General features: G+C 46.1%; 1 protein-coding gene across 1 annotated transcript; it reads right to left on the minus strand.

Annotated features, from left to right (window-relative positions):
- Positions 1-20,644: 20,644 nt before the first annotated feature.
- Positions 20,645-113,976, minus strand: LOC143958222 (gonadotropin-releasing hormone II receptor-like). The gene is made up of 5 exons (XM_077467719.1): positions 113,902-113,976; positions 97,539-97,618; positions 80,282-80,798; positions 50,186-50,387; positions 20,645-25,472 (listed from the first exon to the last, which is right to left on the minus strand). Exons 3-5 carry the CDS (start codon positions 80,789-80,791, stop codon positions 25,069-25,071), a joined length of 1,116 nt encoding a protein of 371 aa, XP_077323845.1. The 5' UTR covers positions 80,792-80,798; positions 97,539-97,618; positions 113,902-113,976; the 3' UTR covers positions 20,645-25,068.
- Between the last annotated feature and the right edge of the window lie 30,203 nt (positions 113,977-144,179).

Below are 144,179 nucleotides of genomic sequence, written 5' to 3' on the forward strand. Positions count from 1 at the left end.
CTTAATGTCACGCTTCTGATGTCAGTACTCTCTATCACGGTGCTGCTGTCAGTGCTGTATATCACTGTGCTGATGTCAGTGCTGTATGTCACGCTTCTGATGTCAGTGCCCTCTATCACGGTGCTGCTGTCAGTGCTGTATATCACGGTGCTGATGTCAGTGCTTAATGTCACGCTTCTGATGTCAGTACTCTCTATCACGGTGTTGCTGTCAATGCTGTATGTCACGGTGCTGGTGTTAATGCTTAATGTCACGCTTCTGATGTCAGTACTCTCTATCACGGTGCTGCTGTCAGTGCTGTATATCACTGTGCTGATGTCAGTGCTGTATGTCACGCTTCTGATGTCAGTGCCCTCTATCACGGTGCTGCTGTCAGTGCTGTATATCACGGTGCTGATGTCAGTGCTTAATGTCACGCTTCTGATGTCAGTACTCTCTATCACGGTGTTGCTGTCAATGCTGTATGTCACGGTGCTGGTGTTAATGCTTTATGTCACGCTTCTGATGTCAGTACTCTCTATCACGGTGCTGCTGTCAGTGCTGTATATCACGGTGCTGATGTCAGTGCTTAATGTCACGCTTCTGATGTCAGTACTCTCTATCACGGTGTTGCTGTCAGTGCTGTATGTCACGCTGCTGGTGTTAATGCTTTATGTCACGCTTCTGATGTCAGTACTCTCTATCACGGTGCTGCTGTCAGTGCTGTATATCACGGTGCTGATGTCAGTGCTTAATGTCACGCTTCTGATGTCAGTACTCTCTATCACGGTGTTGCTGTCAGTGCTGTATGTCACGCTGCTGATGTCAGTGCTCTCTATCACGGTGCTGCTGTCAGTGCTGTATATCACGGTGCTGATGTCAGTGCTTAATGTCACGCTTCTGATGTCAGTACTCTCTATCACGGTGTTGCTGTCAATGCTGTATGTCACGGTGCTGGTGTTAATGCTTTATGTCACGCTTCTGATGTCAGTACTCTCTATCACGGTGCTGCTGTCAGTGCTGTATATCACGGTGCTGATGTCAGTGCTTAATGTCACGCTTCTGATGTCAGTACTCTCTATCACGGTGTTGCTGTCAATGCTGTATGTCACGGTGCTGGTGTTAATGCTTTATGTCACGCTTCTGATGTCAGTACTCTCTATCACGGTGCTGCTGTCAGTGCTGTATATCACGGTGCTGATGTCAGTGCTTAATGTCACGCTTCTGATGTCAGTACTCTCTATCACGGTGTTGCTGTCAGTGCTGTATGTCACGCTGCTGATGTCAGTGCTCTCTATCACGGTGCTGCTGTCAGTGCTGTATATCACGGTGCTGATGTCAGTGCTTAATGTCACGCTTCTGATGTCAGTACTCTCTATCACGGTGTTGCTGTCAATGCTGTATGTCACGGTGCTGGTGTTAATGCTTTATGTCACGCTGCTGATGTCAGTGCCCTCTATCATGGTGCTGTTGTCAGATGACTCTATCACGGTGCATGTGTCATTGCTGTATGTCACGCTGCTGGTGATCATCTCCTGCACCCTCTTCTTTGCCTACCCTGGTCCCTGACCTTCCCTCTCCTCCATTGCCTTCATGCGCTCCACAGTCCTGAATTGTCAGAACAATTTCCCAAATAAAAAAAGAATGCTTGTAGTTATCGATCCCAAATTCACCTCATACATGTATTATGTCATTGGTCAGGTGGTGGGACTATGTTTTCCCTGCTAATAATTACCTCCTGGCTGCAAATTCGACCTAAAGGTTTGAAACGTTCGCCTCCCATTGAAGTCAATGGGGCCCGCGGCGAACGTTCGGTTTCGCGAACGGTCGGCCTCGTACGCGGTCCGCGTTCGCGAAACGTCCCGTCGGAGGTTCGGGCCATCACTACTCTCTATCACGGTGCTGGTGTCAGTGCTGTATATCACGGTGCTGGTGTCAGTGCTTTATGTCACGCTGCTGATGTCAGTGCTGTATATCACGGTGCTGGTGTCAGTGCTGTATATCACGGTGCTGGTGTCATTGCTGTATGTCACACTGCTGGTGATCATCTCCTGCACCCTCTTCTTTGCCTACCCTGACCTTCCCTCTCCTCCATTGCCTGCATGCGCTCCACAGTCCTGAATTGTCACAATTTCACATATAAAAAAAAAATGCTTGTAGTTGTCGATCCCAGATTCACCTCATACATGTGTTATGTCATTGGCCATGTGGTGGGACTATGTTTGCACAGCAAGTAATTATTTTGTGGCTGCAAATTTGACCTGTAGGTTTGCAAAGTTCGCCTCCCATTGAAGTCAATGGGGCCCGCCGCGAACTTTACGGTTCGCAAACTATCGGCCGCGTTCACCAGAGCTGTTTGACCCCTTTTTACAGGATGGTCAAAAACACTTTGGGAACAAGTAATGTGCAATAAATTATTTATTTACTCAAACTGTATTTCATGAAGTGACTCGCTTCATTTAAACTCCCATGACCATTGTTCTTTGTTTGTATATTCTGTTTGGGGCTTTACCTAACCCTCAGGCCTAAAACGGTTCTATAAACATGAGCTAAAAAAAAAAATTTTTTTTAAATTTAGCAAAAAGGTTAACAGGCTATTCATTTTCATCTGGTTTTATTTTGAATGAAGTTCCAATTTAAGAAGGTTGTATGGGTCATGATAAAAACTCTGTTAACCACTTCAGTACCGAGCACTTTCACCCCCTTCCTTCCCAGGCCAATTTTCAGCTTTCAGCGCTCTTGCGCTTTCACTAGGAATCATGCAACACTGTACCCAAATGAAATTTTTATCATTTTGTTCACACAAATAGAGCTTCCTTTGGTTGTATTTATTCACAAATCTGTTTTTTTAAAAAAAAAAAAATATTTTCTACTTTCTGTTTTAAAAGAAATCCAATAAAATCGAATTTTGTCATAAATTTAAGCCAAAATGTATTTTGCTAGATGTGTTTGGTAAAAAAAATACCGTTAAGTGTATAATAATTGGTTTGTGTGATCACAGACAGATGTATGCAGATGATCATGTACAGATGTGTGCAGATGATCATGTGCAGATGATCATGTACAGATGTGTGCAGATGATCATGTGCAGATGATCATGTACAGATGTGCGCAGATGATCACGGGTGCCTAGCAACCAGCTATCTATTTATATCACATGATGAATGTGATTGAATACAGCCATCATGTGATCAGGAGGGCCAATCACAGAGCCCTCCTGCCGATCGGAGATGCGTCCTGTCCAGGTGACTCGAGCGCATCGGGTTCGCGCTGCTGCACGGGCGCGGGCACGCACCATCCCCCTCCTTCTGAGTGATGTTCCTGAACGTCCACTCAGAAGGAGGAAGCACCCACCCGGCCATATATGTGCAGTAGGCAAGTGGGAGGTCGTCAAGTACTTAAATACTTGTAGCGCCGGACACCTGAAGAGCACGCGCTATGTTTTTGTCAATTTAAATGTTCCTGGGACCATAGTTGGGTTTTGGGGTTAATTGTAGTGAATGATGGTCTCGGTATCAGTTTGGCTGGGCTGTATTGTGTTCTGCTTGGCCATAGGTGTGGGTGTCACCTTTGGCGGGCATTGGAACGCAGTCCGGTTGGATGCATTGGGTGCCAATCTTTCTCGGAACCAATCAGTGGGTGCGTTGTCTCGCTGTGTATTCTGGGAAAGGGTACTTAAGGTACTGAGGTCACGTGATTCGGGGTTCCGGTCCAGAGGATTCATTCTGACTACCTGGTCCTGGTCCTCCTGACCAGCCCCAGAGGCCCTCATGGCCTGGGGTGCGCATCCATCCTCTTCTGAGTCTCGGGGTTGGCTAGCCTGAGGCACAGTAACTGGAAGGAGGATTCGAAGGTGGTCCAGTGCCGTCTCAGTTTTGGAGAGGCCCAGCAACTGAAAACGCAACCAGGGGAGGACTCTTCGGAAGAGGGCCACGCACAAGGCTGGCTGCTCAGCAAGAGCCTGGAAGCTAAGCTGGAAAGGACACCAGGTGAATCCACACTCATACGATATTGCTGGACCAGCTGCAAGATACTGGTACCGTATGAGAGTTCTCTAATTTCATCCTTCAGTTGCAACCAAGTCTGTGGCAGAGACTTTTCATTCTAAAGTTCTACAACCCAGTCTGTGGCAGAGCTTTATCTGAATTACCTGTGGGTTGCTAAATTCACTAAAAGGGGATTTATCCGATGGTTGTAATATCCAGTTGCGAATGGCTATTCCCTGGATTGCATAGAGAGAGACATTCAAGTGTCAGCAGTTCCAAGAGTACCTGAGCTTTCCAACCCATACCCTCTATTTCCTACTGAGAGACTGTGTTCTGTTCAACGTTTTGCAAATAAAAATCCCTAAAGTGGATCCAGTGTCAGTCTCTGTAGTTTGTTGGGCCATCTACCTCGGGAAACCCCTAGATGCACACGAGTAGGGATGAGCTTCGTGTTCGAGTCGAACGCATGTTCGACTCGAACATCGGCCGTTCGTGCGTTCGCCGAATTCCGAACGTTTGGGCCGTTCGCGGCAAAATTCGTGTGGCCCACAATGCACTGCGATGGCGCAATGCATTGCTGTCTCACGATTGGCCAAGCATGCACTGTGACCCCGCATGCTTGGCCAATCGCAGCGCCAGTAGCGGGAAGAGCAATGGTTGGTCACAGGCATCCTGCCTGTGGCCAATCATAGCTCAGACAGTGTAGTGCACGCCCCACACTATATAAAGCTGCCTTTCAGGCGGCCTCGTGTAGTGTTTGTTAGCATCTGAAGCAGTGGGTGTTCTGTGTACCTTCAACACAGTTACACACCAATCGTTTTTGGCTGATTTACTATTTTGCTCTTGTGTAGTGGTTACTGTCTGTGCCCTGACCGCAGTATACACCACTATATTCACCTCACCTATATAGCTAGTGATCTAGCTTTAATAATAGAGCTTGCAGTCAGTAGTGTTAGTGCGTGCTGTCTGCGTGCTCTGTACCCAGTACATACCACTATATACACCTACATAGCTGTTCTCTATTTGAGCCCGATTGTCATTTGCTGGAGTTGTTGGAAGTTGTGTGTGCCTCCAGCACAGCACAGTATACAGCTGTATATGCCCCTTTAACTCTGCTGTTTTCTTGTTATTGTCTGCGTGCCCTGACCGCAGTATACACCGTGATATTCACCTCACCTATATAGCTAGTGGTCCATCTTTAACAATAGAGCTTGCAGTCAGCAGTGTCACTCAGGAGATAGTGCGTGCTGTGTGCCTGCTCTGTACCCAGTACATACCGCTATTATCCACCTACATAGCTGTTCTCTATTTGGGCCCGATTGACATCTGCTGGAGTTATTGGAAGTTGTGTGTGCCTCCAGCACAGCACAGTATACAGCTGTATATACCCCTTTAACTCTGCTGTTTTCTTGTTATTGTCTGCGTGCCCTGACCGCAGTATACACCGTGATATTCACCTCACCTATATAGCTAGTGGTCCATCTTTAACAATAGAGCTTGCAGTCAGCAGTGTCACTCAGGAGATAGTGCGTGCTGTGTGCCTGCTCTGTACCCAGTACATACCGCTATTATCCACCTACATAGCTGTTCTCTATTTGGGCCCGATTGACATCTGCTGGAGTTATTGGAAGTTGTGTGTGCTTCCAGCACAGCACAGTATACATCTGTATATACCCCTTTAACTCTGCTGTTCTATAAAAAAGGCATCTGCAGGAGTTAGTGGGTGTTGTGTGCCTCCAGCACAATATAAACTACCCAACTACTGTTTTACCCAACTCCCTTCAGGCCATTACCATGTCTGGAAGGCCAGCAAGGAGAGGCAGACAGGCGCGAGCCGATAAAAGAGGGCAAGCAGGCTCTGTGTCTAGAGACAACAGTGCTGGTCGGGGACGCGGTGCATTGTCATCAGCACGTGGCCATGGGACATGCTTGTCCTTCTTTTCTGCAGCTGGACATGTTGAACCGCAACATGCCAACGACTTGGTAGAGTGGATGACCAAGCCCTCTTCATCCTCCTCATCCTCTCTCACCCAGTCTCAGGGTAGTAGAAAAGCAGCTGCCAACACATCTTCGTCCCTCCTCTCAATGTCATCATCAGTGACTCCTTCCCTAGACCCACCACGTCCTCCTGAGGAGTCTCCTGAACTCTTTGAGCACAGTGTTGGGTACATGCTCCAGGAGGATGCCCAGTGTTTGGTGGGCTCTGATGATGACACTCAGCTAGAGGAAGGCAGTAGCGTGAGCACAGAGAGAGGGGATGCTCAAGAAGGACAGCAATCTGGCAGTAATGTTCCACAAGCTGCAGCATACTGCCAGGTTTGCTACAGCGATGAAGAGGGAGGGGATGATGAGGGCACTGACTCCACGTGGGTGCCTGGAAGGAGGGAGGAGGAGGAGGAGGAGGAGGAGGAGGAGGAGGCACATGTCCAACGAGGCAGGATGCCCTCCGGGGGCCAGCTTAGGGGCAGCACACAGACTGAATCACACCGCAGAGCTCCGCCTGCGCAGAGCGCTTCCTCTGCGCAGAGCGCTTCCTCTGCGCGTTATTCTAAAAGTTCTTTGGTGTGGGCCTTTTTTGAGACGAGTGCATCAGATCGCACCGCTGCTATTTGCAACATATGTCTCAAGCGTATCTCACGTGGCCAAAACATCAGCCGCTTGGGCACCACATGCTTGACCAGACATATGTTGACCTGCCATGCAGCTCGTTGGCAAGCATACCTCAAAGACCCACACCAAAGAACAAAGCGGACCTCTCCTTGCTCCTCATCAGCTGGCATCTCCAACCCCACTAGACCTTCAGTCCTCTCTGAAACCTGCTCTGAGAGGAATGAAGGTGTAGAATTAGGTGTGTCACAGCCAAGTGCTTCCGGGAACTCTGCTAGTGGTACATCCACGTCCGATTATAGCAGACAAATGTCCCTGCCCCAGCTGCTGGACCGGCGGAAGAAATTTACTCCCAGCCATCCACATGCCCAGCGGTTGAATGCTAGCTTGGCTAAATTGCTAGCACTTCAACTGCTGCCTTTTCAGTTGGTAGATTCGGCCCCCTTCCGTGAGTTTGTACAATGTGCGGTTCCTCAGTGGCAGGTCCCCAAACGCCACTTTTTCTCACGGAAGGCAATTCCGGCTCTCTACCGGCATGTGGAAGGCAATGTCCTTGCCTCGCTGGACAGGGCGGTCAGCGGTAAGGTGCATATTACCGCTGACTCATGGTCCAGCAGGCATGGACAGGGACGTTACCTGTCTTTCACGGCCCATTGGGTCACTCTTCTGGCTGCTGGGAAGGATGCAGGACAAGGTGCAGTAGTATTGGAGGTTGTTCCGCCACCACGCCTCCAAAATGCTACTATTGGTTGTGACACACCTCTCTCCTCCACCCCCTCCTCTTCTTCTTCCTCCACGGCCTCTTCCAGTGCTCTGTCCTCAGAACCAGCGGTGCTCCGTAGGCGTTGCAGGGGCTACGCAAGTACGCAGGCAAAACGATGCCATGCCGTGCTTGCGCTGGTTTGTTTGGGGGACAGGAGCCACACTGGGGCGGATGTTTTGTCAGCTCTGCAGGGGCAGGCCGAGAGGTGGTTGACGCCACGCCAGCTTAAGCCAGGAATGGTGGTTTGCGACAATGGCACCAACCTCCTCTCCGCCCTCCGACAGGGACAACTGACCCATGTGCCCTGTGTAGCTCACGTCCTTAACCTGGTGGTGCAGCGGTTCTTGGGCAGGTACCCCGGCTTACAGGATGTCCTGAAACAGGCCAGGAGAGTCTGTGTGCATTTCCGCCGATCATTTAATGCCTGTGCTCGGCTGGCTGAGCTCCAAAAGGAGTTGAACCTGCCCAAGAACCGCCTTATATGTGACATGCCCACCAGATGGAACTCAACATTGGCCATGCTGCAGCGGCTGCACACGCAGCAGAGGGCCATCAATGAGTACCTGTGCGACTACGGCACCAGGACAGGGTCAGGAGAGCTTGGTTTTTTCTCACCACGCCAGTGGGGCATGATCAGGGATGCATGCACTGTCCTGTCACCGTTTGAGGAGGCCACAAGGATGGTGAGCAGTGACAGTGCATGCATCAGTGACACTATACCTCTTGTCCACCTCTTGGAGCATACGCTGCGTGGAATAATGGACAGGGCACTTGAGGCAGAACAGAGGCAGGAAGAGGAGGACTTCCTTGCCTCTCAAGGCCCCCTTTATCCAGACAGTGTTCCTGCTGTGCCACCCATCACACAGGAAGAGGGTGAGGAGGAGGAAGAGGAGGAGGAGGATGATTGTGTCAGCATGGAGGTGGAGGCTGGCACTCAGCATCAGCAGCAGCAGTCTTATAGGGATGATTTACAGTCCCAAGAAACACGTGGACTTGTACGTGGCTGGGAGGAGGTAGCTGCGGATCATGTTGTCCTTAGTGACCCAGAGGACTCCGGACCGAATGCCTCAGCTAACCTACGCTGCATGGCCTCCCTGATCCTGCAAAGCCTGCGGAAGGATCCTCGTATTCTTCGGATCAAGGAGAGGGACCATTACTGGCTGGCCACTCTCCTTGATCCACGGTACAAGGGTAAGGTTGCCGACCTTATCTTGCCATCGCAGAGGGAGCAGAGGATGAGACATCTCCGGGAGGCCTTGCAGAAAGCTCTGTGCAATGCGTTCCCAGAGACTGGGAGGTCACAAACTCCTGGTCCTGGACAACGTGTTGCTGAGGCATCAGTCAGAAGGAGCGGTGGAGAAGGTGGCCGTCTGACTGATGCGTTCAGACAATTTTTTAGTCCGCAGCCCCAAGGTATGATTGGTTCCAGCACCCATCGCCAGCGTCTAATTTACATGGTGCAGGAATACCTAGGGGCAAGGTCAGACTTGGACACCTTTCCCACTGAAAATCCTCTGGCTTACTGGGTCTTGAGGATGGATCACTGGCCAGAGCTTGCACAGTATGCAATTGAGCTCCTGGCCTGTCCTGCATCCAGCGTTCTTTCGGAACGCACCTTCAGTGCTGCTGGTGGCTTCGTTACCGATCACAGGGTGCGCCTGTCCACCGAATCAGTTGATCGACTGACCTTCATCAAGATGAATCAGTCTTGGATCACCCACAGCTACCAAGCACCTGAAGCTGATGTAACCGAATAATTTTTTTTGAAATACCACATCCCTTCAAGACTGCCTATGCTGATGCTGAGTGACTGTCCTGTTATGTTGATTGTCTATCCTCTTCCTCCTCCGCTGATATGTTGGAAGAACATTTTTGGTTCTGGGTGATGCCAGCAGCCCAATTTTTCTGCCCCTGTTTAACAGGGGTGTTTAAGTACAATTTTTGATGCAATGCTTTGCAGCAGGGCTAATTCCTGCAATAAAACTAGAGTGTATGGCAGAGGTTGCAGTGTGATGGCACCAGTGCCTAAGGCCCAATTTTTCTGCCCCTGTTTAACAGGGGCGTTTAAGTACAATTTTTGATGCAATGCTTTGCAGCAGGGCTAATTCCTGCAATAAAACTAGAGTGTATGGCAGAGGTTGCAGTGTGATGGCACCAGTGCCTAAGGCCCAATTTTTCTGCCCCTGTTTAACAGGGGCGTTTAAGTACAATTTTTGATGCAATGCTTTGCAGCAGGGCTAATTCCTGCAATAAAACTAGAGTGTATGGCAGAGGTTGCAGTGTGATGGCACCAGTGCCTAAGGCCCAATTTTTCTGCCCCTGTTTAACAGGGGCGTTTAAGTACAATTTTTGATGCAATGCTTTGCAGCAGGGCTAATTCCTGCAATAAAACTAGAGTGTATGGCAGAGGTTGCAGTGTGATGGCACCAGTGCCTAAGGCCCAATTTTTCTGCCCCTGTTTAACAGGGGCGTTTAAGTACAATTTTTGATGCAATGCTTTGCAGCAGGGCTAATTCCTGCAATAAAACTAGAGTGTATGGCAGAGGTTGCAGTGTGATGGCACCAGTGCCTAAGGCCCAATTTTTCTGCCCCTGTTTAACAGGGGCGTTTAAGTACAATTTTTGATGCAATGCTTTGCAGCAGGGCTAATTCCTGCAATAAAACTAGAGTGTATGGCAGAGGTTGCAGTGTGATGGCACCAGTGCCTAAGGCCCAATTTTTCTGCCCCTGTTTAACAGGGACATGTAATTACAATTCTTGATATAATATTTCACAGGAGGGCCCCTTCCTGTGCCCACCCAGAGTAACTGTGAGGACTTATAGTGTTGTGGCACCAGCACCACAACCACCAAAGGTCAATTTTTCTACCACTGTTCAACAATGGCATGTAATTACAATTCTTGATATAATCGTTCACAGCAGGGCGCTCCAGCGGCCACCAAGAGTCACTTTGAGGGCTTACAATGTTGTTGCAAAACCAACACCTTGTTCCGCCATTTCTGCAGAGCATATAGGGCAGGCCCCTACTTTCAAACATCCAATTTACAAACATCTCCTACTTGCAAACGGAAGGAGACAACAGCAAGTGAGATGAAAAAAGATGGACGACAAAACAAATTATACAGGGGTGATAACCCTTCCCTATGTTTTCCAAAAAGCTTAAAGATATTTTTTTTGACTGGAGCTACACTTTAAAAATGTACCGCTTGAAAATGACAAACAGATTCAACTTAACACAACAAACCTACACAGTCCCTGTCTTGTTTGCACCGCCTGTATACTGCTGTTCTGAGTATATAGGGCCTGGGGGCCACACGCATTTCCTTTTTTTAATATGGGTACGGGGTTCCCCTTAATATGCGTACAAGACCCAAATAGGCTGGTAATGGGCAGGGAGGGCTACCCATGCCATTTTTCTCAATGATTTTCAACCATATTACAGGAACCAGATATAACATTAAAACCGCAAGCAGTTTTAAATGGTGTTATTTCCGTTTAATGTCATTTTGTGCAGGGACTGTTCTAAACACGGGAAACACGTGGCACTTCACAGGCATACTATAGACACCCCCCAGGCACCATATTTAAAGGAACATTTCACTTTTTTTTTTTCACTTTAATCGTCATTAAAATCAGTGCTCCCGCCAAAACGGTAGTTTTTAAAACTTTTTTTTGCAGTGACCCATGTCCCCTGAGGCAGGAGGCAGATCGCCAAACCCTTTTTAGCACACTATCTTGCATATTAGCCGTTAAAATTAGCACTTTCCAATTCGAACGTTCGAGTCCCATAGACTTCAATGGGGTTCTAACGTTCGTGCCGAACGCGGGGGTCGTTCGCAAGTTCTGGTGCGAACCGAACCGGGGGGTGTTCGGCTCATCCCTACACACGAGGTCAAGAAGGTAATGGTAAGCCCATTAAAATCAGCTGCTCCTTCGGGGGTCAGTGCTACATACTATATATACTTTCTGGCCACCCAGCTGATGACTGACGTATGGTAGCTAAATCCTGATACATATAACTCCTCTACATGGTTGGAAGCGGCAGTAGTAGGCTCTATGGATGTTCTTAAGGCTCTTTTATTTAGGGGCCGTAGGACAACATATTGGCTGACTCCTTCAATGCTTACTACTATGCAAGCCTATAAGGCTGGTCTTACATGTGGGCATTATCCTAAGGACACTTTCTCCAAATGCCCCGCTTAATCCTACACTTCCCCATTTTTTTTGAGACACCAGAGCCTATTGCATGGACTAAATGTAATATGAAAATTCTTTCTCAGGTGATTACTGATCGGAAATTATCTACTTTCTCTACACTTACCTCGACTTTTCTCTCCCATCTTATTTAGATACCTTCAGCTTCATCACACTTTCCATACACAATTTCCACGGGACAGTTTAAAGATTAGACAATCTACTCTAGAACTAGAGCCAGGGCTGTCTTTAATATAGATTGGGCCCTGGGCAAAATTTTTCTTGCCCCCCCCCCCATGCAATTTCCCTCTCCACCTACTCTGAGACATACAATAAATAGCAGCTAGACCTAAAATCCGTTTTCTGTATCAGAACAGGCAGCAATTGCGATTGGTTGCCAGCAGTTACAGCATATCATTACTGCTTACTGACTAGTTGCTAGAGGTTACAGCACATCACCTCCTCACAGCAGGGGAGCATGATATACATAGGAATGCCACCTTTATTTACATATCAATGCCGCCAGCCGCAGCTATTTACTTAGTATTGTTGCCGCTATTTACATATGAATGCTGGTTATTTATATGTAAACACAGGGTCTGCAGGTGAGTCATCTGCACACAACAATAGGGCAGAGCTGGGCAGCATTAGAACCAGCACTTCACACAGATATTAGGACACAGCACAGGAATAAAACTTCAAGGGACAGGGGAATTTAAACCTGGATAGTTGGCAAGTATGAGGCAGCTGTTTTGGGCCCCACAACAATGACAGGGCCCAGGGCAGCTGCCCCCTTTGCCCTGCCTTAAAGAAGGCCCTGACTAGAGCTTAGGTCCGAGTGTTTGGATAGATCTATATCGAGATTGTATTATTATCTTATATTAATCTATATCTTGCCATTAGAGGCCCTTAGAGCTAGGTGGGTGGAGATATACCAGATTTAGATATGGAGGATTGGAGGAGTGTGTGGGATTTCCCTTTGTGATCTTTGATATCTTTGAGAGATCGTATGATCCAATACAAACTGGTACACAGAGCATATATCACGCCACATAGACTTAAAAAGATAAATCCTATGTGCTCTTCAGAGTGTTGGAGATTTGGAATGATTCAGGGGGACTTTACACACATCTTCTAGACTTGTCCATACATAGCTATTTTTTGTATGGAAGTGGTGGATTTATTAAATTCTATCACCTCCGCACCTTTACCGATTTAAATGTCCATTTGTTCATTGGGGTTGGTAGAGACTATTTCCCTACAGTGTCTGAGCGCGTGTTTGCTAATACAATGCTATTTTTTACAAGAAAAGCTATTGTGTTGCATTGGAAGAAACCTCGGCCTCCTACACTCTTGTATTGGAAAAAAATTGTAAAGAATAATCTTCCATTAAATAGAGATACTTATATGAACAGGGTTTGCCCTAGTAAGTTTGATAAAGTTTGGGCTAAGAGGCTGGATAAATCGTTTACAGCACTGAATGCTCATGGTGGGCCACTATCCATAATATGAGTTATTCTATATGAGCAGGAGCGTAGCTATAGGGGTCTCAATTGTGACCCGGCCCCATGCTCCAGGGGGCCCATACGGCTCCCCTGTGCACCTGGAAAGGAGGGGCAGTGGGGGTGACAGTTCCTCTGTATGTCAACCCCGCCACCCCTCCTATCCAGGCCCTGCAGCCATGACCTGCGTAGCCCAAAGGTCCCCTTTTCCTGACCCACTGCCACCTCGACCTTCTTATCAACCTTAATAATAATAATAATAATGAGACCACACCTTCTCTTTGGAGTAAACTGGCCACAACAGCCTTTATTAACACAACCCAAACTTTTTACTCACTCCAAAGATATATATATAAATATATAAATCTATAAACATGTATATCCAACCATAAACAACATTTTTAAACTAAATTCCAGTCTGGTGATCTCTGACGTTGACCCACTTTAAACCCAAACACCAACCTCACTGCGGTACCTTTAACATACCAGGCCTCCAGCTGTGACCGCTCAGAGACAACCAATTCCTGCAGTGAAAAACCTCCCAGTATTCCGTCCACCGTTCAGGAATACACAACATCCCAGTATTCCGTCCACCGTTCAGGAATACCCAACATCCCAGTATTCCGTCCACCGTTCAGGAATACACCGAAGGGGCCCATATTACCGATGAGCCCCCCACCCCTTTTTGATCCACTCCGTTTACCGCCACCGTCAAAGACCACCAGAAAGATACCGCCACAGCCTGAAAGGGTGACCACCTTACCCTTGAGGGCAACCCCACACCCCCAATGCTTTCTGGAGGCCTTCCCGCAAACCCAGGGACCCTAAATCCATGCCGACATCCATGAGATGTACCCGATCCCTCCTCAGGCGCAATCCCACAGTAGTCTCCAGTTCCCCGTGCCTGATTACCAACCCTCCATTCTTGACTGAAAAAACTCCCCACCACCTTAGTCACCAAAATCGCATCCTCATCTCCAGGATACTTGCCACCGATCTAGCCCACCTTCAGTGGGTCCGGGCCACGATGTCTGACCATAATATCATTGTGTTCGGGAACCGAGCCGAAGCCGCAGAAAATCCGCCCTTACGTTCCCGAGCAGTTACCCAACCTTCCTGACCCTCAGGTCAATCCCCCCAGCCCGGAGAAACAACACTCGTGGGTGCCCGTCCAAATGCACACACCTGTCCACCAGACGCACCCCACCCTCTCCCACTGCATGCCCGGGATTCCCGACCAATGTAACCCCGCTTCTCTCCTGGCAATCCACAGCTGCCTCCCATATGGCCTCATTTTTTTTTTGTGTTAGCAATAAGTTTCCAGACCCACACCTCACCGAGATTGACCGACTGCAAGCTGCGGCCTACCGTAGGACCTGAACCTACGTGACTCCCAACGACCCATCATACGCACCGACGCTTCATCCAACCCACATCTGGCCGCTTCTGTGGCCGCCCCGATGCGGAAGGAGCGTGAAGCATATTCCGACCCCACCAAACCGCTATTCCCCAAACACTGCCGAAAACACCGACACAAACTGAAAGCTCGACAGGAAGGACCCCTCCTCGTGCATAAGGAACGGGCCCTCCCTTCCTGGTCTCACCCTGCGATACCCTCGAGCCGCGGCCACCGGGCCAACCTGGGACCAAGGCAAGTGAAACAAGCAAACCTCCACTCCCCGACCCCGCCGGTCGGTTCTAGATCGCCTGGGCAGGATATAAACCTTAGCAGCCGCTACCCGTACGTCCCTATCCAACAGTCCCCCCGGTACTTTTTTGGACAGGCTGACCAACTCCCCCACCCGAAAACACCCCATAAAAACGATAAGGAAAAAGCCGCTGTAAACAATAGTGCCTCCAACCGTGACGTGCAACTTGATACCAATTCCGCACATATGGCCGCCCAAATCTCGAACGTTACCGGACGTCTTGTGTCCCCACGATTTACCTGTTTCTGAAAAAAACACCCAGCATCTGTCGCACCCAAAAATCATTTGTCCACTCCACCGAACCCATTAATTTAAAAAGAAATGACAAGCCCGCCGTTTTCTGGTCAATCGCGGCCGCTGAGCGCCCGTCTTCCATATACCGGACCACAAAATACAGCACCAGTAAACACCATTCGCCGGCATCCCCGTCCGAGGACACCTCAACCACTAACCCCTGCCATTCCCCCATACCTGGTCGTACGCTGACCAGGCAGACCCACATACGGACCGCCGTATCCAACCCGCGGCGACTCCAAGGTTAGCGCCCACACCCACTCCAGGCAAGGGACTCCTTCCACAGCCGCGCTAGGCGCCAGTTCCCTGAACTTGTCCCCCTGAAAAAGAGACAGTGAATTATCCACCCCCCGGGATGTGACTGCATATAGGAACACGTGCCAACACAGGCACTGAAGGACTAACCGACTTAAAACTCGAATAACCGGGGGGGGTTGCCGAATTGCGACGCACCACCAGCACCACCCCCATTTTTGGAAATTAATACGCAATTTCAAGTTCCTGCAACTCCCCCCCCCCCCCCACAGCTCCAAAGCAAGCACTCTCTGGAAGAGTTCCAGCAGCACCCAATTGCCCCGGAAACCCGCATCCTTCCCTGACTGCGGCCATGGCGCCGCACTCCACTCGCCCTGAAAGAACGCGCTCTAACCTGTTGGCCGGGCCACGTCGGTAACCCCTTCCATCTCGAAAGTGCTCGCCGGCCCGGCCACACACACCCCTCGGCCGTCGTACGAGGACAAAAATTCACGCCACACGCGTAAGTCATCCCTGTTTTCCTTCGTCAAACAAATGAATTGCATCAGTGAGTACACCCCAGCCGTCGCAGTCTATAGCCGTCAGCAGAACACCCGCCCCATAGGCATAATGTGGCACGCAAAGGTCAGTTTCCCAAGCAAGGACTGCAAGCTTTGTTAACTGTACTTTTTTGCGGCCCTAAATCCCCCGAATCTCCCTCCGCAAGTCCTCCCGTTACTTCAACGGCAACCAGCAGTCCACGGCCTCGGAATCGATCGCTAAGCCCAAAAGAAACTCAACACCTCCACCGGGCCCTCTGTTTTCCCGCCGCCAATGGCACCGCGAAAATGCCCGTGATGTGCTGCAACGTAGAAAAGGAGGATCGCACACACAGCGAAAACCCCGGGGCCAATGCAGAGAAAAAATTCGTCCAACTAGTGAATGATTGATTCAAGGCCAGAGACATCCCTTACCACCCAGTCCAAAAACGAGCTAAACTGCTCAAACATGGAACACGAAATGGAGCAGCCCATGTGCAAACCCCTGTCCACGGAAAACCGCTCCCACCAACGACAACCAAACCGCCGAGAGCTGTCCGGGTGCCCAGGTAGCAACCAGAACACTGACTCGGTGTCCCCTGTGCCATAAGCGCCCCCCGGCCACACCGCCGTACCAACCAGGCAGCCGCGTCAAAGGACGTATATCACACTGCGCAGACCTCCGGATCAAAGAAGTCATGGACCGAACCCCCCTTGGGAAACGACAAGTGGTGCATGAGCCGAAATATGTTCAGCTCCTTCGCGGGGACAACCCCCAGCGGAGACACCACAAGACCCCCCAAGGCTACTTCCACGCCCAACTTGTCGCCCACTACCGTGGGCAGCTGCAGGGCTAACCCGAGGTTCCTCGCCAACGGTGGCCCCACCCAGTCCTGAGGAATGGGTACCCCCCCGGCCCCCCCTGAAAAACCTGAAATGGGGCCCGGGCCGAGGACAGCAGCCGCGACCAGAGGCTGATGTCCTTGTGATCCCACCGTAGTTCCTGATGTACCGCCTTCTGAACTGGTCATCGTCCCCGAGCCATGAGACACCCCCGTACCCGTTGGGCCTCCCCGATGACGTCCAGCCAGCAAAAATGACGCCGAGCAGTGTCCGGGGTCTTCTTCCTCCATGACGCCCGCCAAGATCGCAAACGCCTGCAACCAAGTCGCAAACGCCCGCGGTCGCAGCCCGTAATGCCTCTCATCCTCGTCATCTTCCTGGCGTCAGTGGGCTTGACCCCACCTAAGTCGAATTTCTCTCACGGGAGGAGTAAGAATATCTCCACATAGTCACCTCCGGGTATCCTCTCACGGACCTCCGGTTCCCGGAGCGCTCCCAGCGGGCCCTCGAAGCAAACGAACACCCCCCCTTTGCCCCATCCCCAATCCTAACCATGTCCGACCGCCAGACACCACCTCCGCCACTCTGTCGCCCCCGGACCCAGTATTGGTGGTGCGGGCCCCGGCACAGTCGGGCCAGTCCACTCCACCAGCTGTTCCCTCCCATTCCCACTCACCGGCATTGCCGGCACCGTAGACATTGTGGACATACCCCGAACCACCCCCAGCAACCCCTGCAAAGCAACAGTAAAGACAATATGCACAGACTTACCGTGCCGACCAGGAACATGCCCCACAGCTGCGCCGCCGCTCTCCACCCTGGATCCGCACCTCTTCATCTGTGGGCAGCTCTCCTGCCGACCGCTCCGCCACGTCCTTCCTCCCCTGGGAAGGGAGCCCCCCCTAGGATACCCCCCCCCCAGAGGCCATATCGCCCCGACGGCAGGACAGTTGCTCCTCCGCAGGGGCCCCACCCCCGGAGTGTCCCAGACTTGGGGCGCCCCCCGCATGGCCCTTGACTCCTCGAGTCCGCTGCTGGGCACAGCCCGCCCACCTGCCAGTTCGTGTCCCCTCCCACTACGTCCGCGCGACCTGCGCACTGTCCTCTGCCCCCCCGCCCTCCCCCCTCCGTCCCCCGCTCATGCAGGGGCCCTCCCTGGGCTCCCCCACGTGACTGGCTGCCGGGCAGGAAGACGGGGAACCGGCGCCCCCGTGGCCCCGCCCCCCGGGGTGGGCCGGCGGCGTGTCGACCGCCCTGTGCCCCGACTTTCCCGCTGCCTCCGCTCGGCTGTGGGGACCGACCTGTCCCCCATCAGGCTCCTATCCTCCGGAGGTGGCCGAGGGGCGGGGCCCTGTGAAAAACGCGCCGGCGGCCGAGACCGCCGGGGCCCGCTGCACAGGCACCCCACCGCCACCCGCATCTGCGTCATCCCCCATTAGGTCCTCCACTTGCCTGGCCATCCACGCCGTCCCCCGCACCTCCGCCTCCGTCCGCAGCTTCGTGCCATGATGCGTGGAGGAGCAGTGAGAAAAGCTGCCTCCTCCGCTGAGTTCCCTCGTGCACTGGTGCCCGCTCTAGCTCCGCCCCCCTTTTATACCGCTCCTCCCCTTCTTCTATTTTTCTTCCCTGCCACTCCCTCTTCTATCTTCCTGGTTCCTTAGGCACCAGGTCATGCCCGCCCCTCCATTACCCCTCCCCTTGGGACGGATCATTACGGGGCTCCCTGGTCTATGCGCAGTGTCTAGCTCGCCATGCCCCTGCCTCAGGAACTTTTTCTGAGCCATCAGTCATGGGGGAAGGGGATCCAGAGAAGGCTGAACTACAAGTTCCTGAAGAGGAGGGAGGGGTAAAGGAGCCCATGAGGCCAACAAAGTATTAATTACACCCAACCATCTACTATGACTGACCTAAGATCCTCTGCCCTTAGATAAAATAACAAAAATAAAAACCACTGACACCAGTGGCAGAACTGCCAGGGTAGGAAAGGTCGCCTTTGTAACTGGGCCCTGGTGTTTTGCCACCGTGGGGCGGCCCCAAGACAGCAAGAAGGGGGCCCTGTGACAGGAGTAAAGGGCCTCTGGATCAGCGGGAAGGGCCCCAGCTGGGGGGGTCAGGGGGCCCTTCACGGTTTCTTGCACCGGGAGCCTGAAGGTTCTAGTTACGTCTCTGTATATGAATATAGGTTCGGAGCCATTGGGGAGAGATGGAACTAATGCTTGCCTTCCTTCCTTTTTTTTTCTTTCTCCTATAGGTTAATCATTTCTATACTGGATTTTGAAAATGTATTTTTTATTCATATTCCTGGTTCAATGTGTATAATGTTTTGTAGTGTTTTGTTTTGTTTGTTAAGAAAACCAATAAAAAAAGATTTATAAAAAAAAAAGTACTTACTACCCATTACTGTAAATAATTTTCTGACGTACCATTATTGTCACCGTATTCTGTTGCACACATCATCCAAGAAAACATTAGATTTAAGGTTGTTTAATGAATACAAAAATACTCTACTTGTGTCAATTGGACTTCAGGGATCTCTGAGATATGACAAAGTGACTTCAAATTTCATTTCATGCACCAAGGAGATAAAAAAAAAAAAATAGCAAACATTTGTACATGCACAAATGTAATAAACGTAATTCACAGAGAAGGCCAGAAAGGTTATGTGTGTGTGTATATATAGAACAGTATCTAGAAAATATTCTGTGGAGAACTGTGATAAGGTTCAGGTAATTACTCTAATTGGATTTTCACATAAAAGTGCGCATTTCCAGAGCCAGGCTCACCTATGAAGGCTACATAGAAAAGTAAAAAGCTTCTTTCCCGATATCTTATTAGTAGATCTTCCTCCTTTTACGTACATTAAGCAGATACATATGTTTTCTTGCTTACATGATGGCCACCTATCCAACTTACCTTATAAAAACAAACTAAATAAAATAAAAAATAAAATAAAAAAATTGCCATTGCCTGTTTATACCCTGATATGTAGAAAAAATTATGACTATGGTGGTTATGACTAAGGCCTTACAGGCTGAAACGCTGAAATCTGCGTTTGTTCATTGTGGCTATTCAATAAAATGAAGACATTTTAAGAGCAACAACCGGAGTGCGAATCATTTTTTTCTACATTACTCCACTCAGCCAGTGACTTTGGATCGAGCACCTGGGAGCTCCGCTATCTATGTGGTGTATGGGTAGTAGCACTGACTTTTCTGTTTATACTATATACCCTGATATACAGTAGGTGGCAGTGACGGCTGAGGCTCAATATTTGGGGGGGGCAAACAAACATGCCCCCCTCACTCGCATCGCCACCACCCCACCCCCAGCGGGAGACTAATGGGAAGGCAGGGGTTTAGAGGCCTTACCGTGAGGAGGAAGATGACATGGATCCGGGGTAGGTCTGCTGCTCTTCGCTCAAGGAGGATCTGGGAAGAGCCGGGCATTCTCCTCCTGGCCGAACAGGAAACGGGCCCGGGAACCCGATTGGCTGGGAGTTCTATGACTCCCTTGCCAATCGGGTCTCAGAACCCGCTTCCTGATTGGCCAGGATGAGAATCAGGAAGACAATAGGCAATATTAATTTCCTTGCCAGTCCGCATTCCCTGTGTACTGTAGTCCTAACTCTGAATTTTGAGAGCCTCCATAGTAAAAGCACATGTATAATAATGGACAGGCAGAGGGCAGGTGAGCCTGGAGGGAGCCCATCCCTCCTTAAAGGCACAGGGGCACACTGGACACCCAGCACATAGCACCATTGCAGCATAGGTGCTCATTAGTATTCCAACAGTGCTCCTTGCTGTAAAGGTCAGTTATAGGTGGGGGACAGTGAGTATTTGTTTGTACACTTGTAATACTGGTGAGGGGATCCACTGTACGCCTTTGCTGTTATGGTGCTATGTGCTGGTTGTCCAGTGTGACCCTGTGCCTTTAAGAAGGGGTAGGCTTTCTCCAGGCTCACCTGCCCTCTATCTATACATTATTATACATGTGCTTCTACTATGGAGGCTCTCAAAATGTATAGAGTTAGGACTTCAGATAATACTGGGGTGCTGTGAAGTGGCTCTGCAGCTGACGAATGTATTTGCAAATGTGTGCAAACTAAACCCCTGTTTTGTAATGCATACTGTTAGACAGGATCATTTGGTTGGTTGCAGGCTGGTTGGTAAGTTGAGCTAGGAACCTTCTTTGGTTTTGTTTGACATGCATTGCCTTTCCATGTGCTTCTTGCTGCAAAGGCCAGTTATAGGTGGGGACAGTGGAAATTTGTTTGTACTCCTCTAAATGCTGAAAACAGAACATCTGCAGCCCCTCCAGGCCATGTATCCTCTGCTCCTATTGTGCAAGCAACCTTTCCATTCTGCAGCCATGACTCTGCTCCTGTTAAAAGGCTGAGCCTGCAACCTCCCACAGTTCCCAGCTAGTTCATAGGAGATGACTTCAGTAGTAGCTGGCAGCTTGTGTTGTGGGAATGACAGCAGCACCATCACTCACAAAAACACAAGCTGACAACAACACACTCCAAAAGCTACTATGTTAGTCTCTCTCACACAAAAACTAGTGTGTGTGCTGTTATCAGCTTGTGTTTTTGTAAATAAGGGCGCTGCTTCCCAGCCGTTGTCATTTGCATATCTCAAGTCCACCAGCAAACTAGCTGGAGGCTGCATGCTCAGTCTTTTAACAGTAGTAGAGCAGGCATTACTGCAGAATGTGAAAGGGGCTGCGGGAGATTATGATCTTAGTTACAATGTCAGGTTGACAAAAAGACACAAGCCCATCTAGGTTGTAGTTCAGACAATTTTCTAGCCTTTTATCTGGACAAACAGAGCAGAAAAGGCACAGATTGCATGGCAAGAAGGTCTGCAGTTTTTGAGCTGTGGCTTCAGTGCCGCCTGTACTTCCCTCATAGAAATGCCCATAATTTGGGCTTCTGACTGGGGTTGAGCTACAGCCAACAGTGATAGTAATAGTCAGGCTTGTCCAGCATCCAGTTTTTGGCTGAGCTGCGATCTCCCTGTCTGACTGTCCACCTGCAGGGTGATTTCTGCAGACATTGGCTCTGGGTGGAGTCCAAATCTGTTTTAAGCCTGCCAAGCCCTTAATGTCATGCTTGTGATACTGTTTGCAACATGTGCTTCCAGCTCCCTGTTTACCTGCCTTGTTCCTGTGCCTTGACCTTACCTTTGCCCGATCCCTGCCCTGACAGCTAATATGGATTTCCTTGTTATTGACCTTGGATTGGACTTTGAACTACTCTCTGAACTCTGCCTGCCTTTTGACCACAGATTTGATCCTGACTACTCTCTGAACATTGCCTGCCTTGAACCCGGTCTGCCTTTAGACCACCCTGCCTGAATGCCAACAGCAACCTGTTTTCTGTGCTTAGCTTGTGTCAGCCCCAGTGTGGTAGCCAGGCACTATGACATTGTGTATAGGACCTGGGGGCAACTGAGTACCGGTAGACCTGCTTGCCTTATGGGTAAGGGAACTTCTATAGGTGAACAACACAAAGCCAGCTATAGTGTATGACCACCTATGCTAGGAGTAGACGTGACATAAACATGGCATTTTGTTGACAAACCACAGCCAAATTTAACGGGGAAGAGTGCTAGGTGCACTGGGTCCTGTGGTGGGGTTTTACATTCCTTTTTTAATTCGGGTGATAGCTCTTGATTACGTTGTAAATTTGGCAGGCAGAAGATGGGGATATTCATTCCTGAGATGACAGGAAAACCAGCTAGTTGCTAGCACAATACCTTTACTTTAATGTCTGTAACCTCAGCATCACATTTTTTCCACCAAATGGCTTTGCAAATGAATACTTTCTGATGGTTGCATACCCTTAGCAAAGACATGTTCTCTTCCTATGTGTATAAATTCCAGGACCTCCATGATAGGTCCCCTGGGTACTGGGTATTGGGAATGGGGGGGGGCATGCATCTTCTTCACCATGGTGGGTGGTTCCCTGGCTTAGCAAGGTAAAATATATGTGCTGACCAAGTACCTAGACCTGCTTTTAGTTTAGTATTTAGTTTTCTCCCACAGGTTTGATTCATATATAGCATGTTGAAGACATCTTCTGGCTCCCTCTCATTTCAACTTAACCTGGAGACCCACATTCACGCTACTAACATCATTTTTAATTTTACCTGGTATGTGGATTCAGTCATAGGGTCCAATGTTGAACCTATCCTGACTTATGGTGTCCACTTTCTACTGTCCTCTTCCTCTGTTGTGCTACAAATTACCAGTAGACTGATAGCTTTAGTATTGTCTTACCACCAATGATGAACAACTGATATACTGCTATAGATCCTTTTTTAAAGTGATGAAGACGGGAATAGCTACGCCTTCCAAGATCGATAGATTTAAGATGGCCCTTACACAGGTCAACAATAGTAAATTTCAATGTTGAAGGAGCTAAGCAGAAAATTGTTACCCGAACAGGTCGTTGTTTGGGTATTCAAGCATGTAGGCTGATGTAGTCTATTTTCTCCACTGTAGCTAGCACTCAACCACAGCGGCAGGGCAGAGGGAGAGGAAGCCAAGAGGAACATGGTTCCTCTATGGTTTCCTGGTCACTGGGGCAGCGATCTGGTTGGATGCTGATGGCCCATGCAACTCTGGTGACCATCTTGGGTCAGGCAGAGTCTATTTGAGGCACTGGTTCCTGAGTTTGGCGTGCATTTAGCGTGTGGATAGTGTAAGGACAGGTCGCCTGTCTGTCAGGGACAGTATTACTGGTAGAGAAAGGTTCCATAAGAGTAGGGAAAGCATAGGGATCCGCCACTCATCCTGGAAACCACCCTACTTGGACTCAGACCAGCCAGTTCGCATTGGCTGAGATCAGCTCTGCTACATGCTGCTGTCATCCATGAGTGTTCCTGGTTGGGCTGCCTTCCGCTGGGCTTGTTGTGAACTGTTATATTTTTACTTCAATACAAGTTCTTACTATTGCATCTGGACTAAGTGTGCGTCACCATGCTGCACCCACCCACAAGCATCCACGGGGACTGCGGCTGTCTTAATGCAATGCCAGCAGTGTCGATTTCTGATGCTGTTTAGCATAGATGGGGGAATACATTTTTCTCTATTGGCTTGTGGAACAGAACAAGAGAAATCAAAGTGTGTGTATAGGTAGCCTTAGATGCCAACAGTTTGAGACTAGAGAATTACGGTGATTAGCAACCTGAGAACTTTTCTTACCCAATAAAGGATGTAACAAGACCTGATAAAATATACACTATATTGTGAAAAGTATTGGGACACCTGCCTTTGAAGGCATATGAACTTTAATCCATAGGGTTCCATATTGAGTTGGCCCACCCATTGCACTTATAACAGCTTCAACTCTTCTCAGAAGGCTGTCAACAAGGTGTGTCTATGGGAACGTTTGACCATTATTCCAGAAGCGCATGTGTGAGGTCAGGCACTGATGTTGGACAAGTAGGCCTGGCTGACAGTCTCCGCTCTAATTCATCCCAAAGGTGTTCTATTGGGTTGAGGTAAGGACTTTGTGCAGGCCAGTCAAGTTACTCCACCTCAAACTAGCTCATCCATGTTTTTATGCACCTTGCTTTGTGCACTGGTGCGCAGTCATGTTGGAACAAGAAGGGTCCATCCCCAAACTGTTCCTACAAAGTTGGGAGCATGAAATTGTCTAAAATGTCTTGGTATGCTGATGCCTTAGGAGTTCACTGGAACTAAGGGGCCAAGCCCAACCCCTTAAAAACAACTCCCACACCATAACCCCCCCTCCACCAATTCCCATAGACACACTCCTAAACCTTGTGGACAATCTTCCCAGAAGAGTTGGAGCTGTTATAGCTGCAAAGGGTGGGCCAACTCAATAGTGAATCCTGCAGACTAATGCCCTGTACACACGGTCAGATTTTCCAATGGAAAATGTGCGATCGGAGCATGTTGTCGGGAATTCGGACCGTGTGTAGTCTCCATCGGACTTTTTCCATCGGAATTTCCGACACACTAAATTTGAGATCTGGATATAACATTTTCCAACAACAAAATCCAATCATTTAAATTCCGTGTGTAGACAATTCCGACGCACAAAGTGCCACGCATGCTCAGAATAAATTAGGAGACGAAAGCTATTGGCTACTGGCTATTGAACTACCTCTTTATAGTCCCGTCGTACGTGTTGCACGTCACCTCGTTCTTGACGATCGGAATTTCCGACAACTTTGTGCGACCTTGTGTATGCAAGACAAGTTTGAGCCAACATTTTGTTGTCGGAATGTCCGATCGTGTGTATGGGGCATATGACTGGGATGCCATTAAAGTTCATGTGCGTGTAAAGGCAGGTGTCCCAATGCTTTTGACAATAACAGTGTATTTCTTATGTTTTCTAGATCTTAAGGACAGCTGCACAGTGAAACTTTAAAGTGGGCAAAACTGGTTTCAAAAGACAGACTGTACAGTGGTGGCCGTAGTTGTTGGGCCATCCATGGAGGTAAAGTCTTTGATGTTCATCTCAGAGTCCGCAAGTGGCTTGCTGTTCTTGGCTTTCCTTGTCAGCAGACCCCCGAGTCTCCTGAGCCATGTGTGCAGATCCTCTTTAAATGAAGGGGTGTATAATCCATAAACGAGAGGGTCTGTGCAGGTGTGAAGGAGGCCAAAGAGAAACAGGCTGTGGTGGACATACTCGGGAGTCAGGTAGATCATCTCTGGCTGGAACCAGTACCATATTCCCAACAGATAATAAGGGGTCCAGCAAACCATGAAGGATACCACAATAACCAGCGTCATCTTCAGCGTCTTGAGCCGTGCTTTGGAGATGAGGTCATTCTTACTCCTTGCAAGCTCTGGAAAATTTTAAAAGACACATCAATTATAAAGTGTTTGCAGGCCACTGCCTAAATCACCCAGGGGGGACTCAGCTGCAGACAAATACATTCACCATTGCTCCAAACGAATAAAATCCCACCACATGTTTAATATTTTACAGAACAGGTGATTTGCAACATGATTGAAGACGACACTCTGTAATGCTGTTATTCTCTTGTTTAAAATGTATCTAAACTCAAGAACAAAACTGTAAAAAAGTCTGCTGCTTATGAATCCAGATGTGGCTGCATTTGTTTTCTTTATTTAGCCTTTTTAGTCTTTATTTCCACCGGCCAATTCTGCCAGTAAAACACGTCCTTTCCATGGGTGACAACACTTACTCACCGTACTCTACCTACAGAGGTGGCATGCCATCATAGGACAAAGCCGCGTACACACGGGCGGACTGTCTGGCCTACTTAGTCCGCCGAAACACATTTCAGCGGACAGTCCGCTCGTGTGTGGGCTTCAGCGGACTTTTTCAGCGTTTGGAATTTCCGTAATACTGTCCGTCAGACTCGCATTTCGGCGGACAATCCGCCCGTGTGTGTGCCAGTCCGCCGTACTTTTGAAATGAGCGGACTTTTCCAGCGCGGAGAAAAGTCCGCTCATTTCGAGCGGGGATCCAGGTAGGCGGGGCCCGCGAAGGAGACGTCGCTGGCCCCGCCGCCTGGTATGGACTTAAAGGGGAACCCCAACGCCGAAAAAAATCGGCGTGGGGGTCCCCCCCAAGTCCACAACAGACCCTTGTCCGAGCACGCTACCCGGCCGGGCAGGAAAGGGGGGCGAGCGAGCGCCCCCCCCCTCCTGAGCCGTACCAGGCTGCGTGCCCTCAACATGGGGGGGTGCCGCGCGGCCCCCCCACCCCAAAGCACCTTGTCCCCATGTTGATAAGGACAAGGGCCTCTTCCCGACAACCCTGGCCGTTGGTTGTCGGGGTCTGCGGGCGGGGGGCTTATCGGAATCCGGGAGCCCCCTTTAATAAGGGGGCCCCCGGATACCGGCCCCCCACCCTATGTGAATGAGTATGGGGTACAATGTACCCCTACCCATTCACCTGTAAAATAAAAGTACAAAAAAAAAAACACAACACACGAGATAAAATACTTTATTGCACAGCTCCGGGGGTCTTCCGTCTTCGGGGGTCTTCTCGCCGGACTCCTCTGCTATCTTCTTGTAGCTCTTTTGCTAGCGGAGGAGTCCGACTTTCTTCCTCGCCGCCGGCCTCTTCTCCCAACTTCGGGGGTCTTGCCCCCCTCTTCGGTTCTTCTGTCGCCGCCGTCGTCGCCGCCGCCTTTCGTTCTTCTTCTTCTTCTTCTCCAGGAGATGTTGCCTCGACAATCTCTCCGGCCGGAATGCAGATTTACAGGTGAATGAGTAGGGGTACATTGTACCCCATACTCATTCACATAGGGTGGGGGGCCGGTATCCGGGGGCCCCCTTATTAAAGGGGGCTCCCGGATTCCGATAAGCCCCCCGCCCGCAGACCCCGACAACCAACGGCCAGGGTTGTCGGGAAGAGGCCCTTGTCCTCATCAACATGGGGACAAGGTGCTTTGGGGTGGGGGGGCCGCGCGTCCCCCCCTTCCCCAAGGCACCCCCCATGTTGAGGGCACGCGGCCTGGTACGGCTCAGGAGGGGGGGGGGGCGCTCGCCCCCCTTTCCTGGCCGGCCGGGTAGCGTGCTCGGACAAGGGTCTTTTGTGGACTTGGGGGGGACCCCCACGCCGATTTTTTTCGGCGTTGGGGTTCCCCTTTAAGTCCATACCAGGCGGCGGGGCCAGCGACGTCTCCTTCGCGGGCCCCGCCTACCTGGAGACGCGCTCGAAATGAGCGGACTTTCCTCCGCGTGTGTGGGCGAGTCCGTTCATTTCAAAAGTAGGGCGGATAGTATGGCGGACTTAGTACGCCGTATTAGTCCGCTCAAAAAGTGGTGTGTGTGGTCAAGTCCGTTCATTCGAAAGTATGACGGACTGTCCGTCGGATTGTCTGACGGACTAAGTTGGCCAGACAGTCCGCCCCGTGTGTACGCGGCTCAAGACTACAGAACACCTCCCCCTTCTGGCTGGGGAGTAAAGAGCAAGGTGGACAACACGGATTGGGATTTCATTGCACTGCAAGCTCTTTGGATTTCTGGCAGACCCACAGGTATTTTTCTGTATTTTCCATGTTTTTAAAGTGACAAAACATGAGAAATGTGCATGTATTGATGGATGTATTAACCACTTTCCCGCCTGAAAAAGACGGCTACAACGCGGGTGTCCAGTGCCGGGAAGGCGTCAATAGACGTTCTCCAGTGATCGCCCCCTTCCGACTCAGCTGATCACAGATTGGGGTAAAGGATTGTGTAAATCACATCATGGCCCTTTACCACGTGATCTGCTGTCAGCTAATGACAGCTTAAAGGGATTGTAAAGTGAATTTTTTTTTTTTTTTTTTAAATAACAAACATGTTATACTTACCTCCACTGTGCAGCTAATTTTGCACAGAGTGGCCCCGAACCTGCTCTTCTGGGGTCCCCCGGCGGCTGTCTCGGCTTCCTCCCGCAGGTGCTTCTCACGTTCATGCGAGCTCCCTCGCATGGTGAGAAGCATCTGCAGGCGTGCTCCCGTGATACAGCCGGCGGCTATAGCCGCTCGCTGTATCACACGGCCCCGCCCCCCGGTGCTCCGCGTCAGTGGATGTGATTGACAGCAGCGCGAGCCAATGGCTGCACTGCTTTCCATCCATCCACTCCAGCCAATCAGCGGCCAGGCTGAATGGTGGAAAGGACGTCGGGGGACGAGCGTGGGACTTTCGAGGGGTGAGGTAAGTAAAATAGGGGGGCTGGGGGCACCGGCACTGTCAGATGTTTTTTCACCTTAATGCATAGAATGCATTAAGGTGAAAAAACATTTACCTTTACAACTCCTTTAACACGGAAGTGAACAGAAGCCTGTAATCAACTTTTACCTACTTACGATCAGCGTGAGCAGAGAAGACAGAATCCAGTAACCGGCTTCTGTTACAGAGACATTAGTCCCCTCAGTGCCCAACAGTGCAAACCAGTGCCCCCTATCAGTACCCACCAGTGTCACCTATAAGTGCCCACCAGTACTGACAACCAGTGCCCCTTATCAGTTCCCACCAGTGCGACCTATAAGTGCCCACCAGTACTGCCAATCAGTGCCACCGATCAGTGCCCATCAGGGCCTCATCATCAGTGTCACCCATCAGTGCTGCCTATCAGTGCCCATCAGTGCCCACCAGTGCCGCCTCATCAGTGCTGCCTCATCAGTGGCCATCAGTGCCGCCTCATCAGTGCTGCCTCATCAGTGCCCATCAGTGCAGACTATCAGTGCCCACCACTGCAGCTTCATCAGTAAAATGACATGTCTGCCAAATTTTATAACAAACGACAACATTTTTTAGTTTTTTTTTCTAAATTTTCCGTCTTTTTTTGTTTCTTTAGCAAAAAATTAAAAAACTCAGTAGTGATTAAATACCACGAAAAGAAAGCTCTATATGTGTGAAAAAAGATATAAAGGGCAGGAAGGGGGCATACATGCCCAGTAAGCAAGTTGTTAAATTATTGTACCTCCACTATCCATTTTTTTGGATTTGGACATTAGAATCTAGGATGGCAGGTTTATTACATCTACCTATTTTAAGGATACAGGCAGGAATGGCTACATAGGGACTGATAGTTGTCATCATGAGTCTTGGCTCAGATCTGTCCCTATGAGCCTATTCACAAGATTGAGGAGAAATTGCTCCCTTCAAGATGATTATACGAGGGAAGCGGAGTTTTGTAAAGCTCGCTTCCTCCGGAAGGGTTATGCAGCTAATGAACTTGATTTGGTCATTGCTGATGTTGGCTCAAGGGAAAGAGAAGAATTGTTAAAACCTATGATTAGGAACCACAATGATGATTTCCCTTCCCGTTTTTTTATTTTTTACTACCTATTCAAACCAGCATTATTCCATTAAAACGATCTTCAAAAAACACTGGAATTTTTGAAAAATTACAGAATACTAGGTCCCATACTTCCTGAACACCCTAGGGCAGTGATGGCGAACCTTGGCACCCCAGATGTTTTGGAACTACATTTCCCATGATGCTCCACTACACTGCAGAGTGCTAGAGCATCATGGGAAATGTAGTTCCAAAACATCTGGGGTGCCAAGGTTCGCCATTACTGCCCTAGGGTTACTTATAGAGGTGCCCCCCCACCCCCAGACTCCAGGTAGCTCCTAACATAATCAAACCCCCCAATCACTTCAAAGGTTACTATTTGTGTAGAAAGTGTGAGGTTTGCCATAACAATTGTCTTGGGGAGAGAAAGTATCTCTCTTTTGGACTCCAATGTTACTGGTCAAAAATATAGATTCAATTCCTTTATTACACGTTCGACCAAGAATGGGGTCTATGTGATCACGTGTCCTTGCGGGCTACACTATGTAGGTCGCACTATTCACTAATTAGAGATCAGACTTGGCTAATATCCGCAAAGTCTTTTTGAATCATAGCCTGTCAAAACATTATGTGTTATGCCATGGTAAAAGCCTTTCATGGCTATAGATACGTTTAACCCCCTATTGGAGCCGTAGTCACACCAGGAGAGAGATCTCTAAAATGGAGACTTGGTGGATTTTTTGTTTAAAATCTGATAGACCATATGGCCTGAACATAGAATGGGATGTCAATGCCTTCATAAACAATAGTTGAGCTCCTAGGCTGTTTTTAATATTTTTTTACATTTATCTTTGCATTTTTAATAATCATAGTAGTGTTTGTTTCCAACCACTAAATGGCAGTTTTTGTCCTGATTGGCCCTTGAAACGGGCTCTCACGGATGTTAAATCATTATCAATGTTTTTTAACCGCTTGCCGACCAGCCGCCATCATTATACTGCAGCAGGTCGGCGCGATCCTGCGAGCCATCGTAGTTATATGTCGGTTCCCGCTCTGCACTCGGGGGGGTGCCGATGCTTGTGGTCGACGGTCGCAATGAGCGATAGCGGGCACGAGAGGCAGAACAGGGACGTGTGTGTGTGTGTGTGTGTGTAAACACACAAATCCCTGTTCTGTGAGGAGAGACAGATCGTGAGTTCCCAATAGCTAGGAATCACGATCCGCCATTTCCACTAGGTCGGTCCCCTCCCTCTACAGTTAGAAACACACACAGGGAACACAGTTAACTTCTTGATCGCCCCCTAGTGTTAACCCCTTCCCTGCCAGTGAAATTTTTACAGTAATCAGTGCATTTTTATAGCACTGATCGCTGTATAAATGACAGTGGTCTCAAAAATGTGTCAAAAGTGTCCGATGTGTCCGCCATAATGTCGCAGTCCCGATTAAAAATCGCAGTTCGCCGCCATTACTAGTAAAAAAAATAAAATAAAAATGCTATAAATCTATCCCTTATTTTGTAGACGCTATAACTTTTGTGCAAAATAATCAATATACGCTTGTTGCATTTTTTTTTTTACCAAAAATATGTAGAAGAATACATATCAGCCTAAACTGAGAAGAAATTAGCTTTTTTTAAAAAAAAATTTGAATATTTATTATAGAAAAAAGTACAAAATATTATGTTTTTGTTCAAAATTGTCGCTCTTTTTCTGTTTAGAGAGCAAAAAATAAAAAGCGCAGAGATGATCAAATACCACCAAAGGAAAGCTCTATTTGTGGGGAAAAAAAGGACGCCAGTTTTGTTTGGATTCAGCGCAGCACGACCGCGCAATTGTCAGTTAAAGCAACGAAGTGCCGAATTGCAAAAAATGGCCTGGTCATTCAGCAGCCTGAAATGGTTAAAATGTTTTAGGAAAGTTGTTATATAGTTATAATTTGTTTCCATATGGCCCGGTTTTCTATTTTCTAGAAATCAGAACAGTGAAGTATTTCTAGTTTCTGTTTGTGATTTGGATTGTTTTGCTCACTTCTGGTTGTGATGTGACATCACTTCTGGTGGATGTGGTTCCACTCTCGGTGTCTGACATTGAGGCTTGAAACACAAGGAGGAAGAGGCGTTTCCACTTAGCCCTACTGCCTATATATATCTAGAGGAAGTGAAGATCTCCTAACAACGCCACTGACGACGTTCCTTATAGGACAAAACGCCACGTAGGGTGGAGCCTGGAGATCTGACGTCACGACAGACTGCAGCCATTTTGACTTAAGAAAATCATCTTAAATGAACATACTACAGTATGAGGAGCTGCTTCTCTTTTATCCTAAATATGAACCTGTGAATTCACTCCATGTTATCACCCTATGAGATTCAGCTGTCTGGTACCAGAGTGGAGTCGTGCTATAGTGGATATATCATGCTTATCCGACCACCTATAACCTAGTGATCCATTTTCTGCGGTAAGAGGCCCGGTGTGTTGGTGTGCGGTGGAGAATTTCATAATTCACCTCAGCTTGTCATATTTACACTGTGGGTGATGCCATTTCTTGGAACATGGACTCTTTACGTTCAATGACAGAGGATTTTTATTTACATTCTTTCTAGCGCTGCATATCTTTATGCATTTTGTTAAATTATTGTTGCCCATACATAAACGTTCAATAAAATCATTTAATGCAAGGGTTTTTTGTGGATATTTTTTAAATGGCTCTATTTTTTTAAGCAAAATTATTAGAATAATTCCCTTGTTAAAAATAATAACTGTAATCAGAAAAAGAAAAGATGAAATCTGGTTGGTCAATATGGTTCGGCAAATCATCACTGCTTTTTGCACTGCTCCTGGTACCCAAGATGTGATAGTGCTACACCTTATCATACCAGAAGGGGTTATAAGTAACGCAAGGTTCTGAATGGTGCAGGTTGAGGGGCTCCAAGATGGCTATTCTGAGTGGAGAAAACAGTTTTTTTGGTTTTCGTCAGCACTGGTAACTCCTGGATTGGGTAATGGTGTCCAGAGACTTCAAAGAGTCTCGTAAAGAATGAAGTCTCTGGTAGACATGTGTGATTATTTTCGTACGAACCGTAAATTCGTACATTCAGGGGGATGCGAAATACGAATTACTATGCTTCCGAATTCTGTACGAAATACAAAATTTTGTTTACGTATTTCGGATCCAAATTCCTAACGAACATTCGTAATTGTTACGAAAAGTTAACGAACCTAAAAGTTAAAAAACCAGGAAGTCAGCACAGGGATGGTGGGAGCCCCTCGTAATGATAAATTCATCATAACAAACATTCGTAATTGTTACGAAACGTTAACGAAAAGTCGTATTTTGGACGAAATTTTGGACACAAATGACGAAATACGAATTAATTCTAATACGAAACGGAAAGAAACAAAACTAATTTATTGACGGCGCACATTGTCTAGTCTCTGGATTCCAGAACCCAATTGTGGAGTTTTATCCCTCTTTCCCCTTCTTTTCCCTTTCCCTCCTCTCTCCCCCAATAGGTCTATGGCATATAAGATATAATTTGTCCAGCGCATTGTTTTTTAATATTTATAGACACCCACTTCATACCTGCTCCTGAAGAGTGGCAGTCGCCACGAAACGCGTCGAGCCAATAGATGCTCTCCTTTTCACATTATGAGCCAATAGGTGCTCTCCCTTCTACATTATATTGTTATCTTCTATTTATTCTATATATCAGCTGGACTGTACCAACCAACTATGATTGGAATTATTTACTATGGAGACACGTCGTGGTGAATATGATTACTTACAAAGGTTTACAATATGAACCAATTTGTTGTTTTACTATGGGATTGTGAGCCAAATAGTTGCCTCCCTATGTTTACAATTATAACAGTACATGACTCTATATATCAATTGGTTTATATGTAACTGAATTTGGAATATAATTAGTTGTCATAGAGATCTGCCCAATGAATTTGTTGTTTACAGCATTTACATTATGAATTGATCATGTTGTTGATTACATCTTTTACAATATTAGAGACTTCTGTCTGATGAATTTGGGTTTTTATAATATTTATAATATGAACTATGATAATATTTTTATTATTAATTTTTTTACAATTAAACCTCCCAGTGCCAATTGATGTCATGTGATGTTTATATGCAGCGTCTTTGTTGTTCTTTTGTATTACTTTAGGTACCTGTCATATTCACTATCACTATGTTATCTCCAGGGTGCATGCCTCATATAAATTCTCAATTGTCTCTGTCTTTTCTGTTTGGTCCAATTGTGGAGTTACCAATACTGGAGCCCCTCAACCTGCATAATTGAAAACCCTGCGTGACCTATACCCCTTCTGATCCAATGACAAGGCATAGCGCTGTCACAATGCACAGAATATGATTGTCATTGGTTTCATTCAGCCTCCATATATATGACTTAGTAGCTAGCAACTGGATCCCTAAGCTGATTGCTCCAAAAGGACCTAGAAATTAGCTTAGTTGGATTATTTTTTTTTTTTTCACGGACTGTCTTTATTTTCTACAAAATAAGGTAAGTGCCATGGCTGTTTGCGTGTTTTCCCACTTCCTACACCACAGTCTGAGAGTAGAGCACAATATTCCATGGCTGCAGATCACTAATGGAAATTCCAGGTAATATGTAAAATCAGTCGATAAATTACCAATGCCATCCAGAAGATGTTGCGACTATGCTAATGTCTTATTATAGTGTTCAATGTATCTTAACCCTTTCGCTGCCTGAGACGTTTTTGCATTTTTAGCATACTTGCTTAAAAAGGAATTACTGCAAAAGGAAAGAAAGAAAGAAATTTCAGTAAACAATACGCTAAAGTTGATTTTAGAGCACATAAAAGGCAATAAATTACAATTTTTTTTGGTAAAATATGAGGTAAAAAAGATGGAGGATGTACTGAGTGAATGGATACCCAACATGTCAAACCTTAAAGCGGAGGTTCACACAAAAATTTAACCTCTACTTTTCGGAACCCCCCCCCCCCCACCCGGTGTCACATTTGACACCTTTCAAGGGGGAGGGGGGTGCAGATACCTGTCTAATGCCGGCCATACACGGTTCGAATTTCGAAAGAATTTTCTTTCGAAAATCGTATCTAAGAATTTTCGTATGAATTTCGCACCATTAGTGGGGCTGCAGCAACAGCCGATTTTCGTGCGGAAATAAAATTTGAGGAATCGGACATGTTGGAAATTTTTTGAAAAACAAACAATTTTCTAATCAATGATGGGAGAATCGTGCGAGAAACGTAATAAGAAAAGAAAATGTACGGAGATAAAAGAAAATGTACGGAGATAAAGGAAAATTTACGGAGAGAAAAGAAGATTCCCAGCCAAGAAAATTCTTTTCTGTAGCAACATGAGGTGAAATTGAAGGCTTGGTCAGTCGAATTTCGAAAATCAATGGTGGCAACATCGGATCACAGAAAAAATGAATTTTCTGATTTTGAAAAGAAAATTTGTTCGAAATTCGACCGTGTATGGCCTGCATAAGACTTGTTAGGCTGTAGGCTCAGTTTATTGGTCAACCATGCCGCCCTTTCTTCTTTGTACCTTTTTATACCTCTTTTCTATCCTCCAACATGTGTTGCAATTAGATTTGTAGCTCTTCATCAAATGGAAAGGCATGTATAAAAAGCTTTTTTGCTGCACCTCCTGAGGAAAGACTCTCAGCTATAAGCCATTATCTCTCATGTCGTTTGCTACAAAATAAATGAGATTTGCAAGCTTCCACTGAGCATGGCATTAAAGGACTGTCATAAGCCCAATTAACAGACTTTCTTTGCATGAAAGAGCCGCTGGGAGTGTGTGGACATGTGGATGGCAGCAGGGAAGACCTAACAAGTCATACATTGTGTGGGATAAGACAAGAGGATTTTCACACCCCCACTCCCAGACATTGACCTCTTATATTATATTGATATTATATTATATTAAATTATATTGACCTCTTCATATTGCTTACTGCAGTTGGTATCCGGTGATATGTTCTGCGGTACTGCAGTATGGTACGGCATTCAGTAAACTCAGTAACAATACAATGAGCAAAACAGGATTGAAAAAGTATGATACAAAAGTAGGCATAACTTTTCTATTATTATACAGGATTTATAAAGCACCAACAGTTTGTGCAGCACTGTGCAGCATGAGGGCAGACAGTACAGTTACAATACAATTCATAACAGGAGGAATGTTGGAGGATGAACTGCAGAAGAACTGGCATACTTTTCAACACTCAACATGGTCACGCTAAATGTTTGTGGAAATACGCGCAGATTGTGGGCACGGGTGCTTGGGCACGTCCCCGTACGCATGCGTGTGCACGCGCATTTGCACTTGGCTGTACACAAGGGCGCACGCAAATTGTCACAGATCCTGGCACCCAATGGCCTTCTTTGTTGCTGTATTCTTGGATTTCCCGTTGCCGACCCGGCTTGATCTTGGACCAGTTTTGGCTTCTCACCTGGCTCTGATCCTGACTTGTTTACATGGACTTCGCTTACTGCCTGCTTATTGTGTATGACCTCGGCTTGATCTTGACTATGCTTGTGCTCCTGTTCCTGACTGACCTTGTGTGTATGACCCTGGTTTTGGCTCCTGACTCCTGAGATCTGCCAGTGTATCTAGAGCAACACTGGTATCTCTACACAATCAAGACTTTACCTTCAGGTATGTGACAAGGAATCAGAGAGCCCTGCTCATTAGAGCTTACAATCTTATAGGGAGGGCCAAGTGATATAAAAGGCAGCAATTGTGGGGGGTGAGGCGGGATAGGATTCTCTGAAGAGAAGGGCTTTCAAGGATCCCCCAAAAGTGGACAGAGTAGGGGATAGTCGGACAGATTGTGGTAGGAAGTTCCATAGAATGGAAGAGACTTGGAAGAGGTCCTGGAGGTCTTACGAAGAGAATGCATTGTTTGGTATTTTGACACTAGCTTAGCAATGGGGGGCAGAGTTGTGGATGGCTTTGTAAGTTGTTAGTATTTTGAATCAAATTTGTTGGGTGAGCAGAAGCCAATGGAGGAATTGGCAGAGAGGGTTGGCAAATACTGAATGGTTGTTAAAGTGGGTGAGTCTGGAAGCAGCATTCATGATGGACTGAAGGAAGGATAGCCTATATAAAAGGTGATCCCATGAGGAGGCAGTTGCGGTACTTAAGGTGATAGAAGACCAGGGAGTTAATTAGAAGCTTTGCGGTGTCATTGATTAGGAAGGGCCATATTTGGGACATGTTGCAGAGATTGAGGTAGCAAAATTTGGACAATGAAGGATAGTTCAGAGTCCAGGATTACACCAAGGACCTAGACGTGGGGACAGGTTGATAGTTGTGCCATTGATCTTGACAGAGAAGTCAGGGCAAGGGGCACGTGGTTCTATTACTTACATACGTCATTCAAATTTCACATGTTGGTAAAGTAACTCTTCCTCTATGCGGGGGGTCTCCAAACTACGGCCCTCCAGTTATCAGGAACTACAATTCCAATCATGCCTAGTCATGTCTGTGAATGTCAGAGTTTCACAATGTCTCATGGGATTTGTAGTTTCGCAACAGCTGGAGGGCCGTAGTTTGGAGATCCCTACTCTATAGTAACTCTTCTTCATCTTCTTTTTCATTGTATGTAAATAAAAGATTCTGAGCAGAAGCAACGCACTCTCTTTGAGGTCCTCGAGTTCTTGATGAAGGAAGGGTGCAGACTGTCCAACATCCAGAGAAGGCTACAGAATGTTTACAGAGATGACACCTTTGACAAGAGTCACCAATGACGAGACATTGCTCTTATCTATGGTGTCATCACTGCAAACATTTTGTAGCCTTCTGTGGATGTTGGACAGTCTGCACCCTTCCTTTGTCAAGAACTCAATAATGACACATTGTTTCAGCTTGTAAATCCATTATTTACCGGCAATGAAAAAGAAGAAGAGTTTGGCCTCTTTCACACCGATGTCCCGTTCAGGCCTGCCTGTCAGTTTTTCAGGCGGACCTGAACGGGTGCTCCATAGAGGTCTATGGAGCGTCGGATGTCAGCGGTGACATGTCCGCTGACATCCGACCCGCTCCGATCCGAAAAAGTGTAACGGAGGAAAAAGCTATTTTTCCATCCGTCTGCGGATCGGATCGGGTGACAACGGGCACTGCGGTCCGTCGTCATCCGATCTCCCATAGGGGAGAGCGGCGCTGTGACAGGTCCGTCCCTGCGCAGTGTGCAGAGACGGAGCTGTCATCTCCCTGCTCAGCGGGGATCGGCGGAGTGATCCCCGCTGAGCAAACGGACATCCACGGGGCGGATCAGAACTGATCCGCCCCGTGTGAAAGGACCCTTACCATACAGAGGAAGAATTACCTTACCAACATGTGAAATTTGAATGATCTATATAAGTTAATAAAGTTATGCCCCTTTTGTTTTATTTTCGGTACAACCCTCATAGCCCTTGTACACACGGTCGGAGATTCCGACGGAATGTTTCCTATCGGACCGTTTTGTCGGATATTCCGACTGTGTGTGGTCTCCATCGGACTGTCTCCGTCGGAATATCCGATGGACCAACTTTTCCTCTGGAACTCACTACCTCAACCTTTCTGGCTATCCCCTTACTCTTGCTACCTTCAGGCGATCCCTGAAAACTCATCTCTTCAGGAAAGCCAATCACGTCCCCAACTAATCTTCTACCACTTCCATCAGCTCATTCCCCACAGTTACAACCATTTGTTCCACCTGTCCCACTCTATTAGATTGTAAGCTCTTTTGAGCAGGGCCCTCTTAATCCTCTTGTATTTTATTGTATTATAACTGTATTGTCTCCCTTTTATATTGTAAAGCGCTGCGTAAACTGTTGGCGCTATATAAATCCTGTATAATAATAATAATAATTTGTGAATATTTGAGTATCAACAGAAAAAATTTTTTTTTTATATTCAATTATATTTGTTTGCATTTTATTTTATTTTTTTCTCTTTTTTTATGTTTATTTTATTTTATCAACTGCTTATTAACTACTTGTAAGCAGGTGCAGTTAGCTGGCTGGCCACTAGATGGCTCTGTTCTCATTATAGCACAGAAAAGGGGAAAGTTATAAGCAAGGCACAGCTCCCTGTTTAGGCTGCATTCACACCTGAGTGTTTTTCTGGAATTTTTTCCGCTTGTTTTTATGCGCGATTTTGGCACATTTTTATGCGCGACTTGCGTGTTTTTATACAGCATTTTTTCGCTTTGCCATTTTTTTTTTTATTAGCCAATAGAGAAAAACTATCATCGGTTGCATCATTAGTTGCTAGGCATTTCAACTTTATTAGCTTTTATTTCTTTTTTTTTATTATTATTCATTTATCATTTTATTTTTTTCCGTTAGGGTAAGGGGTTAGAGTTAAGGTTAGGTTAGGGTTAGGATTAGGAGTTGGGGTTAGGGTTAGGATTAGGGGTTAGGGTTATATATTATTTATTTATTGTTAGGGTGTTAATACTACCACTACTACTACTACTTCTGCTACTATTACTACTACTACTACTACTACTAATAATAATAATAATAATAATAAATTCATACATTAATTTAAAATAAATAAACAAATAAATAAAAACAATCATAACTAATAAATAATTTAAATAAATGAATATTAAATAATAATAAATAAATAAATAAATAACCCCTAACTTAAACCTCTAACCCTTAAAAAATAATAATACATAGCTAAATACCTCAACCCTAATACTAAATAAATAAATAAATAATTATTATTATTATTATTATTATAGTAATTTATTTATGTTTTGAGGGTTGGGTGTTTATATATTATTTTTTTCATTATTATTAATAATAATAATAATAATAATAATAATAATAATAATAATAATAATTATTTATCATTTTTAAGGGTAGGGGTTCATTATTATTTATGTATTAGTACATATTATTCATGTATTTTATTTATTCTTTATGGTGATTTTTGTTATTTCTGTATATATTTTACATTTATTCATTCATAAATTGTTACTATTTTTTTTACATCTTTTCATTTGAGCAGAAAATGGCACAAATACGACAAAATGCGCAAATGCGTACAAAAGCGTGTGAAGGGCATGTTTCCATTCATTTCAATAGGAATAAAAACGCGCCAAAATTTATTTATTTATTTATATATTGTTACTATTTTATTTTCCTTTTTACATCTTTTAAATTTGAGCAGAAAATGGCGCAACTACGACCGACAAAATGTGTGAATGCGCACAAAAGCGCGTGAAGGGCGCGTTTCCATTCATTTCAATGGGAATAAAAAAGCGCCAAAAAAAAAAAAAAATGCTCCAGAACTTTTTTGAGCTTTGGGCGTTTGGCTTCAGGTGACTTGGAGGGGAGATGTGAACCGTCTCCACAGAGAATCGTTGATTTTTTTTTTTCTTCTCCAAAGTTTGAGCTTCAAGCTACATAACACTGTGGTGGGAATGGGGCCTAGGAGAAATGCCTCCTTGGTGAGAGAGAGAGAGAGAGAGAGAGAGCACAAAGGGAAGGATATAAGGGTGATAAAGTAATGTCACGTGACCCCCGGACAGTATGTCTATGTGATGTGACTGGTTACTGCCATCTTCTGAAGAAACATCAGTAAAGCGCGGAAACTGTACTATGTGTGGACATTCCTTTCTTTGAATATAAAGGCTAATGGCCTGGGATGTCATGGAAGGTCTATGGCAGGGGTCTTCAAACTATGGCCCTCCAGTTGTTCAGGAACTACAATTCCCATCATGCCTAGTCATGTCTGTGAATGTCAGAGTTTTACAATGCCTCATGGGATGTGTAGTTTCGCAACAGCTGGAGGGCCGTAGTTTGAGGATCCCTGGTCTATGACATGGAGTTTGGCACAATATGGCGGAGGTAGAGGGCTACAAGCTGGTGGTTTATTGTTGCATCAAGAAGAAGCGGGGGGTGGGGACTTTTACCTTTGGCCTCAACACGCAGCCAATCGGAAGCCCCTTACACACTTGGTTTCCACTTGGTTTGGAACTCGAGTGGTCCAAACAAAGTGCTTGGTCCTCATTTTTGGATCCGGCTCCTGGCTATTAAGGAAAAACGGTTGTACAGCCACCCAATCGTTTTGATGGTACTGTGAATGTTGTGATAACATTCAAGTAAAAAAAAAAAAAAAAGGTGCTAAAATATAAATGATAGTAAAATAGGTAAAAACAATAATTTTTTTTTTTTTAGAAGCATCCCTGTCACCCCGTGCACACATGCCATGAAAGTTGGAGTGAGAGCAATAATTCCAGGGCATCATTCATGGTAAAATCTAAACCATGGGGTCTCCAAACTTTCTAAACAGTTTACTGTCTTTCAAACTTTAGGAGGGCCAGGCTGTGCCAGAATAGTGCCCCTTCCTTGGTGTCAGTGGGAGGAATAATGCCCCATCATTGGTGTCAGTGGGAGGAATAATGCCCCATCATTGGTGTCAGTGGAAGGAACAGTGCCCCATCATTGGTATCAGTGGGAGGAATAGTGCCCCATCATTGGTGTCAGTGGGAGGAATAGCACCTCTTTATTGGTGTCAGTGGGATGAATAGTGCCCCTTCATTGGTGTCAGTGGGAGGAATAGTGCCCCATCATTGGTGTCAGTGGGAGGAATAGTGCTCCATCATTGGTGTCAGTGGGAGGAATAGTGCCCCATCATTGGTGTCAGTGGGAGGAATAGTGCCCCATCATTGGTGTCAATGGGAGGAATAGTGCTCCATCATTGGTGTCAGTGGGAGGAATAGTGGTCCATCATTGGTGTCAGTGGGAGGAATAGTGCCCCATCATTGGTGTCAGTGGGAGGAATAGTGCTCCATCATTGGCGTCAGTGGGAGGAATAGTGCCCCTTCCTTGGTGTCAGTGTGAGGAATAGTGCCCCATCATTGGTGTCAGTGGGAGGAATAGTGCTCCATCATTGCTGTCAGTGGGAGGAATAGTGCCCCTTCCTTGGTGTCAGTGTGAGGAATAGTGCCCCATTGTTGGGGTCAGGGAGAGAAATAGTGCCCCATCATTGGTGTCAGTGGGACTAATAATGCCCCATCACTGATGTCAGTAGGAGGAATTATGCCCCATCATTGGTGTCAGCGGGAAGGAATAGTGCCCCATCATTGGTGTCAGTGGGAGGAATATGCAGGAATTATGCTCCACTGTTGCTGACAGTTGGGGGGAATAATTGCTCAAGGGCCCGGATCAAAGCAAACAATGGGCCACATCTGGCCCCCAGGCTGCAGTTTGGAGACCACTGCTCTAAACGTATAACCTGTAAAAGGTTTACGGCTCGAAGCGCTCCAGTGTGAGGTGACCAGCCGGATCACCAGGAGAGCCTGCCTATTCCTGGACCTTCGTTTGGGCCTTGACCGCAGGATTGGGTGAGAGGGCTTTTGCCCATTTGTAAAAAATAGGGACACTGCACCACAGAAGAAGAAGTTATATGGACACTGTATACAGACATCATTGCTGTTAGTCATCTTGCTGACACTTGTAGTGCCACAGGGCTAAATGATAAGGCCATCCATTCCCAGGCACTGAGAAAAATTCTGCCTTCTTCTAATCCGGGCCAGTTGTGTTTGGCACTGCTATTCAGGAGTTTAATCACTTTTAGACCGGACCATTTTGCTGGCTTAAGACCAGAGCACTTTTTGCGATTCGGCAAAGCGCCGATTTAACTGACAATTGCACGGTCGTGCGACGTGGCTCCCAAACAAAATTGACATCCTTTTTTTCCCACAAATAGAGCTTTCTTTTGGTGGTATTTGATCACCCCTGCGGTTTTTATTTTTTGCGCTATAAACAAAAATAGAGCGACAATTATGAAAAAAACACATTATTTTTTTACTTTTTGCTATAATAAATATCCCCAAAAATATATTAAAAAAACATTTTTTTTCCTCAGTTTAGGCCGATACGTATTCTTCTACATATTTTTGGTAAAAAAAAATGCAATAAGCGATTATTGATTGGTTTGCGCAACATTTATAGCGTTTACAAAATAGGGGATAGTTTTATGGCATTTTTATTAATATATATATATATATTTTTAACTAGTAATGGCGGCGATCAGCAGTTTTTATTGTGACTGTGACATTATGGCGGACGCATCGGACATTTTTGACACATTTTTGGGACCATTGTCATTTATACAGCAATCAGCGCTATACAAATGCACTGATTCCTGTGTAAATGACACTGGAAGCGATGGGGTTAACCAGTGGGTGGCAGTGTAGGGGTTAACTGTGTCCTAGGGACGTGTTACTAACTGTGGGGGGGGCTGGGCTGTGTGATAGCGAACACTGATCTCTGCTCCAATCACATGGAGCAGAGATCAGTGTCACTTGTTGCTAGACAGAACGGGGAGATGCTGTTTACATCGGCATCTCTCCGTTCAGCCACCCTGTGAGACGATCGCGGCGATCGAGTCCGCGGGACCCGCGACCGGACTTATGGGGTCCCGAACGGCACGCGCTATGGCAGGGCGGCAAATACAAATGGACGTACCTGTACGAAAATTTGCCTGCCCATGCCATTCTGCCGACGTACATCGTCGTGCGCCGGTTGGGAAGTGATTAAGTGTACGAAAGTTAGCTGAAGACACAAATACTAAGACTATATATATATATATATATAGCTCCCAACTGTCCCGGATTTGGAGGGACTGTCCCTGATTTGGAGCAATGTCCCTCATTTCTCCCTCATTTCTCCCTCATTTGTCTCTCATTTTGGTCTGATCTATATAGTTGTATATAAAATTCTCTTTTTATGTATCAAAAAAGTGTTTCCCAGCGCTAAACCTTTCATCCGATTTCTAAATTGCTGCATTTGTAAATTTCAAAAGCCAATAAAAATGAATAGTAGTGGTAAAAAAAAAACACTTGTGGGTTTAACCAATCTTGTTTTTTTGTACAATTCTCCTTTAAGGGGGCGTGGCAAGGAGGTGTGTCCTATGCCTACATACTTTTGCTGTTAGGTGTCCCCTCATTCCCATCTCAAAAAGTTGGGATATATATATATATATATATATATATATATATATATATATATATATATATATATATATATATATATATATATATAGATATATATATAATATATATTTATGGATTGAGCCCTATGGCCGATACGTATCTGAACAAAACAAGCTTATCATGAGACACCTTTTATGAAATGGACCTGAAAGTGTGCCCTGGTCTAATGGACGGTATACCAAAATAAGGGGGCATACCCAGTAATCAGAATGAATATGATTGAAGAGAAATGTTTTTTGATAAATGCCCTAAAAAGGGGATGGGAGGGAGGGTATTGCGCACCGGAAACCGACAACCACCACAGGCGAACGGGCTGGTTAAATACCCCCCGGGCTCCTCCCATAAATTCAGGCCACCATACTGGCCTTCCTACTTATGGCTGGAGCCCTATGGCCGATACGTATCTGAACAAAACAAGCTTATCATGAGACACCTTTTATGAAATGGACCTGAAAGTGTGCCCTGGTCTAATGGACGGTATACCAAAATAAGGGGGCAAAACAGTCAGGTAGGGATAAGAGAGTTTTATTGTTTCCTGGTTAATTTTATTGAGCCAGTTGAGTGAATGCTCGAGACATCTCCACCTGTGGGTTAGGGATGTACCGAGTGAAGCAGGCCGACTTCCACCTGCCCAACCTTTTGATGACGTGGTCCGGGACCCCATGCCGGGATGCGGATGAAGCTGCTCCAATGCGAAAGGAGTGGCCGGAATACTCACTAGGATTGAGGAGCAGGTTGCGGAGGAGAATCCTGATATGCTTAACAAATTGTTGGTTAGTTAGTGGTTTCACCGGGAAGGGCAAAAGTGGGCTAGAGTCCGGGAGCTCGGGCAGCCGAGCGAGAAACTGTGTAAGCATCGTGACCGGGCACCAGGCATTGTTGGTTTTGTAGAGGTGGATGTCTACGCCGGTGCCTGTCTGCTGGGTCTTGGTTACCGGGAGGTGGAGGATGAAATGGTCCTGGTGACGGAGCAGATGACATCTGCGGAGGACTGGGCCGTGTAGGCTGTTGTGAGTAAACTCACCGGGCCGAAGGAAGCCATAGAAGGCTAGGTAAATGGCTGCCTGTATGACCAGACTGGGGAGAACACCAAAGGGGTAGCTGTTGAGTATGGTGGACATGTCCCTGAAGATGGCACTGGTGATGGGGAGCCGCTTGACTTTTACTGGCGGCTGTTGCTTTTGGATGCCGCGTAATATGGCTCGGACAGCGTGGGACGAGAAAACAGAGGGTTTGGTAGGATCCTGGATTGAAAGGAAGTGCTGAACACCAGCTAAGTATAAGCGAATGGTGTTAAAAGACAAGGCCAGTTGGTTGTGGCAGTACGAGATGAAGGCTAGAATGTGTCTAGTATCTGTGGGGGTGCCTACTGAGGAGGTGACCAGAAATGCGTTGAAGGTTCTCCAGGCTACCTGGTAGGCTTTGAGAGTATTGTCCGATAACGAACGGTTGATGAGCTGCGTGGCTCCTAGTAAATGCGGCTCTAGTCCAGGGTCAACTGCGACCAATGCGGGATAGGCGCTGATGCGGCATCTGCACTGGGAACCTGTAGAAAGAAGGACCGGAAATTAAAGCGGGAGAGGGCGTCAGCTGCCCGGTTATATTTCCCTGGGATAAACATGCAGATGACGTTAAATTGGTGCTGTAGTGACAGCTGCACCAGCCTGCGTAGGAAGGACATCACGGAGGGGGATTTAGACCTGCCTTTATTGACAATTTCGGCTGTGGCCTGATTGTCGGTGGTGAAGCCTACCGTTTGTCCGGACCAGGTAGGGCCCCAGAGCTGGGCGGCTGCAACCATGGGGTAGAGCTCGAAGAGTGAAGAGGATTGACTAAAGCCCGGGATGCTAAGTATCTGAGAAGGCCAGGGTCCGGCGAACCAATGGTGGCCAAAAATTGCTGCGAACCCTGTAGAGGCCGCGGCGTCTGTGACTACCTGTGGTGAGAGAGGTGAAATGCACGGGATGAAAAGGGAGATGCCATTCCAGTTGGACAGGAACTCGTCCCACATTGCCAGGTCTGCTAAAGCTGCGGTGTCTAGGCAAAGGATATGATCCGGGTCTTGAGCCTGAGACAGGTAGACCAACAGTCGTGAGATAAAGGAACGGCCTTGTGGGATAATGCGCATGGCATAATTGAGCATGCCCAACAGTGAGTGCAGCTGTCTCCTAGTACATCCCCTGGTCCGAGTGAACTCGTGAAGTGCCGCCCTGATGCGGGTTAGTTTGTCAAGGGGCAGGCTGGCTTTCATGGAGCCGGCGTCTAAAATAACACCCAGGAAGGTGATTGAATGTGCGGGTCCGTCCACCTTATGTTCAGCGATGGGAACATTGAGGTTCCCGAAAACGGTCCTTAACTTGTCAAGATCTCTGGGAGGTGCGCCTGGCCGTTCTATCAATAAAAAATCATCTAAGTAGTGGATAACTTGCTGACAGCCGACCTTGTGTAAGAGAATCCACTCGAGAGATTGGGCAAATATGTCGAACAGCCACGGGCTGCTTTTGGAGCCGAACGTCAACTTCGTGGCGAAGTAGTATTGATCCTTCCACTTAATCCCGTGCCAGCACCAGAGGGACGGGTGGATAGGTAACAGTTTAAAGGCGTCGGATATGTCCGCTTTCGCCAGCCATGCGCCTGTGCCTACTTTAAGGATGGCCTGGATTGCCATGTCCACTGAGGAATATTTTAAGGAGAATTCTTCAGAAGGGATTAATGAGTTTAAGCTAGGGATGTGAGAAAAATGAGGCGCAGACAGGTCATACACTAAACGACTTTTATTGGAAAACTTGCCCTTGACAAGCCCAATAGGGCTAACTCTCCACATATTGAAGGGGGGCTGAGTGAAGGGGCCTATAACGAAGCCTCGATCCACCTCGTTCTGCAGCAGCAGGTCGATGGCCTGTTCGTCAGAGGCTGCTGAGCGGAGGTTTCTGCACTCGTGGGTTTGGTGAGGTAGGGAGATGAGGCCGGTGTGAAAACCTGCGGTGAAGCCGCCTACGAGGAAGGTGGTTAGTGAAGGAGTGGGGTGCGTGTTGAGGTAGAAGCCCAGGCAAAGTATGTCTATACGGCTCAGTCATGAACCTTTGTGCGCTTTGACCTCGCACAAATTCCTGGGGTGCGCCCTGTGGCATATAACGCAGATATGCAGTAGACGGCACTGGCTGTAATTACAAGAACCGTAGTTGAAGTTATTGCAGATGGCCGCGCCCCCAATGGTTTGGACCGTGCGTCCAAACTTGTCCACCTGGTTTTTTGGTGCCGAGCCTGATGGGCCTGGGGCTGCGGCAGAGGTGGAGGGAAATTCTACCGGGCGAGTAGCCGGTATGTTGGCGCACCAGGGAGCGGTATGGGTGGAGGACTGGCAGACGGCACACAGGGGTGAACGAAGGCCGGCAAAATGCCGGCAGAATAGTTCCGTGTCCATCAGGCTCCAGTCTGTGAGAGACTGGAACTGTGCCAGTTTGGCGGCTGCTTTCGCTGAGAAGGAACGATGGTAGTCGTAGAATGCAAAGCCACCATATTTGTACCCCAGGTCCACCACCGTGTGGAGATACAAATCTAATTCAACCCTCCTGGCAGGAGAGGCTGAGCAAACGACATCTCTGAGCATGCCGAAGGCTAGGGTAAACTCGGGGATGGATAGCTTCCGGTTTAGCCTGGGGTCCTTAGCTTTGAGAACTACGGATACATCCCCCCAGGTGTAAGCCTTGTTCTCTGCCAGGTCATGCACCGAAATGAGCAAGGAGGCAAGGTTAACATCCTTGCCGTCCAAGATGTCCTTCCTAATGCTGGCCGGCACAAGATGTGCTGGACAGACCACGGGACATGTGCCTTCGGTACCTGTTGGTAGAAGAGACGGGACTGCATCCGGAACAGTGGTGGCTGTAGCTGGAGGTGTTTCTAAGAGGGTCACCCTGGTTTGAACATCCGTGACCGAGCTGGCCAGAGACGACACCATGGTATGCAGTTGACCTATGGCCGAAGAGATGGACTGCAGCGTAGCCTGAGGCGGGGTACTAGGCCCGGCGGTAGCTGGGGGGGCAGAGAGGAGCCTGAACAGCTCTGCCTTCCTAGCTGTGGCTGGGAAGGGAATGCCCCTGCGTCTGAGCTCCGCTGACAGCCTAGGGATAGTCCAGCCCCTGAAAGACTGAATGCTGTCGCCCACTGAAGGCGGGCGAGGTGACAGGGGGGCAGTAAGGTCTTCACTGCTGGTCTGGGACATGGTTCCTGATGGATCGAGCCCCGGGAGTGATGTCCTATCTCTTTTGGGGAAGATAGATGGACGACCGGAACCTATAGAGGATGACAAAGTCAAGACTGTTTCTCTATTTTCCAAGTGAGCCCACCTGTTGCTTGGGTACTAAGGCGGAAGCGAACGCGAATACACATATATACTGACGTTCCTTCGCCTACATACATATGTGTACCGGTCCGTCTTGCTGACGCCTTTTCCACTCCTAGCCCTTCTTTTTTTTTTTTTTTTTTTTTTTACCTGGGAGACGACGTCCAAGCTGGTGCAGGGTGGACCTACTAAGCTTTGACTGACCTGGAGAGAGAAACAACAGATGACATTTGTTTGAAGGAGCCTAACAAGGAAAACTGGCATGTGACGTAAGTAGTTGGCTAACACAACTGAAGTGCACCGGTGAGTAGATATTTCTGCGCCATGATTCCTAACCATCACGCCGTTATTCCCTCATTGTTTCTGTTATCCTTTTGAGATTCCGTTTTTTTTTTTTTTTTTTTTTTTGGCCCAGCGCCAGACAACCTGTGGAAAAAATAAATGAAATGTGGCTGTTCCCTCTGGGGCACGCCGAACCGTATCGATGCATCATAGATGCTACTGGATTCGGATCGGAGCGCTATAAGTGACCATGAAATGAAGCACGATTTGCCGTGACAGAGGCACAAACTGGTCGTGTCGTTAGTACAACTGACAGCAGAACGGACTCTGGAGCACGTACTGAAATGAGGGCAACAACCTGGGGGCGAACCGGAACGAATCGGTGCATCCGATCGTGCGACTGGATTCGAACCGGAGCGCGGAATGTGACAGTGAAATGAATGAAGGACTACTGTCATGACAGAGGCCTGGAATGGCCGGCCCCAAACTGAGGCTGGAACCAACCCGGATTTCTGGAGCATGCACTGAAATGAGGCCGAAAAAGCTACAAAAAATGTGGGACCGTCCGGGCGAATCGATGCAAACGAAATGCGACCGGATTCGACCCGGGCGAACTAGATGAGGATGAAATGTTTTCCCATGGTAGAGCTGCGACTCGGAGAGGGCGCGACTCGCGACCGTCAACGAACGGGCTCTAGCGCATGTACTGAAATGAGGCCAACGACAACTGGGACACGTCGACCAAACCTGTGCGTTTTTTTTTTTTTTTTTTTTTAAACGACTGGTATTGGTTCGAACGTAGTGGTGACGTGAAATGAATCCCATGACAGGGCCCGGGTTGAAATGGTAACGCACGGGCTCTGGAGCATGTACCGAAATGAGGCCAAGCTATTTGGGACACGTTTAATCGAACCTGTGCGTTTTTTTGGCAAACGACTGGTATCGATTCGAACGTAGTAGGTGACGTGAAATGAACCCATGACAGAGACCCGGACGGTTGGAACGAGCGGACTCTGGAGCATGTACCGAAATGAGGCCGAATACCTAGGGGCACCCCGGGACGAATCGGCGCATTTAGGTGATGCAACTGGATTCGAATCGGAGCGTAGTAAGTGACAGGTGAAATGAAGAAATGGCCTACGTGAGCCAGTTTGTGGCAGAGGCATGGGTCGTTGTGCCGCAAGATACGACTGACAACGATATGACTGCGGAACATGACGAACAAGTTTATGCAACCGGTAGCTAACAAAGTATCACAGACAACCTACCGAACGACGCCCGTGAAATGAAGGGCGTGTGCGGGCAAGTGCGACATGAGTGATAACAACCCGGTATCAACCCGAACGATGTGACATTTTTTAGGGTTTACGACACTCAAATAAAGTAGAAATGAATAGAAATGAAGGTCAGTCGAGACCCCTACCTGCGGCAGTCGAGCCGGCGAGATTTGTACAAAACCGGACGGAACACGAAAACTACGAGACTTCCAAGAAGGGAGACGTTTGTCTGAATGGTAATCAAATGGTGATCAACACGAGCTGTCGGCCTAGTGACGTGGTATTGCGCACCGGAAACCGACAACCACCACAGGCGAACGGGCTGGTTAAATACCCCCCGGGCTCCTCCCATAAATTCAGGCCACCATACTGGCCTTCCTACATATATTATATTAAACTGCCTGAATGCCAGTAACTAACCTGCCTCTAGCTAACATTCTCTCATTCATAGCACTATATACGGCCACCATGTAAGCAGCCTTATATAGTGCGCGGCATTGACTTTGGCCAATCATGGCTCTCACAGCAGAGTGCGCTGTGATTGGTCAAAGCATGCAGGTCAGGTGCATGCTTTGGCCAATCATTAGGCATCAATGTACTGCACCCTCGCAGTGCTTTATGGGGCACTCCGCGGCGCTGGACTCTGCTGCGCATGCCTCATGGCGTCCGGTATTCGCCGAAAACGCCAGGACCATCACTACTTGTAACACAATTCTAGACAAAGATTGTCAATGGAAAAGGAAGAGCCCTGAGAGTCTCGGGATAACCACGCTTCATAAAAGAACCAGCCGCAGAGCCAGCTGGGAAAGCAGATGGTCTGGCAGAAGCTTCGGTGTCTATGGTTTATGGTTAGAAACGTTTCTCACCATTCTTGTGCTTCATCTGCTTGCCGATTTCCCAGAGTATTCGTGTGTAGCACACAATCATGACGCCTAGCGGAGTGACAAACAGGGTGCAAAACGTGAACATGTTGTAGGCCGTCTCCTGCCAGTGCTGGGCAAAGCTCCCATGCGTTGCACACTGTGTGAAATTGGCTCCGGGGACCGTCCGCAAACGGAACAGGAAGAGCTGAAAAAAATAAAATAATAATAAGGTATCAGAAAACGTGTACATGTAATGATATCGGCTAAAACCCGCATAGCTATTTCACAATAAGTGACTGGCCTCGGGCGATAAACAGAGATTAAACAAATCCTGCTACATAAGTTTTACCTGTTTATCTGCGGTCCTCTCACCTCTACATCCATTCAAAGTTTGAAATTTACACAGCATTTCTGATCTTCAGAAGGCAGGGGGCAGGCATCGGATGTCACACACTGCACAGTATAGAGCAGGGAGCTGAGTGTAATCTGGGACCAGAGTGGAGGGAATGGACACACCCACCTCTACACAGTCTCATAGGGAAACATGCACAGCTGAGGCTGTCAATCACCCACTGTGCTGTGTTTTTTTTTTATCCTAAACTGTTAGACAGGGCCAATTCAGTTGATTTGCAGGCTGGCTGGTAAGTGTGCTGGGAAAGCGTTTGTTTGTTTGTGATTTGCATTGCCCTTCCATGTTCATCTTACTGCAAACGCCAGTTATAGGTTGGGGTGGTTCCCACTTTTTTTATAGTTGGACGAATTGGGTACAGGGACACATGGAATGCCTTTGTTGCCATTGTGCTCTTTCTGGGCGTCACATGTGTCCCTGTGCCTTTGAAGCCAAGTCCTGGGGGGCCCCTGAGGCCTAATGGTCCCCTCCAGGGTTAGGGACAGCTGACATCCTTCTCTGTAGAGTGGGTTACGAGGCATTGTGGGTGTAATGCAAAGTAGATTGATGGGCACGAGACACTTCTTGAATGCAAAGAGATTTATTGTCTCTTAAAGTTGTGTTGCCACCAAAAAAAAAAAAGCCTAAAATTGATAAAAAAATAAAATAAAAAAATAATTGGGAAAGAAAATGTACTCACCTCTAAATACCTGTTGCTAGGGGGTCCTCCTTCAGTGCCCGAGCTGGTGACATCACTTCCCCTTCCCCTCGGCGCCGCACAGTCATCTGGGACCTGTCACCTGTCCTAGATGACTGAGCAGCGTATCATGGCGCGCAAAACCGCTCGCGCATGCTCAGTGGGACCCGGCTGTGAAGCCACAGCCAGACGCCCACAGTAAGAATGCCGGCGCCGCGAGCGGAGCGGGGAACGAGGGGGGGGGGGGCTTTGTAATTTTTTTGAGGTGGCGATGAGGGACACCTATCAGCAAAAGTATTCAGACATAGGACACGGCCCCTTAAAGGAGAATTGTACAAAAAAATAAAAGATTGGTTAAACCCACAAGTGCTTTTTTTTACCACTAATATTCCTTTATATTGACTTTTGGAATTTACAAATACAGAAATTTAGAAATCAGATGAAAGTTTGAGCACTGGGATAGATAAAAAGTGCATTTTATATACATCTCTATGGATCAGACCAAAATGAGGGACAAATATGGAGGAATGAGGGACATTGCTCCAAATCAGGGACAGTTGGGAGCTATGGTCTTGTAACAATTTCTAACAAAGGTTGCAATGAACTCTTTCACATCTTCTACAATCTCCTATTGTAGAACTTCACTCCACTGAGCTCTCAGTCTTTCACTAGACTTACTTTCCACGGCCGCTGGATCCCCTGAGCTCCTCCAATCTAGCACTCAGTATTAGACATGTGCGATTCGTTTCGTATGAATTTCCGTAAATTCATACGAATCCGAAATACAAATTTTTATGCATATGAATTCTGTGCGAAATACGAAATTTGGTTTACAAATTTTGGATCCAAATTCATAACGAAAATGTGTAATTGTTACAAAACGTTAATGAACCTAAAAGTTAAAAGTCAACACAGGGATGGCGGGAACCCCTCATAATGGGCACAGCGGGTGTACAGACCTGGGAACTCAGCACAGGGATGGGTGGGAACCCCTCATAATGGGCACGGCAATTGCACTGACCCAGGAACTGAAGCACAGGGATGGTGGGAACCCCTCATAATGGGCACAGCAGGTGTACAGACCTGGGAACTCAGCACAGGGATGGTGGGAACCCCTCATAATGGGCACAGCGGGTGTACAGACCTGGGAACTCAGCACAGGGATGGTGGGAACCCCTCATAATGGGCACAGCGGGTGTACAGACCTGGGAACTCAGCACAGGGATGGGTGGGAACCCCTTATAATGGGCACAGCGGGTGTACAGACCTGGGAACTCAGCACAGGGATGGGTGGGAACCCCTTATAATGGGCACAGCGGGTGTACAGACCTGGGAACTCAGCACAGGGATGGGTGGGAACCCCTTATAATGGGCACAGCGGGTGTACAGACCTGGGAACTCAGCACAGGGATGGGTGGGAACCCCTTATAATGGGCACAGCGGGTGTACAGACCTGGGAACTCAGCACAGGGATGGGTGGGAACCCCTTATAATGGGCACAGCGGGTGTACAGACCTGGGAACTCAGCACAGGGATGGGTGGGAACCCCTCATAATGGGCACAGCGGGTGTACAGACCTGGGAACTCAGCACAGGGATGGGTGGGAACCCCTTATAATGGGCACAGCGGGTGTACAGACCTGGGAACTCAGCACAGGGATGGGTGGGAACCCCTTATAATGGGCACAGCGGGTGTACAGACCTGGGAACTCAGCACAGGGATGGGTGGGAACCCCTTATAATGGGCACAGCGGGTGTACAGACCTGGGAACTCAGCACAGGGATGGGTGGGAACCCCTTATAATGGGCACAGCGGGTGTACAGACCTGGGAACTCAGCACAGGGATGGGTGGGAACCCCTCATAATGGGCACAGCGGGTGTACAGACCTGGGAACTCAGCACAGGGATGGTGGGAACCCTATGGGAATTTCTATGCTTACCAATTTTATATGAAATTTCGTTAACGAATTTTTGGAAATTTCGGATCCAAATTCCATTACAATGGAAACGTGACTGGTGTTTTGTTCACCAATCAGAGGAAGTCAGCAGTCAGCACAGCACAGTACAGGGATGGTGGGAACCCCTCATAATGGGCACAGCGGGTGTACAGAACTGGGAGCTTCGTAATTGTTACAAAAAGTTAACGGACCTAAAAGTAAAAAAAAACCCCAGGAAGTCAGCACAGCACAGGGATGGTGGGAGCCCCTCATAATGGGCACAGCACAGGGATGGTGGGAGCCCCTCATAATGGGCACAGCACAGGGATGGTGGGAGCCCCTCATAATGGGCACAGCACAGGGATGGTGGGAGCCCCTCATAATGATAAATTCATCATAATGAAAATTCGTAATTTTAAGGAAAATTTGACGAATCTAACAAAAATTCGTATTTCGTACGAATCCGAATTGAATTTCGTACACAAATTACGAAATACGATTATTATTTTTTTAATACGAAACGAAACAAAAATTTTTGATGGCGCCCATGTCTATTCAGTATCTTCCTCAAGGGTCACCCCCGCTTCACTTCTGAGTCCCTGGCTTGGCACTTCCAGATACTCCTCAAGCTTCACCCCCGCTGACACGTTAGGTCCCTGGCTTGGCATCCACTGATGCTCCTCAAGCGTCACCTCTGCTGTCCCGCTGGGTCCCTGTCTTGGCACTTGCTGAAGTTTCCCCACTTCTTCACCATCCCCGGCTGCTGAGAAGTCCGCTCAGATACCTGCTTCAGCTCACTCACAGTGGTCTCCGGTGGCGAGGTGGATGGTCCCTTAGCGGCGACAGCTTTCCCTCCACCTCCGACCACAACTGGTTCCCCAGTCGGCGGAACCGTTACTTCTGGGTTGACTGCAAGCCCACAGTCCCAATCCTACGCTGCTCTCCTGCTTCTGGATAGGCCCTCAGACCAGGGGCGTGCTGGGCCGGGGGCAGGGTGGAAATTTCCCCCCAGGCCGTCTTACTTTTAATCAAAACAGCCGCTGTTTGCTGACACTTTTTTTTTTTTTTTTTTTGAGGAAGTCGGCCGCCGATTGGCTGTGTTGCTGCTGCGCTGCATTCTGGGACTTGTAGTCTGGTGGGTAGAGACTGGAGGGAACTGAGCAGCGCAGCAGGTAACTCCAACTCCCGGCAGGGAGACCCATCACTTCACAGGGGGGGGCGGCCAGCCAGCAACTTCAAGCTTTCATTCTCCTGCTGCTCTGTTCCCAGCAGCTGCACCTGCTTTGTGATAACTCTCCTACTGGCTGCAATGTATCACTCTTCACTCCTATAACCTCTCTCTCCTTCCAGGACACATCACGTTTGTTTCTGTTCAGTTTCTTTCATTTATTCCAGGCTGATTTCACTCATGCTTCATCCCCCTCCCCCTCCCTCTGTGTACTCATCTCTCTTGCCGGTACAATCTTGCTGTAGGTAAGTCACACTCTCCTTGCACCAATTCACTTATCTTTTTCCCATTCATTTTATCGTCTCTTCTGTTTTGTAATTCTGCTCTCCTCATATAAATCACTGTAGCCTCTCAGCTCTGGGCATTCCACACATGTACTTGGGCTGACACCCTTTCCATCCCAGCTTACTTTTATCTAATACAATAGTTCTGTCAGAATCATGCCTCTAACACATGCAGCCCCTCACTCTCTCTTATACTAAAGAATTTGGGCTTTTTCACACTAGTGCAGTGACTGCCATTTTTCCCACACTGGAAAAATACCAGTCACTGCTAGAGCACATAGAATACAGCTGTTCTCTATGTGCCCCATTTACACTGCAGTCCAGAGGTGCAGTAAGCTGCAATAAAATCCAGTAATTCTACATTTTATCGCAGTGCACCGGATGGCACTGACATAGTTATCAATCAGTCCTTCTCAAACTGACTGCAATGCAGCAGCATTTTTTTCCTTCCAGTGACCCCACAGCACAACACAAACATTATGGCACTATTACCCCGATTCCCTCCTCCACCTGGGGGGGGGGATGCAGTTTGCTATCTTTGCCTGGGCACTGGATGACCTTGTCCCCGCACTACACAGAGGGATCACCTGCAGAAAAGACTCGGGAATGGTACAGTACATGATGTCCTGCTGGGAGCTGGCCATTCCCTGTGGGTCCTGCTGGAACTAATCATGGCCTGTTGGCAGTGGCGGCTGGTGCTAAAATATTTGGGGGGGGGGGGCAAACAAACTGAAAAAAATGTGAAAAAAATACATCATATGCAGCCACAGTGCCATCAAACACTGCCAGTGTGCCCAATGCTGCCAGTGTGCCAAAATCTGCCAGTGTGACGCCCGCTCGCCTTCTGCCCTGCACTTACCCTGTCTTGTGGGGCAGCAGGTGACAGCAACAAGCGGGTCCTTCATGCGTCTCCTGCACTTCTTCTCCCGTCAGGCGTCCAATAGCGGCGCCTGTTTCAGCCAATCAGATGACAGGTAACATGACCTGAGCAACCTGATTGGCTGTGAGGCAGGTCAGTGTTAGAGAACCAAAGACATCGCTTTCCTAACACACCAATGAGTAATCAGCGAACGCACAGCAGTATGCCCGCTGTTTTTCCCTTTTGGAAGCCTATTAGAGCCCATGGCTTTAATCAGGAAGCCTATTTGAACCTATGGCTCTAATCAGGCATTTCCAAAGAAACTCCGCCGCTGTAATTCATATGCATGGCACCCAACAAGGGACCAGGCACATGAATAGGGGGCGGCAGCGGTGACCATAGATAGATAGATTCATGCAATGCATGAATCTATGTGAGAGAGCAAGTGACAGGGGGGCGGCGTTCCTGCGCCTTTATGGACGCACTGCCACTGCCTGTTGGTCCTACTGGGAGCTGGCTATGGCCAGTGGCCAGCAGGACCCAGAGGTGAGCAGGACCCACGGGCTGGGAGATGGCCATGCACCTGTAGGTCCTGCTGGGAGCTGATCATGGCCTGTAGGGCTCTGCTGGCTACTAGCCATGGGTAACCTTGTAATACAAGGTGGGCATAGATAGTGAACGGATTCGGGGTTAAGGTGGGCCACTTGATTGGACTTGCCCCCCAGGTCTAAGGCTGTCAGCTGACACACCCCGTTCATTCCTAATCTGTCCTTGCAATGCCCTTGTCTTATCTAATGCCACCAGATACCCGGCCGCCTAGTGACAGAAAAGAGAAGTGTAGCAATTCCAGAAATAGGGTGAAATCAATTGACCCGTCAAGTGACCATATGGTCACCGGACATCTCTATGACCGTCGGAAGGCCCAGGCGCGATGTTATGATGTCACGTCCGGGCCGCAGATGTGAACAAAGCCGCGATTGCAGCTGGTAAGCATGAGATCGTGTTCTTTTTTCCCCCGATCTCATGCTTTCCAGCCTGGAGGAGAGATGTCGGGTCTTACTGACCTCGCATCTCTCCATAAAGAGGACCTGTCACAAATGATTCCTATTACAAGGGATGTTTACATTCCTTGTAATAGGAATAAAAGCGATAAAAAAAAAAAAAAAATGTTGTAAAAGAAAGTAAAAATAAAAAAAATAAAGTAAAATAAAAAATACAATAAAAATTTTTTAAAACGCCCCTGTCCCCAGTAGCTCGCGCTCAGAAGCGAAAACACACGTTAGTCCCGCCCACATATGTAAACGTCGTTCAGACCACACATGTGAGGTATCGCCGCGTGCGTTAGAGCACAAGCAACAATTCTAGCACTAGATCTCCTCTGTAACCTGTAAAAAATTTTAAAGCATCACCTAAGGAGATTTTTAAGTACTGAAGTTTGGCGCCATTCCATGAGTGTGTAAGATAGAGAAAAAAAGATACCACCGCTTCAGGCAGGACGGACAAAGCTGAAACCTCTCCTCCACTTTGCAGGAGCCCCAGGTGCTGGCAATGCATATAGCAGCAAAGATGAGGAGAAAATTCTGGATAGAACTGACGCATTTCACACTACAGATAGTGCTTACTCAGAGCTCTGAGTAAGCACTATCTGTACTGTGAAACGCGTCAGTTCTTTTGTATCGCTCTGCTGTGACCAGTATTTTGTGATCCTGATTTTTTTAATAAAAGGCAAGACTTTCCTTTGGAGTGCGGCTGTCCAGAATTTTCTCCTCACCTTTGATCCCGTGAGTGTGCGCAATTTTAAAGCGTGACATGTTGGGTATCTATTTACTGAACGTAGCATCATCTTTTCACATTATATAAAAAAATTGGGATAACTTTACTGTTTTGTTATTTTTTTAAATCATCAAACTTTTCAAATTTTTTTCCCCAAAAGAAACACACACACAATACCGTGCAAGATAAAAAGCAATGACCGCCATTTTATTCCCTAGGTAGATTTTTACATGTAGGAGAGGAGTGCCAGAATAGGCCCAGTATTGAAGTGGTTAATCACCCTGGATCGTCGCAGGGGTAAAACCTGCCGAGGCTGAAGTGGTTGGTAAATTCTCACTTCCTCCATCACACCCGCGTCATTTCCGGCCTTGCAATGTCTCCTGGGAGATGCGTGTCTTCAATCCCAGGAGACAGATAGATAGATTATCTTTGTAGCCATAACAACGGGACGGGCACTACCTGCGCTACGGCCTGTGTACGCTGCGCACACGCACAAGATAGGAAGGTGCATGTTGGGTATCCAGCAGCACCATATCCCGAAACAGACTCCTAGTGGGCTTCACATGCCCACAGTGAAGATGAATGCGCGAAACGCCGTTATGCTACATCGCTAACATAAACAGCCACTAGGGGTCTTGATCGCCGCTGGGCTCCCGCGATCGCTCGAAGGCACACGGAGAATCGGCAGCTGTGTGTGTAAACACAGTTTCCGGTTCTCTGAGCAGTGAACTGACAGATCGTCTGTCCATACAGAGTATGAACAGCGATCTGTTATGGTACATACACGGTCGAATTTCGAACAAATTTTCTTTTCAAAATCAGAAAATTCGTTTTTTCTGTGATCCGATGTTGCCACCATTGATTTTCGAAATTCGGCCGACCAAGCCTTCAATTTCACCTCATGTTGTTACAGAAAATTATTTTCTTGGCCGGGAATCTTCTTTTCTCTCCGTAAATTTTCTTTTATCTCCGTAAATTTTCTTTTCTTATTACATTTCTCACACGATTCTCCCATCATTGATTAGAAAATCGTTCGTTTTTCAAAAAATTTCCAACATGTCCGATTCCTCAAATTTTATTTCCGCACGAAAATCGGCTGTTGCTGCAGCCCCACTAATGGTGCGAAAGTCATACGAAAATTCTTAGATACGATTTTCGAAAGAAAATTCTTTCGAAATTCGAACCGTGTATGGCCGGCATTAGTTTCCCTGCACAGTCCCCTCCCCCTTAAATTAAAACACTCCCTAGGATACATATTAACCCCTTCCCTGCCCCCTAGTGTTAACCCCTTCACTGCCAGTGACATTTTTACAGTAATCAATGCAATTTTAATCGCACTGATCGCTGTATCAATGCCAATGGTCCCAAAAATGTGTGAAAATTGCTCGATGTGTCCGCCATAATGTCGCAAGTCACAATAAAAATCGCTGATCGCCGCCATTACTAGTAAAAAAAAATAAAAAATATTAATAAAAATGCCATAAATCTATCCCCTATTTTGTAGATGCTATAACTTTTGTGCAAACCAATCAATAAACACTTATTGCGATTTTTTTTTTTTTTAAATCAAATATATGTAGAAGAATACGTATCAGCCTAACTGAGGGAAAGAAAAATGTTTTTTTATATATTTTTGGTGGATATTTATTATAGCAAAAAAGTTAAAAACTATGCGTTTTTTTTCGAAATCTGCACTCTTTTTTTTGTATATAGCGCAAAAAATAAAAACCGCTGAGGTGATCAAATGCCACCAAAAGAAAGCTCTATTTGTGGGACAAAAAGGACGTCAATTTTGTTTTGGCACAACGTCGCATGACTGTGCAATTGTCAGTAAAAGCGACGCAGTGCCGAATCGCAAAAAGTGCTCTGGTCTTTGGCCAGCCAAATGGTCCGGGGCTTAAGTGGTTAACCACACGCATTAAAGTATTAAAGCGGAGGTCCACCCTAAAGTGGACCTTCCGCTCATTGGAATCCTCCCCCCCTCCGGCGCCACAATTGGCACCTTTCAGGGGGGAGGGGGGTGCAGGTACCTGTACAGTACAGGTATCTGCACCCACTTCCGGGATAGCTCTCTGCGGAAAGGGGCGTAGATCTACGCCCCTTTCCGAAAGTCCCCCGCTGCCTGCTGGGAAACACACAGATCCCAGAGGCAGCGGGTCCATCCTTATTGCGCAGCGCGACTCGCGCATGTGCAGTAGGGAACCGGGAAATTAAGCCGAAAGGCTCCACTTCCTGATTCCCATACCCAAGATGGCGGCGGCAGCACCCGAGAGACGATCGAGAGATCGGCTTCGGGTGCCGACATCGCGGGCGCGCTGGGCGGGTAAGTGTCCTTATTTTAAAAGTCAGCAGCTGCTGTATTTGTAGCTGCTGGCTTTTAAAAAAAAACAAAAACGGCGGAACTCCCGGCGGACTCCCGCTTTAAATGCAGTGTAGCAGAACGAATTAGGAAAAAAAAATCTGGGTGGAACTCTACTTTAAGGTAACTCAACACTATAGCCACTTCAAAATGTCGTTTTTTTTTTTTTATCAATACACATTTATTGTATTATCCTACCTGAATATTAAGGCTGGGTTTACACTTGTGTGGGTCTTGCAGCTCGTGATTGCGCGGGCCCAGCGGCTAATTCATTTGAATAGACTGCTGCGTATGTGTGAAAGGCGGGGAAAAACTCACCAACCCCTTTTTTTTTATTTTATTCGGCTGAACAGAACTGTGTGGTGCTGCGGCGCTGCAGCGCCATGTGGTTTTGCTCACTCGAAAAGACGCTGTGTTTTACGATGTGTGGGGGGTGCCATTAGGAATTAACGAGCAGTGTGTTTTGTCCGCGGGTCTGGAATGCGCACAATTATGTTCTTGACCTGCAGGGATGTGAAGCCTTAAGCCTAGTTTTTTATTTTGTATCTTTTTATTTTTTATCTTTAAACTCAGGTGTATAAAATCTCCATTTTAGTTAATAATACTGATTAAATATCTTGTCATCTTTATGCTCATAGAGGCTCGTGAAGTATCCACCATGTCCAGTGACCCATGATCAAATTTTGCTTGAGGGAAGTGAAGGATATGAAGGCTCGTGCAATGCTGTGAAGGCTCCCATGGCAACCGCTGCTAATTTTATACCGCCATAAATAGACACTGAGGGCAAATAGTAAAATCCATCAATTTCTGGGTACGATGAATGCCAAAAAATGTATATAATCCTAAATGTATATATTTTTCTATGTGTGTCTTCCCATATGTGTATTTTATAAATCATAGGGGGTTATTTACTAAAGGCAAATCCACTTTGCACTGCAAGTGCCCTTGGAAGTGAAGTTGCTGTAGATCCGAGGGGGACATGCAAGAAAAATAAAAAACAGCATTTTAGCTCGCACATGATTGGATGATAAAATCAGCAGAGCTTCCCCTCATTTCAGATCTACCCCTTTGATTTAGAGCGACTGCACTTCCAAGTGCACTTGCAGTGCAAAGTGGATTTGCCTTTCGTAAATAACCCCCATAGTCTCTGTTATTGTCATGTACTTCCTCTATCTGAAGTGCTTGGTTGATCCTGCCAGGCACATTTCTTCCTTTTTCTAAACTAACCACACAAAGCACAGAAGCTGTGTTAGTGTGGTCAGTTTTCATCATTTGGCTGGCCATTCAGAGGTACAGGACAATGTACAGACACCCAGCATGCCTGTATTGAGTAGTTTGCTTAGCTACTACGCCACCTCCTGATAAAAGTCAGGCTCTGGCACACACCCCCTCCCAATCACAGCCTGTCTCTGGCACACACCCCCTCCCAACCACAGCCTGCCTCTGACACACGCCTCCTCCCAATAACAGCAACTTGTTCTGTGTCTATTAGCTCAGCCTGATCAGTGCCCATCAATGCAGCCTGTTCAGTGCCCATCAATGCAGCCTGTTCAGTGCCCAGCAGCCCAGCCTGTTAAGTCTTCATCAATGCAACCTGTTCAGTGCTCATCAATGCAGCCTGTTCAGTGCCCATTAACTCAGCCTGCAGTGCCCATTAATGCAGTCTGTTCAGTGCCCATCACGCAGCCTGTTCAGTGCCCATCATCTCAGCCTGTTCAGTGCCAATAAATGCAGCCTGTTCAGTGCCCATCAGCTCAGCCTTTTTTGTACCCATCAGCTCAACCAGTTCATGCCCATCAGCTCAACCAGTTCATGCCCATCAATGCAGCCTGTTCAATGCCCATTAATGCAGCCTGTTCAGTGCCCATAAATGCAGAATGTTCAGTGCCCATCAGCTCAGCCTTTTCGGTACCCATCAGCTCAACCAGTTAATGCCCATCAGCTCAGTCTCTTCAGTGCCCATAAATGCAGCCTGTTCAGTGCCCATCAGCTCAGTATGTTCAGTTCCCATCAATGCAGCCTGTTCAGTGACAATCAATGCAGCCTGTTCATTGTATCTTATTCAGTGCCCATCAGCTTAGCCTGTTTAGTTCCCATCAATGCAGCCTGTTCAGTGCCCATCAATGCAGCCTGCCCGGTGCCCATTAGCTCAGCCTGCCCGGTGCCCATTAGCTCAGCCTGCTCGGTGCCCATCAATGCAGCCTGTTCAGTGCCCATCAATGCAGCCTGGTCAGTGCCCATCAATGCAGCCTGGTCAGTGCCCATCAATGCAGCCTGGTCAGTGCCCATCAATGCAGCCTGGTCAGTGCCCATCAATGCAGCCTGGTCAGTGCCCATCAACTCAGTCTGTTCAGTGCCCATCAACTCAGTCTGTTCAGTGCCCATAAATGCAGCCTGTTCAGTGCCCATCAATGCAGCCTGTTCAGTGCCCATCAATGCAGCCTGTTCAGTGCCCATCAATGCAGCCTGGTCAGTGCCCATCAATGCAGCCTGGTCAGTGCCCATCAATGCAGCCTGGTCAGTGCCCATCAATGCAGCCTGGTCAGTGCCCATCAACTCGGCCTGTTCAGTGCCCATCAACTCAGTCTGTTCAGTGCCCATCAATGCAGCCTGTTCAGTGCCCATCAATGCAGCCTGTTCAGTGCCCATCAATGCAGCCTGTTCGGTGCCCATCAATGCAGCCTGTTCAGTGCCCATAAATGCAGCCTGTTCGGTGCCCATCAATGTAGCCTGTTCGGTGCACATCATCTTAGTCTGTTCAGTGCACATCATCTTAGTCTGTTCAGTGCCCATAAATGCAGCCTGTTGAGTGCCCATCAGCTGAGCCTGTTCAGTGCCCATTAATGCAGTCTCACCAGTGTCTATCAATGCAACCTCACCAGTGCCCATCAGCTCAGCCTGATCAATGCCCATCAATGCAGCCTCACCAGTGTCAATCAATGCATCCTCACCAGTGTCCATCAATGCATCCTCACCAGTGTCCATCAATACAGCCTGTTCAGTGCCCATCAATACAGCCAGTTCAGTGCCCATCAGCTCAGCCTGTTCAGTGCCCATCAGCTCAGCCTGTTCAGTGCCCAGCAGCTCAGCCTGTTCAGTGCCCAGCAGCTCAGCCTGTTCAGTGCCCAGCAGCTCAGCCTGTTCAGTGCCCAGCAGCTCAGTCTGTTCAGTTCCCAGCAGCTTAGCCTGTTCAGTGCCCAGCAGCTCAGCAGCCATCAGCTCAACCTGTTCAGAGACTATAAATGCAGCCAGTTCAGTGCCCATAAATGCTGCCTTACCTAGAGGAGAGGAGACGGATTATACTGAGCAGGGATCTCCTGTTTACCCCACGAGGCCGCTGTCCTCAGACAAGTCCCGCCTCCTATATTAGACGTCACCAGTGTGCTGCCTATCATATGAGCCAGTCCAGGCGGCGGGACTTCCTCTGAATAATCCAGTAATCCATAATAATGGGCCCAGTGGGACTTAACAGAGGATGGGGGCGCTGCTGTACTGGATTGACATTTCACAGCCCAGCCAAACATAGAGTAGGGTTACCCAGAGGTGTAACTAGAACCTTCAGGGCCCTGGTGCAATAAACCTTGGTGGGCACCCCTGAGGTAATTGGTCATGGGGCCCTTTTCTCTGGTCCCATGGCCCTCCCCACTGATCCTGGGGCTCTTTACTTCTGTTGCGGAGCCCTTTTATTATAAAGTGCCCTTTCGCATGTTCTGCAGTGGGCTCCCTTCCTACCATCTTGAGCCCACCCCACGGTGACAGAAAGCAATAGATATGTCACCAGCACACCAGGGAACTCCACATAAGGGTCCAATTACATGTGCAATTTCCTGTGACAACACTGAAGAAATGACACTTGTCTACAATGTAAAGTAGTGAGTGTACAGCTTGTATAACGGTGTAAATTTGCTGCCCACTCAAAATAACTCAACACACAGCCATTAATGTCTAAACTGCTGGCAACAAAAGTGAGTAAACCCCAGTAAAAATGTCCAAATTGGGCAAAAGTGTCAATAATTTGTGTGGCCACCATTATTTTCCAGCACTGCCTTAACCCTCTTGGGCATGGAATTCACCAGAGCTTCACAGGTTGTCACTGTCAAATTTAACACACCTGCTCCCCATTCACAACTGAAACCTTGTAAAACTAACGAGTCACATGACACCGGGAAGGGAAAATGGCTAATTGGGCCCAATTTGGATATTTTCACAGAGGGGCGTACTCACTTTTGTTGCAAGCAGTGTAGACATTAATGGCTGTGTGTTGAGTTATTTTGGAGGGGACAGCAAATTTACACTGTTATACAAGCTGTACACTCACTACTTTACATTGTAGACAAGTGTCATTTCTTCAGTGTTGTCACATGAAAAAATAATAAAATATTTACAAAAATATGAGGGGTGTACTGACTTTTGTGAGATACTGTAGATTTTGGGCAATGGTTATTAGTACCCTCAATGATGCCTTTCAAACTAATGTTAAACTAGACCCTAAACAATGCACGTTAAGTCCCATATTAAGTAGTCGTGCAGAAACATGCTAGGGAGGGGGTCTCCAGAGCTTTATTTCAGATCCGTAAACTCATTTTACAACATTGGAAATTGGAACAGGGCAGTGGATACACTTGTTGGGTATCACATAGATACATAGTAGGTGAGATTGAAAAAAGACGCAAGTCCATCAAGTCCAACCAATGTGTGTGATTATATGTCAGTATTACATTGTATATCCCTGTATGTTGCGGTCGTTCAGGTGCTCATCTAATCGTTTTTTGAAACTATCGATGCCCCCCGCTGAGACCACCGCCTGTGGAAGGGAATTCCACATCCTTGCCACTCTTATGCTGTGTACACACAGCAGAAAAAGTCAGACGGAATCATTTCATCGGATATTCTGATCGTGTGTGGGCTTCAGCGGACTTTAACTACTTCCCACCTGGCCAATGTATATAAACGGCCATTTATATACATTGGCCGGGTGGGAGCCTCCTCCTTCTGACTGGACATTCAGGAACGTCCTTCAGAAGGAGGGGGATCGTGTGCGCGCGTGCCCGATGCACTCGTGTCACCCGGACACAGCGCACCTCAGATCGGCAGGAGGGCTCTGTGATTGGCCCTCCTGATCACATGACGGCCGTGTTCAATCACAGCCGTCATGTGATGTAAACAGACAGCCGGTTGCTAGGAAATTGGCTCTCCTCTCCTCACACAGAAGTCGTCGCTGAGGAGAGGAGAGCAGATCGCCAGGGCTGGACTGGGACAGAAATTTGGCCCTGGACTTCATCCAGACCGGCCCACTTACATTTTGAGTGTCCCATCAGCACTCCCTTACATCAGAGTGTCCCATCACCAGCCCCCTTACATCAGAGTGTCCCATCAGCACCTCTTACATCAGAGTGTCCCATCAGCACCCCCTTACATCAGAGTGTCCCATCACCAGCCCCCTTACATCAGAGTGTCCCATCAGCACCCCCTTACATTAAAGTGTCCCATCAGCACCCCCCTTACATCAAAGTGTCCCATCACCAGCCCCCTTACATCAGAGTGTCCCATCAGCACCCCCTTACATCAGAGTGTCCCATCACCAGCCCCCTTACATCAGAGTGTCCCATCAGCACCCCTTACATCAGAGTGTCCCATCACCAGCCCCCTTACATCAGAGTGTCCCATCAGCACCTCTTACATCAGAGTGTCCCATCAGCACCCCCTTACATCAGAGTGTCCCATCACCAGCCCCCTTACATCAGAGTGTCCCATCAGCACCCCCCTTACATTAAAGTGTCCCATCAGCACCCCCCTTACATCAAAGTGTCCCATCACCAGCCCCCTTACATCAGAGTGTCCCATCAGCACCCCCTTACATCAGAGTGTCCCATCACCAGCCCCCTTACATCAGAGTGTCCCATCAGCACCCCTTACATCAGAGTGTCCCATCACCAGCCCCCTTACATCAGAGTGTCCCATCACCACCCCCTTACATCAGAGTGTCCCATCACCAGCCCCCTTACATCAGAGTGTCCCATCACCAGCCCCCTTACATCAGCGTGTCCCATCAGCACCCCCTTACATCAGAGTGCCCCATGAGCAGCCCCCTTACATCAGAGTGGCCCATCACCAGCCCCCTTACATCAGAGTGGCCCACTGAGCCATCGGCCCACCGGGAAACTCCTGGTAGTCCCGATGGCCAGTACATGCCTGCAGATCGCTGCAGCCGGCTGATGATCAGTGAGTATGAGCTGATTTTACAGCTATTTACTGACTGATCACCAGTTTAGTATAAAACACACATGTCCCCAAAACATACATGTCCCCAAATAATAAAAAGACATGTCCCCAAATAATAAAAACACATGTCCCCCACATATGTCCCACCAAAATCACATGTCCCAATGATCACCTGCACACATCTGTACATGATCATTTACGTACATATGTCCGTGATCACACAAACCAATTATTATACACTTAACTGAATTTTTTTTTACCAAAAACATGTAGCAGAATACATTTTGGCTTAAATTTACGACAAAATTTGATTTTATTGGATTTCTTTGAAAATAGAAAGAAGAAAATATTGTTTTTTTTTCCAAATTTCCGCTCTTTTTGAGCTTATATCGCAAAAAATAAAAAAACGGAGTCGTGAATAAATACCACCAAAATAAAGCTCTATTTGTGCGAAATGATAAAAATTTCATTTGGGCGAGAGCGCTGAAAACTGAAAATTGGGCTGGGAAGGAAGGGGGCGAAAAGTGCCCTGTATTGTAGTGGTTTAAAAAAATAAAATAAAATTCTGACAGACCTAGAAATAAATTCTTATCGGGAAGACCGGTCGTTTGTATGCTGTTCCAACGGACCAAAAACGACACAGGGGCAGCTATTGGCTACTGGCTATTGAACTTCCTTTTTCTAGTCCCATCGTACGTGTTGTATGTCACTGCGTTTCTAAGCGGTTGGACTTTGGTGTGATCGTGTGTAGGGAAGTCCGTTTCAAGCGGAACTCCGTCGAAAAATCGTCAGAGTTTATTCTGATGGAATGCACGCGGCATTACAGTAAAGAACAAAGAAAGGGATGTATTTTGGCAGAAGCTTGAAGCTTGTGGGCCCCCCAGATGCAAAAGTTGACCTGGGCCCCCCTGCCACTACTTCCAACGTGCGTGCAGATACATCCACCGCACGCCAAGATACTTGAAGGGGCTTAAGAGTTTTGAGTTCCCAGAGATCCTCTTTTTTTTTTTTTTAACAAAAAGGGTTGGTCTTTATTAGAGATAGACAAATAATTGACAAGTAGTACACAGTAACAGTACATATCACAGCTGCAGAGCACATCACATATTAGAATGAAAAGCCAGAGATTCAACCATCTTACTAATACCGGAGTCACCTACCCCAGATGGAGGACATGAGAAAAGAAGAAGGGGGGGGAAGAAACATAGGGGATGTAGGAGAAGGAAAGAGAAAAAGAGGGGGGCAGCAGTAGGGGAGAAGAAGAGGGGGGGGGAGAAAAGAGGGGGGGGGAGGTGGGCTAGGAAGACAGGTACCCAGCGCACCCCACCCATCCAGGAGTTAGGAGAATGAGGAACAAAATCTGTTACTCCATTGAGCCCACCCACGGTTGCCACACCCGTGTAAATTTCTGGGGGCAGCCCCTGCTAGCATAAGTCAATTTATACATTGGCAGCACATCATCAACAGCCTTTTCCCAGGCTCTCCTAGTAGGGGGGAGAGGCGAGATCCATTTAATAAGAATTAGCTTTTTGGCATAAAAGAGCAATAGCGAAATCAATGTTTTGGTGTGTCTGGGCCTCTGTACGTCATCATGTATAGCCAAGAGTGCCAGCTCAGCACTCAACTGAAGCCGTTCATTAATACAGTCCATCACCGCAGACCAGTACTGCGATATGCGCGGGCATGTCCAGAACATATGCAAGAAGGAGCCCACAGAGGAGCGACATCTGGGGCAAAGTGGGGATCTGTCTGGAAAGACTCTGTGTAGCCTCTGAGGCGTGAAGTGTATCCTGTGTAAAATCTTCGTTTGTATCAACCTATCTTTAGAAGATATTAGCAGTCTGATACTCCCCTCTAAGCAGTCCCCCCAGTCCCCTCTATCTAAAGTTGGAATGTCTCCTCTCCATTTTTCCCATAAAGTTTCCAATCTAGGGGATGAGTTATTAATCAGCACTAAGTAGAGTTCAGAGAGGGGTTTCCTAATTGAATCCTGAGCTAATAGGTCCTCGAGTGCATCTAGTTCAAGAGATGGTGGTTCCCGAAACTGTGCTCTAAAGGCATGCTGCAACTGCCAATACCGAAAAAGCATGCTACCAGGCACAGCATGCCTCCCAACCAGCTCCCGGAAAGGGACCAGAGTCCCATTGGAAATGACATCCCCCAGGGTCCTAATGCCATACCTGATCCACAGCTGCGGGTCCGGGATGGTTCTGAAGTGGGGGAGTAACGGGTTTCCCCACAAGGGACAACGGGGGGATCACCTATTAGGACCAGCGAATCGCTTTACCGCGGCCCCCCAGATCCGTATCACGGACCTGGTGGGGCCCGCAATCGCAGGGCGATGTGCGGATCCAGAGTGTACCATACCGCTCAGCTCCACTAGGGGCCCGACCATAGCTGCCTCCAGGCGAACTGCAGCATTCCCCTTGTTCCCAACAAGCCACCATCGCACCGTGACTAGCACGGCCGCCCAGTAATACAGCAACAGGTTAGGCATTGCCAGCCCCCCTCCGCTGACCGGCAGCTGTAAAGTCACCCTGGCCAATCTAGGGGGGGAGCCTTGCCATAGAAAACCTCCCAAGTATCCCTCCAGTTCTCTGAAAAGAGACCGGGGCAACCCCACTGGGCAGTTGCGAAAGAAATAAAGAAATTTAAGCAGATAGACCATTTTAATAATGCTAATACGTCCCAATAAATTCAAAGGGAGAGAGGTCCATTTGGCACAATGATCCTTCATTTGCTGTATCAGGGGGCGGACATTCAGATGTTGATACGACTGGAGGTCCCTTGTTACTTTAATGCCCAGGTAAGTAAACTCCTCAACCCACCGCAGCGACAGCCAAGGCTCCAGACCCACCGCCTGTACATCTAGTGGGAAGAGCACCGACTTTGACCAGTTAATCCATATACCCGAAAACCTCCCAAACTCGTCAAATATTTCAAGGGCAGCCTGTAAAGATGCTTCAGCATCCTGCAAATACAGTAGGGCATCGTCCGCGTATAGGGAGATTTTCTTCTCCAGAGGGCCCACCTTAAGTCCGACTATCCGGTCGGACTGCCTGACCAGAGCCGCCAGCGGCTCCAGAGCCAAGGCAAAAAGACTAGGAGACAGTGGGCATCCCTGCCGAGTGCCCCTCTGGAGGAGAAAGGAACCCGTGAGAGAGTCATTCATCCTAATTCTCGCCCTCGGGGCTCTGTACAGCAGCTGTAGCCACTGAAGGAACTTAGGACCCAGCCCAAACTTATGCAATACCTGCCAGAGGAACCTCCACTCTACTGAGTCGAAAGCCTTCTCTGCGTCCAGAGAGGCCATGACTCTCTTACCCCCGTTCGTGTGCCGGGCAGACAGATTCAAAAAAAGCCGGCGGATATTAACATCGGTGCCCTTACCCGGCATAAACCCGGTTTGGTCCGTATGTATCAAATCCTCAATGACCCCCCTCAAGCGAAGGGCCAGAATTTTGGCCAGCAGCTTAGCGTCTGCGTTTATCAAGGAGATAGGCCGATACGACGCACACTCCTCCGGGTCCTTACCAGGTTTAGGCACCAAGACCACCACTGCTTCAGCTAATGAATCTGGGAGCGCGTCCGCCTCTAAGCTCTTGTGAACTAGGGATGTGAATCTAGGGGCTAAGAATTCTTGATACACAGAGTACAGTTCAACGGGTATGCCATCAGGCCCCGGGTGCATAGTACATAGAGCTTCCTGTACCTCCTCCAGGGTGATATCCCTGTCGAGTTTGGCACGCTGGTCCTGATCCAAGACAGGGAGCTCAATCTGCTCCAAATATTGAGCAAGTTGCGAATCGTCGTAGGTCACCCTAGAGGAGTACAGTGTCTGATAGAACTCAAGAAATCTCTCCGCAATCTCAGGAGGCGAAGTCAGGAGTCCACCCGACCGATCCCTCACCCGGGCAATATGGGTGATACCGCGCTGGCCCTTGGCCAACCACGCAAGCAGTCTCCCGTTTTTGTCCCCGAACTCGAACACCCTCTGGGCACTCTCAACCATGGACTTATGGGTGAGATCAACTCTAAGTAATGATAGGTGTCGTAAGGCGTCCTGCCAGGCCACATATTGAGCCCCATCAGGGCGGCGCACAAATTCTGCCTCTTTTATCCTGGCCCGCTCCTCTAGCGCTTCCAGAGACCTCCCAGCCATCCTCCTCCTTGCAGATATGCGAGACATATATTTCCCCCGCAGCCAAGCTTTAAAAGCGTCCCAGACCACCAAAGGATTACCTGAATCGCCATTAGCCAGCCAAAAAGCACACATAGCCTCAGGAATGGCCATGTGGATCTCCGGGTCCATGACCCAGAACCTGGACAAACGCCAAGTCCGCTCACCCCCACCCCCAGAGAGCCGTATCACCACCGACACCGGAGCATGGTCCAAGATGCCCCGCGAGAGGATCTCAGCCGAGGTCACCCTGCGGAGCAAACTAGAAGAGGCAAAGGCCAAATCTATTCGGGACATAGTCCGGTGCGTGGCAGACAGGCACGTAAATTCCCTATCAGGGGGATGGAAATGTCGCCAAAGGTCCGAGAGGCCAAAGACCGTGGCCCAGCGGGCGAGATCATCCCGCTGTGAGGCCGAGGCCTGCAGCCTGTCCATATCCTCATTCATCACCATATTAAAATCACCATCAATTAGCACATTGTCAACATTATACAAAGTGATTGTCTGCATTAGGTCATGTAACAACTGCACATCGGCCGGGGGAGGCAAATAGATCCCCACTACCACCACAGGAATCTCCGAGAGGAGGGCGTGGAGGAGAACATACCTGCCACCCGGGTCAGTTTTGACGTCTAACAATTGAAACGGTAATGACCGATGAATTAGTACACTGACCCCTCTTGCGTAGTTGGAAGGAATATGTGGCATGATAGTGCTTTCCAATCCACGCCCTCCTAACACCCAACACCCGAGAGCCCACCAGGTGGGTCTCCTGCAAAAAGCATATCTGCTGGCGCAGCCTACGGAGGTAGTTAAGTACCAGCGATCTTTTAACCGCCGAGTTGAGCCCCCGCACATTCCACGATACCACTACACACTGTGCCAGATTACTATTCTCATAATAACGTGCGAGGGGTCTCCCCGGCTACCCTCCCGCGGGCGTCGGCCCGCTGTGCCGCCACCCGTAGGAACCGCAGGACGGTCCTCCCTGTCCACCCCACCAGGACCTAATACCCAAAAGTAACATTCATCATCTTTCCATAGAGACCAACCCTTGCAAAACCAAAAATAAAAAAAACACCCTAAGAAAATCCCATAACCAACCAAGTGTAGCCACAACGGGCCCCCCCTCCCCGTGCACCCTCCAAAAAACCAAGGAGCACATAATTCCCATAAAACCCCAACTGTAACAAGTAGTAACCTAGGTTAGGGGTGCAGACCATGGATGGGTCAACATGACCTAGTAGCTCGCCCACCGTAGTTAGGCAAGCCAAGGACCAATAGAAAAACAACAAAAAGGAAAAAGTAAAATAACAGAACAATGAAAAAATAGAACACCAGTTCTGTCCGGAGTCCATGGAGTAGATTAACAGCCATGCAGCTGGGATAACTTCTGACACAAGGAGATTTATCGCAGAGGGCATACCACGAAGGCCGCGGTCCCAGCCCCATCAGCCCATCCAAGTGTACACCGTCCCCGCGATCAGCTACGTTTACAGGGGGCGGATGGCCCCCGCCCAGGCAGTCCGTTCAGTGCTTAGCAGGGCAACCAGACAAAGTCTCCAGGACCACAACACAAACAGGGTCATCAGCGTCGGGTACAGTTAGAAAAGGCACAGGGGCCCAGAAGCACTGCAGACATAGCGTCACAAAAGGGTACCCAGCACAATACCTAGCAACGATCCATATAGGGCTGCATGTCCAGTACATCTCATGGGGTCAATAATCGACCGTTATGGAAGAGTCTCCAGCCATGTCGAAGCCTCTCTGGGGTTGGTAAAAAAGCGGACCGTCTCCCCATCCACCACGCGAAGCTTAGCCGGGAACAGGACGCTGTACTTGAGACCCTTCCTTCGCAAGGCAGCTTTGACACCATCGAATGAACGGCGCTGCCGTTGCGTCTCCACCGTATAGTCCGGGAACATCATAAGGCGGCTGTTTTCATAGGGAAGGTCTTTCACCGCCCGAGCGGCCCTGAGTAGCTCATCCCTATCCCGAAAGTTGAGTAGACGGAGTATGAAAGTTCGGGGGGGTGCCCCCTCCGGTCCGGGTCTGAGCGGCACACGGTGGGCCCTCTCCACTGCAAAGTACGGGGAGAGGGAGGCCTCCGGTAGCAGAGATCGCAGCAAACCCTCAGCGAAACGGGCCGGAGAGCGGCCCTCCACCCCCTCGGGCAGACCCACGATGCGGAGGTTGTTCCTCCTACTGCGGTTCTCAGCATCTTCGGCTCTGTACTCTAATGCTTTCACCTTCATTTGCAGTGTATGGATGGAGGCCGAATGTTCAGCAACGACGTCCTCTGTTTCGCCAACCCGCCACTCAGCTGCAGACACCCGCGAGCGGATCTTGTCCAGATCTTGGCGGATCAGGCCAATGTCCAGCTGAACCCCCTCAATTTTCGAAGCCAGGGTAGATTGGCAGTCCGAGACCGCTGCCCGGCAGGAGGTAATAGCCGACAGTATCTCCGATAATCCCGGGGGGTCCGACGGCTGCTCCTCCTCGTGGTCCGTCTGCGACGCCATGCTGCAGAAGAGCGGTGCCAGGCCCTGGGCAGAGGAGGCCGCGCTAGCCTCAGGCCAGACGGACGGGGAGAATTTATTCTTCTTGCCCCTCTTCTGAGTCCCTGGGGTCCTGGAAGGCATCCAGAGACCTCCGAGTCTGCCAACGGGATGTAAGTGTCAGATACAGGTTAAATAGCGGATCTTACTCCAGGAGAGCTCCGTTAGCACGTCCGTTCACGCCGCCATCTTGGCCACGCCCCCGAGATCCTCTTTACATCAGAGGACAGGAATAACCACTGGAGAATCAGAGGACAGGGATCACCACCGGAGAATCAGAGGACAGGGATCACCACCGGAGAAGCAGAGGACAGGGACCACCACTGGAGAAGCAGAGGACAGGGATCAAAACTGGAGAAGCAGAGGACAGGGATCACCACTGGAGAAGCAGAGGACAGGGATCACCACTGGAGAAGCAGAGGACAGGGATCACCACTGGAGAAGCAGAGGACAGGGATCACCACTGGAGAAGCAGAGGACAGGGATCACCACTGGAGAAGCAGAGAACAGGGATCACCACTGGAGAAGCAGAGGACAGGGATCATCACTGGAGAAGCAGAGGACAGGAACCCCTGGTAGGTCACTTGGCAGAGCTCCTTGACCATCCCAGCACTGTATACAGCTCCCCCTCAGTACACAGGGCTGAAATCACATTCCTTTACACACAGTCCGTCAGTCTTCACAGGGTATATCTGGCTTTTATGTTTCCCTTCTGATTTGTGAAATTCTCTGGTCGGAACGGCAGTGTAGTTGCAGTAGGCAGATACAACCTGTGCAGATCATGGCTGTGTTGTAAAGGAATGTGATTTCAGCCCTGCGGAGGAGGAGCAGTATAGAGTGCTGTAAAGGGAAAGGAGCTTAGCAGCCGGGCATAGCTTTGGGGGGGGGGGGCAACTTAGACCTGGGAGGGCAAAGCCATGTGACACAAAATCTGGAGCCTGCAGCCCCTCCGGGGCCCCCCGAGGAGGTGTTAAGGGATTTGTTTTAGCAATTTCTGACGGTTTCTCTGTCAGTTTTGGGGGAAGCTCATCTCCCGGAGGTGTGTCTCTTTTCTCCCATTGTCAGGGAAGTAGGGTAAGTAGACATCCCTGGGTGTGTGTGGGGGGGGGGGGGGTACAGAGAATCCCAGCTGGTGACTAGGAGACACTGAGTGGTGTCATACCTCACCAGTGACATCGGTCCCTTCGTGGCTACAGGACGGAACTCTCCTCCTCTTGCCTCGCTGAGCTCAGTTACCATTCCATGTTGCCAGCACACTGCACAGACACTTCCCCATCCAGGGCTGTTCTCACCTCTTGCTCCTCTCCATTCAGGAAATGGCTCATAGCTTCTCTCCAGCCAATGGGGAGGGGGTGTGGACTGTGGAAGGCAAAGTGGAAGCCCAGTACTGGAGCATGGCTGTGTGGCCCTAGAGCAGATTGGAGCTGGATTTTGTGGAGGATATGATAATATGACAGGGAGGCTGTAGGGGCCCCCTGGAGCCAGGGGCGGGGGTTGCGATTGTGATCCCTGCAACCCCTTATGCTACGCCCATGTATTTTGGCCCTTTTTTAAATATTGGTGCTACATTGGCTTTTCTCCAATCAGCTGGTACCATTCCAGTCAGTATACTCATTTAAAATTAGGAACAATGGTCTGGCAATTACTTGACTGAGTTCCCTAAGTACCCTGGGGTGCAAGCCATCTGGTCCCGGTGATTTGTTAATATTAAGTTTCCCCAAGTCTATTTCTAATTCTGTCCTCTGTTAACCATGAGGGTGCTTCCTGTGATGTGTCTTGAGGATAAACACTGCAGTTTTGATTACTGAAGCCCCCTGATTCTCTTGTGAAGACTGAGGAGAAGAATAAATTCAATACCTTCGCCATCCTTTGTAACCAGATGTCTTTCCTCATTCTTTATGGGGCCAATATGGTCTGCCCTCCCTTTTTTACTGTTTATATACTTAAAGTGGGGTACCCCCTAAAAAAAAAAAATTAAAAGTCAGCAGCTACAAATACTGCAGCTGCTGGCTTTTAATAATCGGACACTTACCTGTCCCGGGTTCCAGCGATGCGGGGGAACGAAGCCCCCCCCTCGCTCCCCGCTCCGCTCGCGGCGCCGTCATGCATACTGTGGGCACCCGGCTGTGGCTTCACAGCCGGGCACCCACTGCGCATGCGCGAGCGGCGCAGGGCGCCGTGATACGCCGTACAGTCACCTGGGACACGTGACAGGTCCCAGGTGAATGTGCGGCGCGAGGGGAAGTGATGTCACCAGCCCGGGCAATGAAGAAGGCAGACTACGAGGGACCCCCTAGCAACCGGTATTTAGAGGTGAGTAAAAATTTTTTTTTTTTGCCAATTATTTTTTTTTTTTTTTTTTTAAGATTTTTAAGTGGTTTTATTTTTTGGGGGGCAACTCCACTTTAAAGAATTTCTTGGGATTATTTTGCTCTCCTCCTCTTTCGTGTTCTATCTTAGTCTAATTGCATCCTTACATATCTTGTTGTATTCTTTCTCTAAATGCTGATGATGATTCCTCAACTTGTATTTTTTGAAGGCCTTCTCCTTTGCTTTTATATGCATTTTTACATTGGAGTTAAGTCTTCTGGCACTTTTGTTCGCTGTTTTAAATTTATTTCCCAATGGGATGCACTGGCTAGTGCCCTTATCTAATATGCCTAAACCCTGTGCTATAAATGCTTATTACCTCAGAGACAACAGTTGGAGCCATCAACTTCTGCTGCTGTCAATCACAGGTCAGTGAGGAGGGAGTGGGCTGAGCCGCACTTTGTGTGTCTATGGACACACAGAGCGGAGCTCAGGGACGAGCAAACATGAGCGCCCTCCCCAGGGCTGGGGCAAGGGGGGGCAGGAGGGGAAGGTGCCCTGGGCACTGTGGTATTATGTCAGATGGGGGGGGGCTCCACAAGGAGATGGGGGGAGGGGGTTTGTGTTGGATGGGGGAATTTGGGGGCAGGAGGGAATAGGAATAGTTCTAGATGTGGAAATTTGGGGGGGGGTGCTAGGAAGGTGATTTAGGGGGATTTGTGCTGCTAGGGGGCATGGGGGAAGAGTATTTGTGGTAGAAGGGGGGATTTGGGTTGTTTGTGCTACAAGAGGTGATATGCTATAGGGGAGGGGGGGATTTGTCCTTGGAGGGGGGGATTTGTGATTGGGGGAGTAAGCATTCAGATTAGTGCTCAGTTTTTGTTTATTGGGGGGGGATTTGCTTATTTGGGGGGGGGGGGATATTTACTAACACATAATACTCATACATCTTGGGGGGGGGGGTGCAGTTTGGCATGTTCGCCCTGAGCTCTAGGTGGCCTTGTCCCTGCACTGGCCCCTACAGTCAACGGCTTGCTATGGGGGCATTCAGCAGCGGGGAGGAGCCATGAGTGCTGGCAGGGGACCAGAGAAGAGGAGGATCAGGGCTGCTCTGTGCAAAACCATTAAACAGAGCAGGTAAGTATAACATGTTTGTTATTTTAAAGAAAAAAAAAAGGTTTACAATCACTATCAATTATATGTACAAAATATAAATGATACTTTAGTAGCTGTATTTAAAGCAAGCCCTGCATTTTTTAGTCTGTAGTCTATTGAGAATTTCCTTTTGCACTGACATATTGCTGAATATTAGCGGCGCTCAGGGATTATTAAATTAAAACATATGGCTGTACACAGACTTGGTACATAAAAAAATAAAATAAAAATGTTGACCTTACGGCTACATAATCCATTTCTTAAAGGTTTGTATTGTTGGGTATCTATTGCAGAATTAACTGAGATGATCCATTACAGTGAAAAAAAATTCTGGTGATCCGGCCAGCAACACACTTCCTGTTTAACCACTTCAGCCCCGGAAAGGTTTTACCCCCCTTCATGACCAAGCGATTTTTTTTGCGATATGGCTCTGCGTTATTTAAACTGACAATTGTGCGGTCGTGCTGCACTGTACCCAAATAAAATGGATGTCATTTTTTTTCCTCACAAATAGAGCGTTCTTTTGGTGGTATTTGATAACCTCTGCGGTTTTTATTTTTTGCGCTATAAACAAAAAAAGACCGTCAATTTTGAAAAAAAAAACAACAATATTTTTTACTTTCTGCTATAAAACACATCCAATAAAAAATGTCAATAAAAACTAATTTCTTCATCAATTTAGGCATCTACAAACTATGGAATATATCTATGGAATATGCAATGGAAGCCGTGGGCCACTCTGCCCCAGCCTACATTCCAACGGCATGTGTATCTACGCACAGTGCGGTCAAACTTGACGCGTTTCGTCACCACGTAACCTCTTTGGCGCTTCTGAAGAAGTTACGTGGTGACGAAACTCATCAAGTTGGAATGTATGGTGCGTAGATACACATGCTGTTGGAACGCATGCTGAAGTAGAGTGGCCAGCAGCTTCCATTGCATATTGGGATTTATTTTTTTGCAATTTTGGAAGTGGATTTAATGCATGCGGATTGATTTTAAATAAAATATGGATCTTTTTACACTATGAGAAGCATGTCCTTCTTTTTGTTTTCTCCATAAACATTAGCATACAGTATGCTCCGAGGATTCATTCGTGGAAGAAGAATATATACTCAATCCCTGAAGTGATTACGGGTCTGTGAGAGACCAACAAAGCGATACTTGACTACTCTTTGTGATATGACAAGAAAGTCAACTAAGTCTGGTGAGTGGGGACCTTTACCACACACATGGTGGGTTGTGGTGGCACTAGAACAGTCTATGAAGGAAAGCACAAAGCATTTTACCATATTTATGTTGAAGATTGAACAATTTATTTGGCACATATTTATTTGGACTAGGCACCAATAAGACCCCTTTCACACTGAGGCAGTTTTCAGGCATTTTAGTGCTAGAAATAGCCTCTAAATAACGCCTGTAAACCGCCTCCCATTCATTTTAGTGTGTCTTTTGACACTGGGGAGGTGCGCTTGTGGGGAGTTAGGAAAAGTCCTGCAAGCAGCATCTTTGGAAATGAATGGGCAGTGGTTCCAAAGTGCCTGAGAAGTGCTTCGGAAGCGCCTCAACACGGGTGCTTTTAACCCCTTCTTCTGGCGGGAGGTTAAATTCACCCTGCTAGTGGCCGAAAGGCGCCGCAAAAAATGAGCGGCGCTTTAGCGCCAATGGCCAGGCGCTGCAGTGTGAAAGTAGCCTCATGCCCCATACACACGGTCGGACTTTCCGACGACAAAATCCGTTGGATTTTTTCAGACGGATTTTGGCCCAAACTTGTCTAGCATACACACGGTCGCACAAAGTTGTCGGAAAATCCGATCGTTCTGAACGCGGTGACGTAGAACACGCACAACGGAACTATGATTTTTTTTTACTATTAATAGCGGCGATCAGCGTTTTTTATTGTAACTGCAACATTATGGTGGACACATCGGACATTTTTGACACATTTTTGGGACCATTGTTATTTATACAGCAATCAGTGCTATTCAAATGCACTGATTCCTGTATAAATGACACTGGCAGTGAAGGAGTTAACCACTAGGGGGCAGTGTAGGTGTTATGTATGACGTTATGTGTTTTTTTTATTCTGGGGGGACGTGGCCTTACATGTGACATCACTGATCGTCCTTCCCTATAAAAGGGAACAGACGTTGCTAGGCATTCTTCCTAATCTGCCTCTTCCTATTCCTCCTCTTCGGCGAGTGGCCCCGTTGCATTCTGGGACATGTGTGTGTCCCAGAAAACAACGAGGCCATTCACAAAGCGCTGCGCGACTCACGCATGCGCAGTAGGAAATGGGCAGTGAAGCCGCAAGGCTCCACTGCCTGTATCCCTTCGTTAAGATGGAGGCGCCGGCAGATGATCCGATGGACGGATTAGCCTCGGGGTCCATCATCGTGGGCTCGCTGGACAGGCAAGTGTCCTTATCAAAAGTCAGCAGCTATAGTGTTTGTAGCTGCTGACTTTTAAAAAAAAGTAACGTCCGGAACGCCCCTTTAAGGCCCCTTTTACACTGTGGCAGGATGGGCGTCGGCGGTAAAGCTCAGCTATTTTTAGCGGCGCTTTACCGTCCTTTTAGCGGCGGTATGCGGCCGCTAGCAGGGCGGTTTTAACCCCCACTAGCGGCCGAAAAAGGGTTAAAACCGCCTGCAAAGCGCCGCTGCAGCGGCATCGCCAGTGGCGTTGCCAGCGGTATAGCCGCGCTGCCCCATTGATTTCAATGGGTAGGAGTGGTTTAGGAGCGGGGAATACACCGCTCCAAAGATGCGGCTAGCAGAACTTTTTTCACCATCCTGCCAGCGCACCGCTCTAGTGTGAAAGCCCTCCGGCTTTCACACTGGAGTGAAAGGGGACGTTTTTTTCAGGCGCTACACAGGCGCTATTTTTAGCGCTGTAGCGCCTGAAAACCGCCCCAGTGTGAAAGGGGCCTAAGTGGTTAAAATGTCCTCAATCTATTCCTTTGACAAATTGTTACAATGTTTATACTTAAGTTCCACTACTAAAGAATGTTGTGATTCTTGGCAGACTTCCCATTTTTTTGTTTTTTTTTCCTTTCTTTTGGCGGCTGTCGGCTTTAGCAGAGCAGAGAGAATTCTCTGCATAGAAAGAATCTGGAAATACTTTGTCAAGACCGCAAAGGGGGAAAAAAGTGCGATAACAATTCTTAACGATTAATCGTGCAGCTCTAGTGGCATGGCTTAGTAGGAGTCTAAAGGCTGAGGCTGTTTACATTCTTCTTTATCTGTTGAGCTGGCGACATGCGGTGTCTTTTTTTTTTTTTCTCACAGGGGGTCACTTATTTGGAATAGCTGCCCAATACAGAACACTTGTATTTTTTTCAATAAATGCAAGGCGTTCTCTGTATTGGAAGAGGTGTAGAGGCAGGGCAGTGACAGAACAGGACCCAGAAGACCTTGGGAATCACTAAAGTAGTGGCGACAAGCATGGAATACGGATATCTACATTTCACCAAGCTGGACCAATTTAACTATGCAGTTAAAACCATACCTGGAGTCAGGGGCGGACTGACAACTCATGGGGCCCCCGGGAAATAGAAGATTATGGGGCCCCCGGGTAATAGGAGATTATGGGGCCCCTGGGCAATAGAGAATTATGGGGCCCCCGGGCAATAGGAGATTATGGGGCCCCCGGGCAATAGAAGATTATGGGGTCCCTGGGCAATAGGAGATTATGGGGCCCCCGAGTGATAAGAGATTATGGGGCCACACAGTATACACACACATACAGTATACACACAGACACAGTATACACACAGAATACACATAAACACACTGAAAAGGTACTGCAGAGGCGGGGCAGCTATAATCTTGGGATTTTTAAAAAAACACAGATTTTTACATACTGTCCCTGGTTTTATTGAGGCTGGCAACCTTGATGGGGCCCCCTAGTGGCATGGGGCCCTCGGGCAGTGCCCGAGAGCCCCAATGGTCAGTCCGCCCCTGCCTGGAGTTCAACTTTACGTATAACTCCAGGCAAAATATTTTTATATATTCATTGTTTTGGAAAGAGTAGGGTAGATCTCCAGTCCTGGTGACCACACGTGAGGGGCAATCTCCACAATGGGGACACAGAATTCCACTTTAAATTATAATAGCGAACTTGAATATATTAACAAATCATGACCTCTACCTGGGGTGATGCCAGCAGCAGACTTCCGATCCAAGCTGTCCACAGCATGATGCGGTTGCGTTGTCCAGCACTAGTGAAGCTGAGGGGGTACAGGATTGCCCAGTGGCGGTCCAGACTGATTACCACCAGAACTAATGCAGCAGAATACATGGAAAACAGCTTTCCAAAATTAAGGATCTTGCAGGAAAGTTCATCTGCATACCACTGAATCATTATATTCCACATGGCATCCAGTGGCATGACCAAAAGAGTCACCAGCAAGTCGGCAATGGAGAGACTGAGGATGAGAATCCGGAGGTGAGACTTACATCTTTTACCACTGATGCTGCACAGAACAGCCACGTTGCTGCACGATGCTATCAGGAAGAAGCAGCAGGTGACACCTACACGAACTTTAGCAGCTGCTGTGAATGTAGGTTCACTCCAGGGGCCCGGGAATCCCAAAGCTGAGACGTTGGCATCAGGCACTACCAGATGGCTTTGATTTACGATAGCTAGCTGCATGGCCATGTTTAGTCTAAAAAACATATACAAAAAAAAAAAAGAAACATTTGAATAATATGACTTGTAGTAAGGTCAAACTTCATTATTTATTTTCTTTTGATAAAATTATTTGTGATCCTCAAACACTTTTAATGACATCTTAGATGGCTGAATCAATCAACTTTATGGAGGACTACAAAAAGCATAAGTACACCCAGCAAATTTTTTGGGAATGTGACGTGAGTAACGTGAGTTAAAACATGTACCTAGTGATCTCGGAGAAGGAAGAAGAATGGACCACCAAGAGTCCCACCATGACCCAGTGGTTTTTAAATTGTAGTCATTTATCAGTTCACTCTAAATTCCCTAGAGACCGATGATGCTGGTGGCAGCACTGTGTAGGCTCATCTCCATGGCAGCACAGTGGCTTAGTGGCAAGCCCTTGTTTGGGATTTTGGTGGTTAGCCCTTGGTTGGGATCTTGGTGGTTGACCCTTGGTTGGGATCTTGGTGGTTGACCCTTGGTTGGGATCTTGGTGGTTGACCCTTGGTTGGGATCTTGGTGGTTGACCCTTGATTGGGATTTGAGTGGTTTGTCCTTAGTTGGGATTTGAACGGTCAGCCCTTGGTTGGAATTTGGTTAGCTTTTGGTTGGGAATTGGTGGTTAGCCCTTGGTTGGGATCTTGGTGGTTGACCCTTGCATGGGATTTGAGTAGTCTGTCCTTAGTTGGGATTTGAACGGTCAGCCCTTGGTTGGAATTTGGTTAGCCCTTAGTTGGGATCTGAGTGGTTAGCCCTTGGTTGGGATCTTGGTGGTTAGTCCTTGGTTGGGATTTTAGTAGTTAACCCTTGATTGAGATTTTGGTTGTTAACCCTTGGTTGGGATTCTGGTGGTTGACCCTTGGTTGGGATTTGAGTGGTTTGTCCTTGGTTGGGATTTGGTTAGCTCTTGGTTGGGATTTGGTGGTTAGCCCTTGGTTAGGATCTGAGTGGTTAGCCCCTGGTTGGGATTTTGGTGGTTAGCCCTTGGTTGAGATCTGAGTGGTTAGCCCTTGGTTGGGATCTTTGTGGTTGACCCTTGGTTGGGATTTGAGTGGTTAGCCCCTGGTTGGGATCTTGGTGGTTAGTCCTTGGTTGGGATTTGGTTAGCTCTTGGTTGGGATTTGGTGGTTAGCTCTTGGCTGGGATTTTTCTGGTTAGCTTTTTGTTGGGATTTTTGTGGGTAGCTCTTGTTTGGGATTTTGGTGCTTAGCCCTTGGTTGGGATTTTGGGTTCAAATCCTAACTAGGTCACTATCTGCATAAGGTTTCTACCACACTCCAAAGACATGGTAGGTTACTTGGCTCCTGTCTTATAGTATATGAGATAGGTACCTTAGATTGTAAACTCCTTGGGGGCAGGGACTGATGTGAATGTACAATATGTAAATATTCTGCTGTTATACAAATATACCTGTCATGATCAAAAAGAAATTTGCATGGTGCCAGTAAGTCGTAAGAAACTAAAATACATTTTTACAATAATGTATGCTTTTTTGTGCATTTCTAATATTTCTTACGTGGGTTTACCTACCAAAACGTAAAGCCTAAAGGGTTGATTTACAAAAATCTGGTGCAGCTGTGCATGGTAGCCAATCCGCTTCTAGCTTCAGCTTGTTCAGTGAAGCTTTGACAAAAAACCCTGGAAGCTGATTGGTTTCTATGCAGAGCTGCACCAGATACAGTATGTAAACAAGGCAGAGCGCATTTCTGTCAGTAGGGAAGGCATGAATCCTGTGTTCCTGCAAAGCAGTGACTAGGATCCATGTTTTCCCCTAGTAAAAGCACCACTCACTGTTTAGAAAAACACTGGCTAGGCACACAGTTAACGCTTTGATCGCCCCTGATGTTAACCTCTTCCCATCCAGTGTCATTAGTACAGTGACAGTATATATTTTTGGCACTGATCACTGTATTAGTGTCACTGCTCCCCAGAAAGTGTCAATTCATGTCAAAATGTCCGCCACAAAATCACAGTCACGCTATAAGTCGCTGATCACAGTCATTACTAGTAAAAAAAAAAAAATATCCCATAGTTTGTAGATGCTATAACTTTTGTGCAAACAAACAATATCAATATACGCTTATTGGGATATTTATTACCAAAAATATGTAGCAGAATACATATTGTCCTAAATTGATGAAGACATTTGCTTTTTTAAATAGTTTTATTCAATATCTTTCATAGCAAAAAAGTAAAAAATATATTTTCTTTTTTTGAAAATTGGCAGTCTTTTTTTGTTTCTAGCGCAAAACATAATAACCGCAGAGATGATCAAATACCACCAAAAGAAAGCTGTATTTGTGGGGAAAAAAAAGACATACATTTTATTTGGATTCAGCATCACACCACTGTAAGATAAAGTAACGCAGTATCGCATTGCAAAAAATGGCCCGGTCATGGAGGGGGGTAAAGCTTCCGGAAGGTAAAGTGGTTAATGCAAGGAATGCATTAACCTAAAAAATGTTTAGGCTTTCTAACTTTGACAGGGTGATAACACATGAGAAAAACTAAGAGATAGTTGTCACTATAATATAGTATTATAATATAATATAATATAGTATTATAATATTAGAGTATATATAATATAGTATAACAGGAAGTGCCTGAACAATGATCTTGTATCAATGCTTCATAGGGTTTTTTTTTTTTTACCTTCCTCTGGATCAACTGTGGGTATAGGAATGGAGGTTTTCTATGTATTTATTTTTTGTATTGGTTAAACTATATGGACTTGGCGTCTTTTTTCATCCTAACTACTGTATTTATCGGCGTATAAAGCCTCACACACACGCTCGGACTTTGTGCAAATTTTCCCGTGGATTTTTGTACAAAGGGCGTCGGCCCTGAACTGGTATCGCATACACACGGCAGGACTTTTTCAGCCAACTTTCACCAAATCACGTGTTTTTTCTGCTCTTTACCGCCGCATTTGGTCAACTTCTGTATTGTCTGATCTTTTGCATTGGTTCTGAGCATGCGTGTTTGTACTTTGTACAAAAGTCTGATGGTTTTCTGTACACATGATCGGACTTTGCTCTATCAGACTTTTGTTGCCGGAAAGTTTGTCCGTTTGCATAGCCAACAAAAGTCCAATGAAAACCGAAAAAGTTTGTCCGATGGAGCGTAAACACGGTCGGATGTTGCTTTAAAACAGCTAATTTGCATGTTTGTTGCCAAAAAGTCAGATCATGTGTACGGGCCTTAACACGCACTCCCCCCCCCCCCCCCCCCCCTGAAAATAGAGGGAAAATCATGTGTGCCTGTTATACGCCGATACCTGGCTGCCTCAGAGGGGAAGGTGGGGAAGGGGATGAGTGCTGCCGGATTACACAGAGCCAGGATCTCCTGTTGACTCGGCACTCGCAGTCGCACACCGTCTCACCTCCTGAACTGGCTCCTATGATAGATGTCACCTGTCCCGGCATTGGACCAGTGTTCTGTCTATCATAGGAGCCAGTCCAGGAGGCAGGACTGTGTGTGACTGAAAGTGCTGAGTAAACAGGAGATCCCGGCTCTGTGTAATCTGGCACCAATCAGGCTGCATTGATGGGCAATGACAAGGCTGTAGATGGGCACTGACCAGGCTGCAATGGTGAGGCTGCAGATGGGCACTAATCAGACTTCATTAATGGGCAATGATGAGGCTGCAGATGGGCATTGATCAGTCTGTGTTAATGGGCAATGGTGAAGCTGCAGATGGGCATTAATCAGGCTGCATTAATGGGCAATGGTGAGGCTGCAGATGGGCACTGATCAGTCTGCATTAATGGGCAATGGTGAAGCTGCAGATAGGCCCTGATCTGGCTACATTGATGGGCAATGGGGAAGCTGCAGATGGGCATTGATCAGGCCGCATTAATGGGCAATGGTGAGGCTGCAGATGGGCATTGATCAGGCTGCATTAATGGGCAATTGTGAGGCTGCAGATGGGCACTGATCAGGCTGAATTAATGGACAATGGCGAGGCTGCTGATGTGCACTGATCAGGCTGCATTGATGGGCAATGGTGGGACTGCAGATGGGAATTGATCAGGCTGCATTAATGGGCAATGGTGAGGCTACAGATGGGCACTGATCAGGCTGCATTAATGGGCAACGGTGAGGCTACAGATGGGCACTGATCAGGCTGCATTAATGGGCAATGGTGAAGCTGCAGATGGGCACTGATCTGGCTGCATTGATGGGCACTGATCAGGTTGCATTGATGGGCACTGATCAGGCTGCATTGATGGGCCTTAACGTTGATGTAGATGTTAACTAGGCTTGTGCAATTCGTTTTGTAACGAATCGAAATTCGGCCGAATTTTGCATCTTTCGGACATTCGGATGCATTCGAATGTCCGAATAAAAAAATAACGAATAACAACAAAAGAAATATAACGAATGAATTTGAATGAATTCGACATGATTCGGTAATTCTTTAAAGATCTAATGAAACAAAAGGTCAGCTCAAAGTAAATCTTATAGTCCAATCAGGTAATGAATTTTGTGCCGGAGGATGGAAAGTGCATTCCTGAGAACTGAGTTAGAAGGGTGTTGTATTGTATTTGAGCCGAGGAGAAGAGACGTTGTCATTGTGTGTGTTAAAAGATTCAATAAACAAACGACTTTCCAAACTACGCATCATTATCACGAATGTCTATACATACATAAATAGCGAATTTCAACGAATACGAACGAATGAATTCGACACTCTACGAATAATAACGAATTATCCGAAAACGTATTAACGTAACATAACAAATATAACAGAACGAAATGATGTATTTTACGAATGACAACGAACCGAAACTAAACAAAATTTTCCGTTGTGCACAAGTCTAATGTTAACGCCTTTATTGATAACAGTGAGGCCTTAATAGTTAGACCCTGGTGTTGTGAACCCACTCTGAGATCCTGGCAGACCGATGGAATTATTATAGGGGACGGCCTTTTACCTATTGTTAGTGTATGGGTTAGGCCCTTCCATATATTGGTGCTCCTATGATAGCGCAAATGTCTTAAGGAGGTTGGGGTTCACCCTCTCTGTTGTTGGAATTTGGGGTTTACCCTCTTTGTTGTTTATATAAAAAAAAAAAAATGTTATATATAAAAAAAAAAGTTTTTTTTTTTCCCTCTGGTAATTCATTTTTTAATTCATTTTTTTCATTTTTTCAATTTTTGGATAATATAAGACATGGTGATTTTTAGTTTGAACCAAATTAACTCTTTTTCTCTTTTATAATCATGATAACACAATTTATTATGTTAATTTTATATTTTTTGATCTATTGGTACAATATTACATGTCTTAAAATTGGTGAAAGAGGATGATTCATGTTCCTCCTTTTTATTCATTTTTTAATTTTTTATTATAATATAAAAAAAAATTCCTTTATAGTCAGTGTATTTTGGATTGAGATAAACATCCAGGCATGATATAGCACTTTCATTGTATGGTGAGAAGTTTGCAAATTCCGCACGGGAAGCAATCGAGTCTCTTTGCTTTCTATATCGCTTGGAGCTCGATGGGGGATTGTTTTGTGTGTAGTGCAATGAGTTGTTCCATTTTCCCACCTGATTTAGACATAAGTGCAGCCTATTGTATTAATGGGTTGCGGGCTAATTAAAATAATTAAAACATTTAAATATTATTCTGTATCGATTAGGAATAATCTTTTAATTTAGGCTGATTGCGGGTTGATATGGGTATCCGCAGAGCTTAGTAAGAGATCGCGCTGTTTATGTATGGGCGTTTTCCCTTTTTTCATATGGCGGATGTATGGAAAGGACTCAGGCCGCGTACACACGCGCGGACTGTTCGCCCAACCTTGTTCGGCAAACAGTTTGTCAAACAGTCCGCTCAAAATTTGCATGAGCGGACTTGCCCACACACGAGCGGACTGTTTGACGAACAAGGTTGGGCAAACAGTTCGCTCAACTTTTGAAATGAACGGACTCGCCCACGTAAGGCGGAGGCAAATCCGCCCATTTCGAGCGCGTGTACAGGTAGGCGGGGCCCGCGAAGGAGACGTCGCGGGCTCCGCCGCCTGGAATGGGCTTAAAGGGGAACCCCAACGCCGAAAAAAATCGGCGTGGGGGTTCCCCCCAAGTCCACACCAGACCCTTGTCCGAGCACGCTACCCGGCCGGCCAGGAAAGGGGGGCGAGCGAGCGCGCCCCCCCTCCTGAGCCGTACCAGGCCGCGTGCCCTCAACATGGGGGGGTGCCTTGGGGAAGGGGGGGCCGCGCGGCCCCCCCACCCCAAAGCACCTTGTCCCCATGTTGATGAGGACAAGGGCCTCTTCCCGACAACCCTGGCCGTTGGTTGTCGGGGTCTGCGGGCGGGGGGCTTATCGGAATCCGGGATCCCCTTTAAGAAGGGGGCCCCCGGATACCGGCCCCCCACCCTTCTTCTCCAGGCGATGTTGACACGTCGCTCCCTCCGGCCGGAATGCCAGAGCCGCCCTGCGCTGTGACTTATATAGTGACAATGGGGCGGGGTCACATGGTATATGTCACATGGGTTGATGTCACATGGTGACCCCGCCCCCTTACGATGTCATAGTCCCCATGTGACATCAACCCATGTGACCAACCCATGTGACATATACCATGTGACCCCGCCCCATTGTCACTATATAAGTGACCGCACAGCGCGTCCCCGGCATTCCGGCCGGAGAGCTCGTCGAGTCAACATCTCCAGGAGAAGAACAAGAAGAACAAGAAGAACAAGAAGAAGAACACGAACGGAAGGCGGCGACGGCGACAGAAGACCGGGCCACCGCCTGTAAAAGAGCTACAAGAAGGCGCGGTGGCCCGGCAGAAGAACCGAAGGCGGCGACAGAAGAACGGAAGACGGCGACAGAAGACCGGGCCACCGGACCAGGCGCGGTGGCCCGGCAGAAGAACCGAAGAGGGGGACAAGACCCCCGAAGTCGGGAGAAGAGGCCGGCGGCGGGGAGGAAGAAAGCCGGACTCCTCCGCTGGCAAAAGAGCTACACACACATAGCGGAGGAGTCCGGCGAGAAGACCCCCGAAGACGGAAGACCCCCGGCTGTGCAATAAAATATTTTTTCCCCCTGTGTTGTGTTTTTATTTGTACTTTATTTCACAGGTGAATGGGTAGGGGTACATTGTACCCCATACTCATTCACATAGGGTGGGGGGCCGGTATCCGGGGGCCCCCTTCTTAAAGGGGGCTCCCGGATTCCGATAAGCCCCCCGCCCGCAGACCCCGACAACCAACGGCCAGGGTTGTCGGGAAGAGGCCCTTGTCCTCATCAACATGGGGACAAGGTGCTTTGGGGTGGGGGGGCCGCGCGGCCCCCCCCTTCCCCAAGGCACCCCCCATGTTGAGGGCACGCGGCCTGGTACGGCTCAGGAGGGGGGGCGCGCTCGCTCGCCCCCCTTTCCTGGCCGGCCGGGTAGCGTGCTCGGACAAGGGTCTGGTGTGGACTTGGGGGGAACCCCCACGCCGATTTTTTTCGGCGTTGGGGTTCCCCTTTAAGCCCATTCCAGGCGGCGGAGCCCGCGACGTCTCCTTCGCGGGCCCCGCCTACCTGTACACGCGCTCGAAATGGGCGGACTTTCCGAGCGGGAACAGTCCGCTCATTTCGAAAGTACAGCGGACAGGCCCACACACGGGCGGACTGTTCGCTCAAACACAGTTTCAGCGGACAGTTTTTCGGAATTTCCGAAAGACTTTGTCCGTCCAACTGTCCGCTGAAACTGTCCGCTGAAAGCCCACACACGGGCGGACTGTCCGCCCAAACACTGTTCAGCGGACAAGGTTGGGCGAACAGTCCGCCCGTGTGTACGCGGCCTCAGAAGCTCAGAGCGGGGCGTGTCTAATTGTGTTTACTTTGTATATATGGCGGTGAGTCAGCACGCCGCCTGTGCCCCTGGAAGACGTCATCTTTGACAAAACGGTGTAGGGAGGTGCGCATGCTGACGTCACCACGAATCAACGCTAGTCCCAGAAGCGACGGGCAGTGATTGAATACCCGGCCAGCTTGAATATTTTATAGAACACGCTTTTATATACGACAGAAATGTAAGTGCAATATTGTTGTTTGCTATATTTATTAAAGAGTTTACAGTATCACGCTATGGTAGCTCTTCTGTTTTTCTATATGGGAAATTAGCTCTTTATCTTTACGGTGTGGACATTGGAGAACATCTATTGTAAATATAAGCAGAGCAGTGGGAAACGTTTTTTTGTCATTCTGACACAGAGACCCTGGCTGGGGTATAAGCCACAGGCACATTAGATCTCATTAAACAAGGGATCTGATTAGCTGGTAAGCGAAAGTATTTTTACTGGTGGAGGATCCCTTTCGCTATATTTTGTCACATCTTCTTGGATGTCGTATGTAATATCACTTTGGAGGGCTTAAGAACCATCGTTGGATTTGTATTGTGGACTATTTAACCGCTAATTTCTGGGGTGTGGTTTATAGTTATACCGATATGTGGACATTAGAGGCATCTATTTAATTTTTGTTCCTTTTAGTTCAATTTTGTTTTAATTCGAACTTGTTTGGAGTAGTTTTGCACTATCATATACTTCACATACACTATATAGGTTAACTACTGGTATATATGTTTTTTGCAGTAATCTGTAGCGCAGCTTTTCCTTTTTAGCATTGATGGGCAATGGTGAGGATGCAGATGGGCAATGACCCTTATTTTGCTTCAAAGTTCTTTATTTAAAATGCAAGTTTTTTTTCCTGAAACTTTCCTATTAAAATTAGGGTTCTTGTTATACAACCATTCGTGTTATACGCCGATAAATACAGTATGTACTGTAACTATGACAGGATAACCAGATATCCAGATTTTACTGCTGATTAAAAAGACTGAAAAAAAATTTAAATGACAAAAGATACATTTATACGTAAAAGCCTATATAGCTTATTAAGTTTACATTTATTCTTGCCTAATAATTTAGCTACCAATTACCATGCACTTTGAGAATAATGATATCTCTGTATTTGAGCCTTTTTTAAAAGCAAGGCTGAAAGATGGATTCTTCTTCCACTGAATGTAATGGAAAGTAATAGTTTGCGTAAAATGATCTACTTATCCTTGCCAGTTTTCTCATTTATACCTTACCCAGCCCTAAATGATTGAACTCCCCAGATATTTCTTTCTATGGATTAAAAAAAAAAACCTTGTACATCAATAGACACTATACAACTGCTGCGCATTCTGTTGGACATGGCATACCTTGATTTTTAACTTTATTACTTAGCCACTCAAGAGCTTGTCCATGACTGGCTAATTCCAGAGAAAATTCACCATTTTATTAAATTGTACCAATTTATCTCTAATAGATTTCTTATGTCTCGTAAATTGATTGTTAAACTTCTGAGTTGTTTCTCCAATGTATTGATATCCACATGGGCATTTCAACAAATAAAGAGCAAAACTCATCTGGCACGTATATTATCCCTAATTTTTATCTGATAACCCAAATGTGGATGATTAAAATAAGTTCCCTTGATCATGCATAAACATTGATTACATCTTAAACAGTGAAAAGAACCAGTATTGCGAGGTCCCAAAAATGTATCTACAGATTTAACTATCAGTGCACAACCTGATGGTGCAAAAAATACAAGGGAGCACAGGCAACATACTTATTTACTCCAGCAAGGGGGGGGATATTGTGCCACGCTACTGGGGGGGGGGTGTTGTTTGTTTGCCGCCCCCCCAAAGAAGAACTCACCAGCTGCCACTGCCTCTCAAGCGTCTCCTCTCTAGTGAGAATAAGTTCAATGTGGTAAGGGTGCAGCGCTGTACCCTTACCACATACTACTGTTTATTGTCGCCAACAATATTGTGCTAGCTGCTATCTGTTAAGACCTTTATTTCAGCCTAAGCGCAATAGATTTGTAATTTCAATAAGTTCAATGCTTGCAGTCTTTCCCCATAGCTGAGATCCTCCAGTCCCTTTATTAGCTTTGTTGCCCTTCTCTGGACTCTCTCCAGTTCCAGTACATCCTTCCTGAGGACTGGTGTCCAGACCTGGATGGCATACTTCAGGTGCGGCCGGACCTTGTAGAGCGGGAGAATTATAGTTTTATCTCTGGAGTTGATGCCCTTTTTAATGTATGCCAATAATCTGTTTGCTTTGTTAGCAGCAGCTTGGCATTGCATGCCATTGCTGAGCCTTTCATCTACTAGGACCCCCAGGTCCTTTTCCATTCTAGATCCCCCCAGAGGTTCTCCCCCCAGTGTATAGATTGCATTCAGATTTTTGCCACCCAAATGCATTATTTTACATTTTTCTACATTAAACCTCATTTGCCATGTGGTTGCCCACCCCATTCATTTGTTCAGATCTTCTTGCAAGGTTTCCACATCTTGCTTTAAATTGTCCTGTTTAAATTTGTATCGTCTGCAAATACTGAGATTGAGCTGTTTATCCCAGCCTCCTGATCATTTATGAATAAATTGAATAGGATTGGTCCCAGCACAGAACCCTGAGGGACCCCAATGTCCACACCAGACCATCTTGAGTATTCCCTGTTTATCACCACCCTCTAAACTCACCCTGTAGCCAGTTTTCAATCCATGTACTCACCCTATGGTCCACGCTGACAGACCTTAGTTTGTACAGTAATTGTTCGTGGGGAACTGTGTCAAATGCCTTTGCAAAATCCAGATACACCATGTCTACAGGCCTTCCTTTATCTAGATGGCAGCTCACCTCCTCATAGAAGGTTAATAGATTGGTTTGGCAAGAACGATTTTTCATGACTCCATGCTGATTACTGCTAATGATACAGTTTGCATTACTAAAATCTTGTATATAGGGCCTTATCATCCCCTCCATGACATTTGTATTGTCTGACACTTCCCCCACATATCCAATAATACCCCAAACTCGTCACCTAACTCCAAACCACCTCACTCCCATTAACAAGACTAGACTATGTTTTGGAGTAAATGGCCGAAGGCCTTGATTTATTAACCAATATATATATATATAACAAATATAAACTTTCAATAAATAACTTTAATTAACATGTAAACTTTACATTAATACTGAATCATGAGTCATTAGCATACCCAAGACCCTACTGGTCACTGCACAATACCTTTAACCTCTTGACCTCCAGACGGACTCCCCTGTCTCGGAGGCTATACCCAAACCAATGCAGTGACCTACCCCTTATACTCTACCCGGTTAACCCCATGTAACCGTGAAGTTCAGATCCAACCACTTCCATCACCATGGATGGGTACAACCTATTCTCCACCTGTAAAACTTGACCTTATCAACTGACCGCCCCAAAAACCTGCCCACCCCTGTAAACATACCCTAACAAAAAACCCCACTACCAAAAGGGAGGGTGAGGGGGGGTGGGAATCTCATCCTCCTCCGCTCTCCGAATGCCCAGATTTCCGCTCGGCTTCCCGCCGAAATGGCCGGCTCCACCCACAGCCCCGCTTACCCGAGATCCTTAAAGCGGCCCCTCTCTACCTTCCTAAAGACAGCGACAGTGCCTCCAAATCAACTGTCATGCCGTCCCTTCGCCCACAGCCTGCGGCTGTCGCTCCGTGGACTTTCTATAACTTAAAGACTTGCAGAGTTGACGGTGCAACTTCAAGTGACGAGGGGTCATCAACATGGGAGTAGAGTCAAAATGTGGGGGGAGAAAATGATCTACCCATGTCTGCCAAATTCTAGGGAATCGTGGAACATTATCGCAAAGACCAACCTCGACTTTGGCATGGACCATAGCCAGCGTTACTCTATTTTTAACCTCAACCAGGTTCAGCTGGGAAGATTTCCAGAAGTGGGCGATGGTCTGTTTAGCAGCCATTGTTAGACACTCGTTGTTCATATAAATAGACCACATAGGTCTACAGACTAATAATCTTGCCTAATTCCTAATGGACGCAGACTGTCTCAACAACCCATTACGGGACACATGTTATCTCCTCTGGAGTCAGTGATTCACCTAAAACAATTTAATCGAAAATTGTTGCACTTCCTTAAAATGATAAAGCATGGACACAGCTGTGTAATGATCGATGCTCGTAGGGTTCAAAGAAAGTGCAGAATGCCAGAATACGGTGTGGTGCCGTATGAGAACTCAGGAGCTCTGGGCATCAATTACGGGATTTATTGAATGGAATTTTTCATGTTGCAAGAAAACAATCCCTGGCGCTGTATGACTGAGATTCTGGGGGTTATTGTAATGACTTAATACTCCTTGCAGCATTAAGAAGAATTGCACATCTTGTTTGTTTTCTACGGTGAGAATAAACCTATAGATTTTTTATAAAAAAATGACATGTTCTTCATCAGATACCTTTTCAAGCAAGCACACAAAGGAAGATGGCCAGTGGCGGCCTGCTCATGCAGGGGGCACAGGGACGCTGCCCCCCTAATCCATGCGCCCGACCCCTAATCTACGTGCAAGCAAGGAGTAGCAATTATATCATGGGTAAGGTAGCTGCTCCATCCCTATTAACCGCTTCAGCCCCGGAAGATTTGGCTGCTGAATGACCAGCCCATTTTTTGTGATTCGGCACTGCTTAGCTTTAAACTGACAAATGCGCGGTCGAGCGACGAGGCACCCAAATGAAATTGACGTTCGTTTTTTTCTCACAAATAGAGCTTTCTTTTGGTGGTATTTAATCACCTCTGTGGTTTTTATTTTTTGCGCTATAAACAAAAAAACAAGCGTCCATTTTGAAAAAAACACATTATTTTTTACTTTTTGCTAGAATAAATATCCCCAAAAATATATAAAAAAACTATTTTTTTCCTCAGTTTAGGCCGATATGTATTCTTCTACATATTTTGGGTAAAACAAAATCGCAATAAGCGTATATTGATCAGTTTGCGAAAAAGTTATAGCATCTACAAAATAGGGGATAGTTTTATGGCATTTCTATTATTAATTATTTTTTTTTACTAGTAATGGTGGCGATTTTTATCACTGCGACATTATGACTGACACATCGGGCAATTTTGACACATTTTTGGGACCATTGGCATCAATAAAAATGCACTGATTACTGTTTAAATGTCACTGGCAGTGAAGGGGTTAACACTAGGGGGTGATCAAGGGGTTAAGTGTGTTCCCTAGTGTGTGTTCTAACTGAAGGTGGGAGGGGACTTTCTAGGGGAGATGACAGATCCCTCTTCTGTATGAACAGACGATCTATCTGTTCTCCCCTCAGAGAACCGGAAACTGTTTACACACACAGATCCTGGTTCTCCATGTGTCAGTGGCGATTGCGGGAGCCTGGCGGTGATAAAGACCGTCGAGCACTCACATTGGCTGGGGGGGGGGCGGGTGCGTCCCTAGTGGCAAAGCGATGTTACATAACGGCGTTTCGCCCACCGCTCCTCCACCGCTGCTTCCCATTGATATCAATGGGGCAGCGCTGCGATACCACTAGCAAAACGACGCTCCGGCGGCGTTTTGCGGGCGGATTTAACCCCTTTTCAGCCGCTAGCGAGGGGGTTAAAACCGCAGCTAAAACTACGGTAAAGTGACGCTAAAACTAGCGCCGCTTTACCGCTGACGCCCTAGGCGGCTCGGTGTGAAAGGGGTCTTAGACATGATTTGCCTTTGGGAGTATCTCACCAAAAATTCATTTTTCTTTTGTTGCAGGGGATGCAAAAAATGTAACTTGTATCTTAGCACGGACTTCTGGGAAAATTTGTGAGCCATTAACAGAAGCAGTAAATGACAAATCGTGGTGGGGGGGGGGGGGTGTATACCATCTGTGTACACATACCTCCCAACATTTTGAGATGGGAATGAGGGACCACCTACTAGCAAATGTATGTAGGCATAGGACACGCCACCCCTGCTGCACACCCTTAAAGGGGACATATCCAAAAGTAAGGGTTAATTAAATCAACAAGTGCCTTTTTTTTAACCACCAATATTCCTTTATATTGGCTTTTTAAATTGACAAATGCAGCAATTTAGAATTTTAATGCAAAGTTTAGCACTGAGAAACCCTTTCTGAAAGATAAAAAAAGTGCATTTTATATACATCTATATGGATCAGACCAAAATGAGGGGCAAACGGGGGGGGGGGGGGGACATTGCTCCAAATCAGGGACAGTCCCTCCAAATCAGGGACAGTTGGGAGCCGTATTGCATTTTCCTGAAAACCACTGCGCTGCAGATTGAAACGGAGAGGTCATTTTTTTAATACTAACTTGTGTAGCAATTGTATAATGCATAGCTCCCAACTGTCCCTGATTTGGTGCAATGTCCCTCTGTCCTTGTTCCCCCCTCATTTGTCCCTCATTTTGGTCTGATCCATATAGATGTACAGTGCCTTGCGAAAGTATTCGGCCCCCTTGAACTTTTCAACCTTTTGCCACATTTCAGGCTTCAAACATAAAGATATAAAATTTTTATTTTTTGTGAAGAATCACCAACAAGTGGGACACAATTGTGAAGTGGAATGAAATCTATTGGATTTTTGAAACTTTTTTTAACTAATAAAAAAAATGAAAAGTGGGGCGTGCAAAATGATTCGGCCCCCTTGCGTTAATACTTTGTAGAGCCACCTTTTGCTGCGATTACAGCTGCAAGTCGCTTGGGGTATGTCTCTATCAGTTTCGCACATCGAGAGACTGAAATTCTTGCCCATTCTTCCTTGCAAAACAGCTCGAGTTCAGTGAGGTTGGATGGAGAGCGTTTGTGAACAGCAGTTTTCAGCTCTTTCCACAGATTCTCGATTGGATTCAGGTCTGGACTTTGACTTGGCCATTCTAACATCTGGATACGTTTATTTGTGAACCATTCCTTTGTAGATTTTGCTGTATGTTTGGGATCATTGTCTTGTTGGAAGATAAATCTCCGTCCCAGTTTCAGGTCTTTTGCAGACTCCAACAGGTTTTCATCCAGAATGGTCCTGTATTTGGCTGCATCCATCTTCCCCTCAATTTTAACCATCTTCCCTGTCCCTGCTGAAGAAAAGCAGGCCCAAACCATGATGCTGCCACCATCCTGTTTGACAGTGGGGATGGTGTGTTGAGGGTGATGAGCTGTGTTGCTTTTACACCAAACATATCGTTTTGCATTGTGGGCAAAAAGTTGGATTTTGGTTTCATCTGACCAGAGCACCTTCTTCCACATGTTTGGTGTGTCTCCCAGGTGGCTTGTGGCAAACTTTAGACGAGACTTTTTATGGATATCTTTGAGAAATGGCTTTCTTCTTGCCACTCTTCCATAAAGGCCAGATTTGTGCAGTGTACGACTGATTGTTGTCCTATGGACAGACTCTCCCACCTCAGCTGTAGTTCTCTGCAGTTCATCCAGAGTGATCATGGGCCTCTTGGCTGCATCTCTGATCAGTCTTCTCCTTGTCTGAGCTGAAAGTTTAGAGGGACGGCCAGGTCTTGGTAGATTTGCAGTGGTCTGATACTCCTTCCATTTCAAAATGATCGCTTGCACAGTGCTCCTTGGGATGTTTAAAGCTTGGGAAATCTTTTTGTATCCAAATCCGGCTTTAAACTTCTCCACAACAGTATTATGGACCTGCCTGGTGTGTTCCTTGGTCTTCATGATGCTCTCTGCGCTTTCAACAGAACCCTGAGACTATCACAGAGCAGGTGCATTTATACAGAGACTTGATTACACACAGGTGGATTCTATTTATCACCATCAGTCATTTAGGACAACATTGGATCATTCAGAGATCCTCGCTGAACTTCTGGAGTGAGTTTGCTGCACTGAAAGTAAAGGGGCCGAATAATTTTGCACACACCACTTTTCAGTTTTTTATTTGCTAAAAAAGTTTAAATTACCCAATAGATTTCGTTTCACTTCACAATTTTGTCCCACTTGTTGGTGATTCTTCACAAAAAATTAAAATTTGATATCTTTTTGTTTGAAGCCTGAAATGTGACAAAAGGTTGAAAAGTTCAAGGGGGCCGAATACTTTCGCAAGGCACTGTATAAAAAAATGCACTTTTTTATCTTTCAGAAAGGGTTTCTCAGTGCTAAACTTTGCATTCAAATTCTAAATTGCTGCATTTGTCAATTTTAATCCCTCATTCAATTTGTCCCTCATTCCCCCTCATTTGTCCCTCATTTTGGTCTGATCTATATAGATTTATATAAAATGCACTTTTTATCTATGAAACAGTGTTTCCCGGCGCTAATCCTTTCATCCAATTTCTAAATTGCTGCATTTGTAAATTTTAAAAGCCAATATAAGGGAATAGTAGTGGTAAAAAAAAGTCCTTGTGGATTTAATTAACCTTGTTTTTTTGGTTAATTCTCCTTTAAGGGGGCGTGTCCTACACCTACATACATTTGTGAGTAGATGTCCCTCATTCCCATCTCAAAATGATGGGAGGTATGTAAATGCTATAATTTTTTTTTTTCATATTTTTTCCCCACAAAAGTGGAGTTACCCTCTAAGGTTTGTTTTGACCTTGGTCATGAAGGGTTAATATATGACCCCCCCCCCCCCCCCTGGCCCTTGGTGAAAGTGCTTTTCTAGCACCATCCAAGCCCCTTGCAGTGTAGAATTCCTTCTCCTGTGTCTTGCCTGGTCTGCGGCATTTAACACCAGCAGAACATAATGAGTCGGTCCTCTCGGGGGACCGCGCTGTCACAATATCGTCCTTTAATATGTATGACATTCTTGCACAATAGAACGCTGAGCAGAACTGCTTTTCAAACTGATGCTGAGATAATGAAAAGCAGTTGGGAGCCATCTGCTTCTAGCACACACTGCAGGTCTCGTCTCACCGAATCGCAGATCTGGCGTTCCCGGGCGTGTAATCCGTGTCCGCTTACTGGTCATCAGCATGGTCGCTCGCGTGTGCGTTCTGCAAGAGAAAGAGGCCGGCGGGAAGTTAGAAGCGACACCAAGAAAATAGCTTTTGTCTCGTAATTTATTCCAAGCATGCGCGGCACTTCGGTCCTCCATCGGAATTGTCTACACACGATCGGATTTAGTTGTGGGGAAAATTTTAGATCCTGCTCTCAAACTTTGTGCGTCGGAAATTCCGGGCGGAAAAAGTCCGCAGATGGAGCCCACACACACACGATCGGATTTTCCGACAACACGATCCGATTGCACATTTTCCGTTGGAAAGTCCAACCGTGTGTACAGGGCATTAGAATCACTCCCTAGGCAACACGGTTAACCCCTTCACTGCCCCCTACTCTTAACCCCTTCACAGCATTTGCATAGCACTGGTCGCTGTATAAAAGTAAATGGTCCCAAAATTGTGTCAAAAGTGTCCGATGTGTCTGCCGCAATGTCAGTCGCGATAAAAATTGCACATCGCCGCCATTACTAGTAAAATAAATAAATAAATAAATACAAATGCCATAAAACTTTTGCGCAAACCAATAAATATACGCTTATTGCGATTTTTTTTTTCTTTTTACCAAAAATATGTAGAAGAATACATATCGGCCTAAACTGAGGGAGAACATTTTTTGGGATATTTATTATAGCAAAAAAAAAAAAAAATTGTGTTTTTTTTTTTACAAACTTGTCACTTTTCTTTTGTTTATAGCGCAAAAAATTAAAACCGCGGAGGTGATCAAATACCACCAAAAGAAAGCTCTATATGTGGGGGGGAAAAATAATAAATATTTCATTTGGGTACAGTGTTGTATGACCACGCAAATTTGTCATTCAAATTGCGACAGCGCTGAAAACTGAAAATTGGCTTGGGCAGGAAAAGGGGGTGAAAATGCCCCGTATTGAAGTGGTTAAGGCTAATTTCACACTGGGGCGCTTTACAGGCGCTACAGCGCTAAAAATAGCGCCTGTAAAGCGCCTCTCCTGTCACTCCAATGTGAAAGCCCGAGGGCTTTCACACTGGGGCGGTGCGCTGGCAGGACGCTAAAAAAAGTCCAGCAAGCAGCATCTTTGAGGCCCTGTAGGAGTGGTGAATACATCGCTCCTAAAGCTCTCCTGCCCATTGAAATTAATGGGCAGCACCGCTGAAGCACCGACAAAGTGCCGCTACAGTGGCACTTTATGGGCACTTTTAACCCTTTTTTGGCTGCTAGCGGGGGTTAAAAGTGCTACTAAAATGACTGTAAAACTCCGCTAAAAGTAGCAGCGATTTACTGCCCATGCCTCCAAAGCCCCAGTGTGAGAGTGCGCTAACTGACAATTGCGCGGTCGTGCAACATTGTACCCAAATAAAATTTATGTCCCTTTCTTCCCACTAAGTTCCGCTTTTAACCCTTTTTCAGCGGCTAGCTGGGGTTAAAAGCGCCGCTAGAACAACGGTAAAGTACCGCTAAAAGTAGTGGTGCCTTACCGCCGATGCCCCAAACACCCCAGTGTGAAAGTGCTCTAACTGACAATTGCGCGATGGTGCGACGCTGTACCCAAATAAAATTGATGTCCTTTGTTTCCCACGAAGCGCCGCTTTTAACCTTTTTTCGGCCTCTAGCTGGGGTTAAAAGTGCCACTAAAATGACTGTGAAGCAGCTCTAAAAGTATCTCCGCAGCACCGCTGAAGCCCCCAATGCTCCAGTGTGAAAGTGCTCTAACTGACAATTGCGCGGTCGTGCAACACTGTACCTAAATAAAACTTACGTCCTTTTTTTCCCCACAGAGCTTTCTTTTGGTGCTATTTGATCACCTATGAACAAAAAAAGACAATCTTTTTTTTCTATTGCTGCTGGGGGTTTTATTATTGCGGGGGATCTGCTTTTTGCTTTGGGGGAGGGCTATTATCTTATTATAATTACCAAATTCCATACAGATTACTTATCATCACAAAATTATACTTGGTTCTGTTTTCTCTAAAAGAGGTGGCACTGGGAGGTGGGTATGGGGTGGAAACAAGGGACGGTACTTGGAGGTGGGTAGGGGGCGGAGACAAGGGAAGGTGCTCAGAGGTAGGTAGCGGGGCGGAGACAAGGGAAAGTGCTCAGAGGTGGGTAGGGGGCGGAGACAAGGGAAAGTGCTCAGAGGTGGGACGAGGGTGGAGACAAGAGAAGGTGCTCAAAGATGGGTAGGGGATGGAGACAAGGGAAGGTGCTCAGAGGTGGGTGGGGGGGGAGACAAGGGAAGGTGCTCAGAGATGGGTAGGGGCAGAGACAAGGGAAAGTGCTCAGAGGTGGAACAGGGGTGGAGACAAGGGAAAGTGCTCAGAGGTGGAACAGGGGTGGAGACAAGAGAAGGTGCTCAAAGATGGGTAGGGGGTGGAGACAAGAGAAGGTGCTCAGAGGTGGGTAGGGGGCGGAGCCAAGGGAAGGTGCTCAGAGGTGGGTAGGGGACAGAGACAAGGGGGGACTTGGCAGAGGGGAGTTCCTGCACCTATTCTCTGGGTGAAAGTCACATTTACTGTTGCTTAATAAACAAATATTAATAATTCCTTTTAATCACTGTCACAATGTCACCTAAAAAAAAATACTGCAACACTGTGCCCAAATGCAATTTTTAGCATTTTTAAAACTTTTTCTTTTTTTTTTTAGAGCTTTCTTTTGGTGGTATTAAATCACCATTGTGGGATGTTTTTATAATTTTTTTTTTTGCTATATAAATGAAAACATTTTAAAAACGAAGTTAGTTATGAAAATAAATAACCTTTCTTCATAAATGTAGGCCAAATTGTATTCTGCTACATTTCTTTGATAAAAATAACCCAAATCAGTGTATATTATTTAGTCTGTGTGAAAGTTTTAGAGTCCACAAACTATGGGATATATATCTGAAAATCGATCATTCAGTACTGACGGCCGATCTCTTTTCTTAACCACTTCAGCCCTGAAAGAGTTTACCTCTTTCCTGACCTTTTTACAATTTGGCACTGTGTTGCTTTAACTGACAATTGCGAGGTCATGCGACGCTGTACCCAAATAAAATTTGCATAATTTTTTTCCCACAAAGACAGCTTTCCTTTGGTGGTATTTGATCACCTCTGTGGTTTTTATTTTTTGCACAAAAAAAAAAAAATTGACAATTTAAAAAAAAAAACAATATTTTTTTACTTTTTGCTATAATAAATATCCCCAAATTTAAAAAAAATAAAATACATTTCTATGGTCGATATGTATTCTTCTGCATACTTTTGGTGAAAAAAAATCACAATAAGCGTTGATATTGATTGGTTTGCGCAAAAGTTATAGCATCTACAAACTATAGGAATGATTTATGGCATTTTTATGGCATTTTTATTATTATTAATATTTTTTTACTAGTAATGGTGGTGATCTGCAATTTTTAGAGGTATTGCGGCGGACAGATCAGACCCTTTTGACACATTTTTGGGACCACTGACATTTATACAGAGATCAGTGCTATAAATATACACTGTATAAATGTCACTGGCAGGGAAGGGGTTAACACTACGGGTGATCAAGGGGTTAAATGTGTGATCCATCAGCATGTTCTAGCTGTATGGGGATAGGACTGACTAGGTGAGGAGACATATCTCTGTTCCGAGTTAGTAGGCACAAACGACATGTCTCATCTGCCCTGACAGCACATCTGCATGAACTGCACGATCGTGCGTGGCCGGCGGCAATCATGACCACTGGCCACGCACATCGGGTCCCCCTTCTGGCGGCTCTTAAAGGCAACCCCGTACCCGTATGGGGTTTCGCACAAGGGAGCCATTCTGCCCCCATAAAAAGATAATGAGGAACTGGTTTTAAAGACTCTCAAATGTCAGGAACGTACAAATCCCCCCCCCTCCCAAGTTATTCCTTTTTGTAAAGTAGACAACCCAAAGTATTTAGTAAGAGTCATGGTGAGTTTTTTGGAGATTGGATATAGACTGGTTGTGTCTGGAGTGCACAGGTACACTTTGGAGCTGGAAGACTGGTTATGTCTGGAGTGCACAGGAACACACTGGAGCTGGAAGACTGCTTGTGTTTGGAGTGCACAGGAACACACCGAAGCTGGAAGACTGGTTGTGTCTGGGGTGCACAGGAACACACCAGAGCTGGAAGACTGGTTGTGTCTGGGGTGCACAGGAACACACTGGAGCTGGAAGACTGGTTGTGTTTGGGGTGCACAGGAACACACTGGAGCTGGAAGACTGGTTGTGTCTGGGGTGCACAGGAACACACCCGAGCTGGAAGACTGGTTGTGTCTGGGGTGCACAGGAACACCCAGGAGCTGGAAGACTGGTTGTGTTTGGGGTGCACAGGAACACACCCGACCTGGAAGACTGGTTGTGTATGGGGCGCACAGGAACATGCCAAAGCTGGAAGACTGGTTGTGTCTGGAGTTCACAGGAACACACCGGAGCTGGAAGACTGGTTGTGTCTGGGGTGCACAGGAACACACTGAAGCTGGAAGACTGGTTGTGTCTGGGGTGCACAGGAACACACCCGACCTGGAAGACTGGTTGTGTCTGGGGCGCACAGGAACATGCCAAAGCTGGAAGACTGGTTGTGTCTGGAGTGCACAGGAACACACCGGAGCTGAAAGACAGGTTGTGTCTGGGGTGCACAGGAACACACTGGAGCTGGAAGACTGTTTGTGTCTGGGGTGCACAGGAACACACCAGAGCTGGAAGACTGGTTGTGTCTGGGGTGCACATGAACACACCAGAGCTGAAAGACTGGTTGTGTCTGGGGTGCACAGGAACACACTGGAGCTGGAAGACTGGTTGTGTCTGGGGTGCACAGGAACACACTGGAGCTGGAAGACTGGTTGTGTCTGGGGTGCACTGGAACACCATGGAGCTGGACGACTGGCTGTGTCTGGATTTCACGGGAACACATCAGAGCTGGAAGACTGGTTGTGTCTGGAGTGCACAGGAATACACCAGAGCTGGAAGACTGGTTGTGTCTGGGGTGCACAGGAACACCCTGGAGCTGGAAGACTGGTTGTGTCTGGGGTGCACTGGAACACCATGGAGCTGGACGACTGGCTGTGTCTGGATTTCACGGGAGCACATCAGAGCTGGAAGACTGGTTGTGTCTGGAGTGCACAGGAATACACCAGAGCTGGAAGACTGGTTGTGTCTGGGGTGCACAGGAACACACTGAAGCTGGAAGACTGGTTGTGTCTGGTGTGCCCGGAACACACTGAAGCTAGAAGACTGGTTGTGTCTGGGGTGCACAGGAACACACTGAAGCTGGAAGACTGGTTGTGTCTGGAGTGCACAGGAACACACCGGAGCTGAAAGACAGGTTGTGTCTGGGGTGCACAGGAACACACTGGAGCTGGAAGACTGGTTGTGTCTGGGGTGCACAGGAACACACCCGAGCTGGAAGACTGGTTGTGTCTGGGGTGCACATGAACACACCAGAGCTGAAAGACTGGTTGTGTCTGGGGTGCACAGGAACACACCCGAGCTGGAAGACTTGTTGTGTCTGGGGCGCACAGGAACACACCTGAGCTGGAAGACTGGTTGTGTCTGGGGTGCACAGGAACACACCTGAGCTGGAAGACTGGTTGTGTCTGGGGTGCACAGGAACACCCTGGAGCTGGAAGACTGGTTGTGTCTGGGGTGCACTGGAACACCATGGAGCTGGACGACTGGCTGTGTCTGGATTTCACGGGAACACATCAGAGCTGGAAGACTGGTTGTGTCTGGAGTGCACAGGAATACACCAGAGCTGGAAGACTGGTTGTGTCTGGGGTGCACAGGAACACACTGAAGCTGGAAGACTGGTTGTGTCTGGTGTGCCCGGAACACACTGAAGCTAGAAGACTGGTTGTGTCTGGGGTGCACAGGAACACACTGAAGCTGGAAGACTGGTTGTGTCTGGGGTGCACAGGAACACACTGAAGCTGGAAGACTGGTTGTGTCTGGGGTGCACAGGAACACACCCGAGCTGGAAGACTGGTTATGTCTGGGGCGCACAGGAACACGAAAAACCTGGAAGACTGGTTGTGTCTGGAGTGCACAGGGACACACCAGAACTGGAAGACTGGTTGTGTCTGGGGTGCACAGGAACACACCGGAGCTGGAAGACTGGTTATGTCTGGGGTGCACAGGAACACACCAGAGCTGAAAGACTGGTTGTGTCTGGGGTGCACAGGAACACACCCGAGCTGGAAGACTGGTTATGTCTGGGGTGCACAGGAACACACCCGACCTGGAAGACTGGTTGTGTCTGGGGCGCACAGGAACATGCCAAAGCTGGAAGACTGGTTGTGTCTGGAGTGCACAGGAATACACCGGAGCTGGAAGACTGGTTGTGTCTGGGGTGCACAGGAACACACCGGAGCTGGAAGACTGGTTGTGTCTGGGGTGCACAGGAACACACTGGAGCTGGAAGACTGGTTGTGTCTGTGGTGCACAGGAACACACCCGAACTGGAAGACTGGTTGTGTCTGGAGTGCACAGGAACACACTGAAGCTTGAAGACTGGTTGTGTCTGGGGTGCACAGGAACACACCAGAGCTGAAAGACTGGTTGTGTCTGGGGTGCACAGGAACACACCCGAGCTGGAAGACTGGTTGTGTCTGGGGCGCACAGGAACATGCCAAAGCTGGAAGACTGGTTGTGTCTGGAGTGCACAGGAACACACCGGAGCTGGCAGACTGGTTGTGTCTGGGGTGCACAGGAACACACTGAAGCTGGAAGACTGGCTGTGTCTGGGGTGCACAGGAACACACCCGAGCTCGAAGACTGGTTGTGTCTGGGGTGCACAGGAACACACCAGAGCTGGAAGACTGGTTGTGTCTGGGGTGCACAGGAACACACCAGAGCTGGAAGACTGGTTGTGTTTGGGGTGCACAGGAACATACCCGAGCTGGAAGACTGGTTGTGTCTGGGGTGCACAGGAACACCCTGGATCTGGAAGACTGGTTGTGTCTAGAGTGCACGGGAACACACCAGAGCTGGAAGACTGGTTGTGTCTGGGGTGCACAGGAACACACCGGAGCTGGAAGACTGGTTGTGTCTGGGGTGCACAGGAACACACCAGAGCTGGAAGACTGGTTGTGCCTGGGGTGCACAGGAACACACTGAGGCTGGAAGACTGGTTGTGTCTGGGGTGCACAGGAACACACCAGAGCTGGAAGACTGGTTGTGTCTGGGGTGCACAGGAACACACCAGAGCTGGAAGACTGGTTGTGTCTGGGGTGCACAGGAACACACTGGAGCTGGAAGACTGGTTGTGTCTGGGGTGCACAGGAACACACTGGAGCTGGAAGACTGGTTGTGCCTGGGGTGCACAGGAACACCCTGGAGCTGGAAGACTGGTTGTGTCTGGGGTGCACAGGAACACACTGGAGCAGGAAGACTGGTTGTGTCTGGGGTGCACAGGAACACCCTGGAGCTGGAAGATTGGATGTGGCTGTGGTGCACAGAAATGCATGGAAGCTGGAAGACTAGATGCAGCTGGAGTGCACAGGAACACACTTGAGCTGGAAAACTGGATGTGGCTGCAGCACAGAGGAATACACTGAAGCTGAAATATTGGACGTGGCTTGGGTACACAATAACACACCTGATCTGAACGACTGGATGTGTCTGGGAATCCATGTATGGCCAGCTTTACTCTGTGAGTGTAGGGTCACTGTAAAGATGTCTACAGACACCAAAGCCCATCTGTATGACTTAACGTCAAATCAGCTTGAATAAGGAGCAGTCCCAACATACAGGGTTCACCACCCGCACAAATGGGCCTGACAGGAACTTCCAGAGCCTACTATTTCCTGTAGGAATGCTGACCATATGTAATTGTTACCGAATGTAAAAGTCTAAACTTTATGTGTAATTCTCCACCATACAGGACATGAGAGAAATGGATTGACAATAACTATCTGCACTGGTGGCCTTGGACATCGACTATGCCAAAGGTTTTATGTCCAGTGTGTACTGATGATCAGTGTGAATTGATTTGTTCCTCTGTCCTTCTTCTTTATTTACCAATATTTTTTTTATAAATATTTTTTTTTTTATCTTCTGTAATCCACATAAAGCTCAGAGAATAGATGATGTGCAGTTAGGAATCAGTTCACATCTCCTCTAAGTCATCCCGTTTTCCCGGGAGGCTCAGCAGGAACAACACTTTTAGTCTCCTTGTACCAACTGCTCATGTCATTACCAGTCACACTTTGCAAAATATTCTCCAGCTGTGAATTGTCAATGGGACCCTGGATGCTGGTCGCTCATTAAATCCTAAGCATCCATTCCCTTACAGAGGAGGCTGCGTATCTCAGAGCATTGCCTTCTGTTTAGTTTAACTTCAATACTTCAGTTAGGACAACTCACTAGCAGACGATCACACTACCCATAGTTGCTGGGTTTTAACAAATGGTTGGAACTGTTAGCAATGGACATATTACTCCTGTAGTGCTCACCCCTGAAAGGGCGCGCTGAGTGGTCCCAAAGGTTCTTTCCCAGGCTAGTGTATCTGAAGCCAGGCACACACAGTCTCAGTCACTCTTCTGGCTCAATAATGAGTTTAGGGGTATCCTTTTTCTGATGCTTTAATAAACTTGAACTTGGATGGGTGCAGGGGTAACTGTGGGATACTCCAGTAGCATTAAATATCAATATAAGAACACTTGTCTCTTTCTCAAAGCTTCCTAGCTCAGTCCTTGCAGCAGCAAATAATGGAATGAGCCGACACCATAGAGAATGTCCACCTTTTAGCACAGGCTGACACTGGTGCCAGAGGGATACTAACAGCACACAGTCACTGGGGTCTCACACACAGGTTTGTACTTGCAAATTTCCATGGAAATTTGGATGCCTCCTTCCAATATCAGCCAGACATGTCTCCTGTGGGCTCTTCAGACCAGATCCCCAGACAAATCCTTCGATTAGCTCCAGCAAACTTCACTAGAATAGGCCCCCCAGCTGCTGCAGCTGGGATTTCGATGAACCAGTGTAGAAGCACAGCTGGACTGGCCAGAAGGGCAGAAGCCCTTCAGGCTAGGATCTTCTCCTCCTGGACAAGAACCCCTCTACTCCAGGCCTCAAACTATTTATGTACTCCCAGTTATCTACTGGGGGTCTACCTCAGGGATTGGCCTGGGACCACATAAATATTCAGACAATCAGCATTCCACATGATAAAACTGAAGCAAATTTAAAGTACAAGGTTTTAAATACAAATGATATATATATATATATATATATATATATATATATATATATATATATATATATATATATATATATATATATATATATATATATATATATATATATATATATATATATATATATATATATATATATATATATATATATATATATATATATATATATATATATATATATATATATATTCAAAAAATGGATAACTGGCACCAAGTCACTTCAAGGCCAGTCCAGGTGTCTGCACTCTTATATACATGAATATCTGCAACCTAACTGGGTAAAGCCCTACCACTATCTAATCATAAAGGTTAGTAATTAGAAAGAAAATGGCAGTGCAAGTCTTGAGTGTTGTCCTCTTAAAAAAAAACAAAGATACCAACACATTTACAGTACATTATGTCACTAGGGTTGGAGCATTATCTCCACAGAGATAGTCCTGCACAAGTCAAAGTTTACCATTTCAAACCCAAGGCATAATATATGCTAAAGTCCATAGAATTTATGTAATATTTAGGGTGAAACGTAATGGCCAGACCACCAAAGGCCCAACTGAGTCTGAGTACGAGCCACAATCAATAGACAATAACTATAGCACATGTTGACTCGCCATGTTTTCCATTTGTTTCTCCAGATCCCTGGGAAAATACAGAAAAAATACAGCCTAACTACCCTAATAACTATATACAAAATTTACAAGCCCTGCTTAACAGTGCCATCAACTAAGCAGGAGTATTAGTCCATATATAAATGTCTTTCATATACAATATAGGCCTGGGATCCAAAATCCAACAGTGTAATGAATGAAGTCTCACTCAATGCCAGCTTCCACTGGCTTTGAACCGCAACAGCTAGACATTCTTCTTGTCTTGAGAACAATGAGATTGAGACTGCTGGGGTGTATGAGATCAACCAGAACCCAGGAAGCAACTGAAGAAATGTAAAAAACCTTACAACAAGTAAATATAATATAAAAGAAAAAAAGGTAAAAAAAAGAAAAAGAAAAAAAGAAAGAATATGCTATAATGGAAGTAAATATAATATGCTTTCCTATCTATTTACTAATGCAATCAGCCTAAGGATTAAACAGTGTTAAAGCGGAGTTCCACCCAAAAATTGAACTTCCGTTTTAAGCACTCCTCGCCCCCTTACATGCCACATTTGGCATGTAATTTTATTTTGGGGGGGTGGGGGGTGGGGGCTTCGTTAGAAGTGGGACTTCCTGTCCCACTTCCTCCTTCCGCACAGGGTGCGCCCTGAGGCAACTCCTCCATTAGCCTTAGGCGGTCCCTCCCTCTAGGCGATCTCCTGGGACACGTGACAGGTCTCAGGAGATCGCCTGTCCACTCCGGTAGTGCAGCGCGACTCCTGCATGCGCCGTGCGTGCCCGGCCGTGAAGCCGAAAGCTGTCACGGCCGGGTGCCCAGAGTGGCAATGGAGGCGCCGGTGGAGAGGAGCGGCGCTCCAATCGGCCGCATCGCTTGACCGCGGAACAGGTAAGCGTCTGTTTATTAAAAGTCAGCAACTTCACGTTTTGTAGCGGCTGACTTTTAATGAACATAAAAAGCCTGGAACTCCGCTTTAAGATTGAGTGAAAGAGTTTAGTTCCACTTTAGGGCTTTAAGAAAGGTTTTCTTGCAAAGTGAACGGCTTCCCATTATTTCCTATTAAAAAACGATACCGCCACGTACGGGGGGCTGATTACCATGTTTTTACATAAAGAGCCATAGACGGTGAAATGATGCTTATCTAATGTTCATTAGATCTCTGTAAATAAAGTACACACTTCCCAAGCCATAATTGTCCTGACACAAAATCCTTCCATCCACTAATTAGAGATCTCTATCTGTATTCAAGGAATATGCTAAGATAAGGAATTTCCATGACCCCAACCGAATAATTTGAATGTTCAATTTATTCCCAAGGACATAACATTGTATCTATTTACATTTTTTTTACCTTCCAAATGGGATTCTTTGAAAGAAATGTGCTTGTTTTCTATGTCAGCTGGAGGTGATAATCATCTGAGATATACGATGTGAAAGTCAGGTCTAGTGCACAATACAATGTGGATGTCACTAATGGTCTCCTGACTCTAGGCAAGGCATTTCAAAGTATTGTTACATTAAATAATAGAAAACATTGGGTACAATGTATCGCCTCCATTTCAGAAAGGCTTGTATCCTTCTATTTCAATTATTCTTCATTACTATATGAATGCCTCCTGACCCTGAGCCAGCGGTGATATGCACTAAGCCTGTCCTGGTCCTTATTGGATTAAACAAGGATGGAAGGGCTGCGGTTACGTGTCAGCTTTTTAAATTGCTTATTAGTTAGAATTGTAACACCTTGCTGACAATTTGCTTCATGTGCAATAACTCTGCTTTCACTGAAGGGAGTTGTTAACAAGAGGTTATTATTAATATTAATAGTATTATCATCACTAGTATTATTATTTTTACCGTTATTATTATTATTATTATGTTATTAGTAGTAGTATATTTATTATTATTATAATTTGTTGTATTATTTGTATTAATGTTATTAGTAGTAGTAGAAGTAGTTATTAGTAGTAGTAGTATATTTATTATTATTATAATTTGTTGTATTATTTGTATTAATGTTATTAGTAGTAGTAGTAGAAGTAGTTATTAGTAGTAGTAGTAGTAGTATATTTATTATTAATATTATAATTTTTTGTATTATTTCTATTAATGTTATTAGTAGTAGTAGAAGTAGTTATTAGTAGTAGTAGTATATTTATTATTAATATTATAATTTTTTGTATTATTTCTATTAATGTTATTAGTAGTAGTAGAAGTAGTTATTAGTAGTAGTATATTTATTATTAATATTATAATTTGTTGAATTATTTGTATTAATGTTATTAGTAGTAGTAGAAGTAGTTATTAGTAGTAGTAGTATATTTATTATTAATATTATAATTTGTTGTATTATTTCTATTAATGTTATTAGTAGTAGTAGAAGTAGTTATTAGTAGTAGTATATTTATTATTAATATTATAATTTGTTGTATTATTTCTATTAATGTTATTAGTAGTAGTAGAAGTAGTTATTAGTAGTAGTATATTTATTATTAATATTATAATTTGTTGTATTATTTCTATTAATGTTATTAGTAGTAGTAGAAGTAGTTATTAGTAGTACTAGTATATTTATTATTAAAATTATAATTTGTTGTATTATTTCTATTAATGTTATTAGTAGTAGTAGAAGTAGTTATTAGTAGTAGTATATTTATTTTTAATATTATAATTTGTTGTATTATTTCTATTAATGTTATTAGTAGTAGTAGAAGTAGTTATTAGTAGTACTAGTATATTTATTATTAATATTATAATTTGTTGTATTATTTCTATTAATGTTATTAGTAGTAGTAGAAGTAGTTATTAGTAGTAGTAGTAGTAGTATATTTATTATTAATATTATAATTTGTTGTATTATTTCTATTAATGTTATTAGTAGTAGTAGAAGTAGTATATTTGTTATTAATACTATTGTTATTGGCAGGGCTTTTTTTTTCAGTGGGAACATGGGGAACGCAGTTGCGGCACCTCCAGCACTGAATGTATGTAATAACATCGGGTGTGGGGAGTGCTGGAGGGTCTATTGATGTTGGCTGCTGGGGGATCTATTGTCACTCATGGGGATCTGATTTTGTGCGAGGGTCTGCTGTTGCTGATGGGGAATCTATTGTTCCTGGGGGGTCTTATGTTGCTGGAAGGGATCTACTGTTGAGGGAGAGGTCTATTTTTACTGGCTGCTGGATGATCTATTGATGCTGGCTGCTGGGAGATCAGTTGGTGCTGCTGGGGGGGGGTTTAATTTTGCTTGGGTGAATATTTTGTTACTGGGTGTGATATTTTGTTGTGGGTCGTTCACTGTTGCTGCAGAGAATCTATTGTTGTTGGGGTGGAGTCCATTGTTGCTGGGGGAGCAGGGGCGGACTGACCATATGGCCACTCGGGCACTGCCCGAGGGCCCCCGGGCCACTAGGGGGCCCCATATGGGGTTGCCAGCCTCAGTAAAACCAGGGACAGTATGTAAAAATCTGTTTTTTTTACATCTGTCTCTGAAATGTCCCTTACCGACATCCTTTTGGTCTAAAAATCCCGAGATTATAGCTGCCCCACCTCTCCGGTACCTTCTCAGCCAATAGAAACATATCTGTGTATACTGTGCAGGGTCGTCTTTAAGGCAGGGCAAAAGGGGCAGCTGCCCTAGGCCCTGTCATTGTTGTGGGTCTCAAAGCAGCTGCCTCATACTTGCCAACTATGCCAGTTTACATTCTCTTGTCCCTTAAAGTTTTAGTCCTGTGCTGCTACTAATGCTGCCCAGCTCTGCCCTATTGTTGTGTACAGATGACTCACCTGCAGACCTCTGTTTACATGTAAATACTGACATTCATATGTAAATAGCAGTGACATGCATATGTAAATAGCTGAGGCCAACTGCATTGATATGTAAATAAAGGCAGCATTCATAGGTATATCATGCCCCCTGCAGTTAGGAGAAGATGTGCTGTAACCTATAGCAACCAGCGAGCAGTATTACTGTACAGCAATCTCTAGCAGCCAATCAACAAGCAGAAATGTGCTGTAACCTCTAGCAACTAATCAGTGAGCCTTAAGGAGTGCTGTAACCTCTAGCAACCAGTCAGTAAGCAGTAATGATATGCTGTAACCTCTGGAAACCAATTGCAATCGCTGCCTGATCTGATATAGTAAACTGATTTTAAGTCTAGCTGCTATTTATTGTACGTCTCAGAGAAGGTGGAGAGCGAAATTGCATGGGGGGAGGGGGGCCCTAAGAAAATTTTTGCCCAGGGTCCAATCAATATTAAAGACGGCCCTGATACTGTGTGATTGTATACTGTGTGGCCCCATAATCTCCTATTGCCCGGGGGCCCCATGAGTTGTCAGTTCACCCCTGTGGGGGAGTCTATTATTGTGTGGGGATCTATTGCTGAGATCAGGCCCGGATTGGCCATAGGGCAGACCGGGCGTTTTCCCAGTGGGCCGTGGGCCTCCGGGCCGCATGTCTGGCTGTGACGTACAACATGTATGACGGGACTAGAAAAAGAAAGTTCAATAGCCAGTAGCCAATAGCTTCCCTTGCGCCCATTTTGGTCCGTCGGAACAGCGTACAGAAGTTAGGAACTGATTCCGTCGGAAAGATTTAAAACATGTTCTATTTCTAGGTCTGTCAGAATTTTCGAAAGATAAAGCCCGCTGAAGCCCACACACGATCGGAATATTCGATGGAATGATTCCGTCTGACCTTTTCTGCAGGAAAAAGTCAGACCGTGTGTATTAGTGTCACTTTAAGCTTTGACAAAAAAAGCCCCTGGAAGCTAATTGGTTTCTGTGCAGAGCTGCACCAGATTCTCCAGTTTTAATAAATCGTGCAGGTATATATTGGATAGATAGATAGATGGATAGATAGATAGATATTAGATAGATAGATAGATAGATAGATATTGTATAGATAGATATTGTATAGATAGATAGATAGATAGATAGATAGATAGATAGATAGATAGATAGATAGATATTGGATAGATAGATAGATATTGGATAGATAGATAGATAGATAGATAGATAGATATTGGATAGATAGATAGATAGATATTGTATAGATAGATAGATAGATAGATATTGTATAGATAGATAGATAGATATTGTATAGATAGATAGATAGATATTGTATAGATAGATAGATAGATATTAGATAGATATTAGATAGATAGATGATAGATATTGGATGGATAGATAGATGGATAGATAGATGGATGGATAGATAGATAGATAGATAGATAGATAGATAGATAGATAGATAGATAGATAGATAGATAGATATGGGATAGATAGATAGATGATAGATATTGGATGGATAGATAGATGGATGGATAGATGGATAGATATTGGATAGATAGATGGATAGATATTGGATAGATAGATAGATAGATATTGGATAGATAGATAGATATTGGATAGATAGATATTGGATAGATAGATATTGGATAGATAGATAGATGGATAGATATTAGATAGATAGACAGACAGGTAGATACACAGGGAGATATATAATGACAGATAGATAGATTGATAGATATTGGATAGATAGATAGATAGATAGAGAGATAGATTGATAGATAGAAAGGTATGTATGTATAGATGGGTTGATTTACTAAAGGCAAATATTGCAAAATTTGCCTTTATTAAATCAAGCCCATAGTGTCAGGTATGTATACGTATTGTATAGATAGATGGACAGACAGATAGATACACAGAGATAGATAGATAGATAGATAGATAGATAGATAGATAGATAGATAGATTGTATAGATAGTGTCAGATTATATATATATATATATATATATATATATATATATATATATATAATTTGTATAGATAGATAGATAGATAGATAAATATTGTATAGATAGATGTATAGACAGGTAGATACACAGGGAGATAGATAGTGTCAGATATGTATGTATATATTTTGTATGGACAGATACACAGAGAGATATATAAAGATAGAGAGATAGATAGCCAGGTATGTATAGATTGTATATATTTTGTATAGATAGATGGACAGATACACAGAGAGATCTAAAATGATAGATCATCAATTGAGAGATAAATAATGTCAGTTATATGTATAGATCTATTACCTGGAAGCTGAGGATTTGTAGAAGTCCGTGATTGAAGGGTCACATCTCACATCCGGTGACATTTATATCAATTCTGTTCTTTTAATAAAACTTCCATGAAGAAGTTACATGTTGTGTCCCCCGTTGTTTTTCCTTCCATCTCCCATCCTCAGGACTCTGAGCAGTGACAGTGATAATCCTCATATATATATATATATATATATATATATATATACATTATTTACATTTCAATGAGAGCCATGGCTCTTTCCTTATATCTTGCTGAGATTCCAGTATCCAGCCTTCCATGTTATAAATCTGGAATGTATTTTCTAATCCTGCACAAGTTATAAGCAGTTGTATGTATAACATGATATATCCTCTCTATAGAGTATATGGTATGAATGATATCAGGGAATTAGTTGTGTGATGAACTCACCAGATGGTTCTTGTGTTGGGATGCTGTGAAGTTGGTCCAGCGTCTGCTCTCACATCCTCAGACATTGTATCTATGAGGGATCCTGAGTGTGCAGAGCAGAGGGATGAGCTGGGAGTAGTGGGAGGGGAGACGGAGCATCTCGCCACTAACAGACACCCCATTGAAGATGAAGTGCAGCTCCTAGCACCATACAGCTCCACAAGATGTCCTATTATAAAATAAAACAGGAAACATTTTTACAAACTGCAACTGGATAGGTTTAAAAAATGTAAAGCTGACCTTCACCTTTTTTTTATGTTGCTCTCCCCTGTCTTTTCCCCTTCTCCCTATAACACAATTGTAAAAAAAAAAAAAAAAAAAGGCGAGAATGACATACCCAGGCCTTACTCACGCCAGGAACACCATTGACTCACTTCGAGATTGCAAAGTCTCTGCGCACGTTTGCGATTCTGCAAACTGCCTCCTCCTGCGGCTTCAATGTCACTCATCCCAGAAGGCAGTGCGCGGGATCTGCTGCATGTGTAGAAATGGCGCAGTTTACTGGCAGGGCCCACAGCATGTCTTTGCTGGCACCAGGGGTCCAGCATATGCACAGGCATGCCCCTGGAAGCTGCCGGGTGCCATAGATCTGGCAAAAGATCCCTTTTGGCATGTCTGCGCATACACCAGATATGAATTCAAGATGGCGTCGCCATAGAGGAATAGTGTAGGGAGAAGTTTCCCTACAAGCAAGACAACATTGGACTCTATTGACTAGTAAATATGCTTTTTCTTACTTTTATACAAAGGATAATTTTTAATGCCGCGTACACACGATCAGATTGTCCGGCGTACTTAGTCCGCCGAAAACGCATTTCAGCAGACAATTCGATCGTGTGTGGGCTTCAGCGGACTTTTCCAGCGTGAAGTCTGGCGGACTAAGAAAGTATTTTTGCACTCCAATCTTCCCGTCGGGCCTTGGGTTTCAGCGGACAATACGTTCGTCAGTATGCTAGTCCGGCGGACTAAGCCCCTGTACACACGGTTGGAGATTTCCACAACCAAATCCATCGGATTTTGCCCATCGGATTTTGTCCGTCGGATTGTGTCCGAAACTGTTGCATACACACGGTCGGACAAACTTGGCGAAAAATCCGATCTTTCAGAACGTGATGACGTAATTTCGTTACAATGGGACTACATTCAGGCTAGTAGCCAATAGCTTTGATGTAGGAATTTGATCTGAGCATGCGTGGCACTTGGTCTGATCAGAATTCTCTACACATGATCGGATTACGTCCGACCGGCCCAGTTGGTCGGGAAATATTTCCAACATGTTGGAAAATTGGGTCCGACGGATATTCCGATGGAATCAGTCTGATGCATACCACAAACAGTCGGATTATCCGGCGACAGGGTCCGATAGGACACATTCCGACGGATTCTCCGACCGTGTGTACAAGGGCTAAGAATGACGTATGCTCAGAAGCAAATTACGAAAAGGAAGCTATTGGCTACTGGCTATTGAACTTCCTTTTTCTAGTCCCGTCGTACGTGCTGTACGTCATCGCGCTAGCAAACGCCGGACTTTCTGTGTGTCCGCGTGTGGCCAAGTCCGTTCGGTAGAAAGTTCGCCGGATTATCCGCCGGATTGTATGTCGGACTAAGTACGCCAGACAATTCGATCGTGTGTACGCGGCATAAGATTTATAAAAAATGACTTTGGATTGTAAGGGAGGAGTTCCTCCTTAAGAAACATCTGTGAAGTAGCCAACGCTCCAGCTTCAACATCTGTTTTATGAGATTTTTTTATTTTTTTTCATGTGTACAAAAAGATTTGAACCACTCAGCTGCAAAATCGGTAAATTTGGGCAATGACAATTTAATCCCACTGCGTGAATTCGGCGGCAGTAATTGGCTGCCTGCTTTCTTTTAAACAGCCAAGCTAGTAATTGAGATTGAGTGAATTGGACCATATTGCTGCAGTAAGTGGAGTAAATGCTGAATTAAATAAAATGACCGATTGTGATTTTTTTCAGATAACAGATCCCTCTATATATACAGTATCTCACAAAAGTGAGTACACCCCTCACATTTTTGTAAATATTTTAATCTATCTTTTCATGTGACAACACTGAAGAAATGACACTTGTCTACAATGTAAAGTAGTGAGTGTACAGCTTGTATAACGGTGTAAATTTGCTGTCCCCTCAAAATAACTCAACACACAGCCATTAATGTCTAATCCGCTGGCAACAAAAGTGAGTACACCCCTGATGGCCTGGCCAAGCATGTCTCCAGACCTAAACCCTATTGAGCATCTGTGGGGCCAACTCAAAAGGAAGGTGGAGGAGCGCAAGGTCTCCAACATCCACCAGCTCTGTGATGTCATCATGGAGGAGGGGAAGAGGACAACCTGTGAAGCTCTGGTGACCTCCATGCCCAAGAGGGTTAAGGCAGTGCTGGAAAATAATGGTGGCCACACAAAATATTGACACTTTGGGCCCAATTTGGACATTTTCACTTAGGGGTGTACTCATTTTTTTGCCAGCGGTTTAGACCTTACCCTCCCTGGCAGGATGATTCAGTCTGGTTTTAGGTGCTGAAAGTGGTACAATTATTTTGCATGGAAATTTGGCGTTTTATTTTGTAGTCCTGTAATTCTTAGGAATAACTCTCTTAAATCTGTTCAAACCAGAGTCTAGCAGACCTCCCGGGTATGATAAAGTTTATAATATAATAAAGAATAATAAAAATGATTCAATAATGTAATCAAATCCTAAAACACTGAAAAAGGGACACGTTTTGGTTGCTATGGGCAATCTCCAATTCCAGCAGAAAAAACAGTATTTATAATATAAAAGTGCATGCAGGGCACTGCACAGACCACTAGGGACAAAGGGGGTGTGTAATTTTACAGTGCTGTGTGTGTTTTGTGTCTTTTTACTTTTTTTAATTTGCCGCCGTTCTCCGCTCCCGTGTGCCGTAACGTCGCAGGGAACGGAGCTCGGCGGCATTCGGCACTGTGAATCGAGCGGAGGACGGCTCGATCACACAGCGCGGGGGACATCGCTGGATCCAGGGGACAAGGTAAGTAACTCTCCCTGTGTCCTCCCTGCATCCAGCGAAGCGATCCCGAGTCTGGCTCGGGGTTACCGCTCCTGTTAGTGAAATCCCAACCCGAGCCAGACTCGGGATTACCGCTAGGGGGGTTAATGGCTGTGTGTTGAGTTATTTTGAGGGGACAGAAAATTTACACGGGAAATCACGGGAAGTGGCGTAACACGTCGGATACCGGAAGTGACGCCTACACCCGAGTGACACACTCGTTTGGTCTGTTTGCTGTGCGTTCTGTCCTCCTCATGTTTGTGAGTAGTTCAATATTATTTTAATAAACTTTGATGATATTTTAAATCTACTACACTATAGTGGACTCTATCTATTCTTTGAGTGTATATGCTGATAGTATCCACGGAGGAATTTGATTGATGACGTTGACGCTAGAGAAGTTTGAAGTTCCCCTTGCCCATCTCCTGAATCCGAGTGTTCCCCATTAAAGGCTATTTCGCTGTATACCTTACAGCAGTAAGGTAATTACCTGGTGTGGCCACTAACTAACACGTGGAAATCACGAACGGAGAGAGTTGGCTTGGCACTGTGAACACACAACTACACTATGTTCACTTGGTTGTGATATTTCACCACATCTTTTCACGATTGGACTATCTATGGGTCACCTTGATTAAACCCAATCGATTTTGAAGTTTTTTGTTACATGCACTTCATCACTTTATATTATACTTTTTTTTTTCACAGCACTATTGCCGTAAATATTGAATTATTTAAACACTTTTATATCACTTTTAAGTTTTAATAGTTTTAATATTCTTAATATTTTTTGTGCTATGCACATATGCACTTTGTTTTACTTTTTCTTCCTGACATCATCATTTTAGATATATTTAGCACGTCCGCACTGTGTTTTTTAGTTTTTATTATTTATATATTTTTGATACCTATCTTTAAGATATAGATTGAGTATTTTAGTAGCTGCTGAGTTTTATTTAGGAGCGCAACACCATTTTTTTACTTATAGAAAATTTACACTGTTATACAAGCTCTACACTCACTACTTTACATTGTAGACAAGTGTCATTTCTTCAGTGTTGTCACGATATAATCAAATATTTAACAAAATGTGAGGGGTGTACTCACTTTTGTGAGATACTGTATATACAGCGTGGGTAAAATGAGTATTGAACACCATTTTTCTAGGTAAATATATTGGTAAAGGTGCTTTTGACATAAAATTTTCACCACATTTCGGTAACAACTCACGCAATCCATACATACAAAGACACCAAATCAAATAAGTTCAGAAAAAATAAGTTATGTTTAATAACATGGAATGACACAGGGAAAAAGTATTGAACACTGAAATGTATTTAATACTTCACACAAAATCCTTTGTTGGTAATGACAGCTTCATAACGCCGGCTCCTGTATGGAGAAACTAGTCTAGTTTGGCCCATTCTTCAACAGTCTTCAAATCTTGAAGGTTCGGTGGGCCTCTTCTATGAACTCTGATCTCCATAGATTTTCTATTGGATTCAAGTCAGGTGATTGGCTGGGCCATTCTAGCGGCTTTATTTTCTTTCCTTGAAACCAATTGAGAGTTTCCTTGGGTTTGTGTTTGGGATGTCCACCCTCGTTTTATCTTCATCATCCTGGTAGATGGCAGCAGATTTTTATCAAGAATGTCTTGGTACATTTTTCCATTCATCCTTCCTTCAGTGATATGAAGTTTGCCAATACAGCCCCACGCCATGATGTTCCAACCTCACTGTTGGTATGGGGGGGTGTTTTTGGGGTGATGTGCCATTTGACCTCCAAACATGGTGTGTTTTATGGCATCCAAAGAGTTAAATTTTGGTCTCATCTGAGCAGACTATATTCTCCCCGTATTTCACAGGCTTGTCTAAATGTTGTGCAGCAAACTTTAACCACTTACAGACCGGACCATATTGCTGGTCAAAGACCAGATCACTTTTTGTGATTCGGCACTGCGTCGCTTTAACTGACAATTGCGCGGTCGTGCGACATGGCTCCCAAACAAAATTGACATCCTTTTTTTCCCCACAAATAGAGCTTTCTTTTGGTGGTATTTGATCACCTCTGCGGTTTTTATTTTTTGCGCTATAAACAAAAATAGAGCGACAATTAAAAAAAAAACGCATTATTTTTTACTTTTTGTTATAATAAATATCCCCCAAAAATATATAAAAAAAAACATTTTTTTCCCTCAGTTTAGGCCGATACGTATTCTTCTACATATTTTTGGTAAAAAAAATCGCAATAAGCGATCATTGATTGCTTTGCGCAAAAGTTATAGCGTTTACAAAATAGGGATAGTTTTATGGCATTTTTATTAATCATTTTTTATTATTTTTTTTTTACTAGTAATGGCGGCGATCAGCGATTTTTATTGTGACTGCGACATTGTGGTGGACACATCGGACATTTTTGACACATTTTTGGGACCATTGTCATTTATACAGTAATCACTGCTATATAAATGCAGTGATTCCTGTGTAAATGACACTGGCAGTGAAAGGGTTAACCAGTGGGTGGCAGTGTAGGGGTTAAGTGTTCCTAGGGGTGTGTTACCAACTGTGGGGGGGTTGGGCTTTAATATAGTGAACACTGATCTCTGCTCCAATCACATGGCGCAGAGATCAGCGCCACTAGTTGCTAGGCAGAATGGAGAAATGCTGTTTACAACGGCATTTCTTCATTCGGCCGCTCTGTGAGACAATTGCGGGTCCCGCGACCGGACTCACGGGGGTCCCGACCAGCGCGGGAGCGCGCCGCCGCCAGCGCGCTCCCAATGGCAGGGCGGCAAATTTAAAGGGATGTACAGGTATGCCCATTTGCCTGCCTGTGACATTCTGCCGACGTACATCGGCGTGCGCTGGTCGGCAAGTGGTTAAACGAGCTCCGGCATGCTTTTCTTCAGCAATGGAGTCTAGTGTGGTGAACGTGCATACAGGCCATGGTGGCTGAGTGTGCATTACTTATTGTTTTCTTTTGAACAATTGTACCTGCTAATTCAGGTCTTTCTGAAGCTCTCCACAAGTGGTCCTTGGCTCTTAGCCCTTGTACACACGGTCGGAAATTCCGACAGAAAAGGTCCGATCGGATTATATTGTCGGAAAATCCAATCGTGTGTGGGCTCTATCTGACTTTTTCCATTACAATTTCCGACGGAAAGATTTTGAGAGCAGGATCTCAAATTTTCCAACAACAAAATCTGATCGGACTTTTTCCGAGAGTTTGTAGAGAATTCCGATCGGACAAAGTGCCACGCATGCTCAGATCAAATTACGAGACCAAAGCTATTGGCTACTAGCCGCAACGTAGTCCCGTTGTAACGAACGAACGTTATCACGTTCCGAACGATCGGATTTTCCGACAACTTTGTCTGACCGTGTGTATGCAACAGTTTCGGACAAAATCCGTCAGACAAAATCAGAAGGATTATGTTGTCGGAATGTCCGACCGTGTGTACAAGGGCTTAGACAACTCTTCTGACAATTCTTTTATTCCTCTGTCAGAAATCTTGCGAGGAGCACCTGGTCATGGCCAGTTTATGGTGAAATTATATTCTTTCCACTTCCAGATTATGGCCAGTGCTCAGTGGAACATTCAGAAGTTTAGAAATCCTTTTGTAACCAATGCGAATCAGTATGTTTTGCAACAATAAGGTTGCGAAGGTCTTGAGAGAGCTCTTTGCTTTTACCCATCATGAGATTTTTGTTGTATAACAACTTGGTAATGAGACACCCTTTTATAGGCCATCAGTTGAGACTGAACCAGCTCATAATTATTTGCACTGACAAGGGGCGGGATTGCTTTCTCATTACTGATAGATTTTAGTTAGTGTCTTGGCTTTCCATGCCTTTTTACACCTCCTTTTCTTTATCAATTAATTTTAATGGCATCCCAGTCTTAGTCCATAGGGTTCAATATTGAGTTGGCTCACCCTTTGCAGCTATAACAGCTTCAACTCTTCTGGGAAGGCCGTCCACAAGGTTTAGGAGATGTGTCTATGTGAATGTTCAACCATTCTTCCAGAAGCACATTTGTGAGGTCAGGCACTGATGTTGGACAAGAAGGCCTGGCTTGCAGTCTCCGCTCTAATTCATCTAAAGGTGTTCTATCAGGTTGAGGCCAGGACTCTGTGTGCAGGCCAAGGTCAAATTTCTCCATACCAAACTCACTCATCCATGTCTTTATGGACCTTGCTTTGTGCACTGGTGTGCAGTCATGTTGGAACAGGAAGGGGCCGTCTCCAAACTGTTCCCACAAAGTTGAGAGCATGAAATTGTCCAAAATGTCTTGGTATGCTGATGTTCAAATCATTTGGTGGAGGGGGGATTATGGGGTGGGGTTGTTTTTCAGGGGTTGGGCTTGGCACTTAGTTCCAGTGAAGGGAACTCTTAATGCCCCATACACACTATCAGATTTTCTGCTGATTTTTTCCTTCAGGTTTACCAAAACCATGTAGTGGAAGGGCCTACCTGATTGCATACAAATTGAAACTCCTAAGGTCTGACCTCATATTATATGGTTTTGGTAAATCTGAAGGAAAAACTCAGCAGAAAAACTGATAGTGTGTATGGGGCTTAAGAGTTCCCTTCACTGGCCAAGCCCAACCCCTGAAAAACAACCCCACCCCATAATCCCCCCTCCACCAAATGATTTGAACCAGTGCACAAAGCAAGGCCCATAAAGACATGGATAAGCGAGTTTTGAGGGTGGAGGAACTTGACTGGCCTACAGAGTCCTGACTTCAACCTAATAGAACACCTTTGGGATTAATTAGAGCAGAGACTGCGAGCCAGGCCTTCTCGTCCACATCAGTGGCTGACCTCACAAATGCGCTTCTCTAAGAATGGTCAAACATTCCCATAGACACCCTCCTAAACCTTGTGGACAGCCTTCCCAGAAGAGGTGAAGCTGTTATAGCTGTGAAGAATAGGCCAACTCAATATTGAACCCTACAGACTAAGACTGGGATGCCATTAAAGTTCATGTGCATATAAACGCAGGCGTTCCAATACTTTTGGTAATATAGTGTATGCCCACATCCTAACAAATCATGTACAACTATGATCAGAATATGTAGTAATGGACTTTATGTAGACATAGAGTAGAGAGACTGAGTACCATAAAAAAAAACTGACTCTCAGTATGGGTTCAAAACATACAAAGATTCTGATTTCAGTTCATGTGGACTTGACATGTTTTGGGAGTCTCGGGTGGGAAATTCAGGTAGATTCAGTAAACAACCAATGGTTTTGTACAAATAATCTTCAAATATAAGGACCAACTTCCCAATGGGGAACCATCCAGACTCAATGTGAGTTATGCCGCGTACACACGATCAGATTGTCCGGTGTACTTAGTCCGCCGAAACGCATTTCAGCGGACAATTCGATCGTGTGTGGGCTTCAGTGGACTTTTCCAGCGTGAAGTCCGGCGGACTAAGAAAGTATTTTTGCACTCCAATCTTCCCGTTGGACTTGGGTTTCAGCGGACAATACGTTCATCAGTATGCTAGTCCGGCGGACTAAGAATGACGCATGCCCAGAAGCAAGTACGAAAAAGGAAGCTATTGGCTACTGGCTATTGAACTTCCTTTTTATAGTCCCGTCGTACGTGCTGTACGTCATCGCACTAACAAACGCCGGACTTTCTGTGTGTCCGTGTGTGGCCAAGTCCGTTCGGTAGAAAGTCCGCCAGACTATCTGCCGGATTGTATGTCGGACTAAGTACGCCAGACAATTCGATCGTGTGTACGCGGCATAAGTCACCATAGAGACAGCATGGTAGTTAAAGTAATCAAGGCACATGTATTGCAAAGAGGAGGTTCTTGGTAAGTATCTTAGAAACAAACTCAGTTACATAGTTACATAGTAGGTGAGTTTGAAAAAAGACACAAGTCCATCAAGTCCAACCTATGTGTGTGATATCAGTATTACAATGTTTATCCCTGTATGTTGTGGTCGTTCAGGTGTTTATCTAATAGTTTTCTGAAACTATCGATGCTCCCCGCTGAGACCACCGCCTGTGGAAGGGAATTCCACATCCTTGCCGCTCTTACAGTAAAGAACCCTCTACGTAGTTTAAGGTTAAACCTCTTTTCTTCTAATTTTAATGAGTGGCCACGTGTCTTGTTAAACTTCCTTCCGCAAAAAAGTTTTCTCCCTATTGTGGGGTCACCAGTACGGTATTTGTATATTGAAATAATATCCCCTCTCAAGCGTCTCTTCTCCAGAGAGAATAAGTTCAGCGCTCGCAACCTTTCCTCATAACTAATATCCTCCAGACCCTTTATTAGCTTTGTTGCCATTCTTTGTAGTCGCTCCATTTCCAGTACATCCTTCCTGAGGACTGGTGCCCAGAACTGGACAACATACTCCAGGTGCGGCCGGACCAGAGTCTTGTAGAGCGGGAGAATTATTGTTTTATCTCTGGAGTTGATCCTCTTTTTAATGCCAATATTCTGTATGCTGAGCCTATCATCTACTAGGACCCCCGGGTCCTTTTCCATCCTAGATTCCCCCGAGATTCTCCCACCAGTGTATAGATTGCATTCATATTTTTGCCACCCAAATGCATTATTTTACATTCTTCCACATTAAGCCTCATTGGCCATGTAGTTGCCCACCCCATTCATTTGTTCAGATCTTCTTGCAAGGTTTCCACATCCTGCGGAGAAGTTATTGTCCTGCTTAGCTTAGGATCGTTTGCAAATACAGAGATTGAACTGTTTATCCCATCCTCCAGGTCGTTTATGAACAAAAAAAATAGGATTGGTCCCGGCACAGAACCCTGGGGGACCCCACTACCCACCCCTGACCATTCCAAGTACTCCCCATTTATCACCACCCTCTGAACTCGCCCTTGTAGCCAGTATTCAATCCATGTACTCACCCTATGCTCCATGCCAACGGACCTTATTTTGTACAGTAAACGTTTATGGGGAACTGTGTCAAATGCTTTTGCAAAATCCAGATACACCACGTCTACGGGCCTTCCTTTATCTAGCTGGGAACTCACCTCCTCATAGAAGGTTAGTAGATTGATTTGGCAAAAACAATTCTTCATGGATCCATCCTGATTACTGCTAATGATATCGTTCTCATTACTAAAATCTTGTATATAGTCCGTTATCACATGAATTCAGCCTGCACCTTTTGCATAGATGGCAACAATCTCAAAAAATGTATAGGGATACTCTTTTGTCTGTAGGCAGAGTGAAAAACAGGCGTGGTTTAAACTATGCTAAATGTTGGGCATGGCTTAAATGGGTGTGGGTAGAGTCTGACATGAAATAGGAATGGAGGGAGAAGGAAGAGAGGAATAGATGGAGGGAGAGAGAGAGAGAAAAAGAGAGAGAGAGGGAGAGAGAAAGGAAAAAAAGAGAGATAGGGAGGGAAGGAGAGAGAAGGAAAGAAAGAAGGAGAGAGAGGGCTGGAGGGACAGTGGGTCCAGATCCTACACCACAATAGCAATATGTGTATATTACCAGGAGATGGTCAGGGAGTGTGCGAACATGCTACAGAAAAGGGTCAGGGAGTATGCAGACATGCTACAGGAGATGATCAAAGAGTGTGCAGACATGCTACAGGAGTTGATCAGAGACTGTGCAGACATGGTACAGTAGATGGTCACAGAGTGTGCAGACTTGGGTGGATGGGTGTGTTAAGACTGTTGTGTCACAGCGTTCAAATTTTTCCATTTTATGAGTGTTGGGGTGTGGTAAGAGGTTGGAGGGGAGAAAGTAGTTCCTAGTTGGGCGTTAAGGGCAAAGACTGTTAGAATATGCAGCCAAGGTAGAGGAGAAAAACAGGGGGTGTGCTCAAAGAAATTAAAAGTGGGGGCACAAAATCAAGTAATAATGTCAGGGGTGCCCCCCCAGCTTTATAAAGGCCATGGTTGAAAGCTCTGAGTATGTTTAGCTGATGATGGAATTTTAAGTTGCATTGACAGATGGGGACATAGTCAGTATAGGGTTATACTGTGCAGAGAAGGTGAAATGTGTCCATAAAATCCAAAATACTGGTGCTTATCTTCCCTGTTGTATAGAATAGCGGTCAATTCTTCCATTGTCCTAATTTAATTGATTTTATGTGAACAACATACTTATCCTGACTTACAAGTCAGGAATACATCCTTGAACTGCATTTAGCAGATGTGCATTTAGAAAGGTCTTATAGCACGGGGTCTCGAAGACATTTAACAAAAATCAAGCCTGAGAAAATCCACCAAAGACCTGAGTTGGGTGATCGCACCCTTTAAACTGAGGGTCTCCAAGTCTTCTAAACAAAGGGCCAGTTTACTGTGCTTCAGACTTTAGTGGGGCCTGCCTGTGGCCATTGGGAGTAGAAATTGTCCTGGTGTCAGTGGGAGTAGACAATGCATCTTTGGTTTTAGGGGGAGGAATAGCGCCCCGTTGTTGGTGTCAGTAAGAGGAATAATGTCCCATCATTGGTATCATTGGCAGGAATAGTGTCCCATCATTGGTATCATTAGCAGAATAGTGTCCCATCATTGGTATCAGTGAGAAAAATAGCATTCCATTGTTGGAATCAGTGGGAGGAATTGTGGCCCATCATTGGTATCATTGGGAGGAATTGTGGCCCATCATTGGTATCAGTGGGAGGAATAGTGCCCCATCATTGGTATCAGTGGAAGAAATATTGTCCCATCATTGGTATCAGTGGGAGGAATAGTGCCCCATCATTGCTATCAGTGGGAGGAATAGTGCCCCATCATTGCTATTAGTGGGAGGAATAGTGTCCATCATTGGTATCAGTGGGAGGAATAGTGTCCCATCATTGGTATCAGTGGGAGGAATAGTGCCCCATCATTGGTATCAGTGGAAGAAATAGTGTCCCATCATTGGTATCAGTGAAAAGAATAGTGCTCCATCATTGCTATCAGTAGGAGGAATAGTGCCCCGTCATTGGTATCAGTGAAAAGAATAGTGCTCCATCATTGGTATCAGTGGAAGGAATGGTGTTCCATTATTGGTGTCAGTGGGAGGAATAGTGCCCCATCATTGGTATCAGTAGGAGGAATAGTGCCCCATCATTGCTATCAGTAGGAGGAATAGTGCCCCGTCATTGGTATCAGTGAAAAGAATAGTGCCCCATCATTGGTATCAGTAAAAGGAATAGTGCCCCATCATTGGTATCAGTAAAAGGAATAGTGCCCCATCATTGGTATCAGTAGAAGGAATAGTGCTCCATCATTGGTATTAGTGGTATGAAAAGTGTCCCATCATTGGTATCAGTGGAAGGAATAGTGCCCCATCGTTGATGTTAGTGGGAGGAATAGTGCCCCATCATTGGTATCAGTGGAAGGAATAGTGTCCCATCGTTGATGTTAGTGGGAGGAATAGTGCCCCATCATTGGTATCAATGGGAGGAATAATGTCCCATTTTTTATGTCAATGGGAGAAATAGTGCCCGGTTGGTGTCACCCCCAGGAATTATGCCTCATTGTTGGTGTCAGTGGAAGAGCTGGATAGAGGCTGGATAGAGGTGAGCAAAGGGCTGCATCTGGCCCCCAGGCTGCATTTTGGAGACCACTGCTTTAAACCTATCACAGATGGTAGAGGTTTGCATTAACCTGTAACATCACAACCAACCATACATGCAATTTCAGCCCCATAGAACAACTCGTATTGAAAAAAACAATTCTTGACGTAATACTGCATGCTACTGCAGACCATTACTCTTCATAGCACGTTATTAAAAAAGCTTATTAGAACTAAAAAGCCTTTTGTCGAGTGTGTATGTGTTATTCATATACAGAAATGACTAGACGTATTTTAGCCGTATTGATTCTTTTTAAATAAAATATCGAATAAGTTGGAAAATAGATATTCCTAAATGGTTCCTGTTTTCATCTTCAGTTTCCCTTTCGATGAAGAATGCACTTCCAGAAAACCAGAAGGCTATAATTTAGTGTACGGGGATCATAGAGCATTTGGACAGGAGTGAGCATTAGCCACATTGCTCATTAGGGACGGCCCGAGGCACTCACTGCTGTATCTGTCAGAGCAGCAGGTCACCGAACGTCACGCTTACATTGATCAGAACACGATGCAATGAGTCACTGCTTAGACCAGAATCCAGGTAATGTGCATTTACAATGTTCATTTATGGAGATCTTAGAAGATATATGTCATTAAGGAGAGTCACCCCGGTCAGTTATCAGTTTCTCTGTCAGGTAGCGTCTATGTAACATTGAAATGGACAAAAAAAAAAGCCATAAACAAATCTTAAAAAGATGCAATACTCAATATTTGTAACGATAATAAAATTAATTTATTCATTTTATCATGCATTTGATACAATGGCTATATAAGCATCAGGGCGTTTTGCATTTGAACCTCAATGTAAAAGCAGTAGACGGCTGGCTAAATCCTCCTACTAAGGGCGTCCCATCAGTATGTATAAATTCCTCATATTTCCTAATGTCATTTTAAAAGAGTAGATTTTAATATTAAAAAGGCAAAATTAAAGAGAACCTGTGTTGTAGAATTCGAGCCCCAAAAAAAAGGCAAGCAGAGGACAAGGACTGAAATGTAACAGAAGCCATGTGCTGGTCCGCATGTCTTCCATGTGCACAATTGCCAACTGGTGGTGGAATATGTAACCAGGGGCGGACTGACCATTGGGCCACTCGGGCAATGCCTGAGGGCCCCCCGAGCCACTAGGGGGCCCCATCAGGGTTGCCAGCCTCAGTAAAACCAGGGACAGTATGTAAAAATCTGTGTTTTTTTTTACATCTGTCTCTGAAATGTCCCTTACCGACATCCTTTTGGTCTAAAAATCCTGAGATTATAGCTGCCCCACCTCTCCAGTACCTTCTCAGCCAATAGAAACATGTCTGTGTATACTGTGTGATTGTATACTGTGTGTGTGTGTATACTGTGTGGCCCCATAATCTCGGATTGCCTGGAGGCCCCATAATCTCCTATTGCCCGGGGGCCCCATGAGTTGTCGGTCCACCCCTGTATGTAACCTTTACAACCCATATGTGCCTGGCCCTAGGTTGGTTCCCTAGACCAGCCTTTTTCAACCAGGGTTCCCAGCTGTGGTGTATTTTGGTTTTGTGCTGCCCTAGGCAAGACTAAGGTCGAACGCCCCCCCCCCCCTCCCCCATCTAGATTTGTCCCACTACTTCCTTTCACATGAGCAGTCCAATTTGATCCACCTGTTTGTTTTTTAGGCAAACCCTATTGGACCCTCCATTCTCCTCTATGAAGCAGCAGGTGCAATCTCCAATCGAATATGGTCCGCTAAAAACAAATGGAAGGGGATCTGTTCCCCTCCGTTTGGGCGGGCCAGATCAGACAGCAGTCGGGTGTAAATGGAAAGCAGAGTTTGTTTACATCCAACTGCCCATAGAGGCCCATAGAGCAGAGCAGGCTCTGCAGAGGATGTGCATGATGCACTGTACAGCAACGGACAGGCAGGTAAGTAACTTTAACCACTTAGCAACTGGCCCATAGCCGAATTATGGCTACAGGGCGGTTGCTTAACTCTGGGAGGGCGTACTATGACGTTCTCCCAGAATTCTGCTCTCACGTTCACCCGAGAACTTCCGTGACCGCCGGGTCTAGAGGACCCAGCGCATCATGGATCACGGTGAACGGCCACTAATCACAGCCATTTACCACGTGATTGCTCCATAAAATGAGCGATCACATGTAAACAAACCAGAATGATTTCTGGGTTCCTCCGTCCAGTGTGAGCGGAGAGGGGAGAGATTGTGGCAGCAGCGCTGTGGGCTGCATGTGTAGTGCCCACAGCGCTGCTCTGTGACAGATCCATCAATCCATCCATCCATGCTCACCCATCCATACTCTGCATACCCATCCATACTCTGCATACCCATCCATACCCATCCATACATACTCTACATACCCATCCATACTCACCCATCTATACATACTCTGCATACCCATCCATCCATCCATGCTCACCCATCCATACATACTCAGCATACTCATCCATCCATCCTCATTCATATTCAGCATACTCATCCACCCATGAATCCTCAGCAATACTAATCTATTCATCCATCCATGCTCAGCTATCCCATTCACCCCCATCCATACGCAGCCGGACCCAGCCATACTCAGCCATACTCTGCCGGACCCAGCCATACTCAGCCATACTCAGCCGGACCCAGCCATACTCAGCCAGACCCAGCCATACTCAGCCATACTCAGCCATACTCAGCCATACTCAGCCATACTCAGCCATACTCAGCCGTACTCAGCCATACTCAATCATACCCAGCCGTATGCAACCGTACCCAGCCATACCCAGCTGGACCCAGCCATACCCAGTCTTCCTCAGCCAAACCCAACCATACTCAATCGTGCTCAGTCATACCCAGCCATACTCAGCCGTACCCAGCCATCCCATCTATACCCAGCCATACTCAGCCGTACCCATCCATGCTCAGCCGTACCCGGCAATACTCATTCATGCTCAGCCATCCCCATCCATGGCTCCTCCATCCCCATTCATGCCACATCCATGCCACTACAGTGCCTCACAAAAGTGTAATAGGTAGTCAAATTAGATTTGAAACTTATGTCCCTAGAACACCTGATGGTGCTCCCTGTATGTTGGTCCTCTGTATGTGGCCACGCTGTGGAAAAGTCTCACACATGTGGTATCGCCGTACTCGGGAGGAGTAGGAGAATCTATTTTGGTGTGTAATTTTTGATATGTTGAAATGTAGAAATATTGTGTAAATGGACAACGTTGTGAAAAAAAAATGCATTTTCATTTTCTTTACACATTTTCCAAAAACTTGTAAAAAAAAAATTACATGTTCAAAAGACTCGATATGCCTCATAGATTATACATTGGGTTGTTTTCTTTCCAAAATGGGGTCATTTTTGGGGGGTTTCCATTGTTCTGGTTCTCCAGGGCCTTTAAAAATGTAAGAGGTAGTCAAGAAATGATATGTGTAATTTAAGCTCCAAGAACGCTTGATGGTGCTCCCTGCATGTTGGGCCTCTGTATGTGGCCATGCTGTGTAAAAGTCTCACACATGTGGTTTTGCCGTACTCAGGAGCAGTAGTAGAATGTGTTTTGGGGTGTAATTTGTGCTATGCATATGCTGTGTGTGAGAAATAACCTGCTAATATAACAATTTTGTGAAAAAAGAAAAAAAAGAAAAGAAAATCTTGATTTTGCAAAGAATTGTGGGAAAAAATACAACTTCAAAAAACTCACCATGCATCTTACTAAATACCTTGAAATGTCTTCTTTCCAAAAAGGGGTCATTTGGGGGGTATTTGTACGTTCCTGGCTTGTTAGGCCCCTTTCACACGGGACGGATCAGTAGTGATGATCCGCTCGCTCAGCGGGGATCGCTCCGTCGTCCCCGCTGAGCCGGCGGCGGACAGGGCGGTCCCGGCACACTGTGCAGGGACCGCCCTGTCAGCTCTCCGTTCTCCTCTATGGGGGATCGGATGAACACGGGCCGTCTGTCCGTGTTCATCCGATCCGCTCTGCAGATGGATAGAAAAATAGGATTTTCCTCCATCTGCAGAATCGGACAATTGCCGAGGCGGACAATAGCGGGTGTCTGCGGATGTTCATCCGCAGACAACCGCTATCCCATAGGAATGCATGTATGTCCGTATTTCATCCACAAACGGATGGAGGAAATACGGACATACTGTCCGCATGTGTGAAAGGGGCCTTAAGGTCTCAAGAAATGAGATGGGCCGTCAGTACTTCAGGTGTGATCAATTTTCAGAGATTGGTACCATAGCTTGTGGACTCTAACTTTCATAATATACACCGACTTGGGTTATTTTTACCAAAGATATGTAGTAGTATAAATTTTGGCCAAAATATATGAAGAAAAATTACTAATTTGCTAAATTTTATAACAGAAACTAAGAAAAATTCATTTTTTTACAGAATTTTTCGGTCTCTTTTCTTTTATAGCGCAAAAAAAAAAAAAACGCAGCGGTGATTAAATACCACCAAAAGAAAGCTTTGTTTGTGTGAAAAAAAAGGACAAACATTTCAAATAGGTACAGTGTTGCATGACTAAGTAATTGTCATTCAAAATGTGAGATCACCGAAAGCTGAAAATTGGTCTGGTTATTAAGGGGGTTTAAGTGCCCAGTGGTCAAGTAGTTAATATATATATCTGGAGCAGGTTATTAGGATGTATTGTAAACTTAAAATTTTAATAGTCTTAATTCAAATTTTTTTTTTTTTTACTTGTAATGTGCATAATGTTATATCTATAACGTGAGTCCGTACGCTTGCCCAACTACCGGCACCAGAATTTGTAAAATAATTCATTATGACCATCTCCTCCCACCAGGCGCAGTATTTTAACTATATAAACATGTACCACCAGTGACCAAGTAAGCTTCCCGAAGACGTAATAACGAAATGTACGTTGAGGCGATACTTGGTCACGTTATCGCATCACATCCGGTCCCTTTGGTTGCTGGCTGGCGGCGGTGGAACACGCTGATCGTGGATCTCCATCTACATACCCACATGCCATCCAGCCTCAGTGCCGGGCCAGGGCACTTTTAAATGTAAGCTGCCATTTGGCTTTCTTGTTTTTACTGGAATTTTTTTTAATAAATGGGACTACACTATTTTGGATCCTATTTATTTTTTTCCATACCAACTCTGCTTGTGATATCCATACGGGGAAGAGGTACAGACCCAGTACATGGTCTCCACATTGTAGCAAGCATAATCTTGCTAAAGCGCAATTGACCTTTTTTTAACAATTAGGTCAACATCATCTGGTGAGCAGACACCCTTATGTAGAGCACTTCGGGTGACAACATATTTGGTGAAGGTGGCACCGATCCTTCTGTACTTTTCTTTGTATTTTTCTCCTTTTGTTTCATCACATTGGACTTTTATGAAGCTTTATTGTTGAGATTGATATTCCAACATTGTATCACTGTTGACACAGTTTTCTTTCTCGTACATCACGGGACACAGAGACTCAGTAATTACTGGTGGGTTATAGGGTATCACTAGGTGATTGGACACTGGCACACCCTAGACAGGAAGTTCAATCCCCCATATAACCCCTCCCCCTACTGGAGGTACCTCAGTTTCACCAGTGTCTTAGGTGTTGGTAGCAGCCTTTTGAACCGATACATCAAATTCCCTTAGTTCTGTTGACAAGGAAATAAATTTTTCTGGTGGCCATTATTTTTTCTGCCAGAAGAGTATCAGAATTAGCGACCCTCTCTTGTAATCTGATAATGCACAAGGATAGAGTGGTCTTGCGCCCTCATCCTAGTTTTCTACCGAAGGTGGTCTCAGGTTTTCATCTAAATCAAGATATTGTTCTGCCTTCCTTTTTTTCCAAATCCCTGCTCTATGGAAGAGAAGTCACTACATTCTTTGGATGTAGTGAGAGCAGTCAAAGCCTATCTGGAAGCGACGGCGCAGGTTCGCAAAACGGATGTTTTGTTCGTGTTGCCAGAGGGTCCTAAGCCCCTGTACACACGGTCGGAGATTTCCACAACCAAATCCGTCGGATTTTGCCCGTCGGATTTTGTCCTTCGGATCTTGTCCGAAACTGTTGCATATACACGGTCGGACATAGTTGGCGAAAAAATCAGATCTTTCAGAACGTGATGACGTAATTTCGTTAAGATGGGACTACATTCAGGCTAGTAGCCAATAGCTTTGATGTAGGAATTTGATCTGAGCATGCGTGGCACTTGGTCCGATCAAAATTCTCTACACATGATCGGAGTATGTCCTATCGGACCAGTTGGTCGGGAAATATTTCCAACATGTTGGAAAATTGGGTCCGACGGAGATTCGGATGGAATCAGTCTGATGCATACCACACACAGTTGGATTATCCGACGACACGGTCCGATAGGACACATTCCGACGGATTCTCCGACCGTGTGTACAAGGGCTAAGAGAGGACAGGCAGTGTCAAAATCCAACATTGCTAAATGGATTCGACAAGTAATTGTTCAAGCTTACGGTTTGAAGCAATAGATTCCTCCTTTTCAGATCAAGGCGCACTCCAGTAGGGCTATTAGTGCTTCGTGGGCGATGCATCACCAGGCCTCCATGGCTCAAATCTGCGAGGCCGCAACCTGGTCATCAATCCATACATTCACCAAATTTTATCAGGTGGATGTGAGAAGGCATGAGGACTTTGCCTTTGGGTGTAGTGTGCTGCAGGCAGCGGTACAGGGTCCTCAGGTCTGAGTACACCCTATCTTGTGTGGTTCCCCTCCCCTCAGATAGCATTGCTCTGGGACATCCCATCAGTAATTACCGAGTCTCCGTGTCCCGTGATGTACGAGAAAGAAAATAGGATTTTTATAACAGCTTACCTGTAAAATCTTTTTCCTTTGAGGTAAATCACGAGACACAGAGGTCCCCCCCTCTTCTAATACACTTATATTGCTTTGCTACAAAACCGAGGTACCTTCAGTAGGGGGAGGGGTTATATGGGGGATTGAACTTCCTGTCTAGGGTGTGCCAGTGTCCAATCACCTAGGGATACCCTATGACCCATCAGTAATTACTGAGTCTCTGTGTCCCGTGATGTACCTCAAAAGAAAAGGATTTTACAGGTAAGCTGTTATAAAAATTCAATTTTTTTGCTTTTTTGTGGTTGAAAATGTATAATTGTTTGATACCTATTATCCTTATGATATCTTAACACTGTGTTATCTATAGAGATTACCACACTCTACTCATACTTGTGGTGTTCCCATTTAAAAAAAAAAATAAAAAAAATTTAAAGTCAGTAGCTACAAATACTGCAGCTGCTAACTTTTAATAAACGGACACTTACCTGTCCCAGGGTCCAGCAATGCGGGGGGATCAAAGCCCCGCTCGTCTCCCCGTCCGTTCGGCGGTGCCGGCATTGTACAGTAACTGTGGTCACAGCCGGGCATCCACTGCGCATGCGCGAGCGGCGCCACGCGCCGTGATTGGCCACGCAATCATCTGGGACACGTGACAGGGAGGGGGCAGAGCTGAGCCCTTCCTGCGCCGAGGGGAAGTGGTGTCACCAACCCAGGCACTGAAGGCGGCAGACTACGAGGGACCCCCTAGCAACAGCCATTTTAGAGGTGAGTAAAAAAACATTTTTTTTCCAAATGTTTTTTTTTTTTTTATAGGAACATTCATGATTTTTTTATTTTTTTGGGTGCAACTCCACTTTAATAGAGCAGGTGTTTCACGGTTCACTATTATAGCTATTCAATTTAAAATATAATGCACTAGCGCCCCCTATCATTTAATTTTCATTCTATACTAGTGATTAAATCGTTCAGTTTGGGGTTTGCAGCTATATACACATATTTTTAATTTTTATTTCCAGGTAATTTTTTCACAAATTTAGCACACACATATGTTTGGCGCAAGGTAATTTCCAATTAAGTAACTTTAATGCAGAAGAGATGAAGCATGTCTCTTCTGCATTAAAATCCCTGCCTGTCCGCACATTTTAAAACTCAGGACTATATACTTCCACTTTAACCGCATAGCGACCAGCCGCTGCAGTTATACTGCGGCAACATAGCTCGGCTTCACGAATCGCTGTCATGATAAGTCCATAGGGGGGGCGCGTGTGTGCCCCTTGCTCGCCCATGGAGTCCATACGTTCACCGCCGGGCTCCCACGATCGCTCGGGGCACACCGAGAACCGGGATCTGTGTGTATAAACACAGTTTCCGGTTCTCTGAGGGGAGAAGAGACAGATCGTCTGTTTATAGAGTATGAACAGACAGTCTGTCATCTCCCCTGCACAGTCCCATCCCCCCCTTCAGTTAGAACACGTACTAGGACGCACTTAACCCCTTCACTGCCCCCTAGTGGTTAACCCCATTCACTGCCAGTGACATTTTCACAGTAATCAATGCAATTTTATAGCATTGATCGCTGTAAAAATGCCAATGGTCTGACAAATGTGTCAAAATTGTCCAACGTGCCCACCATAATGTCGCAGTCCCGATAAAAATCGCAGATCGCCACCATTACTAGTAAACAAAAAAAATAATAATAAGAAAGCCATAAAACTATCCCCTATTTTGTAGAACTTTTGTGCAAACCAATCAATAAACGCTTATTGCGATTTTTTTTTTACCAAAAATATGTAGAAGAATACGTATCGGCCTAAACTGAGGAAAAAAATCTTTTTTTAATATACTTTTTGGGGATATTTATAAAAGTAAAAAATATTGTGTTTTTCTTTTCAAAATTGACGCTCTTTTTTTTGTTTATAGAGCAAAAAATAAAAATCGCAGAGGTGATCAAATACGGCGCAATTGTCAGTTAAAGCAACACAGTGCCGTATCGCAAAAAGTGCTCTGGTCAGGAAGGGGGTAAAATCTTCCGGGGCTGAGGTGGTTAATATAGGTCTTAGCCCTTGTACACACGGTCGGACGGTTTGTCTGACGGATTTTGTCCGAAACTTGTGTTGTACACACACGGTCGGACAAAGTTGGCGGAAAATCTGATCGTTCAGAACGTGATGACGTTATTTCCTTATGACGGGACTACGTTCAGGCTAGTTAGCCAATAGCTTTGGTCTAGGAATTTGATCTGAGCGTGCGCGGCACTTTGTCCTATTGGAAATCTCCAATAGGAGACAAAGTCTGATCGGATAATGTTGTCGGAAAGTTTTATAGCCAAGCTGTCAAACTTGGTCTGTCGGATATTCAGACGGAAACAGTCCGATGGAGCCCACACACTATCGGATTATCCGACAACACGGTCCGATCGGACATTTTCCATCGGAATGTCCGGGCCGTGTGTACGGGGGCTTACAAGTTTCAGGCAGGTTCTTCCCTTTAAATTCTAGTGTAGAGTCTTTTCTCTGCTTTGTAAATTTTTGCAAAAAGCTTTAATAAATATTACCTGATTCAAAAAAGAAGCAATAAGATAGAAATGGGATGGTAAAGAAAGAAAATGGAAAGAAAGCTATGGTAATTGTTTTGTTTATGATACATATCATCCAGGTAGGTTATGGTCACCAAGCTACCATATTTTTCATACTAAATGGGTCTTGATGACTGGAGTAATTATTCCTGCGCTATCAAGTGTAAATGCAAATTGGATGGTGGAACTGCTGTGGACATCGAAAAAAAAGGGTCAAACCATACCCTAAAAAAGCTTGAATTAAATTAATATCACAGTACACTCCTGGTATTAAAGTATAAAACAGTGTATAACATGCTAAAATATACTTCTAATAAACGTAATAAAAAACTGAATAAAAAACAATGCATGACATGCTAAAAATACTGTAAAAAATATATAGTGCAACGTGCATAGAAAATATATATAAATAAATGTGCACTGTTATAACCATCACAGATTTACCCAATCTGGTGCGAACAACAAATACATTGTGCAAAGAATCAAACGATTAGTGCAAAGTCCAAAGAATGCTATGTGTCACAAAAACTAAAAAAAAAAAAAAAAAAAATGCATGGGCAACAATAAAGCAGCAAATCCTGGTGCAAAGTGCAATGTATTCCGTGTGAACACAGCGGCAAATGCTGTATATAACTAGTGCCAGTATATATTAATACAGTCCATGAAAGAAGTCCAAAAAGTGCAATATGCAAAGGAAATCCAACGGTGTCTAATCAAGCTGTGAGCAACAGGTCTTGATGACTGCCCACCCCGTACCGTGCGGCAGGAGATTCAGTTTGCTGTTCCCGGCCAGTCGGACTGAAAGGAAGTGAGCACTCAGTGTGCGCACTTCCTGTCAGTCTGGGCCGGGAACAGCAAACTGAATCTCCTGACTGCAGGAGGAAGGAACAGGAGCTCGGCCAAGCTACAGGCCGCAGCATTTATAGGAAGCCGCGGCCCGGCAAGGGACTGCCCTGCTGGGGCCCCAGGCCAGCTCGGGGGCCCCAAGCAATTGTTTGGTTTGCCTGTCCTGTTGCGACGGGCCTGCTGTGAGGTGCTGGAACCACTGTGAGTAACCAGACAAGCTGACAACAGTGTGTGTCGTTAGACTTGATCTGCATTGGCAACCTTGGAGCTGTAGTACCTGGTGTGAGTCACACCCCCCCCCCCCCCCCCTCAGGTAAGCCACTACACCTCATTGCAGAGCTCCCCTCGTCCGTCCCCCTCATTACACAGAGCGCCCACCTTCTGCTGAAAAGTTTTCTACTGCTGTACTCACTTCAGTTTATGAGCACCACGCTCCCTTCCCATCCCATTTGAGTGACGTCACCTCAGAGGCCGGGACTAGAAGTCACCTGTCAAGGGGGGAATCTCACACCGCCTGACAGAGAATACAAAGTAGTTTAGACCAAAATACAACACTGGTTCCCAGTGTCAGGGCTGGGCTCAGCCTTTCCTTCTCTGAGCTGGCCTTTCAGCTGTCAGCTAATTGCCAGCTCTTATCTCTCCACAGTGACTCAGCTGTTGATCATATCCTACTCGTCAGTCCTGCCTACTTAAGCTGTCCAGCCCAGAGGAGCTTTGCCTTTGCCTTGTTCAACATAACAGAGACTATCTCCTGCATTCCTGTTAAAAGACTTACTTGGCTGACATCCCTTCTGGCTCCAGATCCTGCTTGCTGTTTTACTACGCTCATCTCCGGCTCCCTGATGCTTGGCTTGTCTGACTATCTATTCCGGTTCCTGATCTCTGGCTATGTTTTGACTATGTTTTATTCTACTTACTTTTATTATTAAATAAGTGTGATTTAACTGTACTTCTGAACAGAACAAAATATTACAGCGCACACATTTTCAGAAAACATGGGGATTTGGTCACGCCATATTGCTATATGGTGCTTAAGCCCACTTACTGCAACAAAGTACCCCATGATTAGTGGGTCCTACACTATCCATAGACTGGGAGATCCTGCTTCTCAGAACCATGGGAGCCATACACTCCTCTGTATGGGAGAACTAAAGGTCTCCACCTATGACACAGGTGGAGACCTTTTGTTTTTTTTTAACTGTACTTCTGTCTCGGTCTGATTTCATTTCTGACACCCTTGGGTGCCTTGAGGTTTCTTCAGGGGTGCCTTGGCAAAATGTCTAAAATTGATCAAAAATTGTATACAAGCCAGCAGGTGGCTCAAGCCTGCCTTTTAGTTACACAAAGCCACAGGTTTTCATTATGCACCATTATGAATTTCTGGACACTGGCATCCTAACAACCAATGATGTCATCAGTAAAAAAGGAGGATGTGTGTTGCCTCAACAGCATCCTTGTTTGACCCTCCTGTGCTCCTCTCCCTCAACACTGGGGTGACATTAGCTGACTGATGGAGAGAAGTTGAGGGAGAAGATAAACATTGGAATACTAGTCAGTACCAGTGATCAGAAGTGTATTTGCTTTGGAAGAATAAATCACCTCTAACGCTGGGTGTCCTACGTGTGGTTGTTGCTGCATTGTGTAAAGTTATTAGCATACAGGCATACTCCACTTTTAAGTACACAATGTGGTTTATTTACTAAAGCTGGAAAGTGCAAAATCAGGCTCACTTCTACATAGAAACCAATGAGCTTCTAACCCCAGCTTGTTCAATTAAGCTTTGGTAACAAAACGGGGAAGCTCATTGGTTTCTATGCAGAAGTGAGCCTGATTTTGCACTTTCGAGCTTTAGTAAATAAACCCCATTGTACTTAAAAGTGGGGTATGCCTGTAGTTTTTTACATTTTAGAATGGGGTGCCTCGAGACTGTTCATAATTTTAAAGGGTGAGATTGTCTATAATTTCGAAGGGTGCCTCGATGGAAAAAAGGTTAAAGTGGAGGGCGATCCTGAAAAAAAAAAAAAATACATTAAAAATTAGAAAAAAATCAGAAAAAAAAATGAAATTTTTTTTTTTTTAACTTACCAGAAATGCCTGTTGCTAGGCACATCATCCTAATCTGCCTCTTCCTCCTCACCGGAGATCTTCTGGTCTTCTCTCCTCCGTGCGGCGCCTCTGGGTAATGGGTCGCGCTGTGTTCTGGGAACTGTGGGTCCCAGAACACAGCGCGCCCCATTCACAAAGCGCTGAGCGACTAGCGCATGCGCAGTAGGAAACGGGCAGTGAAGCCGCAAGGCTCCACTGCCTATTTCCCTTAGCCAAAATGGTGGCGCCGGGATCCGAGACCGAGGGACGGGTCAGCCTCGGGCGGCCGACATCGCGGGCGCCCTGGACAGGTAAGTGTGCTTATTAAAAGTCAGCAGCTACAGTGTTTGCAGCTGCTGACTTTAAAAATTTTTTTTTTTTAAACCGGCCCTCCTCTTTAAGAAACGCCCTTGACCAACTGTGTAGCTATGGGCTTGAGACTCCCAGAGGAGTGCACCGGACAGAATTCTTGTACCACACCCTCCTAAATCACACTCTAAGCCCTTGTACACACGGTCGGAGAATCCGTCGGAATGTGTCCTATCGGACCGTGTCGTCGGATAATCCGACTGTGTGTGGTATGCATCGGACTGATTCCGTCCGAATCTCCGTCAGACCCAATTTTCCAACATGTTGGAAATATTTCCCGACCAACTGGGCCGATCGGACCTAATCCGATCATGTGTAGAGAATTTTGATCGGACAAAGTGCCACGCATGCTCAGATCAAATTCCTACATCAAAGCTATTGGCTACTAGCGTGAATGTAGTCCCATCGTAACGAAATTACGTCATCACGTTCTGAAAGATCGGATTTTTCGCCAACTTTGTCCGACCGTGTGTATGCAACAGTTTCGGACGAGATCCGAAGGACAAAATCCGACGGGAAAATCCGACGGATTTGGTTGTGGAAATCTCCGACCGTGTGTACAGGGGCTAAGAGACTCCTGGTCTGGCCTAATCAGCTCCCCCAGACATCCGGCACCCACCTGCTTCATATCTTACAGATCGGACCCCAGTTGCCAGCCTCTACCAGCCACAATCCATTTCCAGAGGATGTTCCCATCCCATCTTGAGGTTAGGAGAGTAAAGAGTCCACACAAAGAAATTCTTCTAAGACCCATTTCACACTGCCAGCGGTTTTCAGGCTCTGCAGCGCTAAAAATAACGCCTGAAAAAAGTGGCTCCATTCACTCCAATGTGAAAATCCGAGGGCTTTCACACTGGATCGGTACGCTGGCAGGGTCAGAAAAAGTCCTGCCAGCAGCTACTTTGGAGCGGTGAAGGGGCGGTGAACTCACCGCTCCTCCACCGCTGCTCCCCATTTAAATAAATGGGGCAGCGCTGCGTTACCGCTGGAAAACGCTGCTCCGGCGGTGTTTTGCCAGCGGATTTAACCCCATTTTGCCCACTAGCGGGGGGTTAAAACCGCCCCCGCTAGCTGCTGAATAGCGCCGCTGAAAACTACGGTAAACCGGCGCTGCTTTACTGCCGACGCCCAGGGCGGCTCAGTGTAAAAGCCCTGATAAATGACATATCAGTCATGCCAAAACAGGTGATGGCGCATTCCCTTTTGTTGCAAACCATAGAGGGAGTTGATGGAGAGGAGAGTGGAGGAATAGCCCTTATCTACAGAAGGGGTTGCCCTGAATCTAGTTTTACATGAAAAAAAAAAGGTGTTCAAGCATTCCCAAAAGGTCCTGCATGTTCCTCCCATGCTTCCCCACTAAGCCACGGTCGGCGATTCCGACAACCAAATCCGTCGGATTTTGTCCGACGGATTTTGTCCGAAACTGTTGCATACACACGGTCGCACAAAGTTGTCGGAAAATCCGACGTGGTGACCTTATTTCGTTACGATGGGACTACGTTCAGGCTAGTAGCCAATAGCTTTGGTGTAGGAATTTGATCTGAGCATGCGTGGCACTTTGTCCGATCGGAATTCTCTACACATGATCGGAGTATGTCCGATCGGAGCATTTTGTCGGAAAATTTTACCGGCAAGTTGAAAAACTTGGTCTGTCGGATACTCCGACAGAAACAGTCCGATGGAGACCACACACAGTCGGAATATCCGTCAAAACGGTCCGATCTGACACATTCCGTCGGAATCTCCGACCGTGTGTACAAGGGCTAAGAGGAGGCCCAGTATGTAAATCATACTAACTACATCTGGATGGCAAAATATAATACAGAATTTTTGGGTAAAATATAAAATATGGGCTTGTGTTGAGTAAATAGATACCAAACATGTCATACCTTTAAAATTTTGTGTGCCCACGAAATCGCAAAAAATGATGGTACCCCGAAACTCTCCTTAAAAGTCTTTGCAGGTTATCAGTTTAGAGTTAAAGCGGTTGTAAACCCGCTGATGTGTTTTTTTTTTTTTTTCCTACCCGCAAAGGAAAAGGCATAATGAGCTAGTATGCACCGCATACTAGCTCATTATGAAATACTTACCTTAGAACGAGGCCCCGACATCTGGTCCGATCCACGCCGAGGGAGCTGACATGTTCCCTCGGCGTTTCTTCCGGGTATCGTGGCTCTGGCGCTGTGAGTGGCCGGAGCTGCGATATCGTCACTCCCGCGCATGCACGCAAGAGATTTCTTCCCGGCCGCGTGCGGCGTCTGCCGGGCTTTCAGCTGAGAATCCCCGGCGCATTGCGAGGGGAATGTCTCCTAAACCATACAGGTTTAGGAGATTTTTTTTTTTACCTACAGGTGAGCCTTATTATAGGCTTTCCTGTAGGTAAAAGTACCTAAAAGGACTATACAACCACTTTAACTGTAAATTATGGACCTAGATTAATTGCTCTCACTGTGATGTTCATGGAGATACCTCACATGTGTGGTGCAATTTTGCAATTTATGTTTACATGCGTGTGTTCGCCCTACACCGCAGGTCACGTTGGGCTGGATACGGGAGTGGCAAGGGGGCATTGACATTTGTTTAAAATGATTTTTATTACATTTATATAATTTTTTTCTTTCCCTTTATTTAACCGTATTACTATCGTGTGGGGTCTAACAAACTCCCTGTCATGTGATAGTATTCACCAATTGGAAAAGTGATTCTTTGCTTTTTTTTAAACATAAGTGATTGTGGGGTTTAGGACACCTCCTATTGATCCCCTCCACTTATAAACAAAACGCCTGGCTTCTCAAGATCTGTTGTCGTCAATCTATACCCAACTGGCTGCTGTCAGATTGATTGTCGTAGAACTGTATAAAAATAGTCTGTATCACGAATCGACTTGGGAAACACGTCACAAAAACAAAACTGGTTGGAATCAATATATGAGTCAGTGTTATTGAAAGGCTAAAAGGCTGTGGGATTTATGACAAAGATCCTTCCAATGGTTGGCATTTGGATAAGTCTACTGATGATCACATTTAAATATTTGTTCTAAACGTTGATTCATCTAAATCATTTATACCAGATCTAGAGTGGAAATTGCCTCAGGCATGGTGGTCAGTGGGAGCAACGGTGCATCGGCAATGGTGTCAGTGGGCGGAATAGTGCCCCATCATTGGTATCAGTGGGAGGAATAGTGCCCCATCATTGGTATCAGTAAGAGGAATAGTGCCCCATCATTGGTGTCAGTGGGAGGAATAGTGCCCCATCATTGGTGTCAGTGGGAGGAATAGTGCCCCATCATTGGTGTCAGTGGGAGGAATAGTACCCCATCATCGGTATCAGTAAGAGGAATAGTGCCCCATCATTGGTATCAGTAAGAGGAATAGTGCCCCATCATTGGTATCAGTAAGAGGAATAGTGCCCCATCATTGGTGTCAGTGATAGGAATAGTGCCCAATCATTGGTATCAGTAAGAGGAATAGTGCACCATCATTGGTGTCAGTGGGAGGAATAGTGCCCCATCATTGGTATCAGTAAGAGGAATAGTGCACCATCATTGGTGTCAGTGGGGGAATAGTGCCCCATCATTGGTATTAGTGCATCAAGTAATGCCGCATCATTGGTGTCAGTGGGAGGAATAATGCCCCATCATTGGTGTCAGTGGGAGAAATAGTGCCTCATCATTGATATTAGTGGGAGGCATAGTGCCCCATCATGGGTGTCAGTGGGAGGAATAGTGCCCCATCATTGGTATTATTTTTTTATTTATTTCAGATACTTATATAGTGCTGTTAGTTTACGCAGCTCTTTACGTATACATTGTACATTCACATCAGTCCCTACCCTCAAGGTGATTACAACCTAAGGTCTCTAACTCACATTCATACATATACTAGGGTCAATTTAGACGGGACCCCATTAACCTACCAGCATGTCTTTAGAGTGTTGGAGGAAGCCCACACAGGCACAGGGAGAACATCCCCAGATCCAGGCAGATGGTGTCATGGTCAGGATTCGAACCAGTGACCCTTTAGTAGGGGGAATAGTGCCCCATCATTGGTATCAGTGCGAGGAATAGTGCCCCATTATTGGTGTCAGTGGGAGGAATAGTGCCCCATCATTGGTATTAGTAGGAGGAATAGTGCCCCATCATTGGTATTAGTAGGAGGAATAGTGCCCCATCATTGGTATTAGTAGGAGGAATAGTGCCACATCATTGGTATTAGTAGGAGGAATAGTGCCCCATCATTGGTATTAGTAGGAAGAATAGTGCCCCATCATTGCTATCAGTGGGAGGAATAGTGCCCCATCATTGGTATCAGTGGGAGGAATAGTGCCCCATCAGTGGGAGGAATAGTGCCCCATCATTGATATCAGTGGGAGGAATAGTGCCCCATCATTGGTATCAGTGGGAGGAATAGTGCCCCATCATTGGTATCAGTGGGAGAAATAGTGCCCCATCATTGGTATCAGTGGGAGAAATAGTGCCCCATCATTGGTATCAGTGGGAGGAATAGTGCCCCATCATTGGTATCAGTGGGAGAAATAGTGCCCCATCATTGGTATCAGTGGGAGAAATAGTGCCCCATCATTGGTATCAGTGGGAGAAATAGTGCCCCATCATTGGTATCAGTGGGAGGAATAGTGCCCCATCATTGGTATTAGTGGGAGGAATAGTGCCCCATCATTGGTATCAGTGGGAGGAATAGTGCCTCGTATCAGTAGAAGTAAAGCAAGGCAAGCATGGACATACTGCAATGTGGAGACCACTGAATTGACTATGGATACAGTCTGGAGGATATTACGATCCACCGAGAAACAGCCTACTCAGTGCTAGAACCAGCAGATACTTCAAGGATAAACTTGCAATCCTATAAAGAACTTACTATGTTGTACTCTGAAGGTATTTGAGGTTATTTGCTAGAGAAATCTTCTCTATAGTGGGGGACAATATCTGCACCTATTATTCATGATTTGTTTTCCATATTGGGG

This window comes from Lithobates pipiens, unplaced genomic scaffold, assembly GCF_037356315.1.
Source record: "Lithobates pipiens isolate NorthernLeopardFrog02 unplaced genomic scaffold, aLitPip1_a1.2 Scaffold_6, whole genome shotgun sequence".
In the NCBI taxonomy this organism is placed as follows: domain Eukaryota; kingdom Metazoa; phylum Chordata; class Amphibia; order Anura; family Ranidae; genus Lithobates; species Lithobates pipiens.

Excerpts from the sequence above, each read along its gene's own strand:
- LOC143958222 (XM_077467719.1), bottom strand. The coding sequence starts at position 80,791 with ATGGCCATGCAGCTAGCTATCGTAAATCAAAGCCATCTGGTAGTGCCT. Across the intron at positions 50,388-80,281 it reads TGCTGCTGGCATCACCCCAG|CTCTTCCTGTTCCGTTTGCG; the intron begins GTAGAGGTCATG and ends TATTTTTTTCAG. Across the intron at positions 25,473-50,185 it reads GCAGATGAAGCACAAGAATG|AGCTTGCAAGGAGTAAGAAT; the intron begins GTGAGAAACGTT and ends AAAATTTTCCAG.